The sequence below is a fragment of the Diabrotica undecimpunctata genome, chromosome 8, assembly GCF_040954645.1.
Source record: "Diabrotica undecimpunctata isolate CICGRU chromosome 8, icDiaUnde3, whole genome shotgun sequence".
NCBI lineage: Eukaryota > Metazoa > Arthropoda > Insecta > Coleoptera > Chrysomelidae > Diabrotica > Diabrotica undecimpunctata.
The window spans coordinates 52,079,998-52,204,405 of NC_092810.1; the positions used below are offsets into that span (position 1 = coordinate 52,079,998).

Here is a 124,408-nt window from a genome sequence, read left to right on the forward strand (position 1 = left end):
TAGGGAGTCAAATACAATTAAAAAAAGGGTAGATGGAGAAAAGATTTAAGTAATAGATCAGATGAAAACTATAAAAAATATAAATAGCAAACAAAAACAGTGAAAAATGTAATATTCGAAGAAAAACTAGGAAAAATTTTGGATAAACTAGAAGAAGGCAGCAGAAGCAACTAAAAATTATTCTATAAAGATTAAAAGGTCTAAGCAGTAGTAAAAACAAAGAACTAACGTCGATAAAGAACGAGAACGGGGATCTACTGACAGAAGAAGAAACAAAAGATCACAACCGCAGAAAATGTCAGATACGTCCACGATATTATTCTACAAGATCTAAAGGTCTCTTTGCGTCACTTTCTTTCTTATTTTTCATCATCATCATCAACCTGTATGCGTCCACTGCTGGAAATGGGTCTCCCTCAGCTCGTTCCATCTGTCCCTGTCTTGTGCGTCTTCACTCGACAATACGTTTTGTCCATTGGTTGTCTGATAGTCTGGCGACGTGTTCTGCCCAATAACATTTCAGCGACGCGATATTTTTTATGGCGTCTGTTGTTTTTGTTCTACGACGTATTTCTTCGTTTGGGATTCGGTCCCTCAGAGAGACACCCAACATCTGACGATCCATAGCCCTCGAGTCACGTGAATCTTATTCACTATCTTTTTTGTGAGTGTTACTGTTTCCGCTCCATAAGTGAGTACAGGCAACACACATTAGTCAAAGATTATCCTTTGAGGCATACGGGTAGGTCCGATTTAAATACATCGTTTCATTTACCAAACGCTGCCAGACTAATGCTATACGACGTGGGAGCTCACATTATCTCTGCCCAACCGAATTGCATATTCTAAGTACTTATACGATGCAGTCTGCACAATATCCATTCAATCAACAGCAATATTTCGAATTCAGCACGAGTTTAGTCATTATTTGCGTCTTGTTCATATTAATATTTAGTCCGACCTACAAGGAAGCGTTATATAATTTTTCAAACATTATTATTGCATCATCCATACGATCGGCTATACGGACGATGTCATCTGCAAATCTCAAATGACTGAGCTTCTCTCCATTTATGTTGATACCATGCTCGTTCAGATGTGCCTTCTCACAAGTATGTTCTAAAAGCGTCGTGAATAGCTTTGGAGAGACGGTATCTCCTTGCCGTACTTCTCGTTGTATACAGAATTTATTTGTTTCTTGTTCAGATAGTCTTAAGCTAGCTGTGACATTTTGGTAGATATATTTGATTATGTTAGTGTAGCGATGGTCTATTCGGCATTATGTCAATACTTTTAACATTTTCTGATGGCTTATGGTATCGAATGCTTTCTCGTAGTCCTCAAATATCAGTGCCAATGGTTTGTTGTATTCTGCAGACTTCTCTATCAGGTTCTTTATCACTAGTAAGTGATCGTTAGTGCTGTATCCAGATCTAAATCCAGCTTGTTGTCTAGGCTGATAGAAGTCTAACTTAACGTCCAGTTTTTTTGATAATTTTTGTGAAAATTTTATATATGTATGAAAGCAAACTGATAGGACGGTAGTTTTTTAGATATGTTATGTCTGTTAATAAAATAATGACTGCACTGTTCCATTGAGAAGGAGTTTTTCCTTGGTGGATGCATTCGGTGAAAAGCTTGGTTAAAGCCTGGATAATTTTATTTCCACCTAGTTTAGTCGCTTCGATTACTACTCCGTCATCGCCAGATTTGTTATTTTTCATTTCTAAAAGTGCCGTTTTGATTTCGTATGGAGTAATTTCTGACATTAATTCTGATCCCTGGTTTGTAATTTTGGGCAGTGGCTGATCTTGCCTTTCGTCAGTGCTCTCATACATTTCGCGATAAAAGGATTCGACAACCTCGGATTTTGGTTCTATCCGTAGTAATGTTTTCATTTTTGTTTTTTATTTTGTAATTATTTTTGTTGCCTATGTTGCGCCTCAAAACTTTTAAAACTTTTGTTTTCTTAATATTGTTCTGAAGCTATTTTGTTGTGTAATATGCTGGTATGGCATGTAACGCTGTTTCTAGGTTCTCATGAAATTCTTCAATTTCTTCATCCTAGTGGGTATTCGTTGGAGCATATGTCTGGATTACCTTAAGGTTATATCTTGCATTTAGTTTGATCCTCGGGCTTATGCTGATAATTTTAACTATATTTTGTGTGTACTTTCTATGTATAATGAATCTTACTCCACCATTTGAAGTGTCTTCTTCTCCTCTAAAATGAAATACGTGTCCCGATTTAAGAGTAATTTGGGCTTCTCCTCTTCGTCTTACTTCGCTGAGGCCGATGATGCCCCACTTTATTCTTTTCCGCTTTTCCTTCAGTTCCATCATCTTCTGGTTTGATATAAGAGTTCTAATATTGTATGAAGTAATATGCATTTGTCACTCTTTGTAGTAGCTTGATTTTTTCCGGAGATTCTTAGCACCCTCTGCTCGAAACCTGATCCAACCGCTACCTTGGGTGGGGGTGTTGTAGCCGCTGTAGACTGAGGGCCGTTCAGTAGTTTCGTCTTTCATGGAAAATAACTTTTGGGGTTTTAAGTCATTAAAACGCCATGCTTGGCTAGTGCGTGTTGGCGAGTTTTTTTGCAGGTGTGCTATTCCTGAAGTAGATCTATCACCTGCTGGGATCGCAGAGAAGTATCTACCCTCTTTTTGCGTCACAAGAAAACTTTTGATTTCATGCAGTTCAAAATATTTCATCTAATGTTTTTGTTATGAAGAAACAAATTTCGAAACAGTCGAAGCAAATTTATTCTAGGGCGCTATCAAAATATTGGAGCGCTGAAGTGAAACGTGTGAAAAACTGACGGGAGATTATGTGAAAAAATAAAGGTGTAAACATTTTTTTGTGAATATTATTTTTAAGTCAGCGGTGGACCATAGGAATCAATCCTTGTATACATTGAGCGATAAGTCTTGAAAATACGAAGATTTTAAAATTAGGTGTATACAAATTATACTAAATAATTGTTGTAACACTTTAAATGTATATTATAAAAGATCCAACAAAACTAAAACTGAACACAACGATTTTCAACAACATCCATAGTAAATTATTTTAATACCATAGCACTATCATTAACCCTCTATAGCCCCGTGTGTACTCAAGGCAACAAGGGTGTTTTTAATGCAGAAAACTTTTTTAAAACAATTTGCGACTCTAAGATGCCCTCAGTTGATTTCAGGCAACATTTGGTTATACATTTTAATACACTTAGTGCCATCTATGCACCTATGACGAAACCTATATGGAAATTTTTAACAGTATGTCAAATGCACATGGCTGTCTTATTAGTTTGTATTTTCGATCGTGATTTATTGTTATACATTGTGTACAATTTATATAAAAATATATAGAGGCATTATATCAGCATTTAGATATTGATAGCCGTTGAAATTTGTTTATTTTATTGTGTTGTTTCAGTACTGTGATAAAAAACGGGTATGTTACTTTGAATCCACACTGGACCATATCATTTTAAATTTTTTTAGGATGAATACAAAAACGTTCTACGGGAAAAGCAGTAAATATCCGTTATTTTTTGTACAAGTTCCCAACAAATCCGAGGAATTCAAAGACTCTTACTTTGAAGAGAGTGATAATAAATTTTCCATAGGTACTCAGATATCAATCGATCCAGGATCAAATGAAATGAAAAATGAAGACGATTTGTACGAAGCAAATTTAGACCAGGATACCAATTTAGATTTAGACTAAGATGAAGATGAGGATGATACCGATAAAACAGAAAAACACACTGAACAAAATGTGTTCAAAAGATCAAAAATGATCGAAAAAAACATTCAGTGAAAGAGTGGTCCCCGAACAGTATTTCCAATTCCAGAATGGAAATAAATAAAGCATTGAATATGACACTAGCAGAATTAAACCAATTTATTGGATCTGTTCTACTGATGTCAATATATGGCTTGCCAGGGACAAGATCATTTTAGCAGAAGGAAACACGTGTTGCTCAAATAGTTGACACCATATCTAGGAATCGCTGGGAAGAAATAAAAACTAAAATTCATTTCAATAATAACGAAAATATGAAAATATGGTCAACAATAATGATAAGTTATACAAAATTAGACCATTCATCAACGGTCTAGTTCAAAATTTTCAGATTATTCCAATGAGTGAAAAATTGTGTATTGCTGAAAAAATGATACCATTCAAAGGGGCACATTCTTTAAAACAATATGAAGAACAAACCCCAAAAATGGGCATACAAGCTATTTTTTTGTGTGATAGCAATGGTATTGTTTATAACTGGGAATTATATACAGGAACTGTTGAACATCCTCTTCATTTACCTAATGTAGGCACCAGCGGTAATGTAGTAATAAGATTGTGTGGGATAGTCGAACCAATACTATAAAGTATATATTGACAACTGGCTCAATAGCATACAGTTGCAGATTGAAATGGAAAAACGTGGACTGCAATGTTTGGGAACTGTTCGTCCAAACAGAGATTGCCTAATTGCCATTTTTCTGATGACAAGAATATGAAGAAACAGGGCAGAGGTACTGTAGAAGAAAAGCACGCTACAGTAGATGAAATAAGACTAACAACGTTAAAGTGATACGATAATAAACCGGTTCAATTGCTTAGTACATTTGTTTGTTCTGAGCCTACTTCGTTAGTCAAGAGGTGGGATAAGAAACAAAAATTAAGAATTGATATATGCTGTCCAAATGCAGTGCAATTTTATAATCAATTTATGGGAGGTGTCGATCTTATGGATTCACTAATTGCTCTTTACTGAACAGACATAAGATCTAAAAAGTGGTATCTAAAAATATTTTTTCACCTTCTGGATTTAGCTGTTGTTAACAGCTGGTTGTTGTATCGTCGTGATTGCGATTACTTTGAAATTGAAAAGAAAAATCAGTTGCCTTTGTTACAGTTTAAGTCTCACTTATGTAGCGTACTTTTAGAACTGACCAGATCAAAAACAAAGGACGTCCCAGGCTCAGTAAAATTGAGAACGAAATTGTAAAAAAAACAGAAGAGAGGACCTACTGCTATTGTACCACCAAAGGAAGTTAGGCTTGACCAAACCTCCTACTGGCCAGTATTTTCTGAAAAAAAGGGAAGATGCAAAAAACCAGCATGCTGTAATACTCCTAAAGTAATGTGCGATAAATGTGAAGTTGCTTTGTTTTACAACTACAAATAATTGTTTTTTTGATTGGCATAATAAATAAGTATATAACTTAATTCGTTAGTTTTTGCTGCCCACAGCTGCCTGGGGGAAACACTTCCAAAACTCTCCCCAAACCAAATTTAAAAAATCTAAAAAAATTAGTAGTTGTTGTTAATGCATATTTGAGCATATACAAATTAAAACATTTTTTCTTAAGTTAACAAAAAAGTCGGGCAATAGAGGGTTAAATAAAAAAAATAACTTACCTTCTCTTCTGTATCAGCCAGCTGAGACAGAGCTCTAGAAAGAGAATTATGATCTTCACAAGCACTCAACATAGCAGCAGATCTGGAGACACCATTAGTTAGATTGGCTAGCTCTTTTCTGTAAGACACCATTGCTTCGACGCTAGCATGAAGTTTTCTCAGCTGCATTTCGAGTGCTTCTACATGATTTAACTTCTCTTCGAACCACTAGAACGATAGAAAAGAATTTGTTAGTGTTGAAAATATTCCAACTAATTTCCATACTTAGATATAATTGGAAATCAATGAAATGAACATATTGTATAGCCATTGAAAAAATATTATAATTAGAATAGGCTATGCTATAAAAATTCATTTAGTTGACTTCATTTTAATTTTAAGTGTTTTTCAAAAGTTCTAAAAATTAAGAATATATATTCTTTAGAATATTTTCAAATACTTAAAATTAAAAATTCCAGTGACGCCTTTGGTGTAAGGTGAAATAGTGACTACTTCTGAAAATTAAATTATGCAAATAAATGCTAATCAAATCTTAGATCCAATATGGAAATTGTAAAGTTTATGTAAAAGAGTTTATGATCAAATTTAGAACAAAACTAGCAAGTTAATAGTGTAATTAATGCAGTTGATGTAGAAGCAGAGGCGGAATAAAGCCTAGACAACTTAGGGCCCGTAATTTTTGGGGACCGAAAATTAGGTTTTTAATTTTAATAATTAATTTTTATTTAACTGAAAAACATGATATTCATAATTATTGCTACAACCAAATTATGACAAATCGTTGATTGATAAAATCGACCAGTGTGGACGAGCTTTCCTGTGCTTATGCATCCACACACGCGTGTCTATGTGTGTAAATACGATAGAGCCTCGCGCCTATCGAGACTTTATTATGCACGTGTTTAAAAACTCAATCGTAGCTATTTAAAATCAGTGTCCCCTGAACGTTAGGCATTGCATCTTATGTGAATACATATACTTAGAATTTTAACATCCCATAAAATTTTTAGCAACCATGTAATCCAATACTAATTAAATAACATGTAAAGGGTTTTCACCCATGTATTTAGTGGTTTTAAACACGTATGTATACCTAGTAGCAGTAGAGTTAGGCAAGGATGTATTATGTCCCCATTACTATTTAATGTATATAGTGAAGCCATTTTTGAAGAAGCATTACTATCTCAAAGTGAAGGAATAATAATTAACGGAAGATCTATTAACAACATAAGATATGCAGATAACACCGTGATTACGGCAAGCTCTGCTGAACAACTCCAATTACTGCTAAACAAAACAAACAGTTTCTGTGAAAAATATGGACTAAAAATGAATATAAAAAAGACCAAATACATGATAATAACAAAGAAAACAAATATACCAACAAACATACATTTGGGAAATGTACCGATAGAAAGGGTTGATAAATACAAATACCTAGGAACCTGGATTTCAGACAATAATGATCAAACAACCGAAATAAGAGCAAGGATAGAAATAGCAAGAAATGCGTTTGTAAAAATGAAAACAATTCTCTGCAACAAAGACCTTAGATTAGAACTGAGAGTAAGAGCACTGAGATGCTACGTGTTTTCGATACTGCAATATGGACTTGAAAGCTGGACATTAAAGCAAGAACACGTAAATAAGTTACAGTCCTTTGAAATGTGGTTTTACAGGAGGATGCTTAGAATAGCATGGACACATAAGAAAACTAACACGGAAGTATTGCGAGAAATGGGCAAAGAATGCGAAATAATAAACACAATAAAAATACGAAAGTTACAATATCTGGGACACGTAATGAGGGGACAGCGATATGAACTGCTAAGGCTGATAATACAGGGAAAGATAAGAGGAGGAAGGAGTATAGGAAGAAGGAGAGTGTCATGGTTGAAGAATTTAAGGGACTGGTTTAAATACAGTTCTATAAAACTCTTCAGGGCAGCAGTAGATAGAGTAAAGATAGTGATGATATCCAACCTCCGATCGGGAGACGGCACTTAGAGAAGAAGATACCTAGTAGCAGCACTAAAGATGGAATATTTATAACGAAAACGTTCTGTGATTTAGCCCGAAAGGGTTCTTTTAAATAAATATACCTTTTATAAAGGATTCTTTAATAATAAAAATTTTAATAATTTTTTATTAATAAAATTTTTTGTGATATCGTCGGTGATACGGAAATACGTCTTATGTCAAAAATTTCGGTTATTTAGATTATCTAACCAACAATATTATTGTGACCTTGACTATGCACCTGCAATACGTCCCATGTAAATATCCTATTACAAACTAAGTTTTAAAACTATTGCAAAACGTTATAAGTCCATGACTGCAATATGTTCTATGTGACAACGTATTTATTTGGTCCTCGGCAAAAATTCCAGTGGTCCAAAATTACAGAGGAACAGCGAAATTCAATATTTAAACATTTTTGGAAGATTAAATCTTAAGATTCTAGAAAAATTTACGAACGCAGTCTTGTATTAATAAGATCGCCACGATACTCGAGATATTCGAAAGATGCTGAATGCAGAAAAAACATTTCATTTAAATATTTCTTATCTATGAAGGAAAGTACACCAAGATTGCATATTTGTAAACAAATGTTTATGTCTACATTAGTTAATGGACAGTGGCAATTGAGAGACTGGGTTCTGAAAAATACGATAGTCAGCCATATCAGCAAAGAAGTAAGTAGAACTAATGAAGAAAAAGAAAAATGTGTAACAGCATTACTCAATAGGTTGACAAAAGTTGAATCATATTACTGCAGTGTTTCGTTACAAAACCTATATTTGGAACCAGTGTGGGAACGTCAAATTCATCTATTTAACGAATATTTGAGTCAAAGTAACACAATACCCTGCTCTCGTCGATTTTTTATGAAAATTTGCCATAAATCAAATGTGACAATATTTTCTCCACGAAAAGATCAGCGTGACCATTGCACTGCATTTAAACATGGCAACATTCCACAGACAGCTTATGATATTGTTACGATAATTGTGAGTCATACCCTAAGCGGTAAACACGGGTCCCTGCTTATACTTGCCATTGGAACTTTCCAGATAAGGATCGAATAAAATCGTTGGCGTCCCGACCGAAGGTTAAAGAAGCAAGCAGAAATTTCTAGATAAACAAATCAGGTATAAAACGGACGATTTGAGATTTAAAAGGGGAGTCAAAAACAAGTGTCCATTAATAAATTGTTCGCGCGGCTATTTTTATTGTAACCGGTGTGAATGTTTTAAATAAATTATATATAAGTGTAAATAAATTAATATTTAAGTGTTTCTATGTAGATTAAATAAAAAAATGTATGTAAATAAACTCGTAAAGTGTAGAACATTTTATAATAAATAAAGTCAATAAATTAAATTTATAAAAACAGTTCAATATTCATACTAATAAAAAAGACAGAGCCCGAACACAGAAAGATGATGATAAACTAATCTGATGATACCACCTTAGTCTTTACAATAGACGTTCAAGCTGTTTTGTTATCACAACAAAATTGAAGGTTCACAATTATACTATGTATAACTTAAAAACAAAGAAAGTCACATGCTATATTTGGCAAGAGAGTAACAGCGGGATCGTGAGAAAATGAAACTTGTTTGGTTTTTGGATGGTATAGTCAGTCGTGAACAGTGCAAGGTCGAGGTAAAATCTCCACTTCAAATTATGTCGTATGGTGTGTATTTATAATAAGTATCGAGTTTCCTTTCCTATCTTTATTTCGTTTATTATTAGGTATTTGGGCACAGTTTGATTATTGTTTTGTAATTAATGAAACTAAAAAGAAAAAGGGCACCACCCAAAAGAAAGAAAGAAAATAAAGAGCAATCTTGCTGCAATTTTTGCTCCAAAGTTTTAAAAATTACCTCCAATTTGTACGCCCACTTAAAACAAACACATTGTGTAGATATTGATGAAGTAAACAAAAAAAGACAGCGAGAATACGAACAAGAGTGAAGACCATGCTTCTAAAACCAATGCAGTGGCTGATATAGATAAAAATACATACTTGGATGTATGACATGAGGAATCTAAACAAATATTCCTAACTTTTGGAGTCTCCATTACTAAATATCGAAGGTTCTTTGCAATTTTTTAATTTTACAATGTGACACGTCATTATATCTTTTATTCAAATGTAAATAACAACGAAAATAAATATTTTTTTTTATTTCGAATTATGAAAAATGATATTATTGGTTTGTTGTTTATTAAATTTACAGAGGGACGAAGTCTACTTCTTCTTGCAGTACCGTCTCCTATCGGAGGTTGGTTACCATCACAGCAATCTTTACTTTGTTGGCTGCAGCTCTGAACAACTGTATTGAACTGCACCCATACCACTCCCTTAAATTTCGCAACCAGGAAATTCTCCTACGTCCCACATTTCTCTTTCCCGAGATTTTTCCTTGGATTATGAGTCTAAGCAGAGAGTACTTTTCTCCTCTCATTATGTGTCCCAGATATTTCAGTTTTTTCGTTTGTATGGTTTTTATGACTTCGCATTCCTTCCCCATCTTCAGCAGAACCATCTTTAGTAGGTCGTCTACGTATAGAGCCAATTTAACCGGAGATTTTATATGAGAGCAAATATCATTGATGGCTAGTAGAAAGAAAATAAATAATTATTTTACCTACAAATATAAGCCGTACACCACTGACATTCCGGAAATAAGAGTATTGTTACTAGATACTTTGGACGCAAGTTTTATTCATCCGACGCAAGTTCATTCATGGGACGCAAGTCCCATCCCTTAGTATATTATACCGATGCTCCACACATAACTTGACAAGCTTCTGTTACCAAGGTCTGCACATTCGCTACTGATGCAAATATTTGCCGTGTAAACTCTCTTCACGAACGAGGCTTGACCACAAGTTATTAAGATTCGTCGATTCGTCTCACCACGCATGTGGCTCTTGCTCATGATTCACTACCCATGTCATTTAGTGAAATTGAATGGATGGCTAAATTTCATGTGGCTACATTACAGATATGACAATTTTGAGTAGGTGTTTGAACAGTATTCGCCCTGTTAACGATGAGTGGCGGTGCGTGGTGAGTTGTTTACGAACTAGATTAAAGCTAAAAGAACGCAAGAGTATTCAAATTTTCCGACGTGCGAAAAAATTCATTTACTTAGTATGAGATAAGTTATCATAAAATGAATAAAAACGATGAGATACGATATTTGACATTATACAGATGTTGCGTTCTTTTAGCTTTAATGTAGTTCATAGACAACTTACCACGCACCGCCACTAATCCTTAACAGGGCGAATAAAGATCCTATGTAAATCTTTAGCAATGCTGTTTAATATAAATTAATGTTACTATATGTTATATACATGTCATGTTACATTTGCAGCAACTTTTTGTAACCACTCAAGTTCTTATTTTGATATTAATAACTTTTTTAATAGAGATAACAAAACACATTAATTTTTAGAAAGCAATTATCGTTAATGAATTTTTTTCCATATATTTTATGTTTGCGATTCCACGAATGTTAACACTTTGAAATCTATCAAATTCTATTTTATTTATTGTATGACTCATGTTCATTTATTTTAATATTTTTATTGGTGTATAACTTTCATCTAGATAAAATGTTTCGCTTTCATACATTACTTTGTAAATATAATTGTTTGTTCTTCCAGTTACTATGATAACAGTAAACAGAGAGATAATACTCCCATAAAACATTACAACTAATCTACAATAAACAATTTTTAAACAATATCAACAAATTTGTTGAATAAGTACAATATTTTTTGTAAATAGCAAAATTATATTAGAGACTCTAAAAAGAAATGAAAGAACAACATCAGTTCTCAATTTATCAAATAGACAGTTCAATGCAATGGAGAATTTGATACTCTCGAAGCGCCCCGTCCATCAGTTCCAATATAATCAGGTCAGTTGAAAAGTCTGTCATCTAAAGACAATAACACACACAATTTCTTCTTGTTTTTATCGTTATAAAATGGAACTTCTTCTTTAAGTGCCGTCTCCTTCTGCTTCGGACGTATATCTATGGTATACATAAAACTGCTCTGGACGTATATACAGTGATGAGTGCCTTAAGAACCGGCAAAATAACGCAAAAGATAGAAAACATAATACGTTGTGAAATAAAAAGAGATGAAAGTAGTAGAGGTGGGAAGTTATCGATAGAAACCTCTAATTTACATTACATTACATTAGGACTATTGATAGTTTCCCACCTTTAGACGTTAGCTTATGAGCTAGTTGACTTCAGTCATAATATTACAAGTATGACGTCGAACATTAACATTTTTTAAATTTCGCATAAAGTAAAGACTGATTGAAGGCAATAAAGTAAATGTAAGTAAACAGTTTAATTAGTAGTAATTTGATAAATACAGAATAATAAGCTATGATAATTCTGTATTGAGAAGAGTGTATGCGACGTCTCAAATCACAGTTTATTATTGATCAATACTTTATTTTGGATAAAAACATACTCGTACTTGAACTGTTTTTACTTACATTACGTGATACGTATTACTATGACTAAAGTCAACCAGCTCATAAGCTAACGTCTAAAGGTGGGAAACTTTCGATAGATCTAATGTAATGTAAAGTAAATTATAGGTTTATATCGATAATTTCTCACCTCTACTACTTGCATCTCTTTTTATTTCACAACGTATTATGTTTTCTATCTTTTGCGTTATTTTGCCGGTTCTTAAGGCACTCATCCCTGTATACATTTTGTTCAGAATTCTAGTTCGTAAGGAATCTTTAATTTAAAATGGCACGTTTTAAAAAAAAATTTCAACGGACAAAGAAGTGTACGAAATTCTGGTTAACAGTGAATGTTAGGAGGGGAGTATTGGAAGTTAATTGAGCAATTTTGACCGTGTGGACGAAGAAGACGAAGCTTTTGCTAGTCCGAGTACCTCAGGAACAAAATTAAACTATTTGGAAGAAGATTTATCAAACAATACCTCATCTGATTCTGAATCTAAGCATGGGGAAACGCAGTTTGTCCGGTACGATACCTAGCGCCTAGGAAGGACCTAACCTAGGAAAGAAATCTGAACTACCAACTGACATTTCAACATACTGAGTCTGTTTAATTAATAATACTAATAATATTAATTACATATTAATATATTTATTAATACAATTAACTTTTTTGCAAAATGGACAAAAATATTGCTTGCTGTAATTTTAAGATAAGATAAGTAATAGATAGATAAGTTAATAAGCAAATTAATTTAAAGTTTTTTGTTAGTTTAGATTTAAACCCCTAGTGTTACCTAGGAAATAAATATGAACTACTAACTGCCATTTCAACCTACCCAGTCAATCATATTTTGTTCTCGAAACTTATTTGTTTAATTGTTCTTGTTATTATTTGTATGAAAGTTGTCTTCTTCCTAGAGTGCCGCCTCCCTATGGAGGTTGGCAATCATAATGGCTATTTTTATTTTTGAACTTGCTGCTCTGAACAAATTAACCGATATGCAGTGATATCAATCACATAGATTCTTCAACAAAGAATTCTGCCTTCATTCAACAGATCTTCTTTCTTGAATCTTTCCCTGTATTATATTTTGGTCCCCTCATCACATGTCCTAGGTATTCCAGTTTTCTGGTTTGTATAGTGGTGATTAGTTCTGTTTCTTTACCAACCCTCTTCAGTACTTCTTTATTTGTAATTCTATCAGTCCATGATATTTTTAATACTCTCCGATATAACCAGAGTTTGAAAATCTTGATTCGTTTTAAATTGCATTTTTCTAATGTCCAAGTCTCAGCTCCATTTAATAATATTAAAAATATATAACATTGAATGGTATCTAGTCCGATTTCCAAATTAACATTTCTGTATGTTAGAAGTGGCTTCGCTTCATTCATATAAAATTGTAGTAATAAGACTGTTGTAAGAAGAAAGAAGTTGTACAACAGACTAAAATATCATTTTGTTGTCGTCCTACCCTTAAAATAAGAGGATCTCAGAAAAATTGAGTGGAGTGACTGTAGAGGGCAATTGGTTGGATTTGGGCAAAATCACTAAACCTATTCACATTGCAAATTCCGAACATTGGTTATTGATAATATTTTTACATCTATATAAGATTGTTAAGATTATTATGGTTACCTCCAAAAAGTCTTCAATAAAAATAAAACAAAAAATAAGAAAAAAGTTTCTAAAAATGATAAAAATTTTGCATTTTCTTTTAAAAACTCACTTGACATACATTTTGCCACTGCTACTAGTACACAATATTAAAAACTAGGTGTATAAAAGGTTTACTTACAGGATCAGTTTCATCCATTTTATATGTTATTTTGTTAACTGTTTCTCCTACTTTATTAAATAACCTCATGACACCAGCACTACTCAGAGCAGATGTACTTGTTGCTTTCGGTAACTCAATATCTAAAACAGACACACTGGTATAGTAAGTTTATCCAAACAATTTGAAAAATTACTGTACCTGATTCAAGAAAATCTCGAAAATCTGGATCTAAAACTAGGACAGGATGCTGAGCGGTTCTCTTAAGATATCGTTCTAGAGAAGCCCTTCTTCTTTCGACAAAGTCGTTCCCGTTAGTTGTAGGACCATCTTGACTCGACATCTTTATTTTGGTCATACCTTAAGTAAACAAAATAATTTTTACATCACAAAAGTAGAAAAAATATAAAACATAATAGGAAAATTTTATTAAAATGATGTTTCAGGTTCAAAGTCGGAAGTCATTTTCAATTTAAAACTTCTATTTTGAAAATTCTTTCTGAACTGATGGCAAAAATATCAAATAAAGTACTACAGTTAAAACAATTGTGGTTAATTCCAATTATATATTAATTACAAAAGTAAAATACTACAAGAAAATAGCTTCAGAACAATTATACAACCTACAGTTATTAAGGAAAACTATTTTTATTAAATTTTTTTTCTATGAGTAGGTATTTCAAGAAATGTGTATTACACATCAATTCATATTTAATAAATGTTTGATAAATACTTATTTATCAATTTACAGTAGTTGCCTCAGAAATTAGTGTACCATACACTAATTGCTATGATCTAAACTAACTCAAAAAACCCAAAACCAACAGTCTGTATATTAGATTTTTTTAAAATGGATTCTGCCTTTGGAAAGAGGATAAAAAACTAAATTTAGTGGTATATTTTGAATTTTCGTCAAAATGATTTTTCTGGTAAAATTTTGAATTTGAATTCTGAAATTATGGGAATTACAAGTATGTACTAGAAAAAAATTTAAATGCCACTTAATTTTGATTAATACCATTATTTAATCTAAAATGGTAAAATGTTAACATTTCAGTGTTTTTATTTTATAAAGAACCCACAAAAATACATTATTATCCAGATTTAGTCATACTCTCTCTATGGGGAAAATTCACTCCCCAGATACCTATGGTATCAAAAGAATTGAGGGACTCTTTCCGTTTTATCAAGCCCTAGGTGACTTTGTATGCTGGAGTATCTCCCAAAAATTTTCGTACACACCTGGATGTCACGATGAGTACAGCTTTCTACATTGCCATCGCCAGAGATGTTCATTTAGACCCAGTTGTTTTATGTTGTCTAGGAGGTTTTTGGGAATAACACCAGTAGTAAATAGAATAATAGGTACTGTCTGGGTACTTTCCATTCTCCATTGTCTCCTAATTTATATTTCTAGATCTCTTTACTTGGCGATCTTTTCATTGTATTTAACATGCAAATTATTGCTGATAGGTATTGCCACATCAATAAGTGTTGTTTGCCTAATAAGTTTATTAACTAGTATGAGATCCGGTCTAAGTAGTCCAGAGATGGAAGCCCCAAGGAAACAGAACAAGAGGAAGGCCCCATAAAAGATGGATAGATGACATAGAGAACCAAGAACCATCTGTTGTGAACCAAGTATATTGGAGCAATCTGCAAAATACCTAAATACCATAGAGAAAAAATCTATGTCTCCCTAATTCACAGCCATCTTAGTTACATTATAATATATGGAGCAAAGCAACACAAAATAGACTTAATCTCTTCTAGTTCTTCAAAATGTGTGAAATTCCTTTTAAAGGAGTTGAGTTAATTTATATCAATTATTTTATTTGATCTAGATACACCATGACTAATTTTGTGACATATTATTTTTATGACTTTGTATGCACTTTCTGTGATAAAAATAGTATGATAATCTAACCTTGTAATATTCAATTGTTTTCTAATCTTAATTTGAATGGCTTTCATAGCTCATGCTCTTGGTTTTTAAAATTTACATGTTTTAAAAATTGTTTCTATTAATTTACTTTTTTAAGGTCATAAATGAATTATTAGCTACTGGTACTACCATATCATTCTCTTATTGTGTCATTACTTTACAATATAACTTATTATGCATTTCCTGTTGTACTTAATTTCTGCTTTAATTAGGCATATCTAATGTTTGCTGTGACTAGTTCATAATTTAATTGTTTTATTTTAACATTATCAAGAAATTCGGCTAGTTAACTTACCAATAACACTCTTTTCTGGTGCAGGAGGAATAATCCTACCAACTTTCAAATACTTCTCAGTTAGTTTATCATGAAGACCAAGAAAATCACTAAATCTCCTAGAGACAGCAAATTCTTTTTTCTTAAACATTGGCATATTTGTTTTTGTTGTTACTCTGTAAGCCATATAAGCTCCCATACCATCACCTATTTTCTGAGGTTCAGTAATGCTAATGTCCAAAAATTCATCTTCCTTTTCCATCTCTTCTTGTGGGCTTACCTAAAGATGAATTTGAAAGGATATTAACAATATAATACACACCTTACAAGAAAGAGACAAATTCCACAGTTGGAAAACACACAAGTCATGATATGTGGCATGTCACCACAAGAGATAAAGAAAAACAAATTTTACTACCTCTCATATAATTTTAGTATCACATAAAAATATACAATTATATACCTGCTCCATACTTGGTGACAAGCTAGAGTGGTTGTTAATAGGAATATTTTCCAGTTCTTCTTTAAGATCAGAAACAGCTAACCTGGGCGGAACTGTCGGCTCGAGTTCATCTTGAACGGAATCCTGGAAAAAAACTGTTTTATCTTTTTTTCGATATATAAATTAACAAAAAAACTTACTTGATGAGCGGATACAAAAAGATCGTCGTCGTCTTTACTTTGTGCCAGTATATCGATATTTTCGAATAAAGGGGGAGGTTCTACAGGTTCCGCCATTATTTCTTTCAAAGCAATTAATTAAGTTATTATCGCAAAGGCAGCAGTTGTTTATCCAACTGTAGACTAATTTATTTTTAATGATAAAATAATATTCAAGTTATCTTTTGACACCTACTTTATTTTTGACATTGATAACAGCAGGCAGATAACAGAACAGGAATCATATAAATGTAACCAAAACGTCATTTCAAATAAGTCATATTTCAAATTTTATTCCATGAATTAGATGTTTATTTTAAAAGTCTTGAAGCCAATTTCATGGAAATTAATCAAACACAATTTTTCATTTATATTTTAAAATTAATTCTACTAAATATTTATTTTAATAATTTTTTTAACACACTTTGCTTCCACTTATATACATTGGATGGATGGATTGATTCATAGAGTATTGAAAGCAAAAATTTTTTATTTTAATAGTATAATTATTAATAGGTTTAGATAGGAAAATAACAAGTAAATAGAGCAATCAGCGATTCCAATAAATTATTAATGTTTTATTTTAAATTAAAAAGGAATGAAAACCAAAAGTATTATTCTGTAATATTGGCAACAGTGACTGTGACTGTTATTTGAACGAATTTGAAAAATATCTACTATTATTACAATACAATATGTATAATTAAAATTACTTACATGAAGAATGTATTGGAATTAATAAAAAGAATTTACCTTTTATCTCAAATTAGTTACACCATGTTATATAAATCTTATACATATATACAAAATAGACGTCTGGCTGCCTGATTTAAACTGTGGCTACCCATAAAAAGTGAGAAGAACGCTCTGATTGTCAACTTTACAACTTTGACGTTTGTTTCAATTTTCATTTTAAGTTTAAAGGGCTGCTGGAGAAAAATATTCAAAGTAAAATAAAATGTCTGGTTCGCTTACAGGCTTAACAACTCACACTAGAAAGGTGCAGAGTTTATATAAGAGATCACTTCGTATGTTAGAAAATTGGTATGATAGAAGGTAAACAATATGAATTGGTTATGTTATATAATATGGGTACATATTTTATATTCATTTCTCTTTTTGTTTGTGCCTGAAAACTTCTTAACCAATCTTATGACAGATACCATTATTGTATTACGATTTTAAATTTCCAGATTGGATAAAATTAAGTAGAGAGCTCAGATTTGGGTTGAAGATTGTGCCAGGAATAGAATCTGCTGAGAGCAGTTCTAATTGTAACATGTTTTGATATATTGTCTGTGATCTAACTGTCCTTAAATATTTTCCATACAAATTTCTATCAGTTGCATGTAAAATATCACTAGTATTGGTGCTTTCAGTTCTTGACTAAGTTCTAGATTTGTAGATAACCTAAACATTGAATGTAAAAAAGCACTTCACTACATTTTTTTGAAAATATAAGGGAGTTTTCTATAACTGTATTGTCTATCTCTTGGATAAGATTCACTCTGTATACTCTAAAACTTTAATATAGGTCTAATATGTGTGGTTGGCGGACATAAGCAGACAAGTCAATTTTTGAGAAAAGTTTTGTATTTATTAAAATCACCTAAAAAAAATTATCTACCGCTGGAATAAAAAAGACAAGTCAAATATTACACCTGTGGTTCCTTATCAAATAGTGATCTTTTTCATACTCACAATTTTATCCATATTAGAGATGAACTTAACCAATCAAGTCCTTTTATCTGGTTTAGATCAGCGTATACCTAACCAAACGTTTGACTTGTCTGATTAGGTACAGTTATCAGAGAAATTTCTGGCTGGCGAAAAGACTGAGGGAGTTATGAAAAAAGGATTTTATGTAAATGATTTGTTCAATTTGTTCATGCAATTGATTACATGGCGTTTCTCATGTTTCTTATCACTTTCGATGTTTTCGTTAATATTATTACATTGCGTTTCTCTAGTTTCTTATCACTTTCAATGTCTTCATTGAATATCACTCAAAAATATTCAAGAGTCTTTTTTGTGACTATTTAGGTGCTAGCTTAAAATGCTATTTTACAGACCACCAATTTGGATTTATTCATCACCAGTCAACTAAGATTAATCTATTGGCTTTCGCTGATTTTATTTTGGAATCTTTGTAGAAAAGTACTAAAGTTCATGATATGTATACAGACTTCACTAAGGCATCTGATCATGTAAACCATAAAGTTTTAATTAATAAGTTATGTAGTCTGGTTATTCAGGGCAACTTTTAAAGTGGTTATCTTCTTATCTTACAGGAATAATCCAAACAGTGTGTATTCAAAGCTTCCAATCAAATGAGATAGAGGTGCCATCTAGTGTACCTCAAGGTTCGCACCTAGGTCCCCTTCTCTTTAATATCCATGTGAATGATATTGTCTCCTGTTTTGTTCATTCATACTCTTTCATGTTCTTTGATGGTGTGAAATAAATGGTATGAAACTCAATGTTAAAAAGTGTCAGTTAATGGTCTTTAGTCATAACAGAAACCCCACCAACCAACTAGACTACATATTCTAAACAAATATTGTTTTTGTCTTATACTCTTATGGCTAATATTTTATACATTTTAGAGAAGTCTACAGGTATCATGCAGTGCTAATGAGGCAAAGATTTGATCAAAATAAAGATATTGGAGATATTAGAATAGCAAAAGATTTGATTTCAAAAGGAGAAACGGAACTCTTTGAAAATGCTCATTGGCATCCTAGAAAATGTAAGTATATAGAGCTTGCCACATCTAAAAACAGTGTAAGTTTTAAAAATCACTTTCATCCATCAGTTTTAGCAATCATAATATCAACTAACAAGCAATTTTTGGAAATCTAGTAACTTAAACCTAGCACTTAAATCTAAATTATCCCACTACATATTCCATGCATCAAATGAGGTGATGTGGTATCTGGCTTACTGATAAAATAAGGGGCGAAAACCATTTTTCTGTGTGAATTTCCATTTTGCAAACAAAATTGTGGATCAATAGTCAAATATGGATCGGAAGTGAACCAAAATTTTCCTCAAAGTTTTGATCAAAAGTTAAACAGGACACATTTACTAAACATATTTTTCCACACTGGTCACGAATCACAAAATAAGTGTATATCTATCATAGTGAATGATTCATACTCAGAACTTATACTGGATTTATAATCAAAATCCATCGTCAGTTTTTCTCATTATATTACAGTTTTTTCAATCTAAGACTGGATAGATAGACTGATGGACGGACAGACTAGCATAATCTATTGGATCGAAATTTTATTTTGATATTATTTCTATCTAATAGTTATATTTGAAAATATTTTTTTAAGAATTCTTAAATTAGTGTAAATAAAATTTTTATCTGTTTTTTAGTCCCTGACTCACCAGGTGGTGTTGCCTATGGCAGAGAGGTCCCTCCTCCAGATTGGGTAGCTGATTATTGGCATCCTCTTGAGAAAGCCCAATATCCAGAATATTTTGCTCGCCGTGAACAAAGGAAAAAGGAATATGTAAAACTTTGGGAAGACAAATACGGAAAAGCTTCAACCTTTACTCCACATTAAATTTATTTATGATTTATGTAGATTGATAGATGTTATATAATTCTTTTTAGAACCAAAAAACGTTTTTTAATCCTCCTTTGTAAAAAATCTTCCAGAAAAACTTTTTGTATATTATTTATAAAGTCAGTTGAAACATTTCACTCTGACGCGATTTATAAGGGCAGTTCAATATCACATTTACCGGTATTTGAACAATCCGCATACTTCATAGGAGAGAGATGTAAGAAACAGAGCATGGAAGATACATCTCAAATAAATATTGGACATTGATATGAAATGGATGTAACGAATAAGAGGATAAGTTTAGCAGATAAACAACAGGGTTTTAGTACTGGTAGATAGAAGTAAAAATACTCTGTTACACAGATGACGCAATATTGATAGCCTATACAGCCTGAACGCTGAACAGGTTTTTATATTACAAAAAAGAGCAATCAGAACTTTTACTATCACGTTGAAGTTATCTTTGCTTTGCATGGCTATATTCATTATAGTCTCTGGTGTTGTCTCTCCTAGTTTTGCTCTCATATCTTGTTGTTTATCTTGGAAAACGTTGCAATGGAATACGCAATGTTCTGCGTCGTCGCACACTCCGCATTCTATACATAAGTCATCTTCAGTTTTCCTTATGTGATATGTGCAGGACCTAAAAGAGCCGTGTCCGGTCAGGAATTGAGTAAAAAAGTAATTTGTTCTTTTAAACCTACATTGATACCACTGTTTCACATCTGGAATTAGTTTCTTCATCCACTGTGCTTTTTCTGTCTGTGTCTCCCATTCTTGTTGCCATTCGTTTAGCATTTGTTTTCTTACCTCGGCTTTGACCCCTATTAGGTGGCCGTTTACACTGTCGTAAATGATCTTACGTTCCTTCGCTAGGAGGTGGATGGGGGGCGTACCCGCAATCACCTGTATGGCTATCGTTGATGTAGTCCGGTACGCACTTACTACTTTCAAGAGGGGTTTTTTTTGATCTCTTGTTAATAATTCCTTATATTTTTTGAAATTCAACACGTCAAGCCATACAGGTGCCCCATATAGGAGGGTGGATTGTACTACCTGGAGATACATTTTTCTTTTATAGGTACTTGGTCCACCTATATTTGGCATGATCTTTGTCATAGCAGCGATTCTCTGTTCAGCCTTCTGAACTACATTTATAAGGTGTTTCGTGTATCTCAAACCCGAATCAAGGTGTATGCCCAGATATTTAGCACAGTTTCTCGGTTCTATTTACAGAATATGCCTGTATTAAATTCTTTAATAAACTACCTTACAGCATCAAAATAGAAACTGACATAAATAAATATAGAAAGTCTGTTCAACAGTTGCTCATACACTTTGAACCGTACAAAGTATAAGAATACCTTCAAGCTGACCTGCAGGGAGACTGAGGGCTCTTATCTGAATCTAAATGTCACTGTTATTATCCTTATATTTTAATATTACTTTTATGTTAAGTGTAGGTTGTTAAAGCAACCATTATAAATTGTAATTGACACCATTCTCTCTATTGACAATTTATATTTGTGTGTAACTTGTGAATCCTGAGAATAAAGCTTTTTTCTATTCTATTCTAAGATGAAGATAGTCTGCAAAGACTGGTCTACAGATTTAACATAAGAGCAAAAGAATTTAATATGACAATCTCATCTCAGAAAACTAAAACAATAATAATCAGCAAAGAAACAATCAGATGTAAAATAGGAATTGATGGCATCAGTATTGAACAAGTAATGGAAATAAAATACCTTGGAATTACATTGTCCAGCTATGGAGACCTGGACAAAGAAGTGAGAGATCAAGTACAAAAAGCAAATAGACTGACAGGATGCCTTAATAACACTGTATGGCGAAGTAGACACATTAACACTGAGATGAAGTCAAGAATTTATAAAGCCAGTGTAAGACCAATAATGACATGCCTCAGAAACAAGACACAGCCACAACACAAAGGCTACTGGAAGCGGCAGAGGAGAGTACTGAGAAGAATTACGGAAATACGTTGATAGATCGAAAGAGAAGTGAAGACATTAGAAGAAAATGTAACGTACAGTGTATAAACGAATGAACACCAAATAAAAAAAAATAATGGAATAACCACATAAGAGGAATGTGAGAGTCCCATGTCAAAATAGCAACAGATAAATCACCGATCGGCAGAAGTATTGAACGACCGTGCAAAAGATGGAGTGACAGCTTTCCACAGAAGCATTAATCCGCCAATTAATAAGCAGAATTGCTTATAAAGAGGAAGCAGGAGATGTTATTTAAAATCACCAATATTTTACATGCTACTTGGACGTTCTCTACCGGCAGTGAGGGTTACAGATAAGAAACGCTCTTGACTCATGTCAGTGCTGTACAGCTAAATGTTTGTTTAGTATTTTACGACGTGTGATAAGTATTTTAAATTATTATACTGTCATTATGACCTTTTGGCGATAATTTGAAAATGAGGAAAATATTAACCCAGAATCGAATTGTGTTGAAAGTAGAATTTAAAACGCATTGTTTTGAACATATATGAGTGCTTAAAAAAAGAAAATGAACAAAACTCTGACAGAACTATTGTAAATAGAATAAGGCAACCTACAAAACTATTACTATCTACAATTTATCGTATTGCAAGGGAAGGAAACCTTATAAATTACTGTTTAAAACGGAAACGAACGAATAAAAAATTCAGAAAAATGGACGATGATAAGAGTGCTATTCGAAAGACTTGTATAATTTCTACAAGGAAAACCAGGTACCTACACTACGTATGATTCAGAATGTACTAAGAGAATATCTTGATTATGACTAACGAGTGATTAAAAGGATGACTGGGCATTGTCATTTAAGAAAACACATACAAAATAGGTAAAGTGAATGAACCATGGTGCAGAAAATATGAAATGGAAGGGGAGACTGCTATACACATACTACGCAATTGTAATGTGCTGGGTGATATGAGACAGGAATTCACTGGTCAACTGAAGTTTACCACAGAAGAGATCCGTAAACTACCTATGAGAAAACTATTGGGACCGCACAGGACTTACTGGAGTTAAATGAAAAAAAAAACAATGTTTGGTACAAAGGTCTTACGAAGACCGGGGGCTATCATGACGACATGAATTTCATATGCTTCGAGAACATTTTCCAGAATGTAAATAGTAGTGGATAATACATCTTATCAGAGCCGCATTATTGAACACATTCCAACGATGACTGATAGAAAATCCGTCATGCAGAGCTGGCTACGAGAAAAATTTATCTGATTTACAGAGGATAGGGTCAAAGCAAAGCTAATGACAATAATCAAGGAGCATCGTGGTAGATATCGTCGATGTGCTGTTGTTTCAATGGCTAGACTTCATGGTATTACTATTTTGAGACTTACACCTTACCTTTACGAGTAGAATTTAATATAATTAATTTGGGCTCAAATGGAGGAATATGTTGCCCGAGAGAATGTAACATTTAAAATTGGAGATATTCAGCGCCTATTACAAACAAGTACAGCTTACATACATTCCATAAATTCGAAGAGCGCTATTGCTTATGTCTTGAAATTAGAAGAGAAAATGCGGAATTTGATGGGATAATGTAAATTATCTAATGTGATAATGGGATAATGTGATATTAAACATGTAATTGTAAGTGTCGGTTTAACCCCCGAAACCCCCTCTGGGTGCGCCACTGCAACCTACAAAGGGTACCCCGTTAAAATAGGCTAAATAAACTCACTCCCAAAATTCAATTGTTTTCATTTGTTTACGTTCTACGTGATTAAAGAATAAGGCTCTAACGCAATTTTAGACCGCCACCCCCTTCCCCTACCACCGAAAACGTCAATTTTTATTGTTATTTCCTCCACCTCTCCAGTTTGTCTTGTTCATTGACATTTCTTTGTTTATCAAGAAGTAAACTACTTAAAGTTGACCTATATGGTCCAGTTATTTCTTGCATATTTTTCTACATATTAAACGTGTCATTATTTTTCTGCAGTTCTTTATCTTTATTTCAATACATTTGCTGCTGTACCATTTTTCTTTTGAATTCCCGAATTATTGATTTTGTTGTATACTTTACTGTTTTTACTTTTCTGTTCTCGTCTGTTTTCCATTAGTCCCAATGTTTCATCAATCATTCATTGTTGTTTGCGTTTATTAATAGTTTTATACTTTTTGGTTGTTTCTCGCATGATGGTTTTGATCTGGTCTTCGATGTTACGTTTCTTTAGATTTTCTGTAGTTATGTATTTCTTCCGACTCAACCTACGGGAATAGATATATAATACAAGATAGAGTGATTGTTGCAATACCAGCACGTTCGCCCAGTGCGACAGAGAAAACTGGCGCAAAGCAGTCCCTGCATCTCTTTCTAATTTACCAGGTTTATCGACCACGTGACCTAAATTACAAATGAGGTCACGTGGTCGATAAACCCGACCCATTAGACAAAGATGCAGGGACTGCTTTGCGTCAGTTTTCTGTCGCACTGGGGGAACGTGACTATATTGTAACAGTGAGTATATTGAACTATTATTATAAATCTAATTTATTATCTATTATAAAATGTGCTAACACTTAGTTTATTAGAGTCTTTGTTTAATTTATATATAATCTTACAATAATTTATTTTACACTGACACTATTCTAATTTATATAATTTATTTCCGCGTTACAATTCAAACTAGACTCGATACAATTATTCTTTTCAGACTGTTTACAATGAAAATTCCTCTATACATATTTATTAACCGTTGTTCTGGAGTTTCCTAGAGTTCGGCCGGTGACCCTTGCTTAACGTTCTCGAACGCCATGGAACCCAGACAGGTTTTATCGGAGGGGACTCTACTAAAAAATACTTGTTAGAAAAATATGTTTACAGTTTAGGCATGAGTCATATTTATCGTAACAATATCTTATATTATATGTCTATGCCTACGGGTCTTAAAAATAGACAAATTGTTTGATGAAATGAATGAATGAATGAATACTGTTTATATTATATAATGGCATATTCCCTACCTCTTAATTGACCCGCTGCTATTAAATTTTGTAGTTAGCACCTCCCAAGCATAATCTTTCGCTTTATTAGTAGCACCATCTGTTTTTTTATTAAGCAGTACTGGATGCTGTTTAATAAATTCAACTAGTTTAAACTTTTCGTCATACGTGAAATTTACAGCCCTTTTCTTATCCTCCATTTCACTATACGTATATAAATAATTTACAAAACTAAACAAATCTAATTTAAAAATAACTAACTACTAATTAAACTAACTATAACTCGACAAAACTGAATAAAACCAACTTGAAAACCACAGTATAGATAACAAGTTGTTGTCTATACTGTTACTGTGTTGAAAACAAACAATTCAATAACAAATAAAAAAGTAAGGTTATAACTTCTTATTCTTCTTTTTATTTATCAATAATAGTTCAAATGTACCCAAAGTAATACCTAAGAAAGAATTTCCTAGTAGTGTTGCCAACCAGAGGGAAATTTCCCTTTTTGCGGGAATTTTTTACACAAAAGGGAAAAAGTTAACTTAAAAGGGGATATTTACTTCAGTACAAATTGTAAAATATTTTTTAAAAAAATTAAAAGAATATTTGAAAGAATTAAAAATATCTTCACCCCCTGGTAGTAATTGAAATGTTCTTATTTCGGTATTCTTAATCATAACAAAACATCATTGGGTAATCATAACTCTCAAGAATCTCAAGCACTTAGTGTCAAAAATTAAAATAGATGATGGCTGGGTAATCTATTTCACAGCCAGATCACTATACTTTTATTTGCTTTTATATAAATATTATGATCTAAATAGGCACATATTCCCCAAACCAAAATATAATAAAACTTAATGAATGCCGATGTAAGCACTTATCCCAATAATTTCGTCTTTATTTATTAGGTACTTAAAAAATTTCAAGTATGGTTGTGTGAATACATATTGTAGTGGAAGTGGAAAACCCACTGAAATTGTCTTATTTGGTACTTTCTTTCTGCTTTCTATATAAAGTGTTACTTCTTAATAATTATGTATTTGAGTTTAGAGCAAGGTATAAGTATAAAAATAAAATGAGTGACAATAATAACAGTAATGTATTTAGTGATAGTGAGGCCGATAGTAGTCATGAAACAAAAAAAATTTTAATAACCAAATCTAAAGAAAAAACATTTAATGTTAAGTGGTTAGAAGATCCTTTTTTTAAAATGTGGCTTAAGGCTTTGCCACACAATAATAAAAAATGTTTGTGCAAAGTGTGTAATGCAGAAATTTTATGTGGCAAAAGTGAACTGCAAAAACATGCTGCAGGTAAGAAACATTTAAAAAATATGACTGCTATTAAATCTAGTTCAAGTATTTCCTCATTTTTAACAACTGGTAATACTTCTTTAAAACACCAAAATGCCGTGAAAGGCGCCGAAATAAGATTAAGTGTCTTTTTTGCTGAACATAACCATAGTATATACCCCCCTAGTAAGGTAAGTGCCGGAGAAAAAGTGGGGAGAGAGTTTCTAGCGCCAAATAAGTTCGGAATCGGGAACTAAAAATTTAGCGGCAAATTCAAAATGTAGGTTCTGAATTTAAGGCGGGAAATTCAAAAAGGATATACTGAATTTTAGGCGGGAAATTCAAAAAATAAATTTCTGAATTTTAGGCGGGAAATTCAAAATGTTCCGAATATTATATAGAAAACAAATATAGTCATAAAATAATAAATAAAAACTTATTCTATGCCAAAATATATTCTCTGTCCAAAAATGTAGTATACACTTATGCAATTTTGTATACCATAAATGTATAACATATCAGATAGAGACATATGTTTTGGCACAGGAAAAGTTTTTATTTATTATTTTGTGACTATATCTGTTTTCCATTACATTAAAACATCAACATAAAAAACAGATATCCTTAAAAATTTATTTATTTCTGTAATTTATAAAATTTGAGGAATCACAGAGATATAATAAATTATAAAGATCGTCATCACTGCCATTGTGGTGGTCTTCACCTGTATCCACGAAACTAGGCTCCATTCTGAACTTAACCATCTATTCACTGCAACCTGCAAAATGATATATGGAATTACACACAAGCAGCAACTGAAATAAGTAAGCCCTACCTGCGGAGACTTGCATACCCATATGGACATTCAGGCATACAATTCATTGAGGTGAGAAAGATTGGTCCTAGTAAATTAGGGACCACTCCTTCGAGCACCAATGCTCCCCAGGCTTTCCTCACCCTCCCCCCCATACCACGCTGATGTGCTATGGGAGGCTAGTTTCATCTATATATTTACTGAATAGTGCAGAGCAGCATGAGGCTCTTTAGTCTTGCTATGCTATTTGTATGTTTGTATATATATATATATATATATATATATATGTGTGTGTGTGTGTGTGTGTGTGTGTGTGTGTGTGTATATGTTAGAGATTTATTATGTATCTAATGTATTTTACACACAAACATATATAAATAAAAAATAAACTATGTTTATGAGTAAAATATGTGCCCATGTATAATTAAAGTAAAATATGTACCTATGTACTACAATGGCGAGTGAAATATCTCATTCATTTACAATTAAAATGTTTTGAAAACCTTTGTAAACAAAGAGTAAGTAACATTCTTTCCAGAACTTACATCAAAGGAGAATTTTTAAATACACAGTGTTCACAAATTATATGCAATTTCTTTGAATTTCATGAATTTGTAACTAAGTATAATTAAAGTAAAATATGTAACTATGTATAATAAAAGGAAAATATGTGATTATGTATAATTAAAGTAAAATATGTAACTATGTACTACAATGGGGAGCGAGACAAGGACATAGCATTTCTCCCAAACTGTTCACCCTTGTTCTATAAGACAAGGTAGATACAGATGAAAGCAATTGTGAAAGACCTAGATTCAGGAGCAGATGGAAAATGTTTGATGATGAAGATATATGTAAAACAATAAAAAGAATTTTAAAGATTCCATATGAGTCCAGTAAATCGAAAACACAATTTTATTTGTTTACAACAAAATGGAAATATGAAACTGTAAACAAGAATGAATAACATACAAATTGTACAGTTTTATACTGGAAATAATTTAATTACACTTATGACCTGTACTTACAAAATTGTTTTCTCCTACTTTCATATTTTCTGTGAGCTACTAATTTCATAGGATCTATCATAGTGTAGTCTGGTTTATTTTTAAGTAAGTTAATAAACTTCTGGTCTCTGCCATTTACAATTGCATTTACACTTTTACACCACATATACAGAGAAAGTCTAACAATAAATTTACATATATTTATACCTGTATTTGAATGGATTTTACAGTTGAATGGTGAAAAATTTAAACAATTCAATTTCAATGAAATCTGTATCCTCTTTCTTTACTCTAAATAACATATTACATTTACATTGCTCACAGGAAACCTTCAATACTTTCTTTGCTACATATCCTGCAACATAGGTTACAGTACACCTTCCCACCTGAGTTCTCATAACATTTGAAACTGAAAGAGGAAGTGAAACATTCACTTCAGGTGCCAAAGGTTTACAACCTGGTAATAACTCACCTGTTAAAAAAAACCTAATGCATCTAATGCTCCCTCACTAACATCATTTTCACAATTGCTTTCAGGTGAATGAAAAGATATAAAATTATTTATAAGCAAAGCTTTGAAAGCGGTTATAGCATCTGGCACACTTACTGAATGAAAAATGTAAAGACATATTTTTATAATATATTACCAAAGAATATAGAATATTTGATATTACCATGTACGTCAATAAACGTTATAGTTTGAGTTTCTTCTTCTTCAATATCTGCTGCATTCTGAGAGCCTGAAATTTAAATACAATATTTTAACAGAACATAACCAATAAATAAATCTGTTGGACTAATAAATAAACAAGTACTAGATATCTTGATCTTTATCATCATCAGAAATGAACCCAAATAATATGTTGCCCAGAAGGCCCATCAAAATTTATAATAATTAACTACAATTAATATTCATAATACTTATATTAAAAATCAAAGTCATATTTGCGGAATACAATTAAGTACAATTAGATTTATAAGTTTTGATGATTTTAAAATATATAAGTAAGATTCATATGATAGGATTAACATTAATTTAAACAATAACAGTTTAAACATACAAAATATTATTTAATTTAAGTTTGCTAACAAACATTTGCTATGAGGTACAGTGCTTACCTATTGCTGGTAAAAATCCACTTTATCTTCGTCTGTAAAATGTCTAGAGCAAACACGAAATTTATTGTAAACAGTAAGAGGTGTATAATTGTTTAATACTCCTCTCTTAATTACTTTCAACCATTCCAACGTGTCCATTTCATTTTTCGGATTTGGAAAACGAAATCTACTGCTTGTGTGGTCCTTACAACCAGGAACACAACATGGTTGGCTTTTTCTTTTCTTTTATTTTGTTCCATTTTAACGATCAACAATCAATAAGATGATTACAACAAAGACAAAACAAAACAAAATTCAACTTGCAATATTTCAATGGCGTACAATACAAATAATACAATACCAACAGACCAACACAACACCAACCTTCATTCTTCAACTTCAATTCTTCCACGGCACATGCGTCTCATACCCCCACCTAGAGTGACTGTAGCGCCGCCGCCATTACGTACGACTGGAATCGTCCAAACAAACTTCCCCGCTGCCCTATCTCTCTTGCACTACTATTTCTTTTTATGTACTATGAACATAACGTGGCTACTCATATAGTTGATCACTTGACGCCACTACTTGCTGATATTTTTCCAGACTCAAAAATCTGTCAAGATGTACAACTAGGAAGGACAAAATGTACAGAAATAATAAATAATGTAGTTGGAAGTTATGAAACAAATTTACTTGTCAGGGATTTACGTGATGCGTCTTTTTCGGTGCTTGTTGATGAGACCACAGACATTAGTTCAAAAAAATTTATGTGCATTTTAGTTCGCTATACAAAACAATCTAAAGTAGTGACACAACTTCTAGAGCTGGTCCAACTTAATGCTGCTGATTGTAGTGCGGTTCAACTGTTTAAAGATTTTAAAAACTGTTTTATTAAATACGAAATACCTATAACAAATATAGTTGGTGTGGCTTCGGATGGAGCAAATGTGATGATAGGAAAAAACAATTCTTTCTTTTTGCATTTAAAAAGTGAAATTCCAGACGTCATATTAATGCGCTGCATTTGCCATTCCTCAGCTCTTGTTGCCAGCAGTGAGTGTGCAGAACTACCATCTTCGGTAGAAAATTTAATTAGGAGTATATCAACGTATATTTCTGGAAGCGCAAAAAGATGTGCCATCCTACAAGAAATTCAAGAGTTTAAGCAATTGGAAACAACAAAAATTTTTCATTTATCTTCAACACGTTGGCTTAGTCATGCCTGCATTTCAAGAATTTTAGATAATTGGGAAGCTATCAAACAATTTTTTACTTTGGCAGTTTTTGAAGATAAATTAAAGTCAGCAGAAGATATTTTGAATGAAATGCAAGACATGCGTTCTAAAGCTTATTTACTATTCCTTAAGTATGCTTTAAATTTTTTACACAATTTTAATGCTCTATTTCAGTCAAGAAAGGTATTAATTCATAAGCTGTTTGATTCGTCAGAAAAATTATTTAAACAAATTTGTAGTAATTTTTTAAAACCAGAAGTTTACGCTGCTAATTGTAATCTTAGCCAAATCAATGTAAAGCATCCTCATAATTTATTACAGTTGGAAAACATAAATTTGGGTATTGAATGTCAAGAATTCATTGGTAACATACCTCAAACTGAAAAAAATGATTTTTTAAAAATATGTTTACAATTTTACATCACTGTTGCAACGCAGATACAATCAAGGTTACCACTTAATGATACTTTTTTTAGAAATTTACAATTTTTAGATCACCAAGTTGCATTTAATTTTAATAACCGCAATAAATTTAATGTAGATATAAAAGAAGTGGCAAAAATTTATCCTAATCGCATTAATGCTATACAATTAAGTGTCGAGTGGCAAAATTTGCCAAATACTTTTAATGAAATTGAAATTTTAGAATTCAAAAATATGCCAATTGAAGAAATGTGGCTTAAAATAATTGAAACCAAAAATTTTAACGACGAATTCTTATTTCCTAATTTAAAACATATAATTATTGTACTTTCTTTACCTCATTCTAACGCTGAGGCTGAACGAATATTTTCAATAGTTTCAGACATAAAATCAAAAAAACGTAACCGCATAGGTGCTAACCATTTAAATGCAATGTGTGTGCTACGAAGTAGCTTACAAAATTGCAATATAAACTGTACCAAGTACACAGTTCATGACGAGCATTTAAAATTGCATAGTAAAAAAATGTATGATTTTAAAAATAAATAAAATTAAAATTGTTAATAGTCTAGAACTTTGACGTGTTTTTCAAATTTTGTTAAAAGATTTATGTTTTTAGGTTATACTCTATACATTTTTAAGGTTTATTTTTCTTTAATAAATATATTGTTTTGCAAATTTACACATTCTTATATTTCTGTTATAAAACCCATTTTGTAAACGGGAGGGAATTTTTTCATAAAAGTGGGAATTTTTAAGATTGACGGAAAAAGCTTGCAAGAAGGTCGGCAACACTGTTTCCTAGATAAGCAGTTCTTTTAGTTGTGAAACGCTAGTGTTCCTAAGTATTGACTTAGGAAGTTCTTTTCGATAAGAATTACTTTCAAAGGCAACTGTTTAGGTATCGTTGGTGAAATCGGGCATGAGTCTTATTCTTTAATCACGTAAAAATATGAAAAAATTGATTCAGGTTGTGTTGATATCAAAATGTTTTTTTGGGGGGTTTAAAGGTGTTTCGCCCACTTTTTGATTATTTTAAAGGCCTCATATAATTTAGAATATAGGTATATAAATATAATAGTCTCCCGTTTTATACCGCTGTCGCGGCTTTGGGAGTATAGCAGGGTAGTCTGCTATATCTAGGTATATAACCTATAAAAAAAACTTTATTTGATCTATTTTGAAGTCTATAAAATGGAGAAACCCCAAAAAAACGGGTTTTTCGGATGTTTGAATATGTCACGTGATACGGAAAAATCTGAAAAAGGTCAAAGATATAGTTGTTGGTCAAATACACAAAATAAAAAAAAATTGGACCTGCAGGCCACATCTAAAAAAGTTATACGCCTTTTTCGATTTTTTTTTAAATTAATTGCATCCCACCTAAAAAATAATAAAAACGAAAAATTGTCTTTTTTTAAGGGTAGGGGGTGGGGCAGCGGGCTAAAATATTGCTAAGCCCTATTTTTTAATCACATAGAACGTAAAAAAATTGAATTCTGGGAGTGAGGACATTTTGCCTATCTTATCGGGGGTATCCTTTACCAAACACATTTTAGGGTGTCAAACGATTCCGTCGACGGATCGTTATTAGACAAACATATGCATACGGAAGTAAAAGGAAATAGAGGTTTTAAAAACAGGTGAAAAGAAAACAAAAGAGTTTTTGTCATAATATATTTCACAATAGATCTCCACAGTCTCACAATAATATTTTCATTGTAAAAGTTTTTTCAAATACAACAACATAAATATCAGTACAACAAAACTGCGGCAAGTAACAATAAAGTTTTAGTTTGGTGTTCATTTGAGAAATGTCTCAAATAGATCAATTGTCTATTCTTGATTGTATTCTATACGTTTATTTTAGAAATTTTTAATCCGTCCCTATCTGCAACGTCTACTACTTTTCAATACAAATAATAAAATTACTGGCAGTCTTGGATGGAGACCGTCCACAATATATTTATATCTAGCATTTTTGCAGGTAGACAGTGGCAACCAATAAGAGCCTCAACACCCACTCGCTTAATGCATATGGCAATTACCAAATATCAATTTGCTTTGTTGTCAGTATTTGAAATCACACAAAAATACCAAGCAATCTATTAAGACATATTGTAAAGATCATAAACTTGCTAAAGGATCGGACAATTAAAAAATTTCTATGATTGACTAGCAATTTTTTGAAAGCTGCACACTTGCTATGGACTTTTAAAAACATTCAAATTATTTAGTACACCAAAAATGTTAATAGGTCTTGTCTAATAATATTAATAAGGCATACTACACTCTTATCATCACTTGTTTCCTATATAATTAAACTAATTTTCCCAAATAATTTGAATATTTTTTATATAGCGCTATAACTTAGTGACAAATGACAAATATGATGATCGGTTTATTTCCAATTATTACGAAATTCATTTCCACCTAAATGCCTTTCAAATAATTAATTTTAGAAACATGAAATCTGTGATTTTGAAAATTTTGACACCTTTGACTTACTGTAACGAAATTTATGTGCCAAAAATAACTGAAACATCTTAATTTTAATGTGTTTATTTAAAAAAATTTATCCGTAGCAATATTTGAGGTTCTAAATTAGGCAAATATATGAATCGTCATTCAGTTTTAAGTTAATTAGACATTTTAATGCATATCATAGGTTATCCTCAATGTGATAATGCAGAAATGTATTATATATAAGCCTGAATCAATTTAGTTTGACATTTGCTGTCATACTTACACATTCTCATATTGGATACATTTTTTTCAACGGTGTGATCGGTGATTTCATGAGATATACAGATTGAATTCTATTTTCTTCCGCAGAAATTATTAATGTTTTTAAAGAAATAAAAACATTCTAAAGCGTAAATAGCAAAGATGTCACTCATCAGATTTCAAAAAATGTCTTAAATAAGAAATGTATAGTAGACGAGTAATTTAAACGGTTTTAGGATTTTTTGTGTAAATCTATCAAATACCTGACGTTTATAGATTTTTGTTAAATTATTAAAGGCATTTAAGCAAGAAGTCTGATCAGAAACAACAATATACGTCAATAAATGGCAATATAAATCTGTTATATTTCAGTAAAACTAATAAATCGATAGAATTTTGTGGATTTTTTTTAATATACCACTAATTTAAAGGAAAAAATATAGAAAATGTCAAACTTGAAATTTTTAAAAGTTATAAACAACAAATCAGTTTAGTATAAGAGAATGCAATAGGCAAATTGATAATGAGCAGATTAAATTAAATCCTTTCCAAGACCCTTGCTGTTTCTACAGACGAAAGTTTCAATCCCTTCCACAAAAAGATTTTCTAACGTTTTGGATTTTATTATAAAAACTATGCGATGATTATCTTTACAGAGTTTTTCTACGTTTGGATCCAAAAACTGAGAAAACATGTGTGAATGGATCTAACTTCAAATTTTATGAGAACTAATGCATTTACCACTAATATGCAAAATTACCAGTCGGACGAATGTTTTCTTCTTTTCTAGAGACAATGCAACTTAATGAATTTACACATATATGATGACAGAGAAGTAATTACAAAGTTGGATAAATAAAGAAACTACTTTGTACTATAAGTGTACGTTCTGTATACCAAAGATTCTTGTTCTACGAGTTTATTGCCTACTAGTACTACACATGACGATCTGATGTATCAAACAGCGTCGCATTTTATGTCACATTTAACTGATTAGTGCATATATATCAGAATATCTTAGTAGAAATGTTGTTCTAATTATGTGTAAAATTTAAAAAATATTTTTATGAGTAGTTTTGCTGAAAGGCAATATTTATCGAACAATTTCAAAGAATTTTGTAATGTTTAAAACCAAAATATTGTATTTTGTACGATAAGTGTGAACATTGATTACGCCCAAAAAGTACTAGATACATTAACAAAAAATTAAGGTGAATTTTAAGTCGACGAATCATTTACGAATTTACGTTATTCACATAAGTAGAACACGTTTTTTGAATATCACATTCCATACGAAAAATGCATGCGAATATCATTTACAATAAGCCAATGCATTTTAGATCGTTAATTGAAAAGTGATCTAAAAGGTACGTATAAAATATTCCTTTACACAATTCTTATGTTAAATGTATCAATCAATTAAATATATGAATCACCAAAATACTAACTATGACAGTATTACACCAAATCATCATGTACCTTTGTAAATCAAATAACTATTGAAATTAAAATGATTTTTGAAAAACAATACAATGACGAGGTTATGTACATTCAATTTTCTTTTATTGCACTAGAATCAACTTTTTTCTAAACTCTCTGACATTGTTTTTGGGTAAACTTATGATTATGTATTTTATAAATTAACATTCACACAACCTATGGTGAAAGAAAGGTTTACAAGAGATAATAAAAACAGACAAAGAAGGTGAAAGAACGTTAACAATTTATGCCGCAGTCTCTGTGAGTTTGTAAAAATTGGTACTAGTCTATTGTATATTGGTACTCAAGTTTTGGACTAAATACTAAAAAAAGTCCATTGTCTTTCCAAGATACTTTTTAATAAACTGTTTATGGAACATCATAAGCGTAAGGTCCCAGTTTCTTTCCTTGATAATTGAACTTAATCTCCTTCCTATAGTTCAGATTTACCTTCTCATGACTGCAATTTGTTCAAGTTGTTAAAAACATAATTGCGGCATGGTTTTGATGATGATAAAGTTGTGAAGATATTTGTACGCCATTGATTAATGATAAATTGAATTATGTATTCTTTATCTGTGAATATTATCTGTATATTAACCAATATATGTGCTAGACGAAAAATTAGAACGTGTCCATTTTTCATGCTATTTTGATGCAATTTATCGTCAAAATTCATGTTAATAGTTATGATTCAGAATAGAAGAGAAATATCTAAAGTTATTGTTTTGATATTTTTTTTAAGACGGACTTGCCTAGCATGAAACTGGCATGGTCTAGATGTAAAGCTACCTTAACAAATGAGTATCACTATACTTTCTTCTTTTCTTTTGCCGGCGTTTATAAACCGTTTCTTCGTCCCATCCTTTAGAGCACTAGTTCATAGATGACAGCTACAATTACAAATAAGAATCATTTAACACTTCTCTTTCGTGTGTTGTTATAACCAGTTTTTATAGTTTTTCATCAACGACGTACCGAATAATGTTTTCCGATTCAAATATGAAGAAAACAATTACCTTCGTATTCCATCTGAATCTATTCAACATTTTTAATAATCGAATGTGACCGATTTTCACAGAATTCATAAAAACTGTAGCATATATTTTTAAAAAGTAGTTGAGAGGCACAATTACGACATAAACATTTTTGATCTTCAAATATTGAATTTACCAATTTTAATTATTGGTAACACTTTTATTTCAGTAAACGTTTTCAACAAAAGAATTAAACGAAATCATTGAAGGAAGTGCCTTTTCAACTAATAATTGAAAAGAGTTAGATTGAGAAAAACAAGGAAGAGCAAATGTTTTTCAATATTGGAAATAATTTCCATAAGCTGATGTTTATCTGAGATTTACAATAGTCATTAGTTACGTTTATAAGAAACAAAAAATAGTTATTAGTGAGCCCTATTGTTTAATCTACAATATAAAAAACAGAAAACAAATGAATTTAGTCAGTAACAAAAACAAATAAGTTATTTCAATTATTGAAAGGTGTTCTCTCATTGATACCTTTTTTGTTTATATGTTCAATTGATATTTGGTATTATTACTTTTTGCTTCTTGTGATCCCCGTTACATTTTTTCGAGATCCACTCTTTCCAAATTAATGAAGATATATGCATTACACTACATTAGCTGCTTATGAATGCACATACATTAAATGTCATTTATGACGAGTTGCGCAAAATGACTTATTTTCGCACTGTGTTACCGGAACCCATCAGCCGCTGAAACGATCGCAAGCTCGACATTAATTCAGTTGCATATCTGCATTAAGTGGTGTACATCTGCAGTTCAAATAGACTTGCCGACTTGCATCGGCTATTGTTTTACTGTTACGATTTATTTAATCAATGCAATAAAGATTAGCCACTGGCTAGGAATACAGAATGGACATTTAGTGAGTATGTGTATTCTCAGTTTGTAGATAACAATAATTATATAATTGTTTACAGGTTCTAATAATTTTGGTAAACGCTTAATCAGTCCAAAGTGTGAATTAAACTAATAGGGAACTCAGTAAGAATAGATACATAACGTAATTATTCATTATAAATCGAACTTGAGTCAAATATAGATCTGAATACATTACAGGAAACACGTTTGATTTGTCAAGTCATGTGTTTTTAATTAATAATAAGATTAGAATTTTTTAAACTTTATTCTTGACACAGACATGCAAGTGTAGGTATAACATTGTAAGGTTATTTTTAAGACTTTAGTGATACTATGCATATACTGAAGGTGTCGCTATAAGTAATTCAATTGGCATATTTACCAACTGGCAAATTGCACAATTTATGTAATCGTTACACTCAAATTTATGTTTTGCCTACATATTGGCAGCAAAAATTGTACTGCTCTTGCTAAGAAAAAATATTAAACTGTATTCACTCTTCCCGTTGGTTCTCAGATGAATGATTAAAAAAATAAACTCTACAAAAAAATAACTACAATACGAAAACAAGGATATCTGAGAATACTTTCTAACATTTTGAACATAAAAGAACTATCGTGAGGTAATAACTATTTTTTTGTTTCGTTAAAACGCGAGTTTGCTGTATTTACCTACTGTAGTTACGTCCTAAATAGTTGTTTAACATTTTTTCGTTAATTCCATGTTAACTATAAAACTGGAGCTTTCACGTTTATTTCATACCTGACTCGTTTAAATAAGAAAAAGAGAGAAAATAATCACTTATACGCCAGTTGTTAGTGCGCTAATATACTATCAATTCACAAAAGAACGTCGCAAAGTTTGATTGATATTAGACGAAAACTATTAAAGATAGGCTTCAACTTCGACAATTTTACATTCATATTTTCTTCAGAAGTCATAAAACACAATTTAGTATTGTAATGAAGCTTTACAACAAAGTATTAACAATTAATAATATAGTTCAACAAACTTAACCACAATTTTAATTTATACTGACAACTAAACCATACATTATGCTTTTTTAGAAGAAAATTGAGTTTTTATTTGTAGCGTCGTAAGTGAAAATTACGATCGCGTTCAATATTGGGCCCCTAGTATCAGTCGTTCACATTAACAAGGGATTTTTCTATGATTTGAAGTCTGCAATCTTTGTGAAGCAGTGATACAATCGGACCTCTCCATCGCTGTCACTGTGATTGATTGATACCATTGATTTTTAGGACCAACAGTGCTTGTCGCTTAAAAGCCAAGTTTTAAAATCGAAACATATTTTTAATAATAATTTAATACCAAAAAGGTGTAGCTGTACACGTATCATATTTGATTACTTATTCAACGTGTACTAACGAATTTTTACTCATGACTGTCAGCACTATCGAATTTTAAACCAATAGGTTTCTTTAAAATAACAAAACAGTATAAACGTTACATGTCATATGTATTATGTGACATGTGACGTTTATATCCAATTCACTCTGAAATTCTTTATCTGTTATCAGAGTCGGCCATTTAAGGTACACCAAACTGGGTTAAATGGAGTAACTATATATTTTTATTTATGAACATAAAAAAATATTTAATTTTGGTGCAAAACTGATTGGGACATCAAAATAAACACAAAAACAAAAACGAATCAATTAAATATGAAGCCGTCGAAAATTAAACCATTCAAATATAAATAGATGTTTAAATCATATTTTACTGTTGAATGCGTTTTTTCGACAACGACAATTTGACTTCTACTTGGAGTTGATAAGTGTCAAATGTCATTTCATGTCATGAGCTCAAAGATAAGACTGGTTGAAGCCACACAGAGATTAAATTATTGCAAGCCTAACTTCAAATTTTTTAAGCTTTTATAAAATTTATTCGGTGTCAAGGTAGAACCATTTTTGTTTCTGCATTACACTGTGATGTCCCATTCACCTGCTTGTGCCAAAAAAATATTTTAAATATATACCGTGATAAAACTAATTGGTAATGTTTTAATTTGTGGTTACTAATGATAACGAACTTATTATTTTATTAAAAAAGAAACAATACTATACATCTAAATTGAATATTTAAAATTGTATGTAAGGTATTACGGCATCCTCTTGTGAACCGAGTAACTAACTTCTGGCCTATTAACTAAGGACTAGATTTAAAAACCCCTATCGACGTTGTTGTTTTTTTAATGTCGGGGCATCCGTCCGTCAAAATAAAATGTAACAATTTCGTTTTTCCTATTTTAATTTCGAGCTTTTTCTACCAAAAAGTGTAGCCCCCGTCAGATCCTCCGGCTAAGAAGGTGTTTTTCTTCTGTCCTAAAGCCACCTGATGGCCGGCCATTGCTGCTAGTTGTGCTGCTGATGGGGGAACGCCGGGTGGAGCTGGGGGAAGTACCTGTTGAGCTATTCCGTCAAATCTTGCACCTGTATCGTAACCGTTCTAAAAAAGAAAATTAATTTGAATTTATCACTTACGTTTACAATTGTGTAATGATTTTTGTAATAAATTGCAAGTACTGTGTATATTTCGTAAATTTCCTGGAATGTGAAGAAAATATGAATTTTTGTAACGTAAACTGTTTAATTTTAGTTTTGGCTTTATGTTAGACCTCTCGGTTTTAAGATTACATCTTTATAATTTTTAATTAACCAATTTTTGCCATGCGTGATCATATATGGTCAAGCAATATCCTCTTTTTAACTGTAGATATATCTAGTAAAAAACTGTTTTTTCCAGAGACAGTAGATATTCTATCGTATACTAGATTGCTTTAAACGATGTGCTTACAGAAATCAAATCATATTTATTCAACGAGCTTGAGTTTGGTTTGAATGTTTTTTTGTCCTCTTTTGTGCCAAAGAACAATAATCGATGTTGAATTTGGGTAAAAGATCTATAGTTTTTAGTAATTATAATTCTGATTTTTATTTTGTTAAATAAAAGAGAAACAGTGATACTTTTTGTGGTATTTCATTTAACAATACCTATTAAGATTGGCGAATATTTTTAGAGTAAAATGTGCTGTAACCATATGGTAACACGGGGGATAAAGTCTGGTCGGTTTATAATTTTACAGACGAGGATTTTCATTGAAAAATGAGTTAGATATTATTTATGCGGACGACAACAAGTGTGCTTCTTCTAGTTCTTCACTCCTACTTAACACTGTATCAAAATTAACCGAAGAAACCAGGTCAACCAGATGACAGTCAATTTAGCGTGAATAGAATATCTGATGATCGTACGGACCATTTGGTTGGTTCTGCACTGAATAATAAAAGAAGTCTGTGTGCTGGCGAAGGTTGTAGTTCTGTAGGACATGCAGAGTGTAAGAAATGTGACGTTGAACTTTTTATAGACTGTTTCTTTATTATTTACACCAAATAAATGGTAAAATGCTCATTTTAAGAAGCTCTTTTAAACAAATTAAAAGAAATATTTAAATATACTCTATTATTATTCCCTTTTGCCGTGTGTTACCATATGGTCACAGCCTGTAACTACCAAATCAAAGAAGCTAGTCAGTTAAATTGAGCTAATGTACAATTTCAGTGCCTTATGGGTTTCAATGAAATTTTTGAACAAATCAGAAAAATGGATATTCTGGCAGAAATGGGACAAAAGAGGCGAAAGACAGAACTATTACTAAAACAAGATTACACTGACAAAAAACAACAAGGCGGTAGATACTATTATTAAAAAATCAATAAAAGTTATATACTATTAATAAAATTAATAAAAGAAAACCAAATCGTAGCGAAATATAGCTTCCATAAAACAATATACGGCGCAGGAATTATTCCTAAGGATTGGTTAATATCTATATACTTTCATTGCATTGTTCAAATAAACAAATGCAAAAGAATACCAAGATCATAGAAAAATAAATTTAATGATTCATACACTCAAAATCTCCATTAAATCAAACAAAACAGGGTACAAGCGAACAGTTTGGGTTCAGAAAACCAATGGGCCGATAAACGTCCTTATACGAAAATGTCGACCTAATGATAGGTATAAAAATAAACTAATAGCTGAATGCTTGGAAGATCTACAATGTTTGACAGAGTAGTAGACAGGCTGAAAAGTAGCCTAACAAAGGAAACACCTATTAATCGTCGAATATATTGGATGGATCACATTACAAATGATGAAGTTTTGAGAAGAATGGGAAAAAGCAGAGAACTTTCAACATTAATAAAGATGAGAAAGACCGCATACCTAGGACATATACCTCGACAACAGTGATATGAGCTCACAAAACTAATTACAGGAGAAAAAAATAGAAGGCTTCACACGGCCTGTTGTAGGCAGTGTTTTTGGTTGAAGAAAATCCGTAATTGAAGAGAACTTAATTCACATACACTCATGAGAACGGCACAAAACCGCATACAGTTCGCCGAAATTGTTGCCAACATCCAGTGATGGCAAATAGACATGCATAGACCAAATTAACACACAGTAAACATAGAACAGTCACAGGAATTCAACTCTCTTTGATTTGTGGACTTTCAGAGAGTCTTCGACACGCTCACACATATGGATATATCGAAAGTACTACAGGAAATGGGAATACCAGAAAAAATAATAAATCTCATCAAAGAAGTATCGTGATACAGAAAGCCAAGCCAAGTAAACAGAGTAAAAAAGGGCTATGTTTTATCTATTCTATCTCTTTTATCACTCTATTTTAGTATACTGAACTCCGCACGAACAAAGGTAAATTTTAACAGAGGAATTTACTGGTAATTAACAAACAGCCTGGAAGATTTAGATTACGCTGATGATATATGCCTCTTATCACATACAAAACAGAACATACAACTCGATGTTGATTGTGTTCTTCGACCTACTGGGTGTAGTTCACTTGTAATGAGAACCGCATGGCCAGACAGTTAACCGACATTACTATTTAGGAGTTTTACAAAGACTCCGAGAAAACATTCGCAAAATGAGGCCCGAAATGGAAAGAGAACTGGATCCCCTAGCACGACAACGCGCACTCTGTCAAGAACTATCTGACCAAAACCAGGTCAGTCATGAAGCACCCGCCCAATTCGCCAGATTTGGCCTCTGTGACTTATAGCTGTTTCCAAAAATCAAATTCTGTACCAAAGGAATCCGCCACGAGTCATTAGAGGACGTAAAGCAAAATCGGCGCAGCTACTAAACGGCCTGTGAGAAAATGATCTGCAGAACTGCTTCGCACGGTGAAAGGTTTGCATGGAGCAGTGTTGGAATGCGGAAAAAGAGTTTATCAGCAGCCTCGGAACTTAATTGCTAGACCTCGTAGATTAATAGTGCAAGACTGAACTCAATAATACAACCCAATTTTTGGGCCTAAATTAAACATAAAAAAATTTCAAGTTTTCGCGGTCGGTGTTTAGTAATGGCACATTATTCACTGATGTTCTAAAATATTATTATATATATAATATTATTGTATTATAATTTATGGTTGGTCTAGATTTCCTATTTCGTACCGCTAAGATTCACATCCCCTTTAAATGCAGATCCATTCGTTATGGTTAAAATTAAGAACAGTATTTTTGGATTTCGATAGCCTCAAATACATCTAATTTCGATGTTTCGACATATTTCGCAGTGACCAAGACAATAGTTCCTATCGTGTTCAGTTAAACTAGCATTTGCACCATGTTTTGTCATTCCAATATTAAAGCAAAACTACAGGGAATACGGTAAATTCCTTAACTGTTCTCTTGAATTTTTAGCCAATTTCAGACTTTCTTGTATCATCGTTGGTTTGAATTTGGAATTGATGTCATCTTTTGCAAGATTTTGCCCCCTCGATTCGTCATATCTTTTGGTTCTCTTGTTGGTCAATATTACGGTTGACTCTTTTGTGACGTCTTTATTTAGTGCTGACTAACGCACTATAATGCTCACCAACTGGCACCATAGTAGACAATGAAACTATGTATGTCGAAACTCACTAGTATAGTATTCGGTCTTAATACTTTTTCAATAATCTGAGCAAAATTCCTGAAATCATTTTCAGTAGGTCCAATGGAATTGCTCTAACAATCGGTTTTAAAGTAATATTTTACTTGTGAATTCTGCGAAGGCCATTCAGTCGTGGTGGTGGTGACTCTGTGAGTCATACATTTTTCTTAATTTATTGTACAGTAGAAGTAGCCCAGTTAAGTTGCTAAAATTCTTCGGTAGATTGGCTAGTCCAAGTATTTGTAAAGTTTGTCTACGATATCTCGAATCGCCGACTCGACTTAGCAATTATGTCCTCAACCGTTATTATATTTGGTGTGCATGTCCAAAGCTTCCACCTTTAAATGTACGAAACCTGAACACGGCTTATAAACCCAGGACACAATGTACCAAGGCACAAGTTTTGATTTCTTCAGCAGTTTTACTGACAAAGTTGGATAAATAGCGCCTATGAAAAAATAACCATACCAACGACTACAAAAATTACAATTAAATGAGAAAAAAATTACAAAATATTTCACGAATTATTTTTCATACTTAACACCACTTAATAATACAAAAATATAAAAATATATTTTACATTTCAAATTAAAATACTTACAGGTATCATTATAGTTGGCCTGAGTTGTGCAGGTTGCATGGCATATGAGTAAGCACCTAGAGAAGGATAATACTGCATCGGGGCGTAAGTTGGATATCCTAAGTATGTTGGATAGCCGGCAGCGTACATCGTACCTGGTGGATACATCTAAAACAAATAAACATATACGATATTGCGTATATATATATATATATATATATATATATATATATATATATTCTAAATCAAACATCAATTAAAATTGGATATTGGAACGCAAACGGTCTCACAAACCACAGTGAGGAGATTAAGGCATTTATAAAAGAGCCATTTTAGTGAGCCAGATTGCTGCACCTATGTCACACCACATCCAATGGTAAAAGGTCATGGTGGTACTGCGTTAATCATTGGAAGTCGTGTAAAACATCATGAAATAAATAAAGTATGTGAAATCAACATTCAGAAAACCTCGATACAGATACAGATAGAAATAAAATACCCGATCTCAACGACTTTGCTATCGGAAATAGAATTAGTAACAATTTTTTAAATATTAAACCTTCCTTTGACCTTTCTTCGGACCATTCTCCCATATTTATTGATGTGGTGAAACATGTATATGTATATACTACAAATAAATGCGCCAAATTGGAGTCTGTTCAGAGTTAATATTCAAAATGCAATTAATTTAAATCTTCCTCTTAAAACAAATAAAAATATTGAGGACGCAGTCTATCACCTTACGTTAATCATTCAACAGGCAGGTTCTTAAAACAAATGAAAATATTGAGGAAGCAGTCTATCACCTGACGTCAATCATTCAACAGGCAGCTTGGAGAGAAACTCCAGATCTAAATCAGAGTAATATCTGTGCACCATATCCACATCATATAAAAATCTTAACCATGAAAAGAAAAAACTAAGAAAACAGTGGCAAACTTCGAGAACTCCTGAAGACAACTGAATAGGACTACTCGCGTGATTAAATAAAAGTACAAAGATCAAGGTATAAACGAATTTCTTGAAAGTCTCACTGCGACGGATGACACAAATTACTCGATTTAGAAACTCTGTAAGAAACTTAAACATCAGATTAAGCATGATAGTCCCGTTAGAAAGGAAGATGGTGATTGGGCCAAGGCCGATAACGATAAAGCACAAGCATTCGCTAATAATTTCAGCCAAGTTTTGCAACCTCACTCCAGAACTATTTTAATGCCTCAATTGCTAAATTTCAGAGTGTGCTAACTCCCATACGAAAGTTCGTACGTAGAAATTTTAGTTCGAATAGGGATTCATGGTTCCCGGTTAGTGGTCCAATTACATCGACATATTGCCGTATAATTTAATACTTTTAAGTAAGCTTTCTTCAATGTAAACCCAACTACTGTTTGGTTTTGCGGTTAGTTACGCAAGTACTCCAACAGTTCACTGAAGATCGACTGATTAGTCCGAAAAGTTCTAAACTGTACAATCCATTTGGATTTAATTTAATTTTTTAATTAAATATACCTATCATTATACACATCACAATGAGGATCGGACAAGATGAAATAGAACAAGTTTAGGATTATATATATATATATATATATATATATATATATATATATATATATATATATATATATATATCTGGGTCAAACTATAAAACTTAACAAAGAAAACCAAACAGCAGAGATAAAAAGACGAGTTAGACTGGCATGGGCGGCATTTGGCAAACTAAGCTACATTCTTAAAAACAAAAGATCAGCATCTTAAGACCAAAGTATACAATCAATGCGTACTCCCTGTTCTCACTTATGGTTCCCAAACGTGGACATTTACAAAAGCAAACATGGACAAAATCATAAAAACCCAAAGAGCAATGGAAAGACAAATGTTGCACATAAGACTAATGGATAAAAAGAGAAACGAGTGGATAAGAGAGAAAACAAAAGTGAGGGATGTTAGACAAGAAGTTGCAAAATTGAAATGGGAGTTTTGTCGGACACAATATAAGATAAAAAGAAAAGGATTAGGGAGGCCTATGTCCAAATATGGACCGAAGAAGGCTAATTAGATAGATAGATAGATAGATACCTATCACTTACAACAGAAGTATTTTACTTCGATGTTCAAGTTTTTTATATTATTTTACTTAATTCATAAAGTAATAATGTTTCAGCTCGCCAGAATATGACAATCCTAATATTCATTCGATAAGAGTATTACATTCTAATTATTTAAATTAATTTGACTTTAATTGTTAAAAGGAAATGAATATTAAATAGTTATACATTTTTATGAAAATATGATAATACCTAATGCTAAATGATTTTTAGAAATAGTTTTTGACAAATAATATGAATCATGACAAATAAAATTTTAGCATTATTTATCATTAAACCAATTCGTTTAAATATCTACTTTTTTGTTCGCTACACTGTTTATTATAATTAGTGATATAATGTCAACCAAATAATTCTGATCGCATACATGGTATTAATAATAATACTTAATAAATAATAGCTTTCAGTTTACTAGCCTTTTATATTTTTAAAAATATATACACACATTTATTATTGGCAAGAGTTACTTACAGATGTAATAATATTTAGTAAAAATAAATAATAATCTTTAATATTAAATTTATATATTCCAAAAATCAGTAAAAGGATCGAACCCCGATTATCCACGTCCGAAAGCAAAGACAATACCACGTCTCGACCTCTCTCTGTTACGTCAACATTTAAGTTGTGTTTGGGAGATTGTTTGGTAGGTAACGTCATGTAACGTTGTCAATAAACCCCGCCCATTAGAAAGAGATGCAAAGACAGTTCGCATCTTTTTCTCTTTCGCACTAGGCTGGGGCATGGGGCTACGGTTTTAGAATTTAGATTACAACGCGCAGTCTAGGTATTGTCTGTATATGGTAACCGAGTACCATTAAATAGTTTAAGACAGTTTGTGTAAAATAACTTACCAATATCTAGCCACAAAATCGAAGATCTGGCCAAATAGTATTGAGGTTTGACCCACGAATTGTTTAAGTTGCATTTTTTTGTTAAAAAATTGCAGTTTTGAGGAATTTTAAAATCTTCTAATTTAATATTAAATTATGTAAAAGATAAACAAGTCAGATCAGTTTATTAATTTCGGAGAAATATATATAGTGGAAATTTGGCCAGAACACACAACATTTTTTAATAAAAAATTGCAAACTATTCAATGTTTGATACAGTCTACAAACTTTCTGCCTTCCTACGGAACGACATGTTTATGTGCTTCTTTGTAAAGAACCGTAATGACATTTAGAAACAATCCCGTAATAATTATGATATGTGTACTTCTACTTCCCATAAAGATAAAAGTATAAAACACTGCCTCGGTAGCACCGAGACTGCAAACTGAACTGAGAAACTATTTAAGTGTTCTTCTTTACGTGCCATCACCGCGACAGAGGTTGGCAATCCATCATGGTTATTCTGATCTTAGATACTCATCATCTTTGGCTCGACAATCCTCTGTGGATCTTGGCCTGCTCTAAGATTCGTCGCCATTCTGTTCGGTTTCTGGCAACATGTTGCCATCTTCTGATGATTTTTAATATCCGTAAGTCGGTTTCAACTCCATCTAACCACCTAATTCGCGGTCGGCCTTTGCTTCTTCCTACAGGTGTTCCTGTGGTTAGCTTTTTAGCAATCGTATTTTCTGGCATTCGTATTATGTGTCCAGCCCATCTAAGTCGCTGTGTTTTAATGAACGTTATTCCCAAAAGTCTTTCATCTTTCTGCGTTAGAGTCCATGTTTCTGCTCCATATGTGAGGACCGGTCTCAGCAATGTTTTGTACATAATAATTTTAGTTCTTCTTTGAATGTTTCTTGAGTGGAAATGCTTTTGGAGTCCATAGTATGTATGCCCTATTTGTAAGATTTATTCGTCTTTTGATTTCTTCGCTTGTTTTACTGGTAGCAGTCAATAGCGACCCAAGGTATGTGAAGTTGTCAACACGTCCAAAGGTATGACTTCCAAAGACTGTTTCTCGTTCCTCATTTGCTATCGGATCCTTTGTAACCAACATGTAGTTGGTTTTGTCTTCGTTGATGACCAGACCGACCTGTTTCGCAGCTGTTTCCAATTCTAGGAGATATTGCTCAACATCTCGCTTCCTACGCCCTATTATGTCAATGTCATCAGCATATGCTAAGACTTGTATCGATCTATTGTAAATAGTACCGACATCCCTAATTCGTGTATCTCGGACTGCCTTTTCTAAGGCAATATTAAATAAGAGGCAAGCCAGAGCATCCCCTTGTCTGAGTCCATCCTTTATCTCAAAGGATCTAGAATTCTCTCCCTGTATTCTAACAGTGGCTTCTAAGTTAGACATTGTCATTCTCGTTAGTCGGATAAGTTTCTCTGGTATACCAAACCCATGCATTGATTGGTATAGCACTGTTCTCTTCACACTGTCGTATGCGGCCTTGAAGTCGACGAATAGGTGATGGGTTTCAATATTGAATTCTAATGTTTTCTCGAGAATCTGTCTTATTAAATGAATCTGGTCAATTGTTGATTTTTCTGGAGTGAATCCAGCTTGATATTTACCATCTTAGATACTGCCGCTCTGAATAGTTCGTTTGATGTGCATCCGTACCATTCTCTCAAGTTACGCAACCATGAGATTCTTCTCCTTCCTACACTCTCTTGCCCTGGATTTTCCCTTGTATAATTAATTGAAGTATGTTGAATCTTTCATTACGCATAACATGTCCCAGATATTGCAGCTTTCGTCTCTTAATGGTTTCCAATATTTCCATTCTTTTATTGACTCTTCTCATGACTTCGTTGTTTGTTACATGCTCGGTCCATGATATCTTCAGGATTCTTCTATACACCCAAAGTTCAAATGCTTCTTTTTAAGTGTTACGAAAGATTATTTAATGTTTATTTATTTAGGTTAAATGCATGGTCCAGCCAAAAACTGAAGATGCTAACATGTGATTGAAAATATAACATTGAAACAATTATTCCGCTTTAAATATCTTGTTTTAGAGTTATCCAGCAGTCACAATAAATGGATTAAGAAACTGTTGAATCACTAAATGATACTTGACGGCACATGTGTCATAATGAAAGGAAAACTAGGAGAAAAATGTTTCAATAGCTCCAACAGACAAAAGATGAGAGAATGAACACATCATTTCGTGGATATGACATCTCGAGTTTTAGTAATATTGTCTAAATTTTTTAGTCTTTAGATTATATTTAATAAAATCACAATACTTACGTGTTGTCCAACAATAGCAGCAGGATGAGTCAAAGCTTGATCATAAGTAGGGGGAGGACCCTGTGGATATATCTGAGTCTGCCCAGGAATGACATATGGATTACCTCCCGGAATACCTGGCATAACTGAAAGAAGAAGTTATAGTGTAAATATTTGTTTATTAGAAATTTACGAAGGCTTAAAAAGATGCAGCAGTTTCAAGTATTTGAGAGGATCCTTCGATTATATTTCAATTTACTTTTGTCATTTCTTAACAGTTTTGATTTCCAAATTGAAAGTGGCTTAAGTATGGAAAAAATATGTCAATTATTAGAAATAAAAAGAATATGATTTGTCTAATCTCATTATCCTATTCTTTTTTGATTTAACCCAGCTAACTTTCAATATTCTAAAACATGGACATTATAACCGGTATTATTTGATAAAACAGTTCTCAAAAATAAAACATTAACCCATTATGACCTGTATATATATGTAACGTTTTGTAGACCCGTACAACATTCTCTTGTGCGGCCTTAGTTAGGCTATTAGCAGGTAGATGGTATGATAGGTCAGTTTTCAAAAGCTAGTTCTGTCGTTAGAAGTGAGCTCTGTGTGTAATAACTTTGAATATATTGTTTTATTTATGTGATTTATTCTTGGCGAATCTAGCTGATTCGATGGAAATCGGAATACGATTTGAGTAAGTATTATAAAACCAATTTCTTTTTCAATTATGCAACATTTTATGTGTATTTGTTTAGCTAATAGTTCTATTTACATGTTAGGTTAGGTATTTTCCAAAACTAATGTTCATATACGTACGCAAACCGATGTTTTGTTTGTGTTACAGATATGTAACGCTAGGTTATTATGAAGAGAAAAAATGTTTACAGTACAGATTGATGATTTTATTTTTATTTGTCGTTATATATGGCTAAAACAGACGTTAAAAAGAAAATTGTTAGTTGTTTATTGACAATTTTGATTTCATTTTGTTTTAATTTTAGAAGGAATTAGATACATACATTGATTATGCCAATACAATACAATATACAATATAAAGGAGATATTCATAGAACCACCGGAAAGTCATTTTTTGACAGACGAAGATTCTGCAGACGAGGATGCTGGAGGTACTGGACATTTATCACGCCGTCAATTGAGAGCACGTCGAAATTAAATTCTTAGATTCAACAAGTAGTTCTTCCCACTCTACTTTAGATGAACCAACTTGCAGTACATCTGATGAGAACGTAATCAAGGAGCAAGTAACGAATAAGCGTGAGAGAAAATCAACATTTATACTGCCAGATAAGAGAAATCTCAATATAGATGCTCTAGATGGGGATCTTATAGACAATCACGCCATACCTTTGTGTGGATATGTTTGAACAATTTATTAATAATGATATAATTAATCTTTTACAAAGCGAGTCAAATAAATATGCTTCTTTCAAGAATTGTCCTGATCCGTTACTTACAGCTGAAGAAACTAATGTTTCATAGGGATTTTACTTGTCAGAAAGACACTACTGGAAATCATGGAAAGAAATAAGAAAAATACTCTTATTAGCGAAGCTATGAGGTGAGACTGATGTAACTGCTCAGACAATAATGCCATTGATGTGTCTGATAAAATGTATAAATCTTTTATGAACAAATTAAAGGAACATTTTTTGAAACAGTTCATGCCCGTAAAACATGGATTTTGATGAAGCAATGTTTAAATATGGACGACACAGGTCCAAGCAAGTATCACAGGAAACCGATTAGATTTTGCTTCAAGATGTGGTGCATGAATAAGTGCGAAAGCAGACAATAATGTAGTTACAGTATTTCTTTGAATAGAATTTCAGAAACTTCGCTATTATGGGATGAACCGTCTCCTAACTACCATTCCTGACACGATGCGGAGACATTGTGCTGGAGAAGGTTGTTCTTGTACGAAAACTATGTGCAACAAATTAGATGTAGGTATTTGTTTGAAGTGTAATATAATATTTCATACAAACTCTTGTTAACGTCTACATAACATCCTAGCATTACATATATGTAAAATCGTTTTTTTTTTTGCAGTAAAAAGTTTTTTTAATAATACTTTTTCATACGTTTCTACCTCTAATTAATCCAAAAATATAAAAAATACGGTATTGCCCAAAAAAACTCCGGTCATAATGGGTTAAAGACAGAATTTTTTTTTAATACATTTATATTTTTTATAGTAGAATTTATTACACTAAAACTAAAAGAAAACATCGGTCGTGAAAGAAAAAAAATTATTCAATATTATTTTATAATTTATATGGGATTAAATTGAAATTAATTGTAATGAAAATTACATTTTACATTTTTTCTGACGTTTCAATTTGCAGTTCGGAAATCGTTTTCAAAAAACCCTTAAAATAAAAATTATCAATTACTTAATAAGTGTTTACAAATTGGCGCTAGGTAGTGACACCAAATTGACAGATGACTTACTTGACCCCAATATTACAGGCATTAGTAATATTGTGAGTGAAATTCTAAAAGGTCTTGTAACCTCGGACCGATCTCAAATTATGATTTTTCTTTGTTTCGAAACTATCTTACCGATTTTTCTATCAGATGTCGCTATTGCGTCCATAACGAAGCCATTTTATTGTTGCTTCTTAAAAGACAGAAGATTATTTTTCACGTTGAGAACGGCTATGAATAACTGTTCTGATGAGACTTATTAAGTCGAAATACGTATCAACAGGTACATAGACGCTTTGTACGTGAAATCAAATCTTTGCTGTCTTTTTCATTTTATTCGGATCTACTCTGTATGAGTACAAGAAACAAATTCGTTAAGGATTTCTGCTTAGTTGATAGACATGTCGTGGAATGCAAATTTTAGATTCCCCATGTCTCTATTAACATATTTATCAACGTCTGTTATACCTTGCATTTATAGAAGGTTCAGATTAAAGCAGAAATCTGAATTTGTTTCGAAACTATCTTACCGATTTTTCTATCAGATGTCGCTATTGCGTCCATAACGAAGCCATTTTATTGTTGCTTCTTAAAAGACAGAGAAGATTATTTTTCACGTTGAGACCGGCTATGAATAACTGTTCTGATGAGACTTATTAAGTCGAAATACGTATCAACAGATACATAGACGCTTTGTACGTGAAATCAAATCTTTGCTGTCTTTTTCATCATAAAATTAGAGATATTTATAACTATCCAAGTATTAGGCTGCGAGTTAATTTCAGGCTAGCATTAACACTAACCAACATACTTTTGTTAAAGTGGTAACAGAAAAAAGATCCACTGAGCCTTCTGTTGTTTTGTTTAATTCGATAATGGATAAGATAAGACAATATTGTGGTATCACATAGGGATATGTAATACAAAGATCTGTAATTTTATTTTCGATTAAGTCTAATTGACCGAGCAACTATATTATCTAGTTCACAATACCACTCGTAGAATCTATGTCGGTAGCCGCAGTGGCCAGAGCGTTAAATTTACCGAATGAAAGCTGGTCAAAATCCGGCTGACTGACATTAAAATTTTCGTATATATAAAAACAAACAATTCCCGTCTTCGTCGGATCGGTACTTAATCGAGGTGCTGCAGTAGTTCTGACATAATATGAGTCTTTCTAAACAAAATGAAGTAGATTTTACTTAGCAACAAGACATTTACTCAGCACAAACTATAAGTCATACAATTTTCAATTAAATGTGACTCATCTACAAATTGAACTGAGAGCTAACGGCAACAATGTTAAATATCAGAAGTAAATACTTACCGGGGTCATTTTTATTATGTATGCTTCGCCAATGTAAATAAGTGAGAAGTAAGATAGTTCCATAAAATTAGCCCCCGTAACAATATAAATTGGTGCGATTCACGACCGTATAGTTACGACAATCTCATTGGGTAGTTTAAAACATCGGTAAACTTATCAACATTTCGCTGGTCTATATATTTACGTTCTTGGAAAGAATGGTAATGAGAGAAATAGTTTATTTGTTTCACATTCTATACGTGCATAGGCGTGGTGTGTTCTATTTCTTAGGAATATATTTATTAAATAGACTTTATTATTAACTTTAAAATAGTTTTGAGGTAAGTAAAGTAAATTTGAGTTAAATTTTATTCTTTTTATAGTATTAACCCATTAACGTCCGAGACAATAAACAAAGAGAAATTTGACAATTTATTAGACAAATTATTTTATAATTTATTAGATTGTATTAAAAACATATAAGTAAATTAAGACTAATTTACAACCAAAAAGATTTTTTTCTCATTTTCAAGGAAAAACAGTACAATTTTTAATATAGAAACATATTGTATCTTAATGTAAATTAAATTTTAAGGTGAAAATTTTCGAAACATTCGGTGTGTAGATGCACTCTACACCTTTTACATAAATAGTATTACTTTTGCACATCTGACATTCTTGCACTAGTATCGTCTCTTTTTGTAATGTAGCCAATATTGTCGACTTTAGTTTTATCTGGTAAAGCAAATTTAGATTGACGTCTATGTACTAAGTTTGATACTGATCTAGCGGTTTTTTCACTATTCTCTTCTCTTTATGTTTGATTGAACGAAATCTATGTCGGCTCATGCTTTCTTTTATAATGTGCACTTCTTTATCCTCATCCTTCGACCAATACATATCAACTTTACGCGGAGTGTGATAACCAGATAATATACATATGCCAATATTTTTTTTTAAATCTATGTCATTCATTTCAAAATCGTGACGGTTATATTGCGATGCATAAATATTTGTAAAATATAGAATGCTCTCAATTACTTGTTTATCAAAAAAGAGTGGAAAAACTTCAATATGTGACTTGCCTCCATGATTGGCTTTTATATTGTCTAAAATATTAATCAGACTGATGTTGAATTACTACCGAGTACGAAGGAGCATTTGGATTTACTATTTTTACCTGGTTTTTTCTTTAAAATCAAAATAACCGAGTTTATTCCTTCTTTGCAAATAAAAATATCATCAATGTCTTCTACATCGGAAACTTCATCTGATTCCGGCGGCACATAATCCACATCAAGTTAGTAAGCATTTTCACAATCTGAGTCTTCCTCTAACAAAGCCATGACTCTTTAGTAGTTAGTGCCCTCTTCAGTAATTTCATATTTCGAGAATTTACTCAAATAAACAACAAAAAAATGCACTACTACTTATATACACGCATTCACATGATAATAGTTTAGCTTACCTCATTTTAATTTATATGGAATATAAAACAAATAAACACAAGGAAACTTTCAAATCAAGTTAACAAAAACAAATATAACGTTTACAGCACACGGCAATTCTATAAATAGAGAATGAAGTGTACCGACGAGATCGTATGTTAAAATTTCAGATTGTTTAGTCTAATAAAAAAAGAAGTATTTTGCAAAGTTTTCTGTTTTTGAAGTACTATATTAGGCACTCTATAATACCTGTCAAAACACACATGATAATTAATTAATTATATATCGGTTTTATATTTAATTTTTACGTAATTACTTATGTGTTTAAATAAATAATTAAAATATTATTTTGGTACGCCCCTGCAAAGTTGATAGGTGGAATATGATTTCGTCGCTTTAAATGCGATGTTGTAAATTAATCACCTTTAATTAAAAATTTTTTTAGAAATATACTTCTGGTAACATTCATGGTTGATGATTTAAAATTTAAAAATTCTAGATTCTGAGAAAAGTAAAAAGCTTTATTAAATAAAACGACATTTATCAAAATTTTATATCAATCGCTAATGATAAAAAAAATTCATACAAGCATTATTGGATAGTGTGTAGAAATATTTATAATTTCATTAAACACTAAAAACAAAGAACTAAAATAAAAAAAAATAAAGATATATTTATTGAGCAAACCTTATCAAACGTTAAAATACTCGAACTGCCAAAAATCACATCTTAAAATAACAACTTCACTTTTGGAACTATCACTGCATTTAATACTAATAATAACTTCTCAATTATATACTACTAAACCGAAATTTATGCTTCCACTTTAATTATTTTTAGTACGAAACAAAATGTAGTATTTGGCACAAAAATCGATATTTCACATTCAAGACAAACTTTCCAAGTAAAAGAAAATTCATCCTTACTAAATATTCTCTGTAGAACTGATTCTATATTCTATATCGATTCCTTAAATTTTGGTTATTTATGTACGTTTATTTAGGAGCGCTACGTGAATTGACTATGCAAATTGATTGAAAACTGACAGGCCAACAACAAATTATGATTTTGCCTTTCATACAAAAAACACTATTGATCGCGACACGACGAAGTTAGGTCAATTTTAAAGACCGAGAGCCAGCACTTTTAAAACATGAAATTATAATACTTTTTCACGTACATTTCACGTAAAATATATCACTTCTATAAACTAAGTGACATAAAAATCCGAACACCCATTAAACATTATTTTATTTTAATAAAATTTAGTATAGAGGCTTATCTTGGCAAAAACAATCAATGATTAGGATTTCAGTTATATCAGTTTAGGTTTTCTTTGTTTAGTGTGATAAGTGGCGGATAGTTGGTCTAAGAGAAGCCGGACTTTCTTTTCAGGAAATTGCGAGTAGGGTTCACAGAAATTTAAACACTGTGGTAAGATGCTATCGGGAATGGCGTCAAGAAGGCCGAACACGAAGATTGAGGGGCACAGGGCGGAATTGATGACAAACCAGAGGAAATAAAAGAACAGTTTTTCAAAGACCTAGAGCACGTCTACAGAAGATGTCCCAGAAATGACATAAGATTGTATTAGGTGACATTAATGCAAGAATAGGAAGAGAGCGAGTTTTCAGGCCCACGACAGGAAAGCATAGCTATATAATATCAGTAGCGACAATGGATTACGACTGATAAACTTAGCAGCAGCACTAAATATGACAGTCGCTAGCATCTATTGTGAACACAAGAACATACACAAGGTAACCTGGACCTCTCGTGATAGAAGAACAACGAGTCAGATTGATTACATCTTAATAGATTCAAGGCATGGAATAGACGCAGAAGTTATAAACGCGCAAACATAGACTCAGATCCTTGCCTAGTAATCTCAACATTGAGCGCTAGAATTTCAAACACCAGTAAAAATAAAATATATATAAAAAAAATGGAATGTGCAAAAGGTGGGAGATGCGACAATTGCAGAACGGTACTCGGAAAACATCACCAACAGGCCAAGAAATCAAAATATAAATGAAGAAGGCCAGACAGATATAGACTCCTACTGGACCAGAATAAAAGAAGACATTTAAGCTGAATCAGCAGCGAAAGATGAAATAAAAACAGAAATTTGTGCCCGAAAAAATCATTGGTTTGACGATGAATGCAAGAATGCAACAAAAAAAAATGAAGCCTACAGAAAGATGCTTACCCGACGAACTAAAACAACTTTAGAGAATCACCAGACAAAGAGAAGAGAAGAAAAAAGGATACACAAAAGAAAAACAAAAATGAAACCACTTAAATAAAGAACTTAAATATATAGAAAACCTCAACATAGAGAAATAATTCAGAGCATTCTATAAGACAGTTAACATCAACAGAAAATAATTCAAGGCAACCCCAAGTCAATGCAGAAGTCAGAATGGCGACCTATTATCAACAAGGAAAGATGTATTGAACAGATAGGTGGAATACTTTAACTTAATGGAGAGGAAGAAGAAGAAAACCTGGAAGACGAAAGAGATAAGGTAAGGGGAACAGACGAGAAGGAAGAGAAACCACAACGATTCTTGAAGTTAAAGATGCAGTTAAAAAAATAGCCAGAAACAAATCACCCGGAATAGATAATCTCCCAGCTGAACTATATAAAGAAGGTGGCCACGATAGAATAATGGCATTAAAGCAGCTTAGAAAAGAAATATGGATACAGAAATCTCTCCCCAATGATTGGAATATTGAAATCTGTTGCACCTTACACAAAAAAAGAGATATCTTTAAATGATCTAACCACAGAGGAATGACGCTTCTAAATGCAGCTTATAAAATATTTTCCACAGTACATAGTTTCAGAGGTGCAACAATTCATCAGATTGCAACCCTGAGACAAATTTTAGAAAAAACACTGGAATATGGCATTGATACTCATCACATATTTATAGACTACAAAGCAGCCTACAACTCTGTGAATAGAAGGGAAATGTTTAAAGCAATGAAAGAGCTAGGAATACCAAATAAGTTGGCAAATTTAACAAAACTAACTCTTGAAAAACTTGAATGTAGAGTACGAATTCAGGGGGACTGTCTGAATCTTTGATCTGGGAGACTGATCACAAATCATCACCATTGGTTCAATATATAATAAATCAGTGCAATATATAATAAATCATCAATATTGTTGGGAGGACCGAAAACGCTGTACGAGAGGCGTATGTAGCATTAAAAGAATCAGCTACAAAAAGGCTGTAATAATAAACAACAAAACGAAGTATATGAAAATAAGCACGCAATCACAAATCCTACGACCACTTGTTATAGAAAACGACGTAATCGAAGCAGTGAACAGATTTGTATACCTGGGAACGCTTCTTAACACTGAAAATAATACTACCGCAGAATTTGCACGGCCAACAGATGCTATTTTGGGCTCAATCTCCTCCTTAAATTTATAATTATATCGAAAAATACAAAAATAAAACTGTACAAAACAGTAATACGCCCAGTCCTAACATATGGTTCAGAGACCTGGACTCTAACAAAAAGTAATGAAAACATGTTAGGATGTTTCGAAAGAAAAGTACTAAGGCGAATCTATGGCATAGTGAATGATAGTGGAGTGTGGAGAAGACGATACAACTTCAAACTTTTTAGAATATACCAGGAACCAGATAACGTAAAACATATTAAGATAAGACGTCTGACGACAGGACGTAAAAAACGCTCCTTGATAGACGCATTGGTCAGAGAAGAAGAGGAAGACCCAGAACAAAGTTCCTGGAATGGATGAAGACACGAGAAATATGGGAATACGTGTATGTTGATGACTGTAGAGAAAGTCTTGAGGAAGCTAGGACCCAGACAGAGTTGTAAAGCCAGAATGATGATGGGGACTTTTACACAATGGCATTAAACAATACTTATAGTATTGTAGTACTATATCTTCAAAAACTGTATCAAAACCAGTATAAACAAAATGGCGAGTTTTATACGAGATCTGGCATTACAGAAACATACTTTATGAGGTACAAGTTTTCGCGCACTTCTTCGATAGTTTGAAATTATTAAAATACAAAGATTTTAAATTTATATTGCTAAGTTATTATGAGTTTTTGAGGCGTGAAATTTTGTAAAAACATGAAACAATATAGTAGTATGTTTGGTGGACTAGGGGCGTTTTTGCAGGTAGATCTTTTAAATGTATATTGGCGATCATAAGGAAAAACGCAAAAAAATGTACGACAAAAATGTTAAGAAGGTTAGACACCCGTATAATATGCTAATTTTTTAACTATTAATTAAATTATTAAGACCAGTTAAATTTCTCAATAATATTTCATAAAAAGCATTAGAACTCGATAGTATACATGGACGACAAAATAGTTTATGGTTTCCCCTTTGTTCAAGCGCTTAGATATAATTTATTTTATCTTTGAAGTTAAGTTTGTCTCTGCAAATATTCAACATCAAATTGATTTCTTTTTACTGTTCTTTCCAATGTGAACATTCCTTATATGAACTCGTCCTATCAGAATACATTTCAGCGTCTGGGTTAAGCTGATTTGATACAGTTTCTGTATCTTTTATCTATTAAAAAGCAATTTATCTTATTTCTAACCAATCTTGTGGGGTTTACAATCAACAGTCCTTGCATTTGTAGTTTGTAAAACGTGTTTGTAATTATGGAGTTTTTCTCTTGGCAACATATATATATATATATATATATATATATATATATATATATATATATATATATATATATACACGGTAATATAGGGGCATATCCTTGTATGATATTGAGCTTTATCGTTTTATCGTATTTGTTTGAAATTGCAATAACATGATCTTATCTAATGTACGAGTGAAACTAACCACAGATGACATGCGGTTTTCCAACACAACCTGCAACTCCTTTCTGTGGTCAGCTTTATACTACATTGAAATGTTTTAATTTTTAGGCCTTAGCGTGCTTCTTAGAGGACGCAAATTTTATTTTTTTGGTATATTGGGAGGGTAAAAATAAGCTTAAGTTCAAGTTTGTGGGATCGCCACCCTTGTCCACCGGCCGCCATCTTGGAAAAAGAGGTGCAAAGTGTTTTCGCGCTGTTTCCTCGAAAACTAGCAACCCTACAGAAAATTATATGAGATATTATTTGTAGCAAATTAAATTGTCTACAACTTTATTGGGGTTACTTTTAATTGTAAAATGGAAAATAAAAAATAATAAACAAAAATAACTAAAAATTTTTGAAAAAATTTTCTTTTGGGCCCTATAACTTCTTTTCTGATCATTTTACAATACATGACATATCGTTGGCGAATTTATTTTCGTCTATTTATTATATGATGGAAGTAAAGATGATTCTCTGACAGCATGAGATACAAACGATTCGCCAAGACTTTGAACAAAAATACATTTAACTTATTATCGCTTCCGCCAACACAAGATGCAGCTCTTTTCCACAGTCGAGAGTCTAGAGTTTATCACCAGGAAACACAGCGATGATGAAAATTGGGACTGGAAAAAGCATGGAAAAATTTGTATATCTATCAAAACTTTCAAAATTCCAGCATCCTCCGAACTTATGAAATTAATTTTCTGCAGACGCAAGGGAAACTGTGAAAGTATGTGTGGTTGTCGAAAAGCAGGCATCAAATGCTCTGCAGTGTTGTGTGTTGCTCAATTGCTCTGGTGAAACCTGCAGTAACGTGACGGAAATATCAAAATTAATCGAAAAATTGGAAGAAGAATTACCCACAATAACGCTAATTCAAAGTTCCGTTCTTCCAAAAACATTCACCTTCGATACTGAATTAGAAACACAGCCTGGACAATCGAAAGAAAATGAAAAAACAACTTTTTAAATATATTACTATTTTAAATAAATTATGCTCAATATTGTCTCGCCTGGAAATTGTCCTAGGCCTAATGGGGATACCACTTAAAAAAAACGTGCCTCCAGGTCCAGGTTACCTAATAAGTGGTCGGAAAAAGGTCGACAATAAACAAATAATAACATAGGAATGTTAACAAAATGATAAATTATATGAATAAAAAAATATATAATAGAAAACTAAACCTAATGGTTCATTTTTATGGTATTCTTACGAGTATTCCAGAACCCGGTCAACTTCGGAGTGCTCTAAAACCCAGAGAAATTAATAAAATTAAAAGAAATTTGTAGTAAAAAGTATTCGTTGAAAAATCCCCTATAATATTACTCTGATGTCATTTTATAGTTAAATGACCAGAAAAAAAGTTTCAAGGCCCAAAAAAAATTTGTTCAAAAATAAGTTATTTTTTTTATAACTTTTTTATTTTCCATTTTACGATTAAAAGTAATACAAATGAAGTTGTAGACAATTTAATTTGCTACAAAAAATGTCTAAAATTTTCTGTAGGGTTGTTAGTTTACGCAATACAGCGCGAAAACCCTTTGCACCTCTTTTTCCAAGATGGCGGTCGGGGGACGAGGGTATCGACCCCACAAACTTGAACTTAAGTTTATTCTTGACCCTGACCCCCACCCAACACATCACTCCTCTCAAAAATGCAATAAATCTTACATAATTGAACTTTTCAATGTATTATTATTATTTCCAGAAAAACAAATCGTACTATTTCTAGTGGAGCACTAGAAATCAACCAAGACATGTTTTTAAACGTATTCTTGCACCTAATCATAAATAGTTTGTCAAAATACGTTTATATACAGGGTGTTTCAAAAAAAGGTAACCCCGTCTCTAGGGTAGGTAAAAAACTGAAAAATAATTGGGGTTTGCTCAGTAAAAAATTTTTGTAACGCCATCCGTTTTCAAGATACAGGGCGTTGAAGAAAAAACGCATTTTTTACGATTTTGCCGAAACTACTGACAACATTGTAATGAAATTTTATACGAATATGTTTTGGAAGCTGATACATCCCATGAATTTATTTTTATATCTGATTCTCATAGAGGGCGCTAGTTACACGGATCGTACGTATTAGTCAATATAACTTTTTTAAGAGTATAATTATTAATCAAAATTTCAAGTAAACTTAAACATCATTCAATTTTACACAAAAAAGGTACTCTTGGTAAAACTCGATACTGTGTACCGTTTTCGGAATATTTTGATTTGAAAATTATGAAGTAATAATTGATGCTGGTATAAAATAGTTAGTAATTAAACAAAACTCACAAGAAGAAAATTAAATTAATGACTAAGAACATAAAATAAAATTCAATTACAGTAAGTGTTCAAAATGCCCTCCGTTTTCGCGAATACACAAGTCTATTCTTTTTTCTAAAGATTCCATTAACCTTCTAAACGGTAGGGGATCAGCTATGATGTCATTAAATTGACGTTGAATTCTTTCTTCCAATTCTTGGCGTGAATTTACCTCTGTAGCATAGACTTTTTCCTTAATATACGACCAAACTGCGTAGTCCAAAGGGTTAAAATCGCATGACCGAGGAGGCCAATGAATCGGAGCTTCTGCACCTCTACCAATCCATCGATTCGGAAAATGATTACTCAACCAATTACGACACCTTCTATCAAAGTGTGGTGGAGCTCCATCGTGCATAAAAAATAAAGATCTTCGCTCGTTTAGCGTTAAATCTTCTAATATCTCGAATAAGGAATTGTTTAAAAAATCAAGATACATATCACCATTTAAATTTCCAGGTAGAATATGATAACCTGTTAATTTGTTACCTAAAGTTGCTGCCCAAACATTAACTTTAAATGAGTGTTGGTAATGTGATACCCTTTTGACTCGTGGATTCTCATCACAACAGTAGTGTGCATTATGGGAGTTAAACATACCTTGTCGCGTAAAGGTGGCCTCGTCCGTAAAAAGAATGCATTTTAAAAAATTTGGATTGTGGGCTGTTTTTTGTTGCAATGTTTCACAAAAATCCACTCTAACCGGTAGATCATCTGGCAAGAGCTCTTGGACTTGTCTGTAATGATAAGGATGTAATTGCTGTTCTTTCAGTATCCGCCAAGTACTTGAAGAAGAAGTATTTGTTTGTCTTGCTATATTCCTTACGCTAACTGTTGGATCTTGATCAAGTAAATTTAAAATATTATTTTCTTTATTAATTGTTTCTCGACAACGTCGTTCAACGGCTCTAAATGTTTTTTTACTTGGTAAGTTTCTTCTAGGAAACTTTTCTGCATAACGTGTCACAGCTGCACTAGAACATCCTAAACATTCGCTTAAGGTTAATAACATGTCAGTGTATCAACATTTGAGTACATTTTGATTTGATTTTACAAATAACAAGGTTTCAAAACTCTAATTATTGTTGATTTACCGTCATAACAATCAATAAATGTCAATAAATGAGAAAATAAAGGTATACCTATTAGAACTTTATCATTACTACCAGCATCAATTATTACTTCATAATTTTTAAATCAAAATATTCCGAAAACGGTACACAGTATCGAGTTTTACCAAGAGTACCTTTTTCGTGTAAAATTGAATGCTGTTTAAGTTTACTTGAAATTTTGATTAATAATTATACTCTTAAAAAAGTTATATTGACTAATACTTAGTACGATCCGTGTAACTAGCGCCCTCTATGAGAATCAGATATAAAAACAAATTCATGGGATGTATCAGCTTCCAAAACATATTCGTATAAAATTTCATTAGAATGTTGCCAGTAGTTTCGGCAAAAAATGCGTTTTTTCTTCAACGCCCTATATCTTGAAAACGGATGGCGTTACAAAAATTTTTTACTAAGCAAACCCCAATTATTTTTCAGTTTTTTACCTACCCTAGAGACGGGGTTACCTTTTTTTGAAACACCCTGTATATATCGAATATTGCGAGTTATACTGTTTTTATTAATTTTCCCAGAACCGGAAGTGAGTATTTTCGTTTTGACAATTTTTGCCGCAATAGCTATAAGTGCTGAATCGGAATGCGTCGTCAGTTTTTCTCTATTACAGTTTTTTGAATATAGGACTGAACAGACATACGGACCGACGGACGGACATAACCTATAGGATCGACATACATATTACTTTCATATTATTATTTTGCGGTTTTGTTTTCTCTTTATCATATTTTGTCCCTCTCTGTCAGCTCTGGTTATAGTAACAGTATTATTAGATTATTCTGGATAAAGGATGCATAGTCGTGAAACTTCGGTCAGACGTTCAAGAATTATGTCTGGCTCTTCGGTACCCGGTTGTACTGTCATTGTATCAGTTGATTTTTCTAGATTATTATTAGAAGTTTTTCTTAGTCAAATGATTTTTGCTAATGGATAGAGCACTAAAATAGCGGCATGTTTATGATAAATTGATTTTAAATTTCACATTATATTAACTACTGTTACCTATATTTCTTATTGTTGATACCAATACCATTCAAAATTTATTGGACTAAAGAATCGCAACTTGATTAAACCTGACGTTTTTGTAGTTTCTAAAGTTTTTTATTAGTAATGCAACCGCTAATGAACAAGCTGAATTGCTTAAAGAGAGATATATTAGAAGTTCTTAATATATTATGGATACAAATATAAAAAAATCCTTCGAGCCGGACTTAAACCATCGAACTGCGGATGATAACTCTGGTAATTCCACTACAGTCCATTGCTCTACCAACTGATTTATGGAAGGTTATAACACCACGAAGTCGAAAATAATTTTACTGTAATTTTTATATTAGCTAAGTGTTTTTTTTTTCAATCACTAGAAAAATTGGAGGACCTAAGTTGATCCCTCTAAAGTCCCTTTTACAGATTGCAATTATACCTGCAAGACGCAAGAAAGTTGCCTAAAGGCGTGCGCAGTATGACGTCAGTCGATTATTTCCTGCAACTTCTTGCAATTGCGCGATAATCGTTTGTTGCCATTTTCTATGCAAGTTTTCAAGCAAGTCTATATTATGTAGCTAAGTACTTAAAGTAATAATTAGTTTGTGTTTAGCCGAAATATAGATTTCTTTGCGATTAAGTGTTCAATTTTTCCCAAGAGTTCCCAAGAGCAATAAGTAATTTAAAAAAAAAAACAAAAGTATACAAGTTATGTTAAGGGTAAAAATTTGCATTGTAAGCTGTAAAATCGTACATAAAGACCTTGCAATAGACTTGCATGAAAGTTAGACAGGCAAGAAATTGCAGCAAGTTTTCTTGCGAGCTGTAAAGCGGTTTTAATTGAGAACTTCCGTTTGACACATGGGTTAACCTTGATGTCTATGTTTATTTCTATAAGTATGGAAGATTAGTATAATTTGATGTAAATACTACAATTAAATTCAATAATATATCCTCTCAAAATTTATTATACTATATATAATATTTAGTATTAGTTTGTTAATGGCCAAACATCTGTGCATAAACTAAACACACAACAGTTTTATTTACGACATAGATGTTAATTAGTTTTTTATTACAGAAATATTCGATAATAATGCCATTAGCGCCATCTAAAAATCATATTTTAGAATTGTGTCACATGTTTTGATCACCGGCTCTCGGATCATTACGTCGATCTCGAAACAACCGCATCTGTTGAAAGCCTTTTTGTATATTCTCTTTAACCTGTAAAAATACTTACCACCATAAGGCTGAGTAGTCGGCATTGGGGGATTAGCCTGCTGCGGAGGTTGGGGAGTAAATGAGGGTCCACTTGATGGTGGAGGACCAGCGCCACCAATGGCTGTAAATTCAATAAAAATTTCTAGGGTTTATATACAATTTATACAGACAAACAGATAGATGCAAACCAAACTCAAAAAGTTCTGTTACTGTTAAGTGAAATTAGGAAATTTGAGAAGTTGAGAAAACCTTTCAGGTGTGGTGTAAAAAATACTGCACAGAATGTTTCACTTTTCGATTGCCGGTGGTGGTTTTCAAACCAGGTTTCGCAGTTCAACGGACACTTTTTTAATTGCGTTTTATTTTATAATATATCAAAAAAAAAAAAGAAAAACAAAAAATATTAAAATAAGAACTTGTAAAACTTTAAAATTTTTGGGTAAGATTTCCATCTGAAAACCTACTATTTTTAACAAGTGGAGTGGTAATATTATAAAATGTTATACCACTCGTATCCTACAATGTTTTTAAACACGCAGCACCGCACAGAAAGATCTCAAATCTGTATATAGTCAAAACGTTGATGATATTATGACTCTTCACTACTTTTCGCAGATGACCGAGTCATTTTTTCACCAGATAGGCAGGATTTGGAATATATGAAGGAAATTAAAGGAAGAATATGAGCTAGGGGACTCAAGATAAATATGTGTAAGACCGAATACTTATATATTGGATCCGAGGTTGCAGATTTGAACGTAAGTTTAGAAGAAGAGACTATGGAGAGTTGTAAGATTTTTAAGTATTTAAGGTCAATGATAAGCCGAGATGGTAACTGTATGAAAGATATAGAAATGAAAATAGCACAGGAAAAACAAGCCACGAAAACACTTCATGGGGTGATATGGAACAACACCCCAATCAAAGAAAACAAGAAAAAGGATCTTTCAGAGCACAGTGATGAATATTACCCTATATAGAGCAGATGGCCAATGACAACATCAATACGAAATAAAATAAGAACAGTTGAACTGGACTTTATAAGAAGATGTCTACAAATCACCAAAGCGGATAGAATAAGAACAGAGGAAATATGGAACAGAATGGAAGTAGTGCTCAATTACAAAAAAAAAATGGAAAACAGAGGTGGTAGGAGCATGTACAAAGGATGCCAGAGCACAGGTGGACCGGAAAGAATATTGGACTGGGACCCGCCAGTCTAATAGTAGTACCTAAACATGAATGTATCATCATAATAACGGGAGACTTTTGTAAAGATGGGTTACAAAAATATAAAAAGCAACGATACCTAAAAAGAAGACTAAAAATAATGACCACATCAATGAAATAAGATAGCACGAGAAGGTTAAAAATATGAAAGTATTGAAAAAAGTATGGCAGCAAATCTTGGAAAAGCGGCAAACCAAACAAAAGAAGAATTTAGTGTACTTTATTTATCTACAATGAATGAACACTTTCAATCACCTTTAAGTAAAAAACTTGTCAAGTACCAAAATATGTACAGTAACTATGCCCTCACAGATATCTTAGAAATGAAATTATTACACTGACCGTGACTCATATTTACGACTACATCTAGGAACTAGCTAATAAAATTTAATTTGGAATGTAAAACATGAGTCTATTAATAGGTACAAATAAGAAAAACCAAGTACGCAATCGTAAAAAGACAATAACGTTCTACAAAATTATATGCGAATAAACAGCTACCGAGCAGAATCTGAACAATTTACAAGATCATAAAAAATATTCCTTAAACTGAGAAAGGTAGAATGGAATATAAACTATATCTAATGCAGTAAACTTGAAAAGAAACATTTAACTGACGTATTGTAGGGCTATTAGTACAAAAAACTGAAATCATCACACATTTTTTGACAATTCTGTTAAGGTAATTTTGGAATTTACATATATGTCCCTATGAAAAACCTGTATTGGATGCGAACTAAACTACGTTTATCACAATAGGTATCATCTAATAACTGACACATTGATAAATTACCTATATACTTTCGTCAAGTTTTGAATACTTTCTCCAACAGTATTTGATGTACATTCGAAACATTCCTTCAATATACGGAAAGAAATTTTAATATGGATAAAGTAAAAGAATCAATAAAGTATATACCAAGAACTTGAGATAAGGAACTGAGTAGTAATCGTTGCAGTGTCGAAACCCTATAGGCGAGGAAATGAAACACTAAACCTACCAATTTTCCGCAGCAAGATGAATCGCTGTGAAACTTTTTGTATTCGATTCGAGAAAGTGTCAGGAAAGCTCGTGAATAAAATTCATAGTGGTAAAATGAAAATTGCATTCTGTGCATAAGAAAAATGCATTTCCAAAGTGCATAGAAAATGAAAAATTCGCACCTAAGAAACTATCGACATAATTGTGTTCAATTTTATTACTCGGGGATTATCGAGGTCGCTGAACACGAATATAATAACGACGATGGTCCTTGAGCTTCCTGGTACACAGGGTGGACCATGTCTCCTGGAGTAAGTTAATTTCATTCTTAATCATTGACCAGATAACGACCATGGTCCTCGAGCTACCTGGTGCCCAAGGTGGATCTCGTCTCCTAGATATTTATGTTATTTTCATTCGAAATCAGTCGATGGTCATAGCTTGATAGGTGTTCGAGGTCGCTGAACACGAATATTATAACAACGATGAACCTCTTGTGAAGTCTTATGTTGTTCTTATTTGAAATCAGTCAAAAGTCATTACTTGGGGGGTTTCCGAGGTCGATGAACACGAATATTATGACAGCGAATATCCTCGAGCTACCTAAAGCCTAGGGTGGACCTTTTATTCAAAATTAGTCAAAAGTCATTACTCGTGGCGTTTTTGGGGTTTCTATTCACGAATATTAGGACGGCGGTAATCTCCAAGGTATCTGGTGTCCAGCGTAGACCTTGTCTCCTGAAATTTTTTGTTTATTTTTATTTACGATATTTATTAACATATACCTAGAGGAGACCTGTTCACCCTTGGCACCAGATACCTTCGAGGCAAACGCCGTCGTAATAAAACCTACGAATAATGACTTTTGACTAATTTCGAATAAAATAACATAAAACTTCAGGACATGAGCTCCACCCTGGGCATCAGGTAGCTCAAGGACCATGGTCGTTATCACATTTGCCTTAGTGACCTAGAAAACCTCCGAGTAATGACTCTCCACTGATTTAGAATGAATTTAGCATAATCCAGGAGACGAGGTCCATCGTGGGCGCCAGGGACCTCGAGGAGCATTATTGTTATAATATTCGTATTCAACGACCTTGAAAACCACCCAAATAACAAAATTGAACTCATTCCTGTCGATATTTTCCGAGTTGCAAATTTTTCATTTTCTATGTGCTTTGGAAATGCATTTTCCTTATACACAAAATGTAATTTTCATTTTACCACCATGAATTTTGTTCACAAACTTTCCTCCCACTTTTCTGAATCGAATGCAAAAAATGCAGAAAATTGGTAGGTTTAGTGCTTCATTTCTTCGCCTACTATTACAACCATTGATGGTAATCATTAAATTGAACCCTCAACTAGAAGTACCAACAGCAAAATAAAAAAGACAGCCTGATGTAATATCGAAATGTACATGCATTGTATACCATCAGTGTTCTCTGGGAAGACCAACTTTCAGCTTCTTGACGAACGGAAAAAATATAAGACGCTTCTTTTGACAATTAAAGAGGGGTGTTTCGGTACGTTGTTCATATCAAACGATGTGAGCACTATGAGATTCTTCGCCTGATAACCGAAGAAAAGGTGAGATCGATCAAAAGCTAAATTCATGGCTAAAAGGTACACGAATGTGGCTTAAAGGACTTTAGTAGAAATTTTGAAAGCCAAACAATGGTAGCCAATAGGATCGGAAAAATTCCATAGAGACGGAGTCATTACAACAATGTATAAAATAAATAATAAAATTCCAACATGTTTCAATAATATGATTGTTGAATAAGAATCTATTTTTTTGACTGATGAGGTAAGAGATAAGAGCACAATGTGAACAGGCTCAAACTCCGAAAGCCATCTTGTCATCATGAAGGACATGACGATTATGTCTGATTCTTAATTCTGTTAGCACGACCGAGAATGTGGTAAAATGAATATATATAAATAGTAAGTCGACCAATAATGACGTACACCGACAAAATACAGTCAGAAAATCCAGAACTAAATCAATATGAAGAATTGCATCAGAAATAATAATATAGAGAACAACAGAAAACAGCAAAGGACATGAGAGTGGTGTAAACATCACAAGAACGTGCAAAATAACAAGTATACATTTTTGAACTTCGGATAAAACTATTGACCTGCAAGAAAATAGTTCTACCATTGATAGAACTGGCAAAAGAAGATATTTAAGTGGTACCAGAAAAGAATTGTCATTATAGGTCCATCTATGACAGAAATTTAGGTTACATGGGTAATATAAACGGCAAAAAATAGAAAAGCACTTGGCCCCCATGAAGTGAGTGCTGAAATATTAAAATATTTAGGAGAAAATGGAATTGAAGCACTGTGTGGTGTCTTTAACATAATTTATGCTTGGTTTGAAAGTCGACATTTATCAAAATAGCAAAGAAACATCGTGCAAGTGCACGCAGTGATTATCGGACAATAAGTCTGATGAGTCACGTTTTGAAGATCTTCCTGTGAGTAATACATAGCTAGAATATATTAGAGGAGAGAATTAGCAATACTGAATTCGGATTTATGAGTGGCTTGGATACGAGAGAAGCCTTGTTCAGTATCCAAATACTGATACAAAGATGCCGAGATATAAATCAATGTATACATCTATGCAATCGATTTTGAAAAGGCTTTTGACTAAGTCCGACATAACAAAATGCTACATTTATTGAAAACAGCTGGATTAGACGATAAAGCATATACTGGCATTAAGTGGCAAGAATATAAGTTGAACAAAAACTGTCGCATGAAATAAATATAAAGAGGAGTGAGACAAGGCTGTATACTGTCGCCTTTATTCTTGTAACTTGTAGACAGAAGAAATATTTAAGGAAGCCTTAATGTAGACAACAGAAGGTATTATTGTGAATGGTGTAACCGTGAACAATATTAGATATGCCGACGATACCTTAGCGCTAGCTAATTGCGGAGTAAACCTTCAAAATCTCATGAATAAAATAAACCAGACCTGTGATCAGTGTGGATTAAAACTCAACATAAAGAAAACTAAATATATGAAAGCAAACAAAATTATATACAAGATAACGGTATAAAAGTCGGAGATGCCGTACCGGAGAGAGTGAAGAAACTCGTGTATCTCGGCAGTAATATTAATGAGAGCTGGGATGAGCTACATTTGTGAAAATGATAAACGTACTTTGCAGCTACGATCTTAGTATTAACCTTCGCGTTCGAATAACATATTGATATACCTTTCCAGTACTACTGTATGGAGTGGAAGCGTGGAATCTAAGTTAGGCTATGCTTAAATGTTTGGAAGCCTTTAAGATACGAGTATACAGACGACTAACAAGAATAAGCTGGGTCGACAGAGTTGAACCAAAATACACAACTGGTCAATACAATAAAGAGATGTAAGCTGGAATACTTCGGTCACATTATGAGACACTGAAAAATATGATCTCTTGCATCTGGTCGTTCAGGGAAAGATCCAATGTAAACGTGGTCCTGGTAGAAGAAGAACATCATGGCTGAGAAATCTAAGACAATGGTACGGGAAATCGGCTACATCACTATTTAGAGCAGCTGTCAAATAAGTCAGGATAGCAAATATGGTGGCCAACATGATATCCAATGATCGGTAACGGTCAGTGAACTACAAGAAGAAAATAATTAGACAATCAGCAAAATCTAAGAAAAACGGAGAGTGTAGACAGTAGTTAATTGTAAAATAACCAAAGCTTTTAAAAACGACAATTAGAATGGTAATATTTGACATATTCTTGTAATATTATCCATGAAACCCTCTTTAAACTATTGAATATATATTTCTCACGAACGAAATTAGTCCTACTTAATCTTATATTCTTAATTTCAAAACAACAATTATTTGGGTACGCTATTAATATTTGCCCTACATCTTCATCGAACTGTTAGACCGAGTTTTTTAAGGTCTGTTGGATTTTCTAAATAAATAAATATTCATTGAACTACGATTGTTGGTTTGAACCTGACTAATATTAGTTTCGTTTATAGTACTTTATATTATTAGAACCATGCTTTAGTCTAATTCTCTATTAAGTTCTAATCAAGGGCAAAAGTATGTGAAACACCCTGTGAAAAAAGGTTATAGTGATTAAATACAGGATGTTTTTAGCAAAAAGTAATGGATTTAGTAAGAATATACCTGTAAATATTGTAAATAGAAGATATTGTTCATTTTTATTTAGCATATTTATATTTTTAGTTTAGTTCATTTTTATATTAGTTTGCAGAACGCAAAACAAATTGTCTCGTTGACTTTGAAAAGGTGTCTCTAAATAGCTACTAAGACGTGGACACTAAAAATTTAAAAATTATCATGTAGAGACGTATGAGTAAAAAAGGAAAAAGAAGATTAACAACAATATGCTCATATGATACTGTTATTGTATGTAGACCAGAGAAGTGACGATTTGTCCAAGACACTCTTAATTTTATAAACAAAATATACAAAAGATCAAACGTCATTTTTTACTTATAAGCAATGTATAATATCGCTATTTGATTTTAAACACTAAAGGCGGACTCAAACGACGAAACTTGGCAAGTACACAATTTGCCTACTTTGCAAGTATTTGCGATTGTGATGGCAACTAGGGCTCTCACACGAGGTGTACAATTCACAAGTACGCGAGCGTGAACAGACATGGCAAGTATACGCAAATATTCTTAAAAACTTTGACAACTGAATCAGTGGTGTGGGTGTGACAGTCAATATGGATAGAGGTCGTCCGGAAAATCTCGTTGCTTCTGCAGCTTTTGTTGTAATGAGCTCTGCTTATTTAAGTAAATTAAAAAAAATAGAAGAATATGGTGGATGGTATCATTAAATGAAAGTCGAAACAGGTAAGTACCTCTATTTAAAATTAACTAAAACAGCATTGTAGATACAGAAACTGAAAAAATATATAAATCTTTTTTGTAAATACAGCGCCACCCATATGTTGCAGGATCTTAAACGAGAACTTTTAGGCCGTGTGGCCATTAGCGAATCTTTTTTCTCTTCAGTTCATTTATAGTGCACTGGACAGATATGTTATCTTGTATTCTTTTCCAGGCATCATTAACTGCATTACAGTTTTTATGTTCTTTATGTTTGGTCATCCAAATGACTGGCTCATGTTTATAAAAATCAAGAACCTGCAACACAACGTCATTTGTCCACTTCATTTCAGTTAAAAAAAACACACACAAATAAAACTTCTGTACGCTCCTGAGGTCTTTGAAAACTAAATGAATAGTCGCAGTTTTGCGAATTTCTCTGGTCTATTAATCAGTTCTATGACAACATAGTAGCACCTTATCAAGGATCGAAATGGATATGGAATAAAACAACTATCTTTCCAAACACTAAGATGTAATAATCACTGATGTGATGTATCAATCCATGATAGCCTTGATGATCGCCAACATCCGGACCGGATAAGGCACTGAAGAAGAAGAAGATGTAATTGTTTTATGTAATCAACACTGAGCACTGACAAATCAAAAAAGCTTGGGTAGGTAATATTTAATCGTTAGATGAATATGTTAAGAAACTCACATATTTTGTCACTTATTTCTACAAAATACAGGAAATGACTTAGAAACTCGATTTCAAAGTCAACTTTTTAGGTTATGTTTAGTTTTTTAGGTTCAAAATGGATTATTTATTAGGGGGTACGTTTATAAATATTTTATTAATGTAGAAACAGTAATTTTCTACTACAATATTTACAGCGTTGTCTTATTTTCTGGTCCGCCACTTTTCCCTAGCATCCTTTTTATTAAAAATATTTGTATGAATATAAACAGCTACCTAATTTATTTCTATAAAAATTACAAAAAACAGCCTAAAAACAGTACATTATTGACATTATACTCTTATTTATATTCATGTTAATAGAGGGGTTAAATTTTGTATATATTTTATGATTTTGATTACGTGCATATGAATCAAAGATTTATTATGCTCAAAAAGGAAAGAGGGCATCTTAATTTCAAAACAACAACAAAAAGATACGTCTTTAAAACACATATATATTAAAACCCATATACGCCAATATATTTATACAGCAAAATAAATCTTTTTTATATAACCATGCAAACCAAAGATATAAAAAATGTGTTAAAAATATATTTCAGTTACTTTCTAAATGACACAAGTAAAAATTTTGATGATAATAAAATTTTGCTGTCAATAGGACGGCCCTGAAAATAGTTAAAATAGTATATGTAATGTAATACTTTCGATACCTTCTTTTAATACAAAATCAAACTTATATCACAACAAAACTATAAACATAACGTAAAAAAAATTGTCGTTCCATTTTGTATTTATATAAATTGGTGGGTATTAAAACGGATTTGTTTGTGTTACTAAGATATCTTATATCCTACGTCAATATTGGTATAAAAATTAGATGAGTCGAATATTCCATGCGATTAAGGGAAGACGGCTACAGAAGGACCATGTCGAGAAATAACAAACAGAAAACATTCACAGCTGGATTTGATTATCGAACATCGTAAATCAATATTAAAGATAAGTTGGTAACTTTAAAAAAGTTCGTTGCAAATACTAAAAAGTTGTAATAAATATGTTCAAGAACCTGATGTTAATACAATAAAAAAACACCGAAACAAATACAAAAATAGGACGAACATCAAAAAACAGGCCTTTCAGACCTTTTTTTTTCAGATCTAATAACTAAGTATATAAGGATATCTACTAAATAAAAAGAAATATCTATCAATATAAAAATGATATATGAAGCAAATAAATATTTATGCAGATAATTAAAAATCAAGAAGTGAAAGGTTACAATAATTACGGAAGATATTTTCTTAAAGGTGTGCCTTATTAAAAAAAATTGCAAAAATAACAGAAGAAATGAAGTACGAATCAGTGAGTTTGGGAAAATATATCAACTTTAGATCAATTTATAAAATAAATTTTAAATAGGCACGTGCTGTATATACAAAATTCTCGCCATCATAGTTTACTTTTCGCAGACCTCACTGTACTAGTAAGAACATTATGAAGTATGCACGACGAAAGGTATGCTCAAACTCATCGAACCATATCGATGGGCGGTGAAGGAGATTGAGAGTGACACCTACACATATCACTGCTAATACTCTTCAGACACCCGATTAACAGCTACAGCAATAAGCGGAAGAAAGAAAACTCAGGCTATGGGTAAACCATTTCATTTCATCATTTCAGCGATCAGGTCAGGTTCCTTGAAATAGTGTTCAACAGAAAACTGTACCAAAGGTCAACTTGAAAGTAATCCTGAACTAGGGCCAATTTGAATGGACACAAACAAAAACCCCTACAAAATGTATATACGTCCGCTGATCGACACAAGCTGCTAACTTTGGAAAGAATTCTGTGTCAAGCAAACTAGAAACGTTAAAAATTAAACAAACTTATTATTTACGTTATCAAACAAATTATTTTGTTTTGTTACTTGGTAATACAAAAAATTCTTCTAATAATTTTATTTAATCTGCTTGATTCGTACTCACAATTCAGACAGATATTATATATACACTTTAAAGTAGATGCCTTTAGATTATCAATACTTTTGAGGTGCGTTCCTGGGACGACTTTGTTGGAGAACAGTTCATTCTATTACATGAAATTAACTTTAACTTGAGAATATCCATCAGAAAATTGATATTTGTGTGCCAACCACACCTAATTATGACAGTAAAATTCTATTGTTAGTAATTTCATTGTTAATCATGACGAAAAACCAGGAAAAAAGCTAAAAATACTATCCCAACGTGGTAAGTATTTAATCTTACATTTAGTTTACTCTCAATACTACAACATAAATGGTGTATCCTCGATATGTTATTGACTTACTAATAGTGGTATTTTTTTAATGATTTTTTCTTTTAATATTGATTACCAGATCCTACTACATTCTGACGAAGAATTTGTAAGGCAGTTGGTTTCATTTAACATATTAAGAGCAGATTCCTTGATTTTTCCCTTTTGACCACCTGTTTCTTTCAGGATTATACTTGAATCGTTCCACTGAATTCTATACCTTTTTTTACATATTTGAGATCTGTCAAATTCTCTATTTTTGATGTTCACTTATTCTATAATATTTAATGGTGCTGCACCTAAATAAAAGTTTTCGCATTTACAAGGTATTTTATAAATGCAATCATTTGTTCTATCTTGTTCATTATAAGGTTTAATTTTAGATAAAGTAGATCTCAATGTGTTTGTTGTTTTAAATGCTGTTAAATGGTGAATTTATTTCCTATCCCTGTAAATTTTTCTGATATAATCCTTATTTATGGTATTGCTATTCTTTATGTATGTATCGGGTATTCTCAAGTCAATGTTAATTTCATGTAATCAAATGAACTATTCTCCAATAAAGTCATCACAGGAACGCACCTCAAAATATTGACAATATCACGTCATCTTTAAAATGTGTAAGACTATCTGAACAAGAAACGTATAAATTCCGTATACAGCAAGGAGTACGGCAAGGAGACACCGTCTCTCCAAAGCTATTTACACACTTTTAAAACGTAAGAAGGCAGATTTGAACGAGTATGGTATCAACATAAATGGAAAGAAGCTCAGTCATTGAGTAACATGAACAAAACGCAAATAATGACTAATCTGATACTAAATCCTGTTGATGGAAGAGATATTGTGGATATATAGGACATGAAATTCGGTTGGGCAAAGATAACCAGACATGTGAGCTCCCACGTCGCATAGAATCCCAAACGAAGAAACACGTCGTAGACCAAAAACAACAGACGCCTTCGAAAAAATCACGACGCTAAAATGGAATTGGGAAGCCATGTCACCAGATTATCAGATAACCGATGGACAAAACTTATTGTCGAGTGGAGTCCAAGACAAGAAGCACTACAGAGCGGAGGATGCCCACTGGATGCAAGCTGCACAAGACAGAGACAGATGAAAACAGCTGAGGGAGCTATGTCCAGCACTGGACGCGTACAGGTTGATGATGATGATTAGCTAAAGCAACAAAATATGGAATAAGATTATCATAGATTGGAGGACATGGACATATAAGCGATAAAGTGGGGCACACTGATGATATGGGTGAATGAGTCGGTTCGAAATGAATGCACTTAACAGTGTTAGAGAAAAATGAAGAAGCGAAGGAGAGGCCTATGTCCAACATTGAATGTCTCAAGGCTAACGTTTAGGTGGATAGATGTTAAAAAAGTTTTATTTAAAAATCCTTTATAAAAGGTATATAATTAAAAAGACTCTTTCGGGCTACATCGTAGAACGTTTTCTGACTAAAAAGTTCATCATCAGTGTATTACCAGGTCTTGTAGATGAGGGAAGCCACTAAGCATTTGGCTAAAAACGTCTAGAATGGTACAAAATTTATTGTGTTACATTTTTGTTAAAAAGATGGTGTGATGTAAAATTTTTTAACAGATACCCTGCATGGCAATGTAAGACTCCCAATAGGAGTTGCTGCTGACCCTGAGACAATGTCTCTAAATGGGTTCTAGACGGTAACTCCTACTTTTCACAATTCCTTCATTCCCTACAATTTCTACTTTGTGTAAGGTTAAAACTCCAGGAAATGTTCCAGTCAACTTAAAGAACACTTTCCAAATTATAATTTAAAAAAAGGAGATTTGTAAACATTATAGTAAGCTGAGTTTTATAAACTGTAAATTCAAGGTAACCTCTGACTCTCTATTAGATTCCATAGGCTTTGATAACTTAAACAACGTTCTGTGATGTCATCTTTTTAACAAAAATTAACACATAATAAATTTTGTACCATTTTAATGGTTTTTACCCAAATCTTTAGTGGCTTGACTCATGTACACCTGGTAATATACTGACGATGAACTTTTTAGTCCGAAAACGATCTGTGATGTAGCCCGAAAGGGTCTTTTTAATTATATAACTTTCATAAAGGATTTTTAAATACAACTTTTGTGATTTATGGTATACAGCCAACTACAGGAATTTTATTTTCCTTGTGGATAGATATTAATTGTGATTAACTAAATCGTGGGACACGGAACCATAAGGAAAGTTCAACACATGATGCAAAGCGATAATAAAACTGAGAGTTTCTAAAGTTTTTAAACCAGTAAGAGGCTTAAAGCAAGGGATCCTTTAAATTCAACGCTCTTTGTTAAAAAAAAAATAAGAAAAGTAAGATAAAATGCTTTATGGACGTTATTTTATAAAATACAGCAATACATAATATGAAAGAACTCAAGGAGTCAGTTGCATCGCTCAATAGTTCGAATAATTCCATTTTTAAATATGTAACAATGGGTAGTTAAGTATCCCGATATAGCTCTAATTCATTTTCTCAAAAAAAAACATTCTATAACCACTGGAGTTTTAGGAACGAGATTCTTTAAATATAATATTTAGTATTCGTAAAGACACAAATTTCACCCTATAATTTAACTTTATTTCTGGGGTAAATATGACGTGGAAATCGATGCTCGGTAGAATGCAATAATCATAATAATAATCGATCAATATGTAGCTGAAAGTAGGGACTATCCGATGACCGTGGGAGTAAATGTGAAGTTTCAATAGCGTAGAAAAGGTGTTAATTAAAAATAACATTTAACAAAAGAATATGATTTCTAAGTGAGTGTACTGGTACTATAGAAACAAAATAGAAAATATAACGAAAGGCAAATTTGAATAAAAAATTTAATAACAGTAATGATAGGTATATAAATAAAAAATATACATTTATGAGTATATATAAAAAATGGTAAAGCAATAGGTCCAGACCAAATCCCTATAGGAACCTTAAAATGCATAAATGATGAAACCTTAGACATTATAGTAGAATTATTTAACTCAGTATACAAAACGGGACACATACCGAAACAATGGTTACTCTCCACTCTTTGTGTTATCCCTAAAAAGACAAACGCTAAATATTGCAGTGAATACAGAACAATATCACTAATAAGTCACATTCTCAAATTATTCCTAAAAATAACACATGGTCGTATAAATAAAAAACTGGAAGATGGAATAGATGATAGTCAGTTTGGGTTCAGAAACGGACTAGGAACCAGAGAAGCGTTATTTGCTTTTAATGTGTTAGCTCAAAAATGCATGTTTGTTACGTTGATTTTGAAAAAGCATTTGACAAAGTAAGACATGACAAATTAGTCCAAATTAAAGACAAAAAACATAGACCATATTGACATACGAATAATAACAAACCTCTACTGGAATCAAAGAGCACAAATCGTAATAGATAACAAACCCAGTCCAGAAATTGAAATCAGGAGAGGAGTTAGGCAGGGATGTATTATGTCCCCAGATAGTATTATGACTATTTAATGTATATAGTGAAACCATTTTTGATGAAGCATTACTATCTCAAAGTGAAGGAATAACAATTAACGGAAGATCTATTAACAACTTAAGATATGCAAATGACACCGTGATTATGGCAAGCTCTGCTGAACAACTCCAATTACTGCTAAACAAAACAAACAGTTTCTGTGAAAAATATGGACTAAAAATGAATATAAAAAAGACCAAATACATGATAATAACAAAGAAAACAAACTACTACGTGTTTTCGATACTGCAATATGGACTTGAAAGCTGGACATTAAAGCAAAAATACATAAATAAGTTACAGTCCTTTGAAATCTGGTGTTACAGGAGGATGCTTAGAGTAGCATGGACAGAAGGAAACTAACACGGAAGTATTGTGAGAAATGGGCAAAGAATGCGAAGTAATAAACACAATAAAAATAAGAAAGTTACAATATCTGGGACACGTAATGAGGGGACAGCGATATGAACTGCTAAGGCTGATAATACAGGGAAAGATAAGAGGAGGAAGGAGTATAGGAAGAAGGAGAGTGTCACGGTTGAAGAATTTAAGGGACTGGTTTAAATGCAGTTCTATAGAACTCTTCAGAGCAGCAGAAGATAGAGTCAAGATAGTGATGATGATATCCAACCTCCGATCGGGAGACGGCACTTAAAGAATAAGATAAAAAGTCTAATAAACAGATACTCATTCCAAGGGAAATTATTCTGGAGAAACACAAGTAGTGAACAACAGAGAACATAATGTCTAAAAAACCCAAATAAAGGTGCTGAAGACGCACTTGATAATACCTATATATCGGGTTATACATAGATCACTGATGAAGAAGAAAACTAATCAAACACCATGCAGGAGAATAAGAATTATACTATATTTTAAAAGTAACATAACAAGTGTGCTCATTATTTATATAGCCTAAAACGTGTTTTACCGGGTATTGTTAGAATAATGGGCGATGTCATAAGTAGACAGGTCATAACTATACATCAAGAAATTGCATTAAATTGTTGGGCTTCGGTTATTATAATCAGAATAGTTTTCTCCAGTCAATTGTAAGCGAATAAAGAGATTTGATATTAATATAGTGTGATTTTTGTGATAGTTAATAGTGAGTTATTTTATCGAATATGGAATCAACTGACTATTGACGAGTCAAAAAATTAAAAATGGACCATTTATAACGCAATGAAAAGATTGTTATACTAAATGTCTACGATAATTATTTTCGGCAACAAAATCTTTCTAATATCGTTGATAGTAGAGTTTTAAATGTTGTCCACAGCAATAGGATATGGAAAATCAACTATATTTAAAGTGTTAAAAGGAGACAAATCGGCTGGTATAAATTCACCCAAACCGAGACCAGGGAGGAAAAAATCTAAAAGTCTAGCTAGATGATTGTTTTATTAAAAATGCCATTCATAGGATAGACCAGTCGTTTTTTTTAACAAGCAAATACCAACTTAAAGAAAAAGTTTTATATAATCGAGATTTGTCCACGATAAGCAGAACCAAACTTTGAGTCCAGTCGTCTTTAATGACAGCATAATAGCAGTGTTGAAAACAGGAACGGGGAAAAACATTGTGTGTAGTTTTATCTGAAATTCTACCTCCGTTAAGGAATAATAAGAAAAGAGAATATCTCTGACAGAAGAAGTAATAAAAGATCATTCCTCGTTTGAAGTAAAACAGAAACTAGAAGAAGTGATCTAAAGTAACTAGAAATAGTAACAGACCAACTATAAAAGAACACAAGTTCTACAACTTTAAATATTAAAAATCAAGTTCAAAATTGTCTTTGTACAATATTTCATTTTTACCTATATTTTATGAAATTTTTTATCACATCTTTATATTTTTTACCTTTTGGGACAGAAAAACGTATCTTCACCTACTATATTTAACAACGTGTGCGCAATTTAAGGAACACTATAGTATTACGAAAACTGCAATTAAAAAACTGGAAACTACATCTTACCTTACAAGATTTTTAGGAACAAGTAAATGAAATCTATTTTTAACGTTTTTCAAATAAATCAGCATGCGATGAGAAATATGTATAGAAAGTCAAATCTTGTTTTCAATCATAAGAAATCTATTACGAGTTTCTGCACGTAGTCCAAGATTTGACTTTTGCGTACCTATCGAGAACTGAAATAACTTTATTTCGGAAATAAATATACGAAAATTATAAAAATAAAACAGAAAAAAAAATCAAAGCAAAAATACACCGTATATTTTTATTTGAATTTAAATTTCGAGATTTCGGTTCTAAAAACGAAATAAATTAATAAAAATAAAGATCTCATGCATTGTATTGTACTATACCTACGCATGCAATGTGGGAGTTATTCACAACAATTATTTCATTTCGGAAACAAACAGTACAAAAATGTTATTACGTAGATATTTTATTGTCAAGTCATAAATTTCAATCGATCTAAAAAATGTTTTATACGAATTCAAACAAACTGTGTAATTCTACTAAGGTTTTAGTAGAATTACAGTCATAAAATACTAATCAAACGACTCTACATGATTTAGCGTCGTAAAAACTTCGGTGCATTTTGCTCTATTTGAATTTTCATGGAAATAATCATTGATTTGACCAACAAGCGCCTTGTTATCAACCTGCTTAACATTTTAGTTAGTATATGCTTATAATAATTTGACTATGGTGTATTGGCCTTTTAAAATCTCATGAACCTAACTCACTTGGTGACGTCACTCTATGAACGAAACTATGAAATCCGACATTATGGACTACCGAAGTCTGACGTCACAATGGGTGGGAATTTTAAAAACCTTTCCAAACATTTCTAATTTGTGGGTATTTATCACACAAGAAGTTGGTAATACTGGTTTTTTAAATTGTTTGAAGAATAAATAAGAACTTTTGGTTATGAATGTTCATTCTGTGCGATTAATATTATTTATTCTTGAATTTGTGAAGTAAGAATATGTATAAGATATTTACTACGAATGTTGAAATTTTAAGGTTATGGTAATCCTATTGTTAACCTAGTTACTTTGGATCGGAAAATAAATTACATTACAAAATATTTATGTTTTTCCTTTTTTTGTACAGGGTTACGCAATTGAACTGTTACCAACTTCACATCGATATATCTGGCAAATCGATAATGACGGCTACGTCAAAGTTGGCCTGATAACACTTCAGTATGTTTATAAGCCGTCAAAAGCATTTGCATTTTAAGTTTTATACATACAACAAAAGTTATTTGCAATGGAATTTAAACGTAAAAGTGTGATTGCGTTATATTTGGCTGGAAAATCACAACCAGCTATTTTTCGTCAGCTCAAACACCTCAAAGTGAATAAAATGTTTGTGTATCGCACCATAACTCGTTATAATGATACTGGTAGCATTGCCAAACGCTATGGTGGTGGACGAAAAAAAAGCAAATCACCTAAAATGGTTCAGAAAGTGAAGGCTCGACTTGAGCGAAATCCACGTCGTAGTGGTAATCAAATGGACAAAGAACTGAAAATATCCCAGCGAAGCATGCAACGAATATTGAAAAAGGAGCTCAAGGTCAAGCCTTACAAGTTCCAAAAACCACACAATCTTACACCAAATCAAAAAAAAGTTCGGTTTGAAAGAGCAAAAGAGTTGTTACGCCTGCGCGAACGTGGCGAGTTTCCGAACATAGTGTTCTCTGATGAGAAAAATTTCGCTATTGAGCAGTTCATAAACTCTCAAAATGATCGTGTTTACTTGACCGAACGCACCTACGAAAGTTTGAGCTTACGAACGGCCACCCGAAGTAATTTCCCATCTCAAGTAATGGTATGGGCAGCTGTAACCGCCGATGGACGCTCTTCAATCGTTTTTATAGAATCTGGTGTCAAAGTCAATGCAACTTATTATCGGGAAAATGTTTTAGAAGCTGCTTTAGAGCTGTGGGCACGCAAACATTTCGGTTGTAGACCATGGACGTTCCAACAAGACTCGGCACAGTCTCATAAAGCTAGTGTGAACCAAGAATGGTTAAAAAACCATGTTTCAAACTTCATTTCATCCACACCATGGCTTTCGAATTCGCCAGACGCAAATCCGATGGACTATTCCATCTGATCCATTTTGGAGAACAAGGTGAGGACTAAAAAATATGCCAGTATGGATGCGCTGAAGAAAGTCATTAAACTTGAATGGTCCAACATACCGGAAGATCACATTGGTGCAGCATGCAACTCGTTTTTTGATCGTTTGAAGATCATAGTCAAGGCAAAAGGTGGCCAAATCGAGCTAAAGTGAGTGGATTCTGAAATTTTGATTATTTTCATACATTTTTGTCATTTGAATCAATAAAAAATAATTTCATAAAAAAAAAATCATGGTCGTTTGAATAGGTAACAGTTCAATTGCGTAATTAACCCTGTATATGGTAAAATGAACTGAAACATGATTGGAAGTTTTAATACAATTTGGAGGAATATGGCTAGTATTATTATAGATATTCCTATTGAAATAATTGGAAAACTTAAGAAAAACTGTTGATGATCAAAAGAAGTTCAAGAAAAAATAAAGAAGAAAACCGTATAAACAGTGACAAGAATATAGGTAGGACACAGATCCTCAACACTATACGGTGGCCAAAAAGGAAGCGAAAGTGGCAGTAGCAAAAGTTAAAGCAGAAGCGTAATCAAATCTATACGATCAACAGGGAGAGCGAAGCAAAGATATATAAAGTAGCCAAACAAAGAGCAAAGAAAGCAAATGATTTTAATCACATGTATCCTAGACGAAACTATTAAAATACTACTTCAAGAAAAGTATGTCAAAAAGGGAAGGAAAAGTACTTTACTGTTATTAAATGAAGAATTTGATAGAAAACCAGTTGAGCTAACAGAAACAATAACAGCAATGGTCACTAAATTAACCAACGAAGTTGTTCAAGCACGTCATAAAATAAAGCAAGGTAAATCACTTGGACCAGATGACATCCCTGTGGAAGTGAGACAGGAAGAAGCGAGCTCAGAGGCTTGTTTAATAGAATTATGGAAGTGGGACAAATGCCAGGCGAATGGGGGAGACAGTATATTACTACTTATTTACAAAAACAAACCAAGATATACAACAATGCATGAACACTAGGTCCATAAAACTACTTAGTCACACCATGAAAACTTGGGAGAGAGTAATTGATTGACTGATACGTACAGAAACCGAAAATGAGTTTGGATTCATGCAAGGCAAATAAACAACAACTGAAATAAGGCAATTTTCATTATAAGGCAACTGATAGAAAAATACAGGAATAAAAAAAAAACAAGAGCTCATATGATATGCATTGATCCTAAGAAAGCATATGATAGATTTCCGAAGTTCGCGGTGAGCATGTGAAGACATGCATGAGGGAGTAACAACTAGTGTTAGGACAGGTGTGGGAGAGAATGATAATTTCATGTGAAACTAGGACTGCCTCAGAGCTCAGTACTCAGTCCTTATTTATTTCCATTAGCGTTGGATCAAGTAATAGGGAAACTACAAGGTAACATTCCCTATTGCTTAATATATGCTGATGATGTAGTGGTAACAGGAAATACTGAAAGGGATTTAAAACAAAAACTGGAACAGTGGAGACAAGCTTTTGAGCAAAAAAGTTTAAAACTTAGTAGGACAAAAACAAAATGGAACAATCGGTTGATTAATTTCTATTATAAAGTCACTATATACTGATGCGAAATACAGCGTGACACACAATGGGATCAACAGTGACGAATTCGACGTACTTACTGGAGTTAGACAGGGATGCGTGCTTTCTCCGTTTCTTCTTAACATAGCTATAGACTATGTTCTCTCCAAACTAGACTCCGACACAAGAGGGATACAATGGACGTTAACCACACGCCTAAACGATTTAGAATACGCGGACGATATCTGCCTATTAGGTTAAAGGTTCCAAGATCTGGCTTACCAATTGGAAACACTTTCCACTGAAGCCAATAAAATAGGTTTGAAAATCAATATTAGTAAAACCAAGTCCATGAGAATAAATGCAAAAGAACAACACGCTATTTACTATCGACAATATGCAGATTGAAAATGTGGAAAACTTTACGTATCTGGAATATATCTATACTTTATGTATATGGAAGTGTCGTAACAGAAAACAGAGGTACAGAAGACGATATTCGTATAAGGATACGAAAAGCCCAACAAGCTTTCAGCACGCTCAACCCTGTTTGGAGATCTGGCGAGTATACTACAAGGACAAAGATGCGAATATTCCGATCAAATGTCATGTCTGTTCTACTCTACGGATGTGAAACCTGGAAAGTGACAAACACCCTCACAGACAAACTGCAGGTCTAACACCATCAGAAACGAAGATCTGCTACACCTGACCGAACAAAAGAGGGTACAAAATGAAATTAAGTCCAGAAAGTGGGGCTGGATCGGTCACACACTCCGAAAAAATAGTTCCAGTATCGCAAAGACTGCCCTAGAGTGGAATCCCCAAGGGAAAAGAAAAAGAGGTCACCCAGTACAAACTTGGAGAAGATCCATCATGGACGAGATAAGAGGCCAAGGAAAGTCTTGGAATGAGGTGAAGGCCTTAGCGCAAAATAGAACCCGATGGCGCGTTTTCACTGAAGCTCTATGCTCTACTTAGGAGTTCAAGAACCTTATATATAGGACAAAAACGCAGTATTTGTAATGATGACTTAAAGATTCAGTTACCACTACAAATAAAATGTTAACTTTGGAGGATGAAATGATTCTGAAAAGTAATAAGTTTTAAGTTTTCTGAATGTTACGACAGTTAATATGAAAGAGGAACAACTAACGCATGTTCGGAAAATAGAATGCTTAGATGGATATGTAAAGCTGTGTCGGGACGGTCGGTCGATAGGAACTGATCTCTTCCTAGCTTTTGTGCTAAGAGTGCTGGGAGAACTTTTGTTGAATGTTGTTGTTGAGTGTTGGCAAAAAATGTTAAGTTGAGAAATTATTGTAAGTTTTATGTTAGTAGATGATTGCAAGTTCTTCCACTACTTTCAGATGATCAACATGATATTTGAAGAACTTTTAAATGTTCTGAATAGGGAATTAAAAAAACTGACAAATATCATAGAACCAACAGGCCCTAAGGAGAGAATAAAGTATTCCAGATGCAGCAAATTGTACAGTTCAGGGTAGTTCTACACCAACATAATTAGTTTACAGACATTCATTATATCAATCACTTGAACAGCTCAACAGAAACGGCAGAAAATCCGTACCGATTACTTCGCGCTCTGCCAGAACAGATGATGGGTCATCGGTACGTCATGTCGGGATGACCTGAAAATCTTTCTTTCGGACTTTTCGAGGACCGCGAAGAGTCCGGATCGTCCTGTCCTAACCGTGACGACCACATATGCACATTACAAGGGAAATCAATGGTAATGTTTTTTGAATAATTCCGACCGACCGTCTCATCCCGATCCAGTACATGCCAACTTTAAAATGGCAAAAACAAAATAAAATTAAGAATGTGTATAATAGGAGAAATCTAGGAGTGATATCAATTGATGCCTCCATATTATCTAAATGTCCTTTAAACATTTTTAATTTTGGAAACGCTTCTTCATGAGAGTTCTCTTCTTACTGCAATGCAATCTTTTGAGAATATTGTCTGATAGCTTGAAGCTTATTAATGGTGCACGACACCTACATGATCGAAAAAAATAATCAACAAGACACTGGAATGGAGGCTTCTAATGTGAAGACTATTGTTTTGTTTCGGAATCTTAATCGAAAATGCACGGATCCGCATATGTAACGATCCATTTTTTTGTAATTCCAAGTTAGCTTTCTATCTCGCGCACAGTCAAACGACGATTTTTCTCAATTGTAAGTCTCAAAACTTCCAGTGTTGTACTGGAAGATCAACCAGAATGCAGGTTAACTCCACATTCGGTCATTTTTAAAGTTATTGAATCATTTTTTACGCTATGTTTTGCTCATACATTCATCTCCAAAGAACTTTGGCATCTTTTGAATAGTTTCCTCAAAACCTTCTCAAGTTTGAAGCAAAACTTTATGGAAATTCGTTGCTCGCAGTCCTAACAGATAACAGAAATCGATGAACACAAAATGCACAATGTAAACAAAAGCATGCTATTATAAACTAGATACTTCTAGTTTGCAACTGCAGTCTACAAGTTCGTGAATAGTTACTGATTACACTCATACCACACAAACTCACTGAAACGTTTTGACACGAAGTTATGAACAAAGGGTGAATATTTTGGGACGGACCTAGTATTCTTGGTACAACTTCTGATTAGATCCACCTGCATTAGATCAACCTCTACCTGATTAGTGTTTCAGTCTTTCTTTATAAATAAAATTTTATTTCAATGTAAACAATTGCATTTCAAAGTAAGTGTTAGCATTTTTTACTTTTTCTTCTCTCTTATTATTAGTTTTATTTTTTGTGCCTGGTATTGTATAAGTGTTTGTTTTATACGAAAAACGTTTATCAATTTTTGTAAAACACTTTCAATTTTTTTATTAAAAAAAAAAATAGTATAATTGAAAGTTGTTATTCTTCACGAAAAGTAGTTGACAATTCGGTTGAAGTGCAAACTTCTTTCCAGAATCCAGTCCAAAAAACTTAAGCTTTTACCACAGTAAGTGAATACTGAATCCATTCTTCCAGTGACCTTCAAATATACAGTGCTAGCCAAAAGTCCCCTCCCCCCCTCCTATCTTTTGAACTGTTATACTTATAATAGTCAAATTTGAAGGGAGGGAATAAACGGATGTAGGCTTCTCAACTAGTCATAGCAGATGATGTAATAGTCACATATGACGTTACAGAGCCACTGGGACCGATCATTTTAAATTGGATCTTATGGCAAGTGACCTCATATCTCTTTTGAAAGGTATTGAAAATATCTATTCAATCATACTGATTTTGTTTCGGTTTAAGCTAATTTTGATAAATAAATTAAATCAATACAGTAAAACCTCGATATAACGGACCTCTATTTAACGGAGTTCGGATATAACGGACAAAAAATCCGATCAAATGTAAAAAAAAAATAAAAACGTACTGTTAATATTATACATGTTTAACCCGTCCCATACTACGCTGTATTTAGTATTTAGCATGAGAAGACACATTTCTAATAGTGATATGTATATATTTTTTTGCTGAAAAATAAATAAATAAAAAAAGCGTCTGTAAGAGAAACATAATATTTTATCATAAACATAACAATGTATCTACTAATATAATAACGCGTAGGTTTCTATGATTATAATATGAGTGTTTACCAAACTGGCCGGGGATTCACGCACCTCTACAGCAGTTTGACTTGTTTATTCGTTGTGAATGAACACATTTAGTGTAAGCCAGTAAAATAAGTTAAAATTTTCGCAATCCTACTCTTTAAATATAGACAAACGGAAAATAATCAATCTAACGATCAATCAAAAACTAGAGATTATACAAAAGTTGGAGTCTGGAACGTCTGTAAAAAAAAAACAAAAGCAAAATAAATAAATTTGCATTAATGTGTGATGTAGGAGAGAACAACAATCTCAGAAAACGAAAGAAATTGACTCGTGAGTCGTGAAACTTCACTGGAAGAAGCAATCTTAAAATGGTACGGCCAACAACGTTCTAGTGGGGTCCCAGTCCGGGCAGTCGAATTGAAATCTGCTGCATTTAAATTAGCAAATGATATGGACATACCATTCAGAGCAAGTGATGGATGGCTCTGGCGCTTTCGCAAAAGGCATGGAATCATGAAAAAATTAATTTACGACGAAGTTTCAAGTGCACCAAAAGAAGAAATAGAACATTTCATATTATAGCTCTAAGAAGGCATGGTTCACCTCAGATATTTTCAAAAATTGGTTTTTCCAAGAATTTGTATCTTCAGTGCGAAAATTTCAAGAGAACAAATTGGGAATATCGCCAGAAGAGGTAAAATGTTTATTGCTTTTAGACAACGATCCTGCTCACCACTCTGAAAATATTCTACGTTTAGAAGATGGCAACTTTAGCTGTATGTTTTTGCCAAAAAATGCAACATCGCTTATTCAACCCACGGATCAGGGAATAATTTTGACAACCAAACGAATATATCGCAGAAAGTTTTTAGACAAAGTAATGGTTGTATTGCACGTTGAAGATAATGCAGAAGATACTAGAGGGCAGCGTACCTTGCAAAACTCAAGGTCTTACAATTTAAAATCAACAATTTTTAATTTTGCTGAAGCATGGTGAAAGGAGGTGAAAGAGTAAACATTAAAAAATGGTTGGAAGAATTTGTTTGATGGCCAAGATGCAGACATAGATTTGGAAGAGTTGGAAGTTACTGATTTCTATAGGACAATACATAATAATTCCGGAGAACATGTAGCTGAGGAAGCTGTTTTACAATGGCAAGTAGATGAAGGTGACCCTTATGAAACTAAAAATGGGGATGGAAGTGAAGATAGCGAAGAAAACGACAAAATGTTTCATTTTCGTAATTTTAGAAAGTTGATCATAAAAAAAACAAAATTAGTATGATTGAATAGGTATATTCAATACCTTTCAAACGAGATATCACTTGAAATAAGGTTCCATTTAAAAATATCGGTCACAACGGCTCTGCAACGTCACCTGTCACTATTACGTCACCTGTTATGATTAGTCGGGAAGCCTACGTCCGTTTATTTCCTGCTTCAAATTTCACTATTATAAGTATAACCGTTTAAAAGATACGAGGGGGAAAGGAATGTTTGGCTAGCACTGTATATTGGTTCATTGAGAATTATTATAAGTCTGGTTTTATACTTTTTTTTTGGTTGGTTATATGGAACTTCAAAGTTAATAATTTTTTAGTTAATAAATAGTTTCGTGTACGTAAAATTGTTTTTAGCATTGACAAAACTGGTTCTATGTTCAGTTATCCGTTTTTGCAACTTCTTGCTGTTCGACCTATATATAATTTTGCGATATTTACACAAATAATTGTTGGGTGTTTTGCATTCTGCATATGCGAAGCATTCGATAACAGAAAATAATGAATTTAAGATTAACTATGAAATTGTGCATAAACAACAAAAAGACAATTAAAAATACTAGACCTACTCGAAATTTTAGAAATTAATCATGTTTAAAATGCAGTTCTAATTCCCAACCAACAAATAGATATGGGAGTTCACTGTTACTGTTTCTTATGGATATTGAGCGAGGTAAAGAGAAATAAAACTCCTCTGGATTCTCTAATGAGATTACGTAGAAACTAAAAACAGAGTTTTGTTTTATGTTATATTATTAATCAAATGTGAGGAAAATGTAGAAATAGCTAAGAAGAGAAACTTCTAACAGGTACAATTATGGATTATTGATCACAGCTTCACATGGATCATTCGCGTCATATACTAGGGATGCCATTTTTACCAACTGAATGAAAAAATACTACATGTAAAGAATTCGTTCAAAAAACTATGAACTAGTTGGAGATTTATATTGTATACCATTAACCACTCTGATATAGTCACGTTATATAGTGTGCGATGTTAGATCAAAATTAATTTTTTTAATTATATTATAAAAAAACTAATGTTCTTAAAATGTTCACAAAATTGATGAAGTCATGACAATGCTTTTGTTGGAGATGGCTTTACCACTGAAATCATGACTAGTTAATAATTTTTGTAAAATTTCGAAAGAATAGCTTTTACTCTTTGCTATGATATAAATCTATATCATTAATATTTTAGAAAACATTTTGTTTAAATTATTTAAAGATTTTATTATGTAAAATTTGTTGTGAAAAACTCTCTGTATAATGATGATTTTGAATTTTATAACTACTATAAATTTAATACATTAAAATACCTATTATTTTGAAGATATTTCTGATTATCTCTTTAAACTAGTCTCGGCAAATCGCAACTTTAAATTTATTAAAGCACCACGAAAGTTTTGATTTGTTCAAGTCGTTTTCTAAGAATTGTCTTTGGTACTCTCTTCAGTTCGCTAGTTTGACGTTATTCAACTGAAATAAGATGAAATACAGTTACGAAATTTAGTGCAATCATAATAGTACATTTTGTGTGAGCATTTATATTGTTCAAAGTGCAAAGGCGTGTTCCAATCAAACTAGAATTTAAATATTATTAAAAAACATACCTAAATATATTACGGATTATGAATTAAAAACAGTCTACATCAAAATCAAACATGATTCGTCCCAGTCTATAAGTCAAATCTACTAAATGAGTCATGTATGGTAGACTCTACAGTGTGCGTCGTAAGTCCGTTCCATTTTCTGAATTAAAAGTGGCGAATGTGCGCCATTTTGTAAAGCAATGTTGCTTCCATTCTATGACAAGTAATACATCATTCGAAAAACTCGTTTTAACGATACCTACATAATTACCAATTTTAACCAAAAAAGCTTAAACTATTCATAAACCTTAAACATATTTATTTGTTGATGAATTATTTCTTCAGGGCATTTGTTCATATTTTTTTATTAGATTCAATCATTTCAACGTTACAATTTCAAAAACAAAAAAAATTAGAAGTAGTTAAGAACATTTTGTAAGTTAATTTTAAATGGGATCATATTGCAAGCAATACATAATTTGAAAACTCGTTTCAAGTCCTTGTTCAAAATTATCTTACAAAATGTCGGTAATTTTTATTGATTACATTACTGAATCCTGTTAAAAAAATAAAACGTGGCAATTTATTTATAGTTGAAATGAATTATTTGAGGTTTTTAGGCTGAAATTGATAATTGCGTGAAGTCTGGTTGAAAAAACTTGAAACGAACTTTTAAATGAGGTATTATTACTTGTCATATGAACCTATTTAAAATAATTTTACAAAATGGCTCCCCTCGCTTTTTTAATGATTCCTTCACGGAAAAGTCATAAAACTATGAACAGCTGCTTTAGCCCAGTTACCCAAAAACGTAAGTTTTAGGGTTTCGAAGATATACTCGGGGAAGACTTTCGACGAGCATTGTACATAGCATAAAGGATCTATCACAAGCAAAAGTAAGCACAGATGCTCACGCAGAATCAAAAATGTGTATCTTTCAAAGCGACTCATGTAATTTCATCAAAATTAAAAAAGGAAAAGGAAAAAAAGTGTCTCAAATACCTGTATCAAAAGGGGAGGAATACATTTTACAGTGGTGATAGTAACAATTGCCCAATGGAACTAAAGCAAAAGAAGACAAACGCAAAATTTGTTGACAAAGTCTAGGCCTGAGCCTCGGGTCTCTTTATGCACCAAAATGCTTACGTTAACGAATTAATTTGATAATATCTAACATCAGAATGACCAAATAAAATTTCTAGTAATACCGAGCAATGGCAGGGATGAAATAAGGGTAGTTTTATACTCAGAAAAAATCACCAATTAAAGTTTATGACGACGGAATGGAAGTCCACTATACCTTTTTTATCGAGAACCTCGATCTATCAGGAAGTTGACAATGTATTGCTGATCAACATGGCTATTTTAGAAACGCTGCACGGAATAATTTGACCGAGGTCATTCCGAACCATTCCCGAAGGTTTCGCAGCCAAGAACGTGCCACACTTCTTCCAACGATCTTTCCTTGCATTATACGCTGTAGGAGCTCATATCTTATGCCTCTAGATATGTGGACAAGAAACTCAAATTTTCTCTTCTTTATAGTAAATATAATTTCAAATTCAACATTTAGTTTTTCAATCTCAAAAAATCTTGTAGAAGTCTTTGAAGGTTCTAGAAGGTATAATGAGGGATAGTTAATAACAAATTCTTGAAGATGTACAGCTGATTTTGCTTTGTTTTTTTAAACAATGATAAACAGTGAAAAATTCATTTTAGTCTATAAAACGTTTTTTTATACATTTTAGACAAAAATGGTTCAAAAAGTTGTAGATCTTAAAAAGTTTTTTAATTTACGAATTTCTAAATTAAAATACATAAACAATTGGGCTACATAATTGCAAAAAACCCATATTTTTGCAGTAATTTATAAATGTTAAATAACTTTGTTTTTTGCATAATGATATTATAACTACTTGTAATTATGGCAATTAATGAGTTATTGAAGTGCGCTAAATCTCAGCTAGATCGACCAAATAGTTTGTAAGTTATTCAATTTTAAGATATCAATTTCAAAATTTGATCAAAATTGTTATTTAAAAACCGTTTGAAAAAGGGCTAACTTTTTAACTTATAAACATTTATAATAACTTTGATATTTTGTTATGTCACGCGCTTGTAAGCAAGATCACTGAAAAGATGATGAAAAAACACAATCTTAAAAAAAAAAGAACCTTCTATGACCATAGGAACCAAGATGGCAATTTTTTTTCTTAAAATCATATTTCCATTATTTATCAACATTAAGAGCTCAAAATTGAACAGATCTAAATTTTATTCTCCAATTTATAGATGGCATATACCGAGAAGTAAAAAGGTATAACTCGTTAAAGTGATAATACTCGTAAAATACCACCTGACCGAGCTCCGTTTTTTAGAATGGAACTTAGAATGGAATAGCTCAATAAAGTGACAAAAGTTGTATAAAACAGTTGTTTTTGTAAGGAAATAGACATCGGTATTTGGTGAAATTTCCACAAAGTGTGTATTAAGTTACAAACTGCAATTATTGTAAGTGATCCTTTTATTCATTTAATGAACGTTAAAGAGGAAATACTGTACGCAAGATATACAGCAAACATATTGAATATAACAAAAACTTGTATAATGAAGTTTTAATCACTGTTTAATTACTCTAAGCCAGAGGTGATCAAACTTGTAGTGTCTGCGATCTATCACAAAATATTTTAAAAACAAGTGATCGACTACCGACTACTACAACTAGACTTGAGCACTAGATACTAAAATACGTCGATTTCTGAAAATACTCGTATTGTAAATGCTTATAAATATAAAATATAATTAAGGCATCTAATCAAGCATCTAATACTAATAGTTGTAAAGTAATAATTTTCTTAACTCACTAATTTGCTTTCGATGTAGATGCATGGCACTGAATATCATCCACAAATTGTTTGCATGACGTTGCGTAATTACTGAGTTTCAACTGTAAGCATATTCGTCCGTACGTAATTTAATAAAGACTGACATAATGCTCCGTCACTGCAGCTTGTTATACAAGAAACAGAAACTAAAGAACAATCGGTAGCATTTGCCAAACATCTCGCGGTCACATTGCCTAATAATCCGGGAATATTTCGATCAGGACCTGAATAATTTTGAATTCTTTTGCGATCGACTCCAGAAGCTGTCGCGATCGGCCGGTCGATCGCGATCGACTGTTTGGGCACCGCTGCTCTAAGCGATAGAAAAATAACAGATAGGAGGACTGTCAAATATTTTGCGACGTTGAAGGTGTGTGCAGATATGTGGGAACGTACAAAAAAGTAAAAAAAAAAAATAGAAGAAAACTGTGCATTGATAGGTATCAACCATTCAACGAATTGATTGGAGGTGGGTGCCTTCCGCATTGCAACAGTATTTCTTGTTAAGTCAGATGTTAAGAACTAAATTAGGCAAAAAGCATAGTTACTTTTGGACATATTGAAAATGCTCAAAAAAACTAGAAAAAGAAGAATGGATGGATGGAAAGGAAATAGACAATACAAACGAAGAGTAAAATGAGTCACGTATATCCAAAATAATAAGAAAAATACAAAAAAAAATTAGAGAATGACAAAAAACATTGAAACATAAACAATACAAGATAGATACCTATTGCAGGAATTCTGGAAACCAGATGAGGGGAAGAAATAATTGGTTTGGCGAGGAGTACAAATTAGCAGAGGAAGAAAAGAAGAAAACAAGATTGAAATGGTTAAGCACAAGTAAAGAAGAAGAACGAGTAAAATACAAAGAATAAAAGCAAAAGACAAAGAAATTGTTTAAATCGAAAAAAAAAAATCAAAAACCACAACAAATTATGAACGAGATAGAAACAAAAAATAAAAGACGACTAAAATCCATTGTACCAATACTTAAAACTAGGTAACCGAAAACGGCTAATATAGCTATAGAAGCAGAAAAATGGTAGAAGTATTTCGAAGAAATATATCAAGAAACAGATAAAGAAGAAAGAGAAACAATAAAGAAACAGATAAAGAAGAAAGAGAAACAATAATGAACACGGAGCAAGATGAAAAAGAAGAATTGACCTATACAGAAGTGAAAGATAAAATATGCAAACTTCAAAAGGGGAAAACAGCAAAAGAAGACGGAATATGTGCAGAACTTCGAGATAACACAAAAGTGAAAATCTACAAAACGGCCGTAAGACCAATAGTAGTATATACTGCAGAGACATTTACATTAACAGCAAGAGAAGAAGAGCAACTGAAAGTTTTTGAGATGAAGATTATGGAAAAAATACTGAGACTAAAGAGGGAAAACGAAGAGGATGTAAGACAATAGATGAATCACGAAATACAAGAATGGATGAGTCAAGAGAACATAGTTAAAGCAATAAAAGCACATATAATTAGATGGTATGGACACATAATGAGAAGATAGAAGAGCAATCCGTTAAGAGTTATAACTGGAATGAATACCACCAGGTAAAATAACCAGAGGCAGACCTAAACTGAGATGGAGACAACAAGTAGAAGAAGACTTAAGGAGTATGGAAACTAGAAGTATAGGAAGGACAATCAACGAGAGAGAACAATGGAAAAAATGGAAACAGCGAAGTCACACCATAAGCTGTAAAACCAAACACAGAATGGGCTGATCCCCACACAAAAAGGATGTGTAAATGAAAACAGCTTCAGCTTCTTCGGGAGCGTATAGCTTGTATATAGCTCAATAAAATAATAAGAACTGTGATTTTACAGAAAAATGGCAAGAATTCCAGAAAAATCAACTAATTAAATTTTTCCATAAAAAAGTTAAATTTTACTATTATTTCGTAAGAAATTTTAAATATCATTAATTAATGTATATTATTTACATAAATATACAATAAGAATATTCTGCGCGCCGTAGAAGCCAAGAGTTTGCATCACGCTTCAATTTGAAGTTCCATTCTAAAAAACGAAGTTCGGAAAGTTCTCCCCTCCACTTTAACGTGGCGGTATTTTACGAGTACGATCACTTTAACGGGTTACAACTTTTTACATCTTCTCTGTATATGCCATCTATAAATTAGATCATAAAATCAAGATCTTCAGTTATAACTTATTCAATTCTCAGCTCTTAATGTTAATAAACAATGGAAATATGATTTTGAAAAAAATACTATCTTGGTTCCTATTGGTCATAAAAGGTTCTTTTTTTAAAGATTGTGTTTTTTACCATATTTTCAATGAACCTGCTTACAAGCATGTGACATGAAAAATATCGAAGTTATGATAAATATTTTTAAGCTAAAAAGTCCCTTTTCAAACGGTTTTTTAATAATGAATTTGATAAAATGTTGAAATTTTTTTAATCTATTTTAAAATTGAAGCCTCAAAGAATCGATTTCGATCTGCTAAATACCTCTAGAGTCACTGTTTGAGCAAGTAACAGGTGTTTAAATAATCGCTCTCTGATATAAACAAATTGAATAACTTACAGACTATTTGGTCGATCTAGCTAAGATTTAGCACACTTCATTAACACATTAATTGCCATAATTTCAAGTAGTTATATTCCACGAAATTATTAAAAAAAACAAAGTTAATAACATTTATCAATTATTGCAAAAATGAGTGTTTTTTGCAGTTATCTCGGTCAATTATTTATGTATTTTAATTTTGAAACTCACAAATTAAATAACTTTTTATGATCTACAACTTTTATTTTAACCATTTTTTTCTAAAATGTATAGGAAACGTTTTATAGACAAAAAATGATTTTTTTCACTTTTTATGATTGTTTAAAAAAACAAAGCATAATCAGCTGTAAGACTTCAAGGATTTGTCATCAGCTATTCCCATATTTCTTTTAGAACCTTCAAAAACCTGTAAAAGATTTTTATGTGGAATCGATGATTTTTTCGCAGATTGGGAGTAATTTGTGACTCTATAATTCCAGGAGACTCTGAGAACGCGCCCATGGACCCACAATTTATCTACAACGCCATAAATATTAACAGTAAGAGCTTTGTCACCAATAATGAGACATACTAATAAATCCATACGTATATTATTTTGATGATATATTGTTTTGTTTTGATTTTAAAAAAATAGGACGTTTATAAAGAAAAAATATATTATACTGTTATTCCTTAACTAGAAATCCATTTTCTTAAAATTCTAGTGTCCAGTTCACCGACCATATAATTCAATGATTAACTACTGGACTTTAAGCATGGTTTTCACAACCTTATCTATCTAAAAATATAACACAGCTTTGCACATTTTGTTTGATTTTCAAAATAAAGGAAAATTTTTGTAATATCCAAGTTTTCTATATATAAAATTGAATTTCCTGTTTCAATTCAAAATCATCATAAATTCAAGGTCATTATATCTAGTGAGGGGTTACTTAATCTAATTTAGTCACATATTAGTAATAATAAATAGTTCAAACGTTATAAATACAAAAATCCCGTCGACCTGTGGTGTTGCAACATTATTCTATACCTATCAAATGCTGTTATTTGTTTGCACTTACAATTTACAGTTGTAAAAAGATCTGTCTTTCCCTGGCAAATGAAAAAATCAATTAGTATTTATTTTTGTGAATATTTGAAGAATTTATAGGCAAATGTGTAATGGTAGTTCAATTAATGCATATACAGGGTGTCCATAAGTTCTTCCAACAATAACAAACTACAAATTCCTAAGGTGAATTTTATGTTGATTTTCCTTAAAGCACCCGTAAAATGTGTCCTAAAGGATGTAGGTAGAGCTTTTTAAAGATGGTAGCTTTTTCAAATATATTTTAAATTATTTAATCATATTTTATTAATTCAGTTAGTTTTTTCCATTCTGTTACATATGTAAAACTGTAACGGCGGTATAAAATTTTTTAATTACGGTCATTAACAAATTACTTGGGTATTGGGAATCTTTTACATGCCAAATATTAAAAGATGTACTCCTGGACAAAACTTCTAAAGTTTCATGGCATATTACGATATTTTTCGTAGTTTGAAAATAGAGAATTTTTATAAGCGATATATTATATATATATATATATATATATATATATATATATATATATATATATATATATATATATATATATATATAAACTTTGCGATTTCTAAGAACATGGTAATAGCTGGGAACCATTTTCCTCATAAAGATATACATAAGGCAACTTGGAAATCTCCTGATAATGAAACGATTAACCAAATACATCATGTAATCATCGATGCAAGACACTGCTCTAACTTATTAGATGTTAGATCTTTTAGAGGAGCAAACATAGATAGTGATCACTTTAGTTAAAGCACGATTTAAAAAGAGAACATCCAATTTAAAAAAGGAGATTGGGAAAAGGAGAGAAAAAATCGACATTAATAAACTAAAAGATCCCGACGTTGCAAATGTATAAAGACAGCAAATAGAAGATCAAATAAGGTCCGAAAACTTAGAAGAAGAAGACATTAACCAACTATGGGCAAATATACGAGATATTGTGTTACAGAAATTGGTTGAAATATTGTGCAAAACCAAATCAGAAAAAAGAAATCATTGGTTTGAACATGGTTAAATGGCCACAAATGAAAGAACGCAGCATATCAAAAAACCATCAACGCAGGTTGTACACGGAGAAAAAAAAAAGAAGAGTATAGACGTCTTAAAAGAGAGGAAAAACGTATCCATCGACGTAAGAAGAGGGAATATGAATCGAACATCCTCAATGAGATACAAAGTTTATTCGATACACATGATAGGAGGAAATACTACAAATCCTTAAATAATAGCCGTCGAGAATTTAAACCACGATTAAACATTTGTAAAGACACTAACAGTGCAATTCTACATGATAAAAACTCTGATCTTAAGAGATGGGCACAACATTTCAGCGAACATCTAAATATAAATGATATTGAAGGAGGTTAAAACATAGACAATCAACGAAATCTACAATGTCATCTACACAGTGAAGACCCAACAAGAGAAGAAGTGTCAAATGACATCCTAAAACTCAAAGACGTGGCATACTTATATAGCAGAATGAATTGGTACCAGAAGAGTGGCTAAAGGGAATATGTCCTTCGTATAAAAAGGATGATCAACTGGAGTGTAAGAACTATAGAAGCATTACTCTGATAGCATATGCGTATAAAATATTCGGCAATGTATTGTTTGAAAGAATTTTACAAAGGATATTGTTGGTCAATATCAATACGGATTTACTGCTGGAAAGTCAGCTACACATCAAATTCAAGCATATAGGCAGATTCTAGAAAAGTCACTAGAATATAAATATAATAGATACACACCATCTCTTCCTAATGAAGTCTACATCAAAGCAGCCTATGACAGTGTGAAAAGAACTCAATTATATAATGCAAGTTGACCCGACTAAATGAACCGTAAATTGAAGGAGAAAACTCTACGTTCTTTGACCTTAATAATGGTCTAGACTGGAGGAGGTGCTGGCATGTCTCCTCTGTAATATTGCCTTGGAAAAGACAATCAGACAATTAAAAATTAGAATTAATGGAACTATTTTTAATAGATCGACACAAATTCTCGTATTCGCTGACGATATAGTTATAGTGGGTAGAAGTATGAGAGACATTTGTGGTAAACGAGGAAAAAACCAAATATATGTTGGTTTCTAAACACCCCCGAAATATCCAACAGAGAATTCAAATTAACAACCATACCTTTGAGCAAAGTCAAAGAATTCACATCTTGGATCACTAGTAAACGCAACAAACACGACAAGCGACGAAATAAAAAGACGCATAGTAATAGCAAACAGAACTGCTCACAGTCTCCAGAAACATTTAAAAAATAAAAATATAAAACGTGCAGTACAGCTCAATATATACAAGACCTTAATAAGACCAGTTTTGATACAAGGGGCTGAAACGTGGACCTTACCTTAAAATGATGAAAGACTTCTTGGTATTTTTGAGAGAAAAATTCTTAGAAAGATTTTTGGGGACGTAAATGAAAATGGGCTATGGCGTCGAATATACAACTTTGAACTATATTAGTATACACCGATCCAGATATTGTGAAATTCGTTAAAGTGCAGAGACTTAGATGGGCTGGACACATTGCTAAGATGTCAGATCACAAATACACAAAGAGATTAAGATTTTCAAAACCAGAGGGCACAAGAAGTAGAGGACAACTATGAAGAAGATGGATTGATGATGTGGAAGAGGATGACTATGAAGAAGATGGATTGATGATGTGGAAGAAGGCCTACAGAATCTAAGGATCAGAAGATGGAGGGAAGTTGCCAGGAGTGGCGAGCGACTTCTTTGTGAGCAGGCCAAGATCCACAACAGATTGTCGAGCCACTTACGATGATGATTTTGGTCGTAAATATTTGGATGTACTCTGAATCCAGTGCTGCAGTAATTTTTTATTGAAACAATTGAAATTATAAATTGACTATTTTCGACTATGAAGAAGTATTATCGTAGCATGTGTCGAAATTTTCAATAAAGATTTAAAAATATTTTCTGGAGTTCAATCTTTTATTACACCACATTAAAATACTAGGTGAAACCAGTTATTTTCAAAATTTTATTTAAAGTGTTGTTTCAAATCTAAATGAGTCATACTGTGTGTAAAATAAAATGATAGTTTTTCAGTATGTTATGATTTTGATCTTTGTATTGTTGAGCTATATAAAGCATTATTGCATTTTTTGTCAGTTCTTGGATTCTATAAACTATGAATAATTTCCAATATGACCATTAAATCCAACTATAGTAATTATAAACTGAAACAGTAAATAATTATTTCCTCCAAATATTAATTTTGATAACAAATAATACATGTTTAAAATGGAGGTTAATAAAAATCAAAATTCGGAAAATTGTATGTCAATAATAATTATATTATGCCATATTATGATGGGGTAATTCTAACAAATATGGAAACACTGAAAATAATGATGGTTAGACCAAATTTAAGAACATAAAACAACAGATTATTAAAAAGGAAAATGACAGGATCAACCTTAGGACCAAAAATAAGTAACAACAATGGACAAACAAGAGAAGCAAAGATATAGAACAAGAAATTGAACAAAAAACATAAATCAATATGCCTAGAATGGGAATTACATATAATAGGAAAATACCTCCATTAATGACAAAAATAATATGAATTTGACGGGACCCAGGAAAAGATGGTGGGGCCAAATTAAAGAGGGCATAAAAATAACAAAACAACAGACTGGAAGATAAAAAACGGAACAGATTGGAAACTAACTCAAAAAGAAGATTACTGTTTGATGTTTAACACTGCCATAATCTAACAGGATTTAATCACTGTGTTGATGATGATGATGCTGATCTACATCAGACTCAGTAATTTTTGAATCATTAACTTATGCTCAAAATTCTGTTGTGGGACACTTGTTAACATTCATATAATTTTTAATCTTATTTGATAAACGTTTTTAGGAACCCCTTATTATAAATTCATACCTATTACCTAAATTATGTTTTCGAAAAAAAAAAAAAATAATAATAAAGAGGATTTGATTATTTAGTAGTTTCACTGTGAACATGTTTGTGAAGATTGCATTTCTTTGAATAAAGGTTGTGGCAGAAATATTTTTATCAGACTTTAAAATAGAGTTTTAGAATACCACAATTATAAAAAAAATTAAACAATATTATAGCCATATTGTTTCAACATTTTGTTGTTGGATTGAAATTTTAATTTAAAATAATAATGGAATAAAATGTACAATGATTAACAGTTAAAGGAACATTACGAAGAAGATAGAAAGAACAAGCACTGTTCACAAATATGGGAAGATTGTGCATAATCTAGAATAACTAAAATAATAAAATACTGAAAATATTCTGTAAAAGTATAAACTGTATTAGCTATTGTTTTGTTACACCCTGTATTAATTCTAAAATAAGACTTCAAACATTTTAGCTCCCTATGAATACTAAATAAATCTTAATCTAGAAAAGATTAAAAAAAATTGATCCCCTAGTACACACTTTCAACAATTTCAACTGGCATAATCCCAGAAAGACTGATCTTTTCCCATTTTTTTCTTACCAGTTGAAGTCATTGGATAGGTAGAGATTTTTCAAGGATAGTATTAGCGACGTAGAGGTGCTGCAGCAGTATAGCCAACATTGTAGCAAACACCTGTGAAATCCTGTAGGTTTTACCAACCTACTTCCACACATAGCAAAAAATATGTAACAACAGCAATGGACCCAAACTAAGACAAAACAAGAAAAATAGTTTAGACACATATACACCCAGATTAAAGTATTAAAAAGTGCTTCCTGTCCTAATTCGCATTTTTAATATATTATATAATTTAAACTATTTTTCATTAGTATTGACCTAGTAAGGGTTCTAGATGTTAATATAGTAAAAGGCTGAGTCATGATACCAATATTTAGGTTTTATCTAAAATGTACTTTGCATATGTATCAGTAACATGATTATTCTGCATGACAATGCAGATCGGAGTAAAAACAGAGTACGCTAAAGAAAATTATTTAGAAAAAATAATTTAGAATTCACTTCTGCTAATAAACTTGACATTTTCTACTTTAATATTCAATATAATTGAAAAGAAGAACAATTTCCGTTGCATATTTTTTGTACTGAAATTTTAACTGTACCTATTTGGACAGTCCATTTGAATATGCAGACTTATAAAATTACTTATTTGCAATAAGTAATGGGTAATTTTGGAAAGAGTTGATGTTTTCATATTTATTTCTATTGTTTATATATATATATATATATATATATATATATATATATATATATATATATATATATATATATATGAAAGTAAAAGATTGCATTTCATTTCAATCGGAACTCCACCATTGCTCTACACGTGTTTCGAGTTATTCAACTCATCATCAGGAGCACTTGTGGAAGTTCAACTGAAATGAAATGCAGTCTAGTATTTGGTTATTATAACCAAAATAACAAGCCAGGTACGCTAGCAGCGACATCTATACGAAGTAACAAGAAGTCCAGAGACCTCTCTCTGATAGTAAATTAGGTGAACCGCAAATTCAAAGCCTCTTACTAGAGACTTTTAACGACGCTAGAAGTACATTTTTACTTCAACATGCATCTACGATTCACCTTTGAAAATTACTATCTTTTTCGCTCTTTACGTAGAGAAAGACGTTTAAATGAAAACGTGAAGGTGATTCACAAAGGTGAATCGTAGATGCATGTTGAAGTAAAAATGTACTTCTAGCGTCGTTAAAAGTCTCTAGTAAGAGGCTTTGAATTTGCGGTTCACCTAATTTACTATCAGAGAGAGGTCTCTGGACTTCTTGTTACTTCGTATATATATATATATATATATATATATATATATATATATATATATATATATATATAAATGTTCATTATTTCCCAGTAATCATTTCAAATTGAATGTTTAAATTTTATTGTTTATCTGTATATGTATATACACATAATATTTTGATGTTGGGTAAAATCTCCCACACTTTTTCATCATTATGAGCAGCCAAGTATTGGTACAAAAGGTACAATAGCTCAGAATCTGTAGAAAAGGTTCGGTACTTGCAAACAAAAGGATTATTTTGAATGCACAATCAAAGATTTGTATAAATATTAGCAGTATGTTACAAGTTCTGTAACATGCTTCTGAAAATAGTTGTAAAAGAATCATCAGAGTGACATTAAGAAAAAAATATAAAGATGGTATGCTGTTAAACAACATCCTGATAGATGGACTGCTAAAATTCTAAGGATTTTGATTTATGAAGGATATAAAAGAAATCTAATAACACCAATTGATATTATATACAAGAAAATAAAAACCTTGGATTCAAATCAAAGAGTTGGACAGTGATAACTACAAGAACATCTTCCACATATTAAACCATGTAGAGAAGGTAAGATAACATGAATATTTCAGGATAAAACACTAATTATTAACTAAAAATTGTTACCAATGTAGAAAAAAATATTTTCGTTAAAGCAAAATAACATATCTGAATCAACTTTTTTGAAATCATCATACTACACATTAATATTTTATATGCTTTTTCACATTAATTTTTTTAGTACTTACGTCAATAAATTTTAGCTATAAAATAACAAATCTCTTGATACCTTCCTGGATGTCTCAATTTTAACCAGTAGTTAACATTTTGTTATAATTGACAGTCACTTTTTTGACAGATAGAATTGACCTAGTGACTTTAAATGTAGTTCTAATTAAGTTATTTGTTAATCATTTTCTAATTATTATTTTTCATTATTACATTTCTTAAAATAACCATTTGTTTTGTTTATCTAATAACTCACAATATATTACTATTCAAAGTTGAACTTCTATAACAATTTTAATTTCTTCCTATAAACCATTACTGTCTAATGAAAATTAAAACTTCTTAGAACGTAAAAATGAATAACAGGGCCATTTAGTGGTAGGGCTTGCATGTTGTTACATATTTTTTGATTTTCATGCAGTGATTTATAGACCACAAAATGTCTAAATGTTGGACCATTGATATTTTTACATCTTCAGCTACAGTAACTGCTGTAACATTCACATTCATTTGGAGAATTCCTTAGAAATTTTTGAAAGAGACTTAATAAAATGGCTTAAATATATTACTGTTAAAAATTCTAATGAATTATTTAAAATAAAGCAATATTTTCAATTTCTGATGGTACCATATATTGAATTTATAATACTGTAGTAAATTTAGAATTGCATACATATTCATTTAGTTCTTTGAAATATCAAAACTGTATTTTGATATAGAACACCTAATAATTATATCAAATTTTGATCAAAGTAGAATTTTGTTGGTGAGACAATAATTTTAGCTTTCTAATGAGTTAATCCTCTAGAATACAAGGAAACTGTTATACATATTAATATTAGTTAAATTTAATTAAAGAAGTTACCAGCACTGGCTGATAGCCCTTGCTCATATAATTCGATTTATTTTTACTATCAAATTTTCGGGCATTTCGCATTTTAAGGCACTCTAACCTAACCAAATATATTTCCTCAAGGCACCGCGTCACAGTGTTGCCGTATTTATTTTAGTAAAATATGTATATGAATGTTACAAATATAAAGTTACTTTTACGAAATAATAATTTGTGTTATGAGAAGCTACAAATTTTAAATAAGTATAAAACTTGCCATATTTTTTTTTTGTAAAATGTATACGAAGGTTTAAAATATAAGTTACTTTTACGAAATTATAATTTGTGTTATGAGAAGCTACAAGTTTTAAATAAGTATAAAACAAATATTATATACGGTAATTTAATTAATACTATTAATTTTTTATATCATTGTAATCAATTTTATTGTATATGCATTTGATTATCTTTAATTTAACTAAAATCTATGAATTTTTATATAATTTCAATGCATTTCTATTATATACGGTAATTTAATTAATACTATTAATTTTTTATATCATTGTAATCAATTTTATTGTATATGCATTTGATTATCTTTAATTTAAGTAAAATCTATGAATTTTTATATAATTTCAATGCATTTCCTATTAATTTTTATATGCATTTCTTTAATATTATGTGAGAGTATGAAAAAACTGGAGACTTGGCAACTCTGACACCATTTAAGAGTATGTTAACTGTCATATAAAAGCTTGGCTAGGTTAGAGTGCCTTAAAATGCGAAATGCCCAAATTTTCTTATCCAAATTGTATATATATTTCAAACCCTTACAAAATAAAAACCAAGCTAATGTATAAAAAGAGGGCAAAACATATAATATTAAGAACTTCTGACATAACTTGGTAAATATTTTTCATTTTAAATACTTAATATATGTACTTGATGCAAGATCAACAGAAGAAGAGGGGAAGATCGAAGAAGAATGTCATGGCTTAGAAACTGAGGGCATGGTTTAACAGATCCTTTGCATCCCGTTTTTAAGCTACTGTCAACAAAATTAGTAGAGCCAATTTTATAGCTAATGCCCGATAATCAGGTTTAGCACAGAAAGAAGAAAATATTTGAATAATATAATATGTAAATATGAAACAACCAAGACTTTTAATATAGAAACGGATCCTGTTGAAAAATTATATTTTCTGTACTAGAGCTTTCCAATTACTGTTAAGGAAACTATCATGGGTGGATCTTTAAGATATTGCAGATATTAAAATTGATAAACAATTTACTGACATATTTGCGAAAAACAGTCCTCTGTGCATTTTTTTATAAATGTTACTAACTTTTGCAATAATGACTGTAAGTGACATATAACATACCAATCATAAGGCCATTATTGGTAAATTTAAGTGTCAACCAAATTGGTTTAATAGTTTATAAATTATGTTAAATGTTCATTTTTTTTTCAACTTAAAGTTGGAAGTAATTCATTTCACTTTTTAAAGATATGCAAAAGCATTTGTTTACAAACAATAGCTTAATCCTTTGGTCTCTGGGATAAACATTTAAATAACTAATAAACTATTAAACAGATCTGATTGAAATTTTACACACTTAAATTGGCAGCTTTCCTGAAAAGTAAATTAGAGAATTCTAAGTCAGAAAGTGTAATTTTTCAACTTAAGCTGTTGTTTATAAAAAAAACAATGGTAACCTAATCAAATAAGATTGCATATTTAGTAGATATTAACTAGTCATAATGAGAGCATTAAAGGAAACTTTCAAAGATTTCGAGGGATTAGGATTGAGGAAAAATCAGAGTAAAATCAAATACATGTTTACATCAAGGGCAAGATGAAACAATAAAAAGTTCATCCAAACAGTAATCAGTTCATCCCTAGTAATTGAAAGTAAAATGTAAGTGCAGACATAAAAACAGAATAAGTGAAGGAAACAGCATAATATACAAATAAAAAATTGCTAACTTCTAAAATACTAGGGCAGAATTTGAAGATGTAATTGTAAAAAACCCTAATGTGACCCATTGTGACAAATGGCTGTGAAACATGGATCCTGCTGAAGAAAGATGAAGATGCCCTGAAAAGATTTGAAAGGAAATTTTACTCAGGATGATTTTTGGGCCTGACCGGGAGCATATGAGCTACAGAATCAGCATAAACAAGTTAATCAAACACCTGATATAGTAAAGTTTGTTAAATCTCACAGAATTCGTTGGCTTGGCCTCCACAAATGCAAGAAAATTTCATCAAATAGAGGGTGGTCAAAAATAGACATCAATGCTGTCCTAGAAAGCCTTGATTAGAGAATGTTGGGAATGATCTAAGGATTATGGGAGTTCAGAATTGGAGAAGATTTGTCAACAGCAGAAGGGAATGGAATGCAATAAATGCTGAATGGGCCAAACCCTGGAGGGTTCCAGTACTAGAGAAAGAAGATTTACTTGACTAGGATTCAAAATCAGCAGATATCTGTATTTTTTTGGAAACAAGTGTAGAGAAATTATTTAAAATAATTATTTTTGTTAATTTTGTATATACATTTAATTTTATAAACATATTCATTGATGTTGCACAATATTTTTAATTATTAATATTTAAAAATTTTAAAATATATACTTAGGTATTAGAATTAACTTCCTGACTCCAATATTTTTAAGTATGAGTGGTCTTGAAGGCAGATTTACTGTTTATTAGCATATCATATTATTGATTATAATTTTAAAAACAAAACATGGCAGTTACTGAGTACTTCAACCAAGAACTTTTCTGAATTTAATTTTCAATAATAAAAATATATGACTGTGTTTTTATGGCTCAACAGTAAGGAATTTATAACAGTTTTGTCCCTCTTAAAATTTATAGCATAAAAGTAAAACTCTTCAATTGCTTGTTATTACCTAATTTTTTAGCAAGATGCTAATTTGAATACCTTAGACACAGCTCAATGTTTCTTTTGGAACTGGAATTTGAATTAAGATATTTGAATCACCTATTAGATACTACACTACATGAGGAACATGTTAGGTATTTTAGTACCTGCATATTCTATTCTAATCAAAATAACTTGTAAAAATTATAAAACATGTAATTATTTTGTTATTTTTTCTTATAATCAATTATAGATTTAATACAGAAAATGGTGTGACAGCTGCAACATGCCAAGAATTTGATCATTTATGCAGTAATAGGTATTGACTATTGAGCAAGAATGAACCATCTGTTCAATATGTAGGTATGCTGTAATAAAAATCAATCAGCAAATGAATGTGAAGTTACAAATCCCAACCAAAAATTCTAGTGAAGGTAATCCTTGAGCAGGTATGAATACCAACAAGCAAATCAGCCACTGTATAAACACATGAAAATAAATAGGTACTGTTTTTTTCGGGATCCACGTCCAGGGGTGATCAGCTCATCTTCCTGTGCAGTTGAAGCTGGAAGTAACATACTTTCATGATCATCTCGTTTCCTAAATTTATAACATTACATATTAAATTTCCCTAATTCCTAATACTGCAGTGGGTAAACTAGGGCAAGGCTATCACGGGAGGGAATGAGTTAGAAACATATAGTATGTAGGTTACCCGTTGAACAGAGAGAGATAACCTTAGTGTTAGTATTGATTTGAACATCCTGCATAATTATGCAATTTTTAATAGATTCTCTGCTACCGAAAATACTGTACTTTTTGCCCAACTGCTATCTAGCGACAGCTAGAACGGCTTTTGAGTAATTATTATACGATTTTTAGAAAATATATTTTATACAAGTTACCACCTATCCTCCATCTTTTATGTTTTCTTCGTATGTACTTACCTTTCTTGTCGGACATTATTTTGCTAAGGTTACTTTGACGATATTAACACAAAATAACGACAAACACTTGGCTAGATTCTGAAAACAATTGCACTACACCTTGCAAGAAAACCTCACAAACAAAAGTCAAAAAAATTCTGATAAATTAGAGAAAGAAAGCACATCGACCTTACGAATGACACTGCGAAGGATCATGGAACGGACAAAGATGGAACTATACGGTATGGCATGAAAATCATTTCTTCCTTTTGTGCGCCAACAGGATTGCGTGAACTCAATTCTAGGTTTAATTTGCAAAAGACTCACATTGTTGCCAAAAGTCTATATTTTTCTTTAAATTTCCTTACAAATATATGATGAATGATTTATATAAATAACACAAAAATAGTATTTATTTACACTAGTTATAGCACTATATGGTTAGTTACATATAGTTAGTGTTATAGAATGTTATGTTTTATTTGTTACATTTGTTATCAAAAGATCCAATTAAAAAAGCAAACCATCGAACTATATCACTTATGACATCTATTGGCCTTTATCTCTTCTCTTAGGGTCATCCACAATCAAATTAATCTGTACATTGAAGCGTTTTTTTACTTTAAATGCACTGACATAAAAATTGTCTAGATATCAAACAAACAGATCTGGAAGAAAAGTTTCAAGAACACGTTTATATACGGCTCGGTAGTAGACTAGTCACCATACTGAATGACGTGACAATTATGGCATGACTTTGAATGACCTTGTTTATGAATTTTATTATATTACTGACAAATAACTCTCCTATATATGTTACAAAATAACCAAAAGGATTTAAACTATGTTATTTTCTTTAAAATTGAGTTTTAAAGAAATCAGATAGCCAGGTATATACAAGTTATTATTATTATGAATTTCTTGTCTAAAGGTAACTAACCATCCACAAAAAGGAAGACTTATTCCAAGGCCGGCTTTAATTACATTTTTTTTTTCGATGGCTCGTTATTATTATTCTAAAACGCTTTCTTTAAATAACTGCTGTATCTACCATATAATTTTTATTATTTTTTAAATTTTCTATGTTAAATTTAAATACAACGATACTTCACTATGAAATAATATATTTTATTATATATTTTATTAAATGAGTTGTTAGATATTTTAATATCTCAGAATTAGTTTTTGTGGAATGGTCAAAATTTACTTGTTCGTACGTTTTCAGCACTTCGTACTGTTGCAATAACTGTAAAAAGAAATACAATTTCATTAGGACATTACTGACAAATGACTCTTCTATATGTTATAAAAGTAACCAAAAAGGTTTAAACGTGTTTTAGATTACTTTATTTTAAAACATAGTTTTAAAGAAATCATATATTCAGTTATATACAAGTTAGGTTATTTATGATTATTTATATTTATTATTAACTTCTTGTATGTCAGATAATCAGGTACCTAGATACAGACATACAGAACACTCTTAAAACAGTAATAAAAACATTTTTAATGGGGAACTTTACTACCAAAGTCTTCTTCCCTAAACTCCTCCTAGGGAATTCCGGCTTACCCACACTAGAGTGTCGGATTTTTTTGTGTTGGTGCTTATTCTTCTTTTGAATCCTTTTTGTTTCTCGATATCATTTTCATTTCTATGTAGTTCATCCCTCTGGCTTTACCTGCTTTTATAATTTCATTTACGCAGAGCTTTTTCTTGTCCGTTCTCTCTTACGTGTCTTTACATTTTAGCTTTTAATATTCTCTTTGGCCACCTTTCGTTTCGCATCCTCTGTACATGTCTAAACCACTATAATTGTTTTCTGGTTATTATGCATATTATGGTTTCTTTCTGTCTTTCCTGGTGTTGTGTGTCACTTTCTTCAATACATTCATTTCAGCGACATTTAATTTACTTTTATGTTTCTGTTGTAATACCCAGTTTCTATTAAATATGCAATCATTGGTACACAAGGGTAACATAAACTATTGCTTCTGCAATTGGAGGAAATCTGTCGTTTTTGACTGCTTTAAATTGTTCAGTATCATTATATCTATTATATTTTCTAAAGATGTGAAACAGTTGTATTAATTGTAAAGAAGTTTATTGCGGGCGGCAGTTAAGTTTATTGCGAGGCCGTTTAAAAAGGTATTTATTTATAGCCACGGCCGGGCCAAAAACGTAAAAAACACGTGTTTCGATCTTATTTTCTCTCGTTATAACCAAATTTGCCTCGATATAGAGGGTTATAGTTCAATATAATACATATATATATATATATATATATATATATATATATATATATATATATATATATATATATATATATATATATAGATCAGGCTTTGAAAAGATGGTATAGAAAATGCGGAACAATGGACATACAATGCACAAGACAGGGAGGATATGGAATATATGATAAGAAAATTAAAGTAAAAATATGATCTATGGGGACTCAAGATAAATATGTATAAGGCCGAATACTTATGTAGTGGATCCGGGGTTAGAGATTTATGTGAACGAAAACGTAATTTCGTTCTCAGTTAGTTTTTTGTCTCCAATCAATATGAATTCAGACGTTGATATTTTCGTTGTTTAAAGTTAGGTTTACTCACATATTGTGTGAGTCCAACTTGCAATTCACTGTTTTCTGCTACGCACTCCCAGACCATTTTTTCAATATCTGATTTCTGCTGAAAGAGCAATATACTTCCTACCAACATCTATTTATTTGCCGACGAGGTATGAAGAAATTTTTGAGAACACCACCCTTTGGCCCTTTTAAATACTACCGAAATCCCACCTGTTTTGGTCGTATCAGCTTTCTCTGAATGTCACCAAGCTGTTAAAGTGACTACGTAAATATTTTATTTTATTTTGACCATTGTAGCGTTTCAAATCACCTTGTATAAGTTAAAACACCGAAAAAGTATTTTCAATCTTTTTGAATCGCTGGAGTTGATATAAACACATTTTAAAGTTTGTTTATATATCACAGATGTGTATTTCCTCGCTATTCTTTTGATCGAGAGCCGTTTTTAGGATATTCTGCGTATCAAATAAATAGGAATTTAACCATGTATGTTTTGTTTATACCGAGTTGGGCGAACGAATTTTAAAGATAATTATATCACTTTCAGTGAAGCCGCTGTCAAAGGCAGTTGGTTTCAGTGTCAGTCCGAATTTAGCTTCAAATTCGTAAATGTCTTTTCGTTTTTCGTCTTTTATCATGGGAAAATGTGCAGTATAGTAGCAGTGTGAAGTTTAATGTGAAGTTAAAGTTAGGTTTGGAAGAGATTTTGTTGAGAGCAGACGGTGGTGTGTTTAGTCGGAAAAGAAGCTGGCAAATTTGTTGAAAAAACTGAATTATACTCAATGTAATGTGTCAGTTTTGAAAGAGTAATCACTGTTTTTTATTTTTATGTCCTCTCATCAGAGATATTTGTAAAATGGTGTTTACAACAACTTTTAAGGATAACCACATGTTTCCATTTTGCCCAGCAGCTTCCATCCTCGTTTTGTTTGTCCTTGGTTGTCATCCCAGGCTATTTCGCAGTTTGGAGATGCATTTGTTCGTTTGGCAGAGAATCCAAATCCAGTTCTAACCCCAGAAATTTAAAAAAAAGAAAAAAATTAACATTTAGTGAAATACCAGGCACCATTTTATAGTTAAACTTTTTTCATGTAAAAATAAACAGTTTTTCATTTATAACATTATAACATTTGTAAATTGAAACCTTATAAATTTTAATCTGTTTTGTTAAATAATTGCTTTCATAACAGGTTAAGGTAAAATTATAGATATTAGGGTAGTAATAATAATAGTAGTAATAATCGTTACACCATTTATGTTAGCTTTTTGATTAATTTTGGATTTAGTTTCAATATTAAACGCAATGTATTTTTCGGCTATTCAAAGAATGTTATTCGTCATTCTTTTATGTATCATATTTTAGACAGAAACGAAAAGCTTTACGTTTTTACGAGAATATAGTTAGGAGTTATATTGTCGATAGACTTTTTTTCAGATTATGGGTAAATATGTCAATTTTTATGATTTTTGTGATAATTCTTTGATATGTTTTCTCACGTATTTCTTTGATATCTTTGAGAGAAATGTTAATATAGGTAATGTTTAATTTATTAAATCTTGAGTTCCTTCATGAGTTTCAGATTAAAATTCATTGGCGCCCATTTTGTTTTGCAGTTTAGCTGTATTACGTGTTTCTTATTTTTCTTTGTTAAACTGTTGTTATCTATCTAATTATTATCTATCGTTTTATATATCTTATACTGTAAGTCACATTTACTGCTTTGTTCATACATCCGTTCAAAAACTGCCTTTTTAATTATAGTTGCCATCTAGAACCCATTCATACATCATCTGAGGGTCAGCAGCAACTCCTAGTAGGAGTCTTACGTTGCCATGTAGGTTATCTGAGAAATACTCAAACATCACAACATCATTTTAAATAAAATGTAAAACATATTAAATTTTGTACCATCTAAACGGTTCTTACCAAGGTGTTTAGTGGCTTCACTCGTGTGCACCGAGTAAGTATGTAACTACATTGCTTTTTCAACCTTAATCAAAATTTTACCTTTACTTTTGCTTTAAATTAAGTGGAAATACTTACTCTAGGTAAGAAAACACTGATGATGGGCTTTTTAATCCGAAAAAGTAAGCCGAAAGGTATTTTAAATTATATACCTTTTAAAAGGTATTGATAAACGTTTATCAATATGTCTTTAATACTGTTGCTCACAAATTTTAAGGACTCAAAATGGAGGTAGCATGAAAAAAATTTCGGTGTCTAACCAAAACCCCCCCCCCTCCCCTCCGAGGAAAATTCTAGGTGCGCCACTGCAGAGAAGGTGATTGAAAAAATAGAGCGCTGTGGAGGACGAAAACGACGAACTAATAATGGGAAAAAGCCAACGAAGAAGGAAATAAAAAAGGAGGGGAACAAAATTATTATACTACAAGATATACCACACTTTCTTGAGTCACTTTTATAAAAATTAACAGCCAAATCGGCTCTGTAATGGTAAAAAAAATCACTCGGTGATTGTCATTCTCAAATTAATCAAGGAGCAAAGACTATAGGAGAAGGCGAGAATGGGATATTATAGACGGATGGAGAGAATGGACGATGAATTCAGATCATATGGTACCCAGATACTGGCTTAAAGTACCTTTCTAGGTGAACATTTGCTCTGAAGACAAACGCATTCAAACACGATATAAAAGAAAGGTTTTAAAAGTGCCATTACATCTACAGCTATATATATTATGTAGTATTAAAGATAGATCGGTTGACAGAACCTGACTATTTTAGAACATGAGCATCATAAATATTAGAACTATAAAGAACGTTTAAGCATTCCATATTGAAACAGAAAAATATTTTTACTTAAAAAAATACAATATTGGTGCACAATAAAGCAAAGAGAAAAGGAAGTACTACAAATTAAAAAATCAGGTCTAGGAAAATTGTGATATGCTGCTCATTGGCAACAGTGTAATATCCAACACATTTTTCTAAAATTATTAATATCGCAAATATTAATATTAGTTTTTATCTCTGTACTTAGGGATCGAAGATTATGGCAAACTGTTAATCCTCTTGAATAGTTAAAAATATTGCATATTCTTTTACTATATAGTCACATTATTATAATATAAAGGAATTTCCAATTAGATCCAAGGTTATCATAAAATAAAACACCATAACATAACATATTTAGTGGCTTTATATAGTGTCAATATAAATATTGTTCAATTTGTATTCCAAAACAAAATTAAAAAATAATTTGTATACTAAGTAATCGACATTTTCCAACATTTTAGCCATAGAAAATTTTATTAGGCAGGGCAGAATAAGCTTCTGGTTTTCCGATCAATAGAGATGCGCTAAAAGCAATTTCACAAGTAGTTATTTTTTTAAATGCTTCTATGTATGTCTTCTTTTTTAAATTCACCAGTCTAAATAAACTAACATAGTAGCAGGTGGGTATAGTTAATTATACACAAGCAAAAATTATTAAATTTTATGGAGGGGTTCCATTAAGAAATACCATACCTAATATCAGTACGATTTCTAATATAGTAACCAACTTACGTGTTAATAGACTATTGACTATGTACTTTAGAAAAGAACTAGAACGTTAAAGCGGTTTTATTATTTCATATGGTAAATGAACCTCAAAATATAAAAAAACCGAGGAGCGCTAGCATTTAAAGGACAGCATTTTTGAGAAAGGGGTGAATTTGTCCCTATGCACTAGGGTGCATTTGAGTGAATTCTATGCAGTTTTCGTAAATATACATCTACAGAAAAGATGTTCAAAATTAAATTTCCTATCGAAATGTCATCCTAATACATAGGGACAAATTCTCCCCTTTCTCAAAAACGCACCTCTTTAAATGGTAGCACTCCGCGTTTTTTTATATTTTGGGGTCCATTGATAACATAAAACAATAAAACCCCTTTAGCATTGTTTCTTTTAACCTATTTTTTTGAACATACGTCCATGTTCTTAACCTTTGAGGCAAGCAAACAGAAACAAATTCATGATATATTCGTGAATATAACTGTTATACGTTAATGTTTTGTAAGTTTTGTTCCATCTTTATATATCGCCGATTTGACAGTATACACAGAACCCAGAGCATTAATTGAGCCATAAAACATAAAACTACACTTTTTGACATTTTTCTTTGCTAATCACATTTGTGGCATTATTGTATGATTGTGCTGATTACCATTGGTTTTTTTCGTCCATTTATTGAGGATTCCTAATAGGTGACTGATAGGCGCGAAGTGGTTAGGATACAAGCCGGTAATTTAAAAAATAAAAAAATAATATTCAGAAAAAAAAGTATCAGCGCATTACCAGTAAGTATGCTTGTGTGCATTTATCTCAACTGTCACAAATACAACTTTAATAATTAAGTATCGTTTTAAAAGCCATCAAGCTTTTCCAGTGTGACCAATTTAGTTATTAATAATATAGAGTTATTTATTATTATTATTTCTGGTACAATTATAAACTCACGTTAATTTAATAATCAATTACAGTAACTAAAAACAGTTTGTTGCTAACTTAATCGAAATGTTCTCTTCTAGACTTTAACCGCTTTATCATGGCCCCGTTTTCAATTTCTAAACCTTCTGATCCATCTAATGCATTTTTATTTTCCTTAGAATTTGGTAAATCCAAACACCTATGGGTCATTCTCTCAATTTCCACTTTTTGAAGTTTTTACTCCATAAGTATTTAAAATCTGATTTTATAATTTGTCTTTATTGAATTTTATGAACTTTAATTTTCTTGAAACAGAATAGGTTGGTCATCTACAAAGCTGGAGATATACAAAGTGTTGTTCCATATGGCTATTCTCATTTTAGTGTACCATTATACTTCTACTAATTAAATATCAATAGCAACAGCAATAAAAATTTTGTTGACCTGTGTCTAAACCATTCTGGCAAAAGTAACAAAAGTCTAAATTACTGATAAATGTTTTTAGATAAAATGAAATTACTTACCAAACATGACAGAATTACATCAAAGCCAAATCATACTTGGCTGAATACTAAATATCCATCTTATACAGATATATAGATATAACTCATCTTATACAGAATAACTCATCAAAAAATGTGGAGTTAAAACCGGACATTGAGAGACATGATGTATTGGATTTATAACATTGTGGTAATCAATATCAGAAAGTTGATGATATAGCTGTTCTTGCAGAAAATTTACAAGATCTCCAGACATCAGTAAATCTAGTCAGTGAAGCAAGTTATCGGAGAGGCCTTAAAATTAACATTTCAAAGACAAAGTGGATGGTAGTTGGAAATATTACTATAGATCAAGGCTTGCTTTCGCTTAACGGAGAGGAGATAAAATGCATAAACCATTTAAAATACCTCAGCAGCTGGTTAAATGTAAATTGTGACTCTGATGAAGAGACACCAACCAGGATTGAAATAGCGTGTAAGGCTCTTATGACCTGGAGACCAGTTTTATGTAACAGAAACCTGTCAGTACATATTTGCAAGAAGATCCTGAAATTATATGTAGGTTCTATCCCCTATTATATGGTTGTGAGTCATGGACATTAAAACCACCATTCTTAACAAATTAGAAGCATTCGAATTGTGGTGCTAGCTAGCCTGTCTCATACCTTCACAACTTACTGTTCCAGGAGTCCTGGAACCTCTGCAGAAGAAGCTCTTTGAGACTACCCTGACCAGTACTGAAGGGCACTCCAATCACAGGTTTGGGACCCACTGACAGATTGAATTAGCCTAGGCATCAGCCTGTTCGTTCCCTACTTCCCTACTACTTTGCCTTTAATACAAGGTAAAGTGGAGGGAAAGAGATGGATTGGTTGAAAGAAACTTTCATGGCTACGTAATATTAGACAATGGTGTGGTACCACAGTAGAAGAATTATTTCGTGCAGCAGCTGATAGAGAACAGTTTCAGGAAATTGTAAGCATGATGATAGCCAACTGAATACAGACATGACACTTGAAGAACAAGAAGGTCAAACCAAGAATAGCATGTGCATCAGTGGTATGGTGGCCAAAGGTGCAGCAAAAAGTGTCATCCTCAAATTAAGCAAGGTGCAATGACTTGCTTGCCTCAGAATTACAGGAACTCTGAGGACACACCAATAACAGCTCTCAAGGACCTACTGAACCTCCCTTCTGCACATCATTATAACAGAGATGCGAGAATGGGATATTATAGACTGCAAGAAAACCAGAGCAATGTAATGGTTAAGTCAGGACACAGTAACATCTTAAATAAAATTAGGGATACTTTATGGATGTTACCTCTGTATTCCAGGCAGGCATTTCTGCAGAGAGAAACTCACATGAGAGCTTTTGAACTTAAGTGAATCAATATATGCACAGATATGCAAGCGGGTCCATCTGTGATCAGAAAAAAACCTATAATAGAATAAAACATAACCACTGAGAAAATATACCACATCAAACACATGTCAAAAGATATACTGAACAGACATGTACTAAAAGAACTGAAATATTGATCTGGTCAGAATCATAACAGGTTTTTTTTACCAGTCGTGTGCCAGTTAAGGGAGACCTGCATATATGAAGCCTACCAAGTGATTCCAAAAACATATGGAACCAATCCACTGGACCTGTACAAGCTCCCTCAATAAGACTTCAGGATTCTGGAATGGGTAAAATGAATAAATGGAAGATGTACAAGATTATAACAAGCAGCATCTGAAAAAAATCTGTCATTAACCAAATAAGAATAAGGTCTCACTATTTCATTGTAGCATGCATAGGGTTCTTCCAAACCATTCTGTCTTGTACTAAAGAAGTGGTTTCCATGTGATGTGTCTGTATTTTATATGATGCAGTATGTTTAACACAAAATAAGTATTGTTACAGAAAAATTAATATACCCTTCATAAAGAATAAGTAATTCTTATTCATGTACAGTTTCTCTTATTAACACAAATTATATTACCTTTTGGCTTGGTAGCTTCCAACATTTTAATATGAAGGATTTTAGAATTTTAGATTTAAAGATCATTTAAATAAAAATATTGTTTTGAAGCTATTTTCTTGTGGCATATTAATATAATTTACTATTTTTCTTAGGAATAAGTTACAATTTTACTTCAAGAGTGGAAAGTTGAAATCGAAATGTAAAAAAAACCTTTTTTTAAGTAAAATTGTGGTTTATCTCCAATAAAAATAGTACTTAAATAAAAATGTGTTCAGATCCGTAAGTACAAAACTAAATGAGGATATAATAATTCTTTATAGACAAAGATCTGAGTGTCCGTTGGTCTTTAGAGTCTGTCAAGTTTTATAAATAAAATATGTAAAGAACAAAATTTGTAGAAGTTTTTGTTTTAAAGTCAAATCTTAATAAACACTTGATTTCTGATTTCTACTGTTACAGTTTTTGTTCTGAATTGGCTTCAGTATTTCCTATTAACACTAAATCATCAGCATACATTAAGCACTAGGGAATGTTAGTCTGTAGTTTCGCATTTATCAGATCCAACAGTAATGAGAATAAATTAGGACTAAGCACCGAGCCTTGGTGCAACCTAAATTTCACATGAAATATATCAGCCTCTTCCACACCTGTCATAACACTAATTGTTACTACCTCATACATGTTTCTCACAAACTTTACATATTCCAATATTATGCTTTCTCAAGATTAATGAAAAAGCATATGAGTTCCTTGAGATATTCGGTGGTGGATGCTCAGTAAGAAATGTGTAATAAATCAATATTTGACACATATAAAACTAAAACTCTAAATTTGGTAACAAATATTTTTTGAAGAAATTTTATTCTAGTCTAGAAGTTGTGTAGTAATTGTTGTAATTAAAACATCGTTAATAACATTTTCCCATTTACAACTACAAAAAAGTATTGTACTATGCTTTGAAAATTTGGGACTCAATTTTGAATTATACTCAATTTCTTTAGAAAATGTTTGTCAGGTTATGTTATTCCATTGATTGATTTAAAAGTTTAAAACAAAAAATCATAAAATCTTGTGATTACTCTGGGTTAATTTAAAGTGGTTTTTCTGCTTTAAGAATCAATTTAAGAGCAGGAAAAGTTATTAAAAACTATTCCTCTTAACACATAAAAAAAATATCTTGCACTGCAAACCAATCCTCCACAGCTTCTATCACTTCGTCTGCAAAATTGTTTGCATGCTAACATGCGATTTGTGTGCAGGGGCGTGGTCGTACAAAAAAAACTTTTAAATAATTTCCCGCATCTGCTCTCCGTATTTTTTTCTCATAGAGTGGTCAGTAAAGTCGAATAGTAATTCCCAGCTATTTTTCTACCTTTATCCACAAAAACAATCATGATTACTCTAAAAAAGCTTAAGTAAGAACATTTTCATCAGATCTTTGAACACAAAATTTCTCAGGCCGTCAGAGTTCTCCATTAAATCTATTGATGCTTTCTTTCCAAGTCGTAGAAATGTACTTAAGTTTTACCCACAGTAACAATATGGCTTAAGAAGTTTGCTTCTTTTTTAAACTGAGCACAGATTGAATGTAATGCTTCTACCCTTGCCAGCTTCTGGTCAACATTTTACAGGCATTTTTCTCACGTCCAGATAGATGTGAAGTATGTGATGGACGCATTCATATTAAATATTCAGTGCCTCAGATATACAGAAACATTCCCGGTCCTTCTTCATCTTCACTGGGAAATTTATCTCTTTTAAAGCTTGCAATCCAATGTTTCACGGTCGGATATGAAGGACATTCATCGCCGAGGATATTTAGTATATCTTCGTAATCTGTTTACATCTTATATTTAAATATCACCAACGACATCATGTCCTTCCTTAATACTTCCAATATAAGACGGTTGTTCTTTATAAATCAAATAATTATTTATTGTCACATCGCATTGTAACTTGTTATGTTGTAACATATCAAAAAACCTAAAGTTACATTTTGTTTGATTTTCGTTTATTTGACTAAATTTTATACAAACGCTTAGTATATAGGTTTAATTTTTGTAAGTACTAATAATTTTATTGGTTTACCTATATGGTCATCTATCCTCTGTAATCCCTTACCTTAGAGATTTTACCGAAAACTATCCCATTTGGTCAAGTAAAAGTCAGTTTATTCCATATTATCCCTTTAAAAGATTTTATAGAAATGCCGCCAAAACTCTCGTTACAGTATTTGTTTGCAAATCTTCTAAATAATCTAGGATACTGTTAAAACCATCCAAGAACTCTAATATTTTAGTCAAATTCGGAAACGGTGTGTTGCCCAGACAAATTTTTTTGTATCTAAAAAGGAATACCTTCTCAATTCTATTTTATTTTCCGTCCTGAATCAAGATGTGAAAGACGTTCTACTTGTGTTTTCAGACCCCTTTCAGGGTAAGATTGATTTTATATTTTTTGTTTTTTTCCCATATTTAATTTTGTATTTTCCCATCTAATTAGGGTCCAAATTTGTCCCGCTGGGAGAGTTTATCCCATTGTGAATCTAATTTCTTCCCAATTCGGAGGCCATCCTTGTCCCAGTTTATCCTAATTGGGAATCCAGTTTCCTCCTCATTTAGAAACGACCTTTATCCTGATATGGGGGTAACTCGAATCATAGTATATATCGAGCCCCCTTTTATTCAAGATTCGGCTGGTGCCGAGGCCACCATCCAGTTAATCTTTATTAACTGGATTATCCTTGGAATATTATTATCCAGATTAACAGGTTTATCTGATTTATTGTGAGTATTTTTCCTTCTCTTCTCAGCAGATTTAAATGATGTTGCTTTCATGTTAAGAAAATTATTTAATACTAATAATGAGTTACAAGATAGGATTTGATATTTAAAATTATTTGTTATATAGTGCATACTTCATTATCCGTTATTAAATATTTAATGTTAAATACTATTTCGTGCAGTCTCTATCATTACATGTTTAGATCGAAATGTATTAACTAAGCAGTACATTTTTTTATTGTTTTTGCATATTTAAATTTCTGATTTAATCGCATGTATTTTATTTTCAACACAGTTAATCCATTGCAAAGAGGACTTAAATTAGTTAAGACCGTTCTCATATTTCTTATGATATATGATAACTATTGATATTTGATTACTTTGTGAGATTTATGATATTTGATATTTTAATTTTGATAGGTAGTGAATTTTTCCATTTTTTATTTTTATGATATTTGCACTTTTCTGTTTGTCATATGAATATCCCATGTCTGTTTTTTGGGATATAAATATTTAAAAACAATGACGTTCTTTTTTTGAAGAGTTGTTCTCTTTATGTCTTTTTAGTTGTTTTTCATGTCTATGAATAACCCCGCTCATAATCTACCAGAACTGAGCAACGGTGCCTTCGAGCATACATTATATCGGTGACCTAAGTTTACTTCTTAGTAATCTAGTTCGCATGTACGTTACAATGTATATATTTGCTCTAGAAAATTAAAATTTAATATTCACATAGATTTTCTAAGACCCTTTGAGTAATGCCATTTTTATCCTCACACATACTCATTCCATTATTCATCTGTGTTAAATAAACTAACCATCTACAACTTAACCAAGTTCAAAATTCTAACAACATTGAATTTTATTGTTAAAAATATAATGAAAATCTAGGTTATGGCCGATAATGAAGACTTGGGTTTAGGTGAGGATCACATAGATTCCTTTGAAGAAACTAACGGAATGCACGACGAGGCTCTGTTAAATGACACAGATGGAGATGGAACTGCTGCAGATGATCCAGAGTTGGAAGCCATCAAGGCGCGAGTACGAGAAATGGAAGAAGAGGCTGAGAAACTGAAACAGTTACAAAATGAAGTGGATAAACAGATGAATATGGGAAGTCCACCTGGACTTAGTAAGTAATTATATATTTCAATTTAACTTTTTTTAACATTTTTGAAATCTTTAAGTTCGGTGTCTTTAACCAGATGTACAGTCCCTGGCCAAATTATTAGACGCACTCCTGTTTTTTAATAATTTAATATTTTATTCGAGTTTATGTGCAGTTATTTCGCATACAAACATACATGAAATGGATTTTTATTCAGGACATTTATTATATATTTCGTATTTGTCATAAATTACAACACGGTCTTAATCAAAATCTTGCCGGAACGTAAACAAGTCTAAACCTGCTCCCATCGCGTTCGCAGGTGCTTCGGTTGCGAACGTGTCTCTGTGGCTTTATGTGCTGTGTTTGTTTATTAAATAGTTTTATATTACCCAGTTATTTGTTTATTTCGTGTGCAGAGTTTAAATAATCTGTTTGTACGCTTTCATCATGGGTAAAAAACGCGATCTTTCACCACGTAAAAAAGCTGAGATAAAGGCCCTAGTGAATACTAAAATATTTTCAAACCGCGAAATATCACGAAGATTAAAGGTTTCTGAAGCTAGTGTACGACGCATAAAGAAGAAGATTGAATTAGGGAAAGAATTGAGCCCGAAACTAAAGAAAAAATGCGGCAGAAAGCCTATTTTCACTCCAAGGTCAGAAAGATCTTTAAAGCAGAAAACAGATTTGCTACCACAAAATTGATAAAATCGCAACTCCAAGATGTCAATGTGAATGCTTCTGAACGTACTGTGCGAAGCAAATTAAAAGATTTGGGTTTTATGGCCTGCCGCCCCGCTAGGAAGTCCAAGTTAACACCTGCAATGAAAGCAAAGCGTCTGAATTGGGCCAAACAGTTGCGTGATAAAGATGTGGACTTCTGGAAGTCGGTAAGTCCATAATTTCTTGCATAAAATTTCATATTTCTTTCACAAATAATGCATTTAACCAACATAAAGACCAGCACATATTTTTTCTTCTATTCTTGACAGGTCTGCTTCAGTGATGAAAGCACATTTGAAATTTTGAAAAACAAAGCTCAGTTTGTGCGTCGTCGTCATGGAGAACAGTTTCATCCTGACTGTGTTGTTCAGACTGTGAAGCACCCTACAAAAGTGATGATTTGGTCAGTCACTAGCGGCAAGGGTACTGGACGTCTGTACGTGGTAAAAGCAATGATGCGGCAAGACAGTGCAAAAGCGGATGATTTCGCAGCTCCAAGACTGGTTTCCAAATGGGGAACCATTCATTTTTATGCAAGATGGAGCTCCCTGCCATACAGCACGGTCTGTCAAAGCTTTTTTGGCAGAACAAAATATCTCTTTGTTGGATTGGCCGGGTAATAGCCCCGATATGAACCCCATAGAAAACGTTTGGGAGTTGATGAAAAGAGAAGTGGCTAAAGACATGATTACAAACAAAACGCAGCTCTTAGAAAGAATAATTTACGTGTGGAATCATCATCCTCAAATGCAAGAGACAGTACAGGCTTGCATTAATAGTATGCCGCGCAGAATTAATGCTCTAATAGCGGCAAAAGGTGGCTCAACAAAATATTAACACTTAATTGTCGTTATTTCTGTTTTCTTTCAAGAGTCAATAAATACATATTTGTTCATTAACAATGATGTTTTATTGGTAATAAAATATAGACAATTAAATGGACAACCAAATAACATACATTGTTTCTAGTATATAGAAAAAACCTATTTAGTATCAGCTCATAATTAACATTTTTTATAAAATCTTATAGTGCGTCTAATAATTTGGCCAGGAACTGTATGTTGTTTCTAATACTGCAGGTTTTTTTATATACTCATTAGAGACCAGAGCGCAATTGTTTTGAGGTGGATGTGAGATATGGCATTCGGATTTTTAAAGAAAAAGTTGTGTGGTAACTTCAGTAATAACAGTTGAATAATTAATTAATAATTATAATATTTAAAAATTACTAAAAACATCGTTTTTTTTACTTTCCTTCATGATAACTTTAAGATTCATTTTGGTGCAAAGTCGCAATGAAATAAAATAGAGATAATTGAATTTTCTATAAGATACAACTGGTTAAAAATGTTTTAAGTTATTACCCTTGTTGCAAACTAGCAGTAAATACAAAAAAAGGAGGGTGAAACCTTTAGTTACTCAATGTTTTTCATCCACTTAGATTGCACGTAGCACCTTCATAATTCGCCTAGAAATTGTGCATAATAATTTTGCAATCTAATTTTTTTTTAATTGAAATTTTTTAAAATCTTGCACAACAAAATACCATAGAGACCTTTGCCAATTTTTTTAATTATAAAACACCACTTTACCTATCGTAAACGTACTTTATGGCTGAAATCGGGTTATTTGGGCGGCCTCAGCAATGTTTTAAGATTATAAACAATTTTTTGATATCGAATATTTACCGTCGAGTTAATATAAATTTTATTTAAAATTGATTTCGTGCGCGTAGCTGACATTCAAAATCGCCAGAGGCTTCAAGCGTTGTTTCTGAGAGAACGGTTCATTTTACACAAAAAGTGCTAATAAATATTTTTGTTCAAAATTATCTCAGCTACATTTTTTATTTATTATATTAACATGTTGAAGTTCATTGACTGCTGTAAATATTTAACCCTAGAAGGACCAAGGGTGGGTTAAAAAGTATCCACATTGCATTACATCCGATTTTCTAAATACCTTTGTTCCTAAAAATCTCGAATAATTAGTAGTTGTCGGCGTACTACTGCTCTATTAGATGCCATAATTAGCATTTGTATAATTTGCTTAATTTACTCTTACTTTTATAAAAACTTTACTGTGGACTATAAATAACC

At 32.1% G+C, this 124,408-nt stretch overlaps 3 protein-coding genes across 5 annotated transcripts in view; 1 reads left to right on the forward strand and 2 right to left on the reverse strand.

Annotated features, from left to right (window-relative positions):
• LOC140447542 (sorting nexin-2-like) overlaps nucleotides 1–16,828 on the reverse strand; it is a 23,582-nt gene extending 6,754 nt beyond the window's left edge. Inside the window, exons 1-6 of the mRNA XM_072540247.1 lie at nucleotides 16,594–16,828; nucleotides 16,415–16,537; nucleotides 15,973–16,231; nucleotides 13,934–14,092; nucleotides 13,754–13,875; nucleotides 5,435–5,641 (exon numbers count right to left, since the gene is read on the reverse strand). Coding sequence (XP_072396348.1) covers nucleotides 5,435–5,641; nucleotides 13,754–13,875; nucleotides 13,934–14,092; nucleotides 15,973–16,231; nucleotides 16,415–16,537; nucleotides 16,594–16,689 — 966 coding nt within the window. The 5' untranslated portion in view covers nucleotides 16,690–16,828. The remainder of the gene's footprint in view (nucleotides 1–5,434; nucleotides 5,642–13,753; nucleotides 13,876–13,933; nucleotides 14,093–15,972; nucleotides 16,232–16,414; nucleotides 16,538–16,593) is intronic.
• A 647-nt stretch (nucleotides 16,829–17,475) lies between these two features.
• On the forward strand, nucleotides 17,476–20,258 carry ND-B22 (NADH dehydrogenase (ubiquinone) B22 subunit). Its single transcript, XM_072541491.1, has 3 exons — nucleotides 17,476–17,667; nucleotides 19,218–19,360; nucleotides 19,999–20,258. The coding sequence occupies exons 1-3, from the start codon at nucleotides 17,570–17,572 to the stop codon at nucleotides 20,187–20,189; spliced, it is 432 nt and encodes a 143-aa protein (XP_072397592.1). The 5' UTR covers nucleotides 17,476–17,569; the 3' UTR covers nucleotides 20,190–20,258.
• A 13,668-nt stretch (nucleotides 20,259–33,926) lies between these two features.
• Nucleotides 33,927–108,428, reverse strand: LOC140447543 (DAZ-associated protein 2). Of its 3 annotated transcripts, none has more exons than XM_072540249.1 (6): nucleotides 108,204–108,428; nucleotides 90,206–90,365; nucleotides 64,777–64,878; nucleotides 49,026–49,150; nucleotides 43,777–43,923; nucleotides 33,927–39,650 (listed from the first exon to the last, which is right to left on the reverse strand). In XM_072540249.1, exons 3-6 carry the CDS (start codon nucleotides 64,799–64,801, stop codon nucleotides 39,468–39,470), a joined length of 480 nt encoding a protein of 159 aa, XP_072396350.1. In that variant the 5' UTR covers nucleotides 64,802–64,878; nucleotides 90,206–90,365; nucleotides 108,204–108,428; the 3' UTR covers nucleotides 33,927–39,467. The 3 variants fall into 3 exon arrangements, with proteins under 3 accessions (XP_072396350.1, XP_072396351.1, XP_072396349.1); XM_072540250.1 differs by lacking the exon at nucleotides 90,206–90,365 and adding an exon at nucleotides 107,764–107,856; XM_072540248.1 differs by lacking the exon at nucleotides 90,206–90,365 and having other exon boundaries at nucleotides 108,204–108,427.
• Nucleotides 108,429–124,408: the final 15,980 nt, after the last annotated feature.

Bases quoted from the DNA above. Each gene is read 5' to 3' on its own strand.
- ND-B22 (XM_072541491.1), top strand. From the start codon at position 17,570: ATGTCTGGTTCGCTTACAGGCTTAACAACTCACACTAGAAAGGTGCAG. The intron at 17,668-19,217 runs GTAAACAATATG...TATACATTTTAG, and splicing joins GAAAATTGGTATGATAGAAG to AGAAGTCTACAGGTATCATG. The intron at 19,361-19,998 runs GTAAGTATATAG...TCTGTTTTTTAG, and splicing joins TCATTGGCATCCTAGAAAAT to TCCCTGACTCACCAGGTGGT.
- LOC140447543 (XM_072540248.1), bottom strand. The intron at 49,151-64,776 runs GTAAGTATTTTT...TTCTTCTTTCAG, and splicing joins GACTACTCAGCCTTATGGTG to TTATGCCAGGTATTCCGGGA. The intron at 43,924-49,025 runs GTAAGTATTGTG...TATTTGTTTTAG, and splicing joins CTGCTATTGTTGGACAACAC to ATGTATCCACCAGGTACGAT.